The following is a 144,179-nucleotide window of genomic DNA, read 5'->3' as shown; positions in this document are numbered from 1 at the left end:
TAATGAAGATATTTTAGTATTTCACTTAATCATGACAGTACTCATCTATTATGTGCAGCATATTAGTAGTGCATTTATCACACTCTACTTCTTGGAGAAGGGAGATCGAGTGACAGTTTTATGTGCTATATACACATACTTATACCAGAAACAGCAATGATCTCAGAAGCATTTCCCTCACACTTTGATGTAAAATCAGCATGAAGATCTGGTAAAAAGTATGTCATAACTTTCCAGTCTTTCCCACTTCTCTCATCCTTCACCCAAAGTAGGAGCTGCTGATCAAAACCTCCAGGCACAGCAAAACTTGCTGTGAATGCTAGACTGAGTAATTATACAATCAGCTGTAACACCGAGTGCACAAGGCTGGAGGAAAGCGATCAAACACCCCAAGCACAATGAGAGAGGGGGCTTTGACTATCAATAACAACAAGTAACCTGCAACTGAATGGGATCCGGAAACTTGTAACTCACTTCAATCAGGCATTGTATTTTCTTCATGTCATTTGGTCTTGTTCCACCCTCTCTGATGAGGGCATGAGCCAAATTACCCAGCACTCAGTCAATAATTACAGAAGAAACAGAACCAGTGCATTGTCTATAAACTGTCACGCGCCATGTGCCTGCTAACCGTATTGCACTGGCCATTGTCATGTGTTGTCCTCTTCAGCAGCCAGCTACACCACTTGAACAAAGGAGGGTGAAAGAACATAAGGAAGCCATTAGAGGTTAGGAGCAGTTGCCCAACATTACTCAGAAAGGGATGTGAGGAAACATAATGGAATCACTCATGAGCAACTTGTCTGTCCAGTCAACATCTGCAGGCAGCCTGCAGCCTCTCCAGCTCTAAAGGCCGGCTATACCAACTCTTTAGAATAGCACAATAAATACGCTAGCTCAGTGTACCTACCCATTAGTTTTAAATACGTCACCCATTAAAACAATCTTTTGTTCTGTAAAAGAATGGCTACAAAGATACAGAACTCATGAAAAGAGAAAACAAGAGGAACAATGCCTCAATGTTAAACTCTGGAGAGAAATTTATGCCTCCAGCTTCTAATTATAACGCTATGCAAAAATAAAAAGACCTTGAAGTAATTTATTTTGTATTTATTTCCCATTCAGTTTCCCAGATGTGTGATAGGCAGTTGAAGAGAAGGAGCACAGTAATAATGATAGGGACAGACTGCATATGCGTGGTTGTGTGAGAGGAAAAAGTAGCCTGAGTGCTGACGGCCTATGCGCGAGTCCTGCTTACACTCAGCAGTTTTCTTGCTTGAGTCCTCAAAACATTAACTAACTCATCTTCTCTATCCTGGGGAATAAGACCTAATTCCAAGAAAAAGCAAGGACCACACTTAATTACTCAAAACATCCACCAACATCACCTCACCCTAGTGAGATAGTAAGTCTCCTGGCTTTGAGATAAAATTTCCTTCTTTTATAGGCAAACAGTACGGCTATTAAAAGTGACTATTCACCCAAGATTCACACCTGTTCTTTTTCAGTTTTTCATAGTAGAAGCGCTCGGTAAGAGAAGTTTTCAGAGGAGGAAAGAGTACCTTTTTGAAGTGCATGATAAACATTCATCTATCTCAAAATGTATCTTAACTGTACAATTTTCAGCAGGCAGAAATATACCATAAATCAGTAGATTTTCATGATACACTGATTGCAAGATTAGAATGCCAACTATAGATCCATTATTCAATCACTGTTGCCAAATGAGATAAATTAGTCTTTTTGTTAAATGGGCAGAGATTTATCATTAAAGATATCTTAAATTTTCACTGCTTCACTTCTAAACAGGCTCCAAACACTCTAAACAGGCTCCAAAATCCATACCATACTCAAAGACGACAAATTGAAAGGCTCTCCTCAAAAAACACGACTGGGGAAAAAAGTGTAGTATGGAAGTGACACAAAAAGCCTAGCTTCTCTACACATACAGACATATGGGTAGAACCTACACAGCCAGAAACAGCTGCAGCAGCTCAACAAGAGAATGCAGTTTTTGCCAGAGAGCATTTTAAAAGTAGGGGAGATAGGGAAATCAAGTAGAGGTTAGAGTACTGTAAGCATCAACAAAGTATGAATGAATTAAAAAAAAAAAAAAAAAGGAAAACTAAAATCTTACACTCTGCAAAAACTTCTTAATCTTATTTTTAATTCTATAATACTCTGTTTCACCCAAAGCACTGAGTAATCTCAAGTTTAGAACAGAACAGGTATCAAATAGGCATGAACAGGTCAGCAACTAAGTTGAACAACTAATAACTAAACATCTGATTGCTTTCTAACCTGGACTCTGATCTCCCTGACCTTTCATCCAAAATGCCCATCATTTTTCTTAAAGAATGCACAGAAAATTTCTTTCTCTCAATCTAGAAGCAAAGCAAGGTAAAACAGTATTTCTGATTTGTGATTAAATGTTAGGTAGTCCTACTCTTATCTTACAGTCAGTCAGACTCTCCATTGACAGACTTACAAAACTGAGAAGTTTCGACAATTAAAATGCAAATTCAGGTTTGGTAGAAAGGTGTTCATTATAAGATTAATAGAAAATAGTTTATTAAAACTAAGCCATTGGAGCAGAAAGGTACAGTTACTTCAGCTGACTGTTTCTATGTACACTTTTCTCAATAAAGTAAGACAACTAAACACTAGTAGTTATTTCTAGTAGGTGTTATACTAGATATTACTAAGAACTGAAAGCATCCCATGCAACATGAGAATCGCTCCATCAAATTCTATGCCTACATCAATTGCCTAGCAAACAGAGTGCCTAGCAAAGATTTTTCAAGAGTGCTCAGGGATGGCTAGGCCCTCCTGTCCCTTAAATTAATAGGAGTAAGCTTGATGAGAATTACTGCCTTCTGGAAAATCATCACCTGAAGCTAATCTACGTATACCAAGCTTCATTCATTGTAATTCAAAGATGAATTAGCACCTGCAAAATTTAGGATATGGCCTTTTGTTAAATTGCCTGCATTTAACCCATTTATACAAGTACTGAGTGAGTCAAAACAGAAATCTGTTGACTTCAAAAGGAGGAAGATTTCACTTTAGCTGCTTGAGATTGTTTCCCAGTGATGCTTACAGGCTCTATCACATACAGGTGCAAATGTTTTCTCTGATGATACAGCAAAAGCTAAGACAAATTTTACATTTAAGAAAATTTACTTCAGATTTTTCTATCATATTTCAAGCACTGAGTACGTAGCTAATGTTGTAATTAAGCAAGTAATATGAATACTAGCACACAGGTTGTATAGTGTCCGTTAAGATCAGAACATTAAAGCCTCTGAATACCTGTAGCTTGAAGCAGCTTACAGTCAATCCATTCTATCACATAAAAATAGCATGAACTGCCACATTAAACCAGTCTTAAAATAAAGGCATAGCAGAAATGGACAAAACAGGTAATGAGATCAACATATATATATATATCAACACTGCATTAGTACCCCAAAAGCCAGTAATGAACTATATTTTTATTTAACAGCTTTGCCACTACATCATGAAGGCATGCTTGTAATAATGGCTTATTCACTGCTTCCTCAGAGAGCAGGGGAAGACTTCTCTTCTCTGCCTGACTAGTATTAAGCAGACATCATAGTTTAACCTTCATAAATTAAAAAACTTTTGTCAGACACAAGCAAGGAGAACTACTTGTACAAACTCTCTCTTATCTTACTTCCAAGGCAGGAGTGGTATCCTTTACAGCTCATGTTAGAAGGCTTGTTAAAGAAAGCGGGGTCACTTGGCTGCAGCAGTGGGCTGGTAATGGAGCTCAGCTGCATGCTCTCAGAGCTGAGATGGAGCTGCACACCTGAGGAAGACACTGGCTTATCCCTCTGGGCTTGCACTTGATGCAGGTGCTCAAATCAGTGAAATTTAGTGAGGTAGAAGCAGATGGAAAAAAAGTCTTCTCCAGTGTAGTTTTATTTTGTACCCGTACTGCTAAAAAACAACTATGAGAGAGGGAAGGCTGGCAGAGAAGAGAGTTCTTATGGGTATTTCTCAGGTTTCCATAGCCTCATCAGTGACTGTGTTGACGTGCTATAGCCCTGTGTATTTTAGCAATATCACAACTTGCTTTCCAGAAGAGGAAGTTAAATTGCTCTCAGTTGGTTCATTGGCCAAAACTGTACAGCCTATTCTGTTGTACTTTCTAAGCAGGAGTGTTTGAGTGAAAACAAGAGGCAAGAAGTTAAGAGTAAGAAAAATAAAGGGCATATAACAGGCAAGAAAAAACTTTCACATTTCTCTAAACTCCTATAATCACTGAAATGCCAGGAGGCCTTTTTATTAATAGCAAACATTATGAAATGAAAGAGGACATTAAAAAAAAAGTTAATATTTCTAAAGTACCTCTACCTAACTTTCTGCACCAGGGCAAGAACTTTATGTGCACTCTGGCATCCAGAATCTTACCAAATATTTTCTTTGTATATGCTGAGACTTTATCTGTACTTTTTAGCTTGGACCTGCAAGAATGCTTGTACAGTGAAATTGGAAAAGGGAAATGAATCGAAATAGAATTAAATGGTTTGCCTTACACCATTGTAAGCAATTAGTTTGTGGTTAAGAAGAATGTAGATTACAACTCGGAGGAAAAAAAAAAAAAGCCAAACACCCTCCCTTTCCCAAATATTAAAATAAATTCTTGGACAAAGAAACAACTTTAATTTACTGTGCACATTATTTATCAAATGCCGTCAATCCACACTGTCCTTGTACTCATCTGGAGAGCCCTGAAATAGTATCTGCTTCGAAGAACCCTCTGCTAACTTCCAGCCACAGCAGGTCCCTCTGCAGACACAGAGCATTGTGTTATAAACAGGGAACCTGCTGACACAAATTGCACCAGGTAGCTGTTAATAAAGTCAATGCAAGCACCAGGGGAAACTGCCAAACTGCTTTGAGTACAGTCCTCTGGACCAAAACCCATCAGCAGCATAGTTTCTCTGTTTACTAATTTCATTCACTGTGTCAAGATTGAGTTTGTTTTTTTCCCTGGGAAATGGGCTTGCACTTCTAAAGCAGACGAAAACACAGTAAGCAGACATCACACTTTTCAACCATTATGTTACTGGTGCTGGACAAGCAGGATAATTAAATACACACCTGTATCTAAACTGGGGGTTTGAATTCTGTTATCTGAGAAGTGAAAGGAAGTTCCCCCTGGAGTAACTCTGTAACCTGAAGTGCTTGTTGAAAGTGGCTTTAAAACCTGAGCACCAGGTTTAAGCTTTAAAACCTGAGTTGATCAGATTAGCATCACTGTGTGACAGTCTGGATTTGGAACTAAATGCTGCACACACAAGTACAAGGTCTGTTGCTGATTTTATTAGTAGCAGTATTTTTATTTTTTTTTTTACAAAATAAGATAAAAAATGAGTACCACTTGTGGAAAACAGAGAAGCCGGTGTCTGTAACACTGCCATATGGGGGACGTGATGGCAGGTGGGAAGTGACTGTGCTCTGTCAAAGACCAATAGCACGCTAATAAAAAGCACAATATTTGACAGTGCTTGTCCTTTAACCTATGGTAAGAGCTTTTTATAGTGTAGGCCAGCCTTCAGCCTCAAGAGTTCTACTCAGCACAATCAAATGTAAGCAATTTGCTTTATTGAAATGTGTCTTTAGTTCTTAAATGTGTGTCTTTAGTTCTTAAATAACTCTGAAGTCACAGTAATCTGATATGCATTTATGAGGAGCTGCCATCAGTGTGGGCCACCATGCATTGCTTCCCACATGTTCCTCAGCTGCAGACCCCAGCACAGCATTTGTTCTCAGTGAGACATACACACCAAACCCCACTCTATTTCCAAGCTCATGTTTCAATTTTATCACCTCTCAAACCTTATGCTTAAAAAAAAAAACAACAAAACAAAACAAAACAGAAATACTCAGCCTAACACTTATCTATTAGGTACCCATTTAACTTTAAAATCCACTTCAGACACTTCCTGCTTAAGGGTAGTGGTTGTTTTTTCCATACAGATTCTGATGTCCTTCCATTCCACCCTCTAAAAGAACTGCATCCCTCAGGCCTCTCTCAGATCCAACTGACTTCATTAAGACCTGAATAATAATGGGATGATCAGTAAATGTGATACTAGTATGATCTCCGTTTCATCCAGAAAAAATAAAGCTAGAAAGGGAAAAGAATTCCAATGGGAGAAAAGCTAAATATGGTGACATTTTTCTTTAAAAATGTAGCATTCAGATATAGGAGATGAATGTATTTTGGGGAATTTTTTCATTTTTTTTTTACCTAATGTGAACAGAAGTGACTGAAGGCAGAAAAGCCAAGCAAACTGGATGAATAACCAACAGAGAAACATGGGAAAACAGAACAAATGGAGCTAGAATAGCTGCAAAATGCACATTTTTAAGTGAATACTGTAACATATCAATGGAAGGAGTACCATTCCTTGACATAAATAAATAAATAAACGAACAAATAAATAATGGCACTAACGTAAAGCTTACAGAAGTGTGAGGGTCGCCTTTACCTGCAGGATTCAGTGGCTTTTTGGGTAGTGAAAGGTGGGAAATACATATCCTTTGCAGCCACTGAGTCAATACTGGTATCAGACTGGTCCTTGAGGGATTCCTACCTGTAGTGACTGCTCACCTGTGCCCTGTTATCATAATCCAGCAGGTTTACCCTGTGTTACCAAAGTCATCCAGCTTAGGAGATCACAGACGTTTTTAAATGAGGAGGAGGGATCGTCTCCAGGAAAATCTAAATTTCAATTATTAGGTTTACTATATAATCAAACACAACAGCTTTTCTCTTGTCAGACTTTATAACAGAGCATTTGCATCTTCAAGAATTGCAACAACAAACTCTATGTATGGAATGAGGCAGGAGCTTGTACAGCCACGAAACCTTGCTGCTGCCTCTCAGTCTGCAGATTGAAATTGCTGGGGGTAGCAGAAGGGAAACCTCGAAGAGCTCAGCACTAAGAAGCCAGAGGAAACAGGAGAGCATCTCTACAGGGATCGAGCTTTTGACTCCCCGGTGAGCAGGGATCTGCTTTCTGCAGGTTTTGGCCTGTTTCTCTTTGATTTTCTTCCTCATTCCCCAGTTTCTTTAAGTGTATTATCGGATTCCCAAGAGGACTATAAACACCAGGAATCTGACAGACACCTAAGGAAGAGACTCAACATTCACTGCCTGCACCCTGCAGTTTGCATTGATGTATAAATGAGTCCGAGAAAAAAAGTCTTGGTTACCCGACCTGAGGCCCTGAACCACACTACAGTATCAGGAGTGATGCAGTGTGTATCCTGCTCTTGGCCACTTGAAACAGGGTTGCTCTAGCTGCTTCTGAGAAGTGTGTTTCCCATTAAGCAGCTCTATGCAAGTTTCTGAGTCAGTGAAGGTGACACGTGGAAAAACAAAGAAATAAGAAAATTTAGAAAAGATGAGATCCAGACTCTTAATATCTTAAAGAAATCTACACAATGGAAATAACTGCGTTTTAAATTACTCTTTTTTTTTCTTAGCACTACCATTCTTGTCAATGGAAAAAAATTCTCTCCATTTACAATTGCTGTGGTCAAAATCAGCAGCATTTAAAAAGCAAATGTTTTCAATGATAATCTAACAAAAATAACGTCTGGCTCTCTGGTGAGTTATTTGTTTGAATTGTATGCTTGCTCTAACTCAGACTGTGAACTTCTAAGGAACGCTATACATCAGAAGTATTTGCAACCATGACAAAGCGGGACCCTTTTTTTTATCTGGGACAAAATTCTTCCTGATCCTCTAGTGCTCCTATTAGAGCAAACGCAGAGCTTGTCACAAATGCCCCTCTTCCAATGGCTCCCTTATAGATTTTAACCTCTCTCTCTGTACCATCAGTAATTCCTTCTCCTGGACTTTGGCCACCTTGCTCCAAGAGATGAAGAACAATAAAAAATAAGTGTGTGCTAACTGCATTCAGTTCAAGTTGCAGCCTGTCTCTTCTGTCTCTAACTCTGATTTCTCCCTTAAAACTTCAAGAAAAAAGAAACAATATATAATCTAATATTTTTTTAATTTTCTGTACAGGAATATAACGTTATGGCAATTTTGTACATGAAATACATACAGTATTTAAATGCAAAAATCAGCTAGGTAAGAATTTACATTAGCAATGAAATTGATTCATGTGCAGTTCAGTTAATATTTAGTTTAGATCTGTATTTTAATGGGGAAAGATTTTAATAGTTTACAATCATAGAAACATAAACATTTAAAACAAGACTCTATAAAATAATTTACAGAAATTCTACCATCTACACTCAGAGAAAGGGTGTATTCCTGTTTGTTTTGTGTGTGAGTAACAAGGTGGATGAATGATTTATCTCAGACTTATAAGTATAAAATAATTTAGAAGCAGTTCATGCAATGTGGAAGCAAAGGAGTGTCAGTTCCTGCAAGGTCCACTGCTGCCTCAGACGTCTACTGAGCATTGAATGTGGTTCACCAGACACATGATAGTACAGCTGTCAGATGCTGCCAGAGAGCACCGGCCTCAGTTCCTCCAAACAATCATTTATGTAAACATAAATATACAAGTTGATATCTTTTCTACACAGTACAAATACAGGCCACAACTTCTCAGCTGTGCAAGTAGTCAAACTGTATACTGGGAAGTAGGATAATGTTCAGAATGGAGTTCCATATATCTCTATTTACAGGTGCACTAACAGAACTTCCTCGTTTTCACCAATTTGCTCTGGTATTTGACAGAGTGCCCCCCATGCCCAATGACGTACACATCCAGCAAGTAGGACTTGCCAGACTGCATGCCCCGAATTGTCTCTGTGGTAACTGCTTTCTGTATATTCTGGCTGTGAAAGTATTTACAGAGAACTTTTTCTGATTTCTTCCTTGTATCTGGACCCAAGCACTGGTTCTGTTCTCTTTTCTTCTGCTCCTCATTGTAGTTGTCATCCACCTCCTTTTTGTAGATGCAGAATTTGTTTCTCTCCTGTGTGCCAAGCCATGCCACTGTGACTGAAGAACACGTGCGGAGTTTGTCAAAAGCTTTGATTCTTGTATCTTCAGGAAGAGAAGGAAATAACTGCTTGTTTGGCCTTGTCGTTGCCAGAATCTTCAGTATAGAAGCACCTTTTTTGTTCCCTTTCAGCCTAATTAGATACTTAGCTTTTGCTTTCCCTCGCAGCTGGAACTGCCGTACTCCTTCCACGTTTTGAGACAAGAGTAGTTTGCCATCTCTTCTAACTTGGATCTGAACAGCATCTAAGCACGAATGAACAGAAAAGGTGACCTTCTGATGAGATGAAACAGGAGCAAACCGCAGAAATTTGGCTCCCTTCCTCTTGATGAACACATCTGTAACTTTGCCATCCTTCAGCTCAACTGTTTTCTGCTTGGCCTCCTCCTTTGTTCTGGCAAAGGTGCCAACATATGCGGTGCTCAGGTTCGTGTTAGTGTTTACTGCAAACATGTCAAAGTAGTATTGTGTGTCGGGCTTCAGGTCAGACACTGTGAAGATGTTCTTGTTCCCAATACAAACTTTATGCAGATCAACTCTTGGCTTTGAGGAAGTTTGGCGCCCAAATTTTGATGGTGATTTTAGGAAACCACGTTCTTTGCCAGAATTGTTGTCTGAGGGGAAGCCAAAATGGGCGAAGTCAAATGGACTGAAATCCAGACCTGGTTTTGGAGCCATCATGAAGGCATCGTCAGAACTAAGCTTGGCTTCAACAGCACAGAGGCTTTTGAAATTGTGCTCTTTATTGATGACTATGCAATACTGAATTGGCTGTTTCAGCAATGAGGCCGTGGGACTTGGCTTCCATGCCAGAGTTATTGTCGTACGTCCCAGAGAAGTAACATCAATTCTTGGATCATAAGGTAATTCGGGGTAAGGTTGGTCAGATTCTGGAGTAGTAGTTGCATACACTTTAAAATGTGTATCCTTTTCTGTTGACAGCAAATCTAGTTGGTACAAACCAGAAGGAGAACTAGAGGACACAAAATACTCAACATCGTTGCCTTTGTAAGAGAACAGCTCTGTACCTTCTTCATTAGTAATCTGCTGTTTCTGTTGCTCAAGAGGTTCGGGTTCACCTAAATTATAAGCAAAGAAAAAAATTTGTACATACATGATCCAAGAATATGAGAAAACTACTTCTACATAAAATGCAAACGTGAGATGAAAAAAGAAAGGTTTTACCTTCTTAGGAAGGTATTACCCATAGTTCTGTCAAATAAAGCAGGGTTTGGCACTCAGGTTAACAAAGGCAATAGAAACCACACCTGACCCACTGGTTATCAGCATCTTGCAGATGGCAGCTATACTCTCCACCAGACTACGCCAAACACCTAGATTGGATATGCCATACTGCTCCCAGAGAAACCGACTCTGCTCCCTGTTTTCGGGCTTGGGTCCTCACATTTGGCCCTATGAGTCACTCTAAAGCTGCCTGCCTAAGTACAGTGAGGGCCAAATGTGACTATCCCCCAGTCCAGCGTAGAAGACATCTGGAACTTGTGTGAAAATCTCTGGGAGTCAGAGACTGTTCCTCTCCTGAGCAGGAATTATATTGCTGTCTCCAAATAAGTTCCTTGTCAATAGATGGGCTCACAAAGGGGCCAACTGAGCCATACAGGAAGGCAAATCTTGCCTCTCCTATTCACTTCAGGTTTTGTTTTCACTTTTTACATCTCTTTTCCTTCTTACGTTGCTACCTACTGCCACTTTTGTGCACTAAGGCAGGACTAGCGCTGAAGATCCGAAGGTCATAGCAATGGGCCTGCTGAGAGACTCAGCACTGTGTTGACATTGGCTTGAGGAGCTTTGAATCCAGGAGAAAAACAAAAGCTGGAGGGGTAAGGAAAGCCTTGGATGAGTAGTTACCTGAACCTTCTCCACTGGCTTCCTCTGGGAGCTCCTGCACACTCAGTTTCCACTCCAGGGGAGCATCACAGGGTGTCACTGTTACTGCTAGAGGTGTGTTGTCCTCTTCCACCACAAAAAAGTACCTAGAGGAAGATTAACAGACCCTCAGCATCAATAAATTGTATTGGCACCAACTGTCAGGGACTGACTTTACATTATTATGGTTGACTGTACCAGGGCAGCAGAGACAAAAATGTAACTTACAGGCAATAAGAGGAAATGCTGGAAGGCTAGTTGGCATGAGCTAAGGAGATGAGGGGCTAAAACCTCCATCTGCACAGTGTTGCCAAGACATCATAGCACAGGAGTTTTTGGCCACCTGCCTTCCCCTCCATCAGCTTCACCTTTTGCCCCTACACTAACCACAGACAGTATAAATGGTCACAAAATTGTCACAAAAGTACAAATGAGGGAAACAGGGCCTTTCCTGGGATTTAGGTTTATGCTTTTCAAAGCAGGACATGCTTTTCAGTGTGTCCAGATGAAGGCCCTAGAAGCACATACATACACGTACTCATGGAGGATGGTGGCAATGCTGCTCTTCCCTAAATTCTTTGACTCAGTTCCTTCTCCTACCTAACTTCAGTATTTTGAAAGTGGGCCATCAGGCCAGACTGGCTTGAGCTGCTTCTTTAAAGCACACTATGAAATAAAAAAGAGAAATAAGTATGGCGGTGTCAGCCTGCAGTTTTTCCTTCCCCTCCCTTTTCCTGCAGACATGGTTAGTGATCCTGCTTCAGGGAACTTCTGTGCTCTGCGGGGGCTCTGGCATTGTAGCAGAAATCACACAAACTGCGTGGACCTTCAGCTGGGAGACCAGACTGGGATGGAGCTTGCATAGTTACTTACTTCACAAGACAAAGTGCTGGCATTTGCATTTCTCTTACTCAGATCCAGCTTTGATTCAAAACAACAAATAAAGCTGCTGCTTTCCAAGATCAATGTCCTCACTTAAACTGGGCAGAAATACCTTTTAGGTGTGTCTCGAAAGAGGTAGCTGCTAATTTCAGCTCCATCTGGGATGACTGATGAATCATGAAAAAACGCCTTGTCCCGGATCTGCATCTGGAAGAGCTCCTCATCTCTGGTAGGCAGCTTCTGCATCCTGGAGCTGAGTGGCAGCAGCAGCAAGAGTAGCGGGCAGTGGAGCAGGAGCATCCTGCAGGAATGACAGGGATTCCAGATTGGTGAGGACTGAGCATGCACACAACAGGAGCTGCTCAAGAGACTGCAGCAAGGCACGAACGAGGTCTAGTAGTGACCTATTTGATCACAAACTCAGCAAGTTGCCAACTCATGTAGATCCTACACATTGATTTAAGCCTGCCAAGGAGCTTAGTAAAGCCTTCTGCAAACCCTCAGTTGCAGGAGGCAACTAAGAGAAATGATTTTGAAAGGCTTAGTCTGCCACCGAAGCTCATGCATACACACAATGATGTTGCATGCCCTCTATGTTTTATAGGAACTTTCACAGTATCACTACGCAAGCACAGGGAATATGTGTTGTTAGGACCAAGCTTGCACTGTCAGAGCATTTGGATGAAGTATGTAAATAAGATGTTTTCATCTCAAGCTGTAATTGAAAGCAAGCCCACATGATGGTTTGAAATTGGTATATCTCCTTCCCTTTAACAAAGAGCAAAAGCCTTGCATATCTTTTGGTAGAGCTACAGTTTGGTGTTCTGCCATTAGGAGAGCTTGCTGGATGTGGGATCAGAGCAGATAGAGGGTACAACAAGCTCACTTTGCTCAGCAGAGTTTGGTAGGGCTTCCAACAGGTCTTTGAAAAGTAAATATTTCCAGTGAAATTGCTGTTTATGAAAATAGTGAATTAGGAAAATATGTGATATAAGCCCGCATATATTTGAAGCACATTGGTATTAACATGCAATTCAGCAGGCCTTAATCCTCAACCCTGATGGGAATTGCAAAACACAAAAGCAGTGAATCCCTTACAAATTAGGCATAATAATTCATAATCTCAGCCTTTCATTATTATGTCTACAACTAGGTCAGTAATGACTACGCTAACATATACAGCAGGATGGACTGCAAATCTCCTCTCAGTACAGCAGATGATCTCACACATAATGGCTCTGGTATAGGGTGGGGGGAAATGTAGCCCATTTCTGGTATGAGTACAGTGGGTTTAAACCACTAGATGATTACATTCCTAAAATTAGGAAAAAGAGTGTTAGGCCACTACCTAAACCATGTTAGCCACCAGCTTTGGGGAAAAGCACAATAAAAACACTAAGCTGGAGGGAACAGTTTTATTGTACTTTTCTTCTCCTTATTTCTTCAAATGTGAGGGCGTGCCCTGGTCCTTACACTGCAGGATAAGCTGATTACTGCCTCATAACAAACTCCTGTTGATTTTTCTTTCCCTCACCATGACCCTTCTCCAGGCTTTTACATAAAAACAGTAAATATAGGGCTCACTGAGAAGTGGCATGATGTAGTTTAAGCCATAGTAAAATCATTTTTCCCTTTCAAGCTCTTAACAAAAACATGAGTGCATGTCCCCAAGGGAAGTTTCAGTGTCCACCTCCTTCTCCCTCCTGCGGTTACCTTCTGAAAACCCAAAAAGAGCTGCAGCCCCATTATTTATTCAGTGATAACCTCATAACAGCAACGCAGGGCCCCAGAGCAGGGAGGTTCCGTGGCAGCAATTCCCCATTTGCAGGGCGTGTAATGCTTCATCTCCACCACTCACAGGTTTTAAATTGCTGTTCTGTTATTATTTGAGAGCTTATTTCAGTGTCCTGGCTTTACCCAGGATATGGAGCTGCGACTTGCAATCTAATCATGAACTGGCTCTTCCAGGGTTTGTCAAAGTTTATCCCAACCAGATCCTTGCCTAGGTTTTGACAACAGCAGATGCATTTTCTTGAATTCAGACCAAAGTGTTGATGCTTATCATCACAGCTAATGACATTTGGCCTTTGGGAGCAAAGATCCTAACTCAAAATACTGGCTGACTCGAGCACCCAAGTCAGCAGAAATCCCTTCTCTCAGGACGCAGGATGAGCTGTGTGCTATGCCGTGCTGTTTATTGACTTTTCACGTATTATCGTTGGCCAACAGTGAAGAAATTCTTTCTAACTTAATCATATAGCTACAGCAGATTATTTGGTTAGGTAAGAAACATGGACACTTTCTACAGACAGCGTCCTCTGCGTGAACCCCCTGAAAATGCAGTATTATATATTCTTGTAGCCCACCCCACTGCAGTGCAACCATTACCAAAATAAACTACTTTTGATTATAGGACTACCCAGGCTAAGCTCCAGTTCTTAAATAATTCCACTAGCTAATCCACTTTAAAAGCCTTGGTAAACAACATTTCTGTCCCCATGAACTACTGTGATGTAGTAGAAAGGTAGGGATTTGTCTGTGATTTCTGTATCTAATTGGAAAATCATTTCAGCTTAAAAATAACAAAAGACATCAAGGTTAGTTCCATACTCTCTACTCAGGCCAGCACCAGCCCATTTTATACGTGAAATAGCTTGCAAAGCTGTTAACTGTTAATAGAAGATAAATGTTTCATAAGCTTTGTTACTTTACAAGCAAATGCGGTTTTGAGTGCCTTCATTTTCACATATCCAACCTTACAGGCCTAAAACAGGCCCAGTTTTTATGCATGACACTTCTAAAAGTGGAACATCTAAGTAGCAAAGAGACACTAAAAATTCACTAGCAGTTTTGGAAAAACCTTTTGTCAGCCTCACACCACTTCTTCACATGAGTTAACAAACAGATTTTCTTTCTTTCTTTTTTTCAGTGCATTGGTTAATTTGGCACAATTTTAAAGTTAAAATTCCTACAGTTCACTCATACCAAACACCAGGAGAAAAGCAAAAAGAATTTGTCACTCTCTGTTTCCTCCTGGACAAGCTCCCCCCTGAGCTCACTCTCATGGCATCCCCCCAGATTTGCACACTGTGCCTGTGGGCACATGTACAAGTGCTCTCCCATCCCTCTCCCACAAACGTTTCTGCTTTCTCGGTGTCTTGCAGCCCAAGCCTATTTTCTAACCACATGCACAGGATGAGGCTAGAACCCTGCCCTCCAACACCACACGAATGATGTGAAGTATGCTTTGTGATTTTCATTCTCCAGACCGTGCCACTTTCCACATGACTTTTGTTTCCTTTTTTCATAAGTTTGTCTTCTTTTCTTTTCAACTCAGAGTCAATATTTTATTGATATATTCCCGCTGACTGGAGGGATTTGCTTGCTGTTTATCACTGAATTTAAGAGCGAGCCAAAGCAAACAGTCCTAAGTGGAATAATAAGCATCACTTGCCTTCTCCAGAGTGCACAACTGCCCTCTGATGGCCTGTCCTTCCCGCTGGCCCCCTCCCCAGCCCCAGCCACCAGCCCAAGGTGACAGCCACAGGCACGCATGGTCACGCAAAAGGATCAGGAGAGCAGAAGCACAGGCAGTGAGTTGGGAGTGGGATGTGACGGCCTCAAGTGCTTCAGCCTTGCCAGAGGTGAGCTTTTTCTTTCTGAAAGTACAAATAAATCAAGGCAGCAGTCTGGCCATTTTATAAACTTGAGCTGCAAGCTCAAGATGAAAATCATTACATTGGATCAGAGATTTCACAGCAATTCCCATTTCCTCCTTTCTGAACACATCACATTCAAGCAACAAGGCTTCCCAGCCCTCCCCACATCCCATTCATTCACTCTCTGCATGGTCCCTACGACATCTGCACACCTAACTCCATCTGTACAAAGAATTGTGAATATCTAGGAAGAATGCAACCATAAGCCGGAATGGAGAGAGATCATCACGATCTCCACTACATGTCCTTTACCACTGTCTGCAGATCACAGGAACCCAAGAAGAATTGGCAATAACAAAAAAAAAACAAGAGATCTGGGTTTATTTGAAGCAAACACATCTGGAATAAATGAAACCTAATGTTTAATTAGAAAGAATGGAAAATGCACGACTGCAATTTAGTGAGGACCATTTCAAGGCACCATCTGCCACAGTACCTTTGTGTTGCATTTCTTTTTCTTATATGGTTGGTTAACTTTTTTTCCTCCTTATGCCCTATTTTTAAATTCTGGGTGGTTTTTTTTTTTTTTTTTTTTTTTGGTTGTTTGCATTACCCACGCTGTATCTCACAACAAGTCTGCAGATTTATTTACTTGATTCAGGTCTAGCTTTGAAAATGAAAGTGCACTGCCAGACTTCTCCTCTGACTTATTATAGGAACACTGCAAGTTTGTGAGCTTTGTCATTATACCCTTCATTTCCAGAGATAAACAACACAAATTATGTGCCTTGGCATGTAGAGTTATCATCACAGACACAAGGCAATTTAAAAGCACCTACCAATTTCAATTGTAATATAATTAATCATATTTATTATGCAAAGGATAAACAACAACGCCTTTAAAATTTTAAGTATTTACTGGAAGTATGTCAGTTTGTTTTCTCAAACGGAGACCCGAGGGGAGCAGCGAAGGCACTGCATTTAATACTCAGGATTCCCAGAGGATCTGGAAAACGTTTGGTATGCCTTTCATTTGTTAGTTTTGTTGCTTTTTTTTTTTTTTTTTTTTTTTTGTCTGTTTGTTTTTCTTTAGAAAGAACAAGCTGCGATCTGGCGGCCCATTGCTGGCTGCAGCCTTGTGCCTGCAGACTTCACCTAGGGGGCTGAGCCCGTTGCCCACCCTGAGAGGAAATATGCCCCATTGTGTCCTTATCCCTCAGCATGCAAAGACATGGTGTGATGATGCCTCTGAAGCTGTTAGGGCCCAACCTGTTGATAACCTGGGGGTTCACTGACCACCCTTTGCAATCCCAATTCAATCCATGGTTCACCTTCACTTGAAGTATTGTGGCAGTAAAGCAAATGGCAGTAGCATAGGAAACTGTTCAGCTCTGCAGAAATAGGGCTGTATGAAGAAGTTAAGGATACGTTTCCACCAACTCTTAATGAACAACAGTGGTGACGAATCGCAACTTGTGGGAGAGGTTAATTCCGAAGGGAGAATACTGTGAGACGTGAAGCTGTCTTAAATTAGACATGTTGAAAAGCAAACATACTAGGGGAGATATGGTATCAAAAATCAAATTTTACATGGAATATTCTGTTTCCAAACTGAGCCATATTTATTTTTCCACTTTTAGTGGAAACAGATTCGAGCTTGAAATCTCTGTCATGCAGCACATGGAAGCGGGATGCTTCAAAAACCCAGCAGGGCCAGGAGATCCCAGTCTGAGGAGAGGCCTGGCAGTTCCCCTCCTCCTGCCAGCCACTGCCCACTAAGCAGCTCTTCTCTCCTTCACAGCCACTTCCCTCCACACAACCCATGAGTGAGCGTCAAGAACAAAATAGGAGTTCTAGAGACCTCTGGCACAACATCCAGTTGTTCCCTAGTGGCTGAGGCCTCCTGTCTGCCTGCTCCCACACAACTCTTGCTTCCCCTCATAGCTCTAGTACCAGTGGGCCTTGTGGCTGGCACCACTCCTGTTCAACCTGCCCAGCCCTCCCAATGTGCCCGTATGGCTGAATGTCCTCCAGTGGGACCACACACGTCACTCTCATAGAATGACACCACTACAGCAAATGTTTTCATCATGAAACACCAATATTAGGCCCCAGACTCAAAGCTAAACTCAGGGAATTTTTCTGTCATCTCAGCAGGTTTTGAGCCCTAGTAGGAGGAATCAGATGGGGCAGAGAAACTTGAATTTGTATGACTCTAGCCCATTGAAGATAACTGACTCTGAATGCCACCTAGCTCTACAACAAATCTTTCATCACAAGATCCTGAGGTGTTTTGTAATGGAGAGCAATTACTATCCCCTTATTACAAGCAATAAAAGTGGGGCACTGAATTCCTTGTTCAAGGAAATCCCAATCTAATCCTTCCCTTTAATCACAACACAATAGCCACTTCCCGAGGCCAAGTCCCTCTGCCTACAGCAGGGCTCTGTGCGTGGGTGCTGCTGCCGCCCCGTAATGGATTTCAGCAAGAGGATTAGCGGGGAGGAGCACACTCACACAATTACAGATGACAACCAACGCCAGCACATTGCCGTTTGGTACCATGTTTCCCACTGCTTCCCTATAATAGCCCCAAATGACATTACAAGCTGCAGCTCCTGCCAAAATCCACATGGGACAAGGATGACTGGAGCGTCAGGGGAGGACACTGGAATTGTTTGTGTGCTCTTTTCTTTGTGCTTTTTGGTAGATGATTAACAAAAGGGAAAAATCACTCATTGCTTTGCAGTTCCTTTCACTAGAAACACAGTTTCTTCAGCATCGAGAAGTACAGCACACGCGTACACACGGTTACGAGCCACAGCCAGTTTTCATGCCAGCCTCCTGACCTCCACAAATACAATTTTCCTGTGAGATCTCCTCAGGAACCCTCATTTTCAGGTACACCATGTACTCCTTGTTACTGTTCACAGCTAACAACTGCCCCTACAGATACCTGAGGCGGCACAAAAAGCTGCAGCAGCTATCCTAACACCCAGTGCAGCTGTGAGAGCACAGCTGGACAGCTGCTGTGATGCTCAAGCCCAGCAGGCAATGATCATCTGTGGTGCTGGCAGACACCTCAGAGTGATGGCACGGCAAAAGCAACTCCATAGTGGCAGTGACATAGATTGTGCTGAACCCCTAAAATTTCCAGCTCCTTAAATAACATCAGAATCCAAGTTTTCCAGTGGAATTTACTGGCCAAAACTGAATTCCTTTTTAATATCATCTGCTTTAAAAGCAAGCAAAGAGAACCGTACAAATCCTGAATGCTGCACCATTCAGGTGCTTTCACAAGGACTTGCTACATAGCACATCAACACTCACATCCTGTGTCCAATTTTCCCTAGCTGGGGAAAGCTTGCTGCAAACGTGTAAACATTTGTATAATGTCTGAAAATGGAAAGTATGAAATGTAGTGCTATGAGGATGGATATTGATGTATTGACGTATTTCTACAATGACGCGACATGGGATCTGGCAGACCTCACACATGGCTACATGGGCACAGCTTCATCAGCTCTGCTGGCTTCTTTCAGGGGCTGATGTTTATTTCACTAGGATTAAAAAAAAAAAAAAAAAAGAAAGAAAAAGAAAGAAAGAAAATGAAAAGACAGGTTCCTATAGAAGGACAACAGAACTATAGAAATTGTGAAAGTTGCCGGTCCAGGAAGCCAACAGCTCTGAGTCTCCCAACTCAACTACCTGCAGTCACTTTATGCTGTCAATCAAACAATGCCAGAGAAAACCTGAACTTTGCTTCCCCTATATGTCCAACGTTCATAGAGTGTCCATCAGGTGAGGTTAATTCTGCCCAGAGAGAAGCAGGAAGACACCAGCCCTGATTTCCCCATTCTCTCATCAATTACTGGGACAAATGTGAGCAGCAAAGGCACCCGATGCTCAGGAGGAAGCAGGGCCCCTCAGGAAGAAGAGCAGACATACACCACGGCATGGCTCATAATCATCATTTAGCACCTCCAAGGGCTAAGGACCCATGGGACAGAGATGGCTCTTCATCATCATGGGCTCTGGCTCCCAGAGATCCCTGCACCATGCTTCATTACCACCACGGCCCCACCCGGGTCAGCTGCAGAGCCGTGATGCAGGCTTTTGGGAACAGCTTACTGATAGGCAGGCCTCAGCCCCACGTCCCAGCTCAGCAGAGGCTGTTTGTGCAGCCGGCAGGCCAAAGGCTGGCCCTTCATCCCACCGCCGCCCAGGGAGCACGTGGTAGGCCAGGCTGCCACGGGTGAGCAGACGTCCAAACAGACCCTGGCCCTCAGACCCTCTTGGGGTCAGCGTCTCTCCTTGCCTGGCAGGAAAGAATAGGAGAAAGAAGGAATAGAATGCATCTGGAATTAAAGTGCTAATTGTAGGCATTTTCTTATAGCCTTGCAAATGCTTTTTCTTAAGTGAGTGAGGATGGGAGCATGCACCATGAATTAAGGCAGCACGGCTCCCACCTTGTGCCTGCAGCCCTGCTCCATGTGCCTGCAAGGAGTGTTTGCATCCTGCTTTAAAATGTTTATTCTTGTTCAGTTCAAACTGTAAGTTAGAGGACTTCAAACTCAAGCTCTGCTTTGTTCACATGGTGTGAAAGGGTCTTAAAAACTGCTTATTTTTCACAGGACATATTATTTCAACAATTGTGCTCTAATGGTCTTAAAAAGTTTTAATGGACTGACATTAAATCTTCCCTGCAAAATGGTAACTCTACTACACCCTAGGACAGTTTAAGTTTTAAATGATTATTCTTCATTACTGAAAAAATCAGTCAGAGAGAGCCCCTGGGGTCTTCCCCAAAGAAGGAGATCCTATTAGCCCTACAAATCATATTCAAGTTAAATATTACTCAGGGGGCAAAGCTCAAAGAGAACTGACTGCAGCTATAGCAGCAGAAGGAGCAGCAGGAACTCTGCTTCCCCGTGCACCCTAAAAGCAGGCAGCAGCCAGAACATCACTCTGCTCAATCTCTGCAATCCAAACCCGCAATTCTCATCACCAGGCTCTGTGGCAGGAGAAGTGCTTTGGTACTGAAAAGAGTAGAAGTGAGGAAGCTGCAAAGTATCATTCTTCTCACCCTAATAAAGTTACAACCCCTCTAAGCTACCTTTCCTTCACCAAAAAAAAAAAAAAAAAAAAAAGCCAGGTACCAATGCACTTCACTTAATTAGGTGCACAATGCTCTTTCCCTGTAAGTTGCAGCGGAAGTGCAGCTCTTGTGGTGTGTCACCTCGTGGGTGCACAGGGGTCATATGGAGGGGCACTCATATCCGGACCCGCAGAGTAGGGAATGACGTGGGAAGGAGAAATTATTGCTTCTCGCCTTCCAGGTGCTGTCAGCAAGGACCATGGCTCCTTATCTCAGCTGTCACACAGTCAGCAAACGTGTCTCCCATGACACTGTTTAATTAGCCCACAGGCAGAACAGCCACACAGCTACATGTCCCAAAAACAGCCAGCCCCACATGCCTTGAGCATCCCATGAGTGCATCCCTCCAGCAGCCCAACAGCACAGACACCTTCTGGGCTGGCAGACCTGGGCACTCAGAGCGCTTTGCCTGCTGCCTGCTTGCACAGCACTCACAGGATAAGCACAATCCCCAGACCAGTCCAGTAAAACCAACACATTTTAGGCTGGATTCACAACATCAGCCATCTTGCACATAGACTGCCGTGCCCTGCCGAAAGCCACCCGTGCAGATTTTCTGGCAGCCCCTGCCACAGCTCAGTGCTCACGTTCAGCTCTTGTCAGCATAGCAGCCGTCTCTGTATGCTGCACATCAGAAAATAAATTCTGAAGGAGAAAACTTGTTTTTAATATTTACTGTCCCGGTTCTTCTTAATTTATCTCTGCCTTCAGACATGCTCTCCCGGAGTTCAGATTTATTTCCCTGACCCATTTCTCGATCAAAAGGCAAATGCTTCCTCTCCTAATGACATCTCACTGAAGTTTTCAGGCACAACCTCTCCTCACCCTCCAGCTTCTCTCAGCAGCATTAACTCCATGGATCAGTTTTCTTGGGCAGACATGATCACTGCAGGACCTAACAAGGATTTCTGCCATGGAAGCAATGCATTCTCAGTCACAATGCAAAACAAAGTTTGGGGATACAGTTTCTGTGGGGCTTTTGCCTTTTCTCCAGGAGAATGCTCACTTCTCCATGATAGAGCTCCAGCACAACTCGAATCATATCCCAAAAATTTGCATCGCTTGGACATAACTCGGTTTTCTCCTTCCCCTTCATCCCAAAGGGCCATGCCCAGGTGTACTAGGCACTGTACTGGATGGAAACATCACACTTAGGGCTCTCTGTGTGCTCCTGTTGAGCCCCATTCCCTTCTTCTCCACAGCTTATAATCAAGCAGAAGAGAGCCAAGCCCTGCTGTCACATTAACTATTAGTGGCCGAATGGCAGCAGCTCCATAGTGCCCCACACTAATGAAATGGGCTGAATGTCTGAGTGGGCTGAATGAGAGGTGTGCAGCCCTCATTAGACCCAGAATGCAGAAAATATGCAGCAGGGTAGCACAGAGAGCTGGCACCTAGAGGCTGTCTGTCGGCATGAATAGCAAATTGCCTCCCGCAGAAATGAAAATAGGAAAAGTTGGGGAGTGAAAAGACAAATACCCAGCACACAAAATAAAACCAGCTCTAGAAAGAGGCAAGATACTGAAGAAGGCCATAAAATAGCCTCCTGAAAATAGTGAAGTAATGGGCTTACGGTTTTATTATTCACATAAAGTTTAGTGACTTCAAGACAGAGACGAGACCAAACACTACATGCTATCCCTGAAAGCCATACCATAACCTGTGCCTGTGCACAGATGTTCTGCAGAAGAACTCACCGCCCCACTGCAGGACAGCCCCATGCACCCTGACATCTGATTGTGGCTGAATTTGTCCAAACCCACATAGGCTCTGGGTTATTTTCCTAGCAATCTTTGAAACTGCCAGAGGAAGCATACAAGCCGGTCTCCTGCAAAACCGTTTGATACCACCTCAAGGTGTAACCACTTGCAGAAATAAATCAGGATTTCTCTTTAATAAACTGTTTATTACGAGCCTTTCGGAACATAAATCGCAGAAGACAAAGCAGGGGCTGAGTTTAATAAACATCTCATCCTGTCATACTGGCAACCCTGGCACACCATGGAGCCAGGCAGCCCCTGTGCCCCACAGAGCCTCCACACTACAGAGGCCCTGATCTCCTCATTCCAGGGCCAAGGCCCCCCCAAGGCTGGGGTCAGCTTTCTGCTGAGAGCATGAGTCCCACAAACTGTGGCCAATGGGCCGGGCTGAACTGAGCAGGGTGCAGGGCAGCACTGATTGTCAGGCAAAGAGCGAGGCCTTGCACAGGCTGTGGAGCCCGGCGGGGCGCAGGCGTTGTGTGATTCGGAGCAGCTTGCTTGACAGCTCACACCATATTGTATTTATAAACACTGAGGAACGTGAAATGCTTCTCCTCTGTGCTTCCAAAGGAGCAATCCGCAACACAACATGGTGACCCCAGTGCAAAGCCGGCTCCAATTAAAAAAAGAGGCCCTATTAATTTCAGCGGGGTCGCTCAGGCAAGTAATTGCTTGGGATTCCACGTGGCGTAGGACTGCCCGGCACATCATGCCTGCTGCCACCCAGACCTGCATTCCTGGCATGACGAGACCGATGGCACCTCCGGGGGGGAGACAGTGTGGGGTGACAGGGGCCAGTAGCACCCAGTGCTTGTCACAGGCTGCCGGCTGCCTGGTGCCACTAGGATTTTGGGAGCGAGAGGGCTCAGCTAGGTGGCAGTGGGAAAGGTTTTATCGGCAGCCTTACAAAGATCTCTTAAATTAAGAGGGGCTTCTCATCTGTGGCTGGCGAGATCCAGCCTGTGAGGAGCTAATAATGGGAGGAACTGCAACTGTGGGATCCCAAATACACCCGCACAGTATGTGCGGGACATGCAAAACTGCACTTCTGAATGGTAATGTTGAAAACAGAACATAAAATCTGCTTTTAAAAGCTCTCTCGTTCTTCAGTAGGAACAAGTTTTGAATCCTGACCACACCACTACGTGCTCTAGAGTTTGGTGGTGCAGGAGCCAGCAGTGCAGCCCTCTCCCGCAGCTCTGATTGCTGCGTGGCAGCAGCACAGGACAAGAGACTCCTGATGAGGAGTGCTGCAAAATGCCATTTTTCTGAAAGCTGGGAGCAGTGGGTTCCCAGCAGGCAAACTGGACTCTCTGAGCTGTCTCCCCACTTCCTTGCAGCACGGTGCAGGCTGCCCACGTCCCACACTCCTACACTATCCGTATGGGAACCGGGCTATGCTCCAGCCAGCCGGGCCCTGCGAGCACACAAATCACTTGGGGTAGGGAAAGCTTCAACCCCACACCTCGCGCTTCTTTTACACACGCATAATTCCGCCGGCTCCGCCTAACACAAACCGAGGCACGAAGCCCTGAGCGGTGCTACAGTGCAGCCCAGCTGCAGAACGGCAGCGCGCTGCCCCGCCGCTCGCCCAGTACCACCCGCTCTGCCTGCCAGCGGGACGCGGGCTGGGACTGCTCCCTCCCCCGGCCGCCGCACAGCAGCGATACCCTGCGGTGTTACAACGAAGCCCTCGTGGGGAGGCAGCGGACGCTCGGGCGGCGGGAGCGGGACACGGAGCGAGCACAGAGCCGCGCCGGGCTTCAGGGGTTTGAAGCATCAAAATGGTATCTGCAAGTGATTAAACGACGCTTTGTAGCCATTGTCTGGGCGCTGCTGAAATAAAAACACAATCCACGCAAATCCTCGATCTTACATCCCACCGCTCACTTTTTTCGATCCTCACTTTTTTTTGTTCCCTTCCAACTCCCTTTTTCGCTCCAACGCCGCGCTCCCGATGCGCTCCGCCCGGTGGGGCTGCAGCGGCACCGGGCTGGCAGCGGGCGGGAGAGCCCGGAGGAGCCGAGGGGCGGCAGTGGGGCCGGAGCTCTGTGCTCACTCCTACCCTCCCGGCGGCCGGTGCCGGTGCCTTACCTTGCTGCGTCCCGTCACGGAGCTCCCTCGGGGCCCGGCTTTTTCGGGAGGGGGGGAGGTGTTTGGCGAACCCCCTCTCTGGCGGGGACGGGCTGCAGCGGGGACTGCGTCCCGCCCGTCCCTCCGCGCTTTATAGCCCCTTCCCCTCCCACCCCTCCTGCGAGGAAAAAAAAAAAAAAAAAAAAAAAAAAAAGGAAAAAAAAAATTAAAAGCACTTAAAAGGGGGTGCCGGAGCCGGAGGGATGAGGGGGGAGCGGAGGGCAAAGTTTGGGGCGCGGAGGGCGCGGACCGGCGGCGCCCGGAGTGTCTCGCTGCTGCCGCCGGGGCGGGCGGCGGGGGAGCCCCGCGGCCGCCCCGCCCCGCCGTGCGGCTCCGGGCCGAGGGGCGGTACCGGGAGCCCCGGCCCTCGGGGGAGAGGGGGGGCGCGGGAGTGGCTGTATGCTGCGGGATGGGTCCGGGCTGCTCCCCGGCGGCAACGGGGGCTGCGGCGTCCCGGCGGGGAGAGGGCAATGGATGGGGCTTATCGCGGCTCCTGCAGCTCTGCGGACGGCCCCGCGTAGCGTATGCGCTCCCTCACCTTCTTCCTCGCCACGTTTCGCTCGGAAGCGGCTCTCGGGTTTGGGCAGTGACAGATGTTTCTACCCTTACCTGCGAGGAAAAGGTAGAAAGTATCATTTGTCATCGGGGAGCCAGCCTCTTTCTGTTTCTGTTTTTGGCACATCTCTCATAAAAATGTCAAGCGCTCCTCAAGCATTAAACAAGTGATCACCGACAGCAGCCGCTCGGCAATTCTCCTGAAAGTACCCGTTCCCTCCCAGCACTCCGCATCCTATCTTCCGGAGACCTTGAGGGCAAAAATAAAATAAAATCTCCTTTTCCTCAGCAAAACTGCTGAGCAAAACTGACAGCAATGCCCTGGGGAAGGGACACAAATTGCCCTCGGCTGTAAGCAGCAATCAGCTTCGCTCTGCGAAGGCAAAGAGCCCAGAAGAGCTCCCGTCTGCGGACACGCAGCTGCCCGGAGCTGCTGAGGGCCATCGGCGCTGCTTCTTCCAGCACGGAGCGGCCGTTTCTCGCCGCAACACGGCAAAAACTGCCCGACAGACTGCTCGAAACATAAGTTTACCCAAAGAAGCCCAGAATCAAGAGAAAGAGCCCCACGGCAGTCCGAGTTCAGTCATCGTTCTGTTCACATGCCCATATTTTTACACATTGTGCAACAGTATTCCTCATTTTCAAATAGGTTCCAGGGTAGGAGCATGGGGCAGAGAGGAAAGATGTGGAAGTTTAGAATTAATGTATGCATATCACGGGAGAATTTACAAATACCTGGTGCTCACATGCAGCATCCCCGCTTCTTCCTTCCAAGAGGAATGCTTGCCTCCAACTGCAACACCTCGGGAAGAAGTACAAACAAAAGCTCGGCTCACGGCACGTTTCTCCTCTCCTGCAGAATATGCAGGCACTCAATGATATCAAATGTGAGAAACTAACGAAATAAGTCCAAATTAGTGAAGAAAAACTAAGGAAATTAGCCTTTTCCCAAGCCTTCGTAACATGCAGGAGCCAGTGGGGAGCTCTGCACTTGGTTTAGGGGATATGTTTACATTTAGGGTCACCTCGTGGCAAAATATTGCTCTGGAAAGCCAGCAAAAATGGCTGGCTCTGGCGTGAGGTCATTAGAGGTAAAATATTGCTGCCCAGCCAAGAGCTCGTGAGAGCGTGCGCTTTGCACACAGGCACACAGATTATTTCTAACCTGAGGACAGCTTTAGTGCTATTGTTCTTACAGGGTACTGCTACGTGTGATTTCAGTGCAAGCAGAACCATATCCCCTTAATGTTATTTACCAAGCCATGCAAGCAGCAACGCTTCTGTGTGTAGGTCACTCGTGCTTGGATGCTACAGATTAATCTCTGTCAGAAGTATAGATCCCTGCTGGGATTTAGGGCATGGCTGAGAACCACGCTGAGCCAGGGGAGCAGTCTGGGAGGTACTGAGGCAGCCAGGGGTATTTGAAAGAAAGCTGGCGATTTCCACTTGAATCCACTTGGCTGTCATGGGCACTGTCAAAGCACAGGGGAGACCTACACTTAGTGCAGAGCCCCGAGCTAGGGAACAGCTTCTGTGCGAGCAGCCAGCAGCAAGCTGAGCAGCTCACAGCGCCCATAGCAAGAGGGAAGGTGGTAAAGGGCACTTCTTGTGTCAACGCAGCAAAACTGAGACACTCCAAGGGAAGGAAATCAGGAAACTTCTGAGTAGTTTGACTTCAGCCATTGGCTTCTCTTTGTCATCTATCAAAGAATTCCAAAGAATGGAGATTTACCAGGAAAAAAGAATAAGCAAAAAACTAAATGTCAAAATAGTGATGAGAGCCAAATCGCTCACTCACATGTAGCTGCGATCTTTCATGCAGCTGTGGTTAATTTACTTAGGGACTGAAACTGTTTTGACTTAAGTGAGCAAACCAATATCCAAAATTTGGAACATCTGTAATTGGTTCACAAGAAAGACAGCAAATTCTCCGGGTTGTGTGCTGTTTCTCCACGCTGGAAGCCCCTGCCTGAGCAGAGAGGTGCTACCAGAAACAAGATGTATGTTATGCATTACGGAGGGAAAAGGGGAGGAAATGTTTAATAATCTGCCCCACGAATAAATCTGAATAATAAATCTTTCTGGAACCAAAATGGAAACCTGCAATTGGATATTCTAGAAGCAGAGAAGAGGGCTAATTCATCGTATAAATAATTCATTGCAAATTTTAGCACCCAGCACTGCTGAGCACTCAGAATAGAGGACAGATGACACTGTGTGCCTGCATGTGTGTGTTTAATTGTGTGTATCTATCTTTTTTTTTCACCCAATTATGTGACTCTCATTGTGGTGCAGATCTGAAGATCTGCCCTCAGTAATCCATTGGTTAACGTTTGCTGGTAGGGAAAGCGTATTATTATCTGCTAACCTCAGAAAGCAAAATGTTATGCTGGACATATTGATCAGTGATAAGACTGCGATGGCTTCAGCTCCTGGCCCTGCAGGGTCATGGATAGGCAGGGCAGCTGGGCTCTGTGGGACAGTACTTGCAAGTGGGTGCCCCACACAGACCCACAGAGAGTCAGAGCCACAGGGACCTGCCTCCCTTCCTGGCTTCTTGCTGTAATGAAGGACATTTCCTTTACCCCATCTCAAGAGGAAGAAAAATCAAAAGCAAACACAGCAGTTATTGGCATGCATCTTGCGAGTTAGCTCAGCTTCTTCCGCATTGCTTAAAAGCACTGCTGTGAGAGGGGCCAACTGAGACACCTCGATGGCAAAGTGCGGCTAATGCAACATTGCAGCCCCCTGCCACACGCCCTCCAGCTTTGCCCAGCTGCGGTGCAAGCTGCCATGCTGCCACTGACCTCGAGAAATTGCACATTTGGGCCGCTCTGAACTCATTACTCACCTATTTTATCCAATTATGGTTTATTTATTAAGCTAATTTTAAAATCTCTTGGTGTCGACTGTTTTACACCTCCGGTACATTCTTTTTAATCCTACTGTTTTATGAACCGATTAGTAAGACTTTTTGCTCCAAGACCACAAATCCAAAGCAAAAATCTAAAATACAGTTGTATTGAGTCAAGTGGCAAACGCCAGAGCTTCCCATACTGTTGCTGGAAATCACCTGCCATTAAACACCACTTGTTTGATTTTGTTAAATTTTATATAATATTAGAAAAACAAATTAAAGATGGATAATTTTACTGTAACGTCCCACATCTGCATGTTCAAAATAATGATGAGCAGAGCTCTCGTGCTCCAAGCATTATTTCTTAATCATAATTTTATTCCACTGAGAAAAGAAAATTGGTGCTATTTCACATAATTTAAATAATCTAATCTACTTCCCAGATAAAATTGTTAACAAATCATTGATTTAATCTCAAGTGTCCAATAGACCTCTTAAACTCTGATGCAAATTATCTATTCTGCTAATTAAAACAAATGAATTTAATAAAAGAGAATGGTACAATAATTAGAAGTAATACGAACTACAGACTGCTTTGATCTAGAACATGCACTCTTTAATTCTTATGTGGCTAGGTGTTCCCACACATCCCAGATCTAAATTCTCATTATGTTCCTGTCTTCAAAAAAATGTTTTCGACACGTTACTGCAGTGTTTGTTCAAGTCGCTGTTTTCAATCACAGTATTACACACTCATACCACAGAGCCACAAATTCTTGTCTGAGCAGCAAGATTCAGCTGCACATACAGTTTTTGCAAGCAGCTCTTATCGAGAAATAGGATATTCTGCTCACTATAAAAGCTTAGTGCAAAACTGTAAACAGTAATTGTGATTCTGAGGGCCAATTTGATGACTCCTAAAGCATTCATTTGTAAAACACAAAAGATTTCAATTTGCTTGACAGAAAATCAGAACAGATTTGACAAACTGATTTGGGTTTAATCTGGTGATGCCTCACTGTGAAAGTGAATCCTTCTCAAAGGGCAGCTTGGGAATACCCTACACAATTCCCTCCAGGCCACTGAAAAGTCTGTGGCATCAGCCTCCTCCTCCTCTTCCTCTCCTTCCCACCTCAAGGGGAAGAGCAGCCTTTGATATCCTCCGCTCCCATTTCAAGACTTGAGATTTCCCTTTTGGATAACCAGTGATAAGAAGAAAACAAAATTGCAGACTCCACAGAAATACCCCAACTGCACTTATGATGATTATATTTCTCCCTTTACCCCTTTCCCAGAAGATCCAGGATCCTCAGCTGAGAGTTTATATATGAAGATGTTCAGAATCCTTAATGTCTTTGTACATCCGTAGCATATAATATTGCTGTGTTTTAGGCATGGCTACCTCTGTGAGCACAATGGCCCACCTCACTGTGTGTATATAACCGGCAAACACTTGCTATTCCTAGGAAATGTGAACATATAATTTATTTAATAGGCAGAAAATATCAGGAAAAAGGAAGAGATTAAAAAGGAACTGTTGGTCATAAGCTTGATCATGGGAAGCAGAAATACACCATAGCTGAGAGAAATGGAAATACATCTGAGCGAAGGTTTGATTCTCCATAATTACTGACACAGACCAATGAGGAAACAAACTGGGGAGGCACAGGTTCTGATTTGATCTATTTTCAAAGCCCACACTATGGGCTTTAACAATGCAGAAAGAGGTTAAATTAAGCTAGAACATCTGTCATACAGCATTAGAAGCATACATCCAGCTACATTAGCTCTTATCTAAGCATACCCAGTTGCACCCTGCAGCTGGCACCAATGCTTTGTGATCTCACATCCACTTCTATGGAAAAGAGATCTGATAATGGCAGAGTAGTACAGTAAGCTACAGAACGCTTCTCCTAGAAGCATGATGGAAAAGAATCTCATCCTACATGGCTTAGAATAAAAGCCCACCTGACTGTAGGTTTTTCCCTTCTCACAAACACACACTATGGGGTAGTAGGCCATCTTTGCATTGTTTGAAGCCAGTGGCCATTCAGTGTGACCACACTTGTTGGTTGGTTGATGAAAATTAAAATGAATCTGATAGCAAACCAAACTCAAGTTTACATTGCCCAGTAAGATTCTCAGCACAGTCAGGATGGCCATGCTTCTTTACAAAGGTGTGCCATAACTACTTAACTCATTAGAAAGTGGAATTAGTGATATTCATTCATTCTCCTTCCCCAAAGAAGGCAGAACATGGCTGCATTACACCATGAGGAGCAGAACCCAAACCTCTTTGCTGCTCATACCACCCATGTTGAAGAGAAGCACAACGTCCTGCAGGGTGGAGTGTTTATGTTGCCCTGTGATGAATTTGTGTACTTGTTTGGTTACACGAGTAACTAATGCACTTCTATAAATGTATTTTTTAAAGCATTTGAGACACAAAATCTGTGAGGTGAGTTGCACAGAATATAAGACACAGCTAATGCTGCTTTATTTGCCACACTGGGAAGTTCGATCAGCTTTACGCTGGGTAACTATGTGTCAGGTTGAATGCTTTTCCTCCTCACACCCGCATTGCACATATTTTCCTCTAAACTGTTAAGTAAGTTTTCCAGTGCCGTGATTTTATTTGGGTTTAATAGCTAAGGGGTGGAAGAGTTATAATTGCACATGGGAAGCATGCTAGGGGATAGAAAGATTGGAGAGAGCGAGAGCTGGAACAGCTCTGCCAGACAAGCGAGTGACAGGAAAATGAACATACCAAGGGAAGCTTCAATCACTTCTAGCCGCAAGAACACATTCCCATTTCCCCCACCTTTCCTGCTGAGCTTTGCCAGTTAGCAGCAAGCGCTCGGGAAGCCAGGCTTGCTCAATACAAACGAAAAATCCGCTAAAAGCGAGGCCGATGTCCTCTCCCGGCCCTGGCCGCGGCCCTCGGAGCCCCATCCTTCACACACGAGCTCCATCTCGTGGACCTACCCGGAACGCCAGCACGGTTCAACCCGGGAGCTCCGAGGGTAAATGGCCGTTTCTGCATCCCAGAGACAGTTTGGGGTCCTCAGGTTCGAAGAACAAGGGCTGGCAGGGCTCGCCTCTGGGTCTGGGCTTTCTGCGGTCCTCCTCGTGCAAGCATGCTGGGGACATCTGGATGGAAATTGTAGTGGATTTGTGGGTGCATCGATGGGAGACAGCACAGCTCCGAGCCACACAGTTCCTTGTTCTAAGGGTGTTATCATCGTTTTGAATCCTTTGTTATTAAATACTGGATCATGTAAAGATATTTCACTCAGTCTAAGTAGAACATCTGTTTCAAAGATCTATTAATTGCTTCCCATCTCAAGTGAACTGATGATAAAGACCAATGTGGAAGATTAAAAGCAAACTGTAATAAATTGCATTGGCTAGGAATACACAATTTAAAAACATTTGAGATTGAAATGATATTAAATACAATTATGCAAAGCTTAAAAACCAACATCTTCTGTAACAGCAGAAATTTGTCTGTTATTAAGGAATGCCGCATGTGGGAACGCACATAACTAACTTGTCTGCCTTCCAGAGCACTCTCCGTGCTCCCTCTGGCACAAAGAGGAGCTTCCACAACTCAGGAGGTAGCAGGACTCACACGGTTGCGTGAATAGCTTGCACAACTCTGCAGACACCCAACAAGCCCAGCTAGCTGGTCTGTTTTTTCACACTATTCATATGTTGTAAAGAGCAAAAGGCACAACGGAGATGCTCACTGTTTACGATTTCCTTGTCACTAAGTACCTCAGAGCTATTCAAAAGAAGTTATTTGCAACCCTTGATAAGAGCAAGGACTGCTCATTAGAAGATGGGCAATTACGAGAAAAATGAGAGAACTGAATGTTTGTGTGTGGTCCTAACAAAAGTCCATGGGAGAGTTTGCCTCAAGACATTAAGAAATCTGTGCAGATGAGCTTACTTCTAAAGCCATAAGAGCCAAGGAGGAATTGACTGGATACATTTATTTAATCTTGCCTCTCATTTTTATAACACCAGCTGGAGGAACACAGGGAGCCAGCTAAGCCAGAGATTCATAGTGAAAAGAGCATCTCTGGATTAAGTGGCTGGAAATAGATTTGGGGTATTACTGTTCCAAATGGAGTTGATTGCTTAAAGATAATTATTTTTTCTCAACACCAGCTTTAAGGCTATTATACAAGCCAACAAATATTCTCCAACCGTGGTTTCACTTCCCATCCTTCCACACAGAATCAACGTTTATTGTCTGTAAACACCGCTACCCACTGTGCCAGAGGACTCTGAGGAATTTTACTAAGATTACTGCTTGAAGAACACCTAAACTAAATACGAGAAACATGCAGGCAAAAATTTCACAAGACCCCAGTTTCTCACTGAAATCTACATTCTTCTAGGCTCCACAGGTAGCTTCTGTCACTTTTTCTCAGCTTTCTGGGGATGATCAGAATCCAAACATTGGAACAGTGATCCCTGTGGCAAATTCATTTCCTTGAAGAGGAAACCATTACACCAAACTTTATGTGGTGCATTAGATAGAGCATATAGGCAGAGAGGGCAGAGCATAGCTGACCTTACCGCAGCACCAAGTTAGATGACTGTACACCACTGACCATATTTTGATATTCTTATTAAGACAAAGTAGAACAAGAGGTAATGGCCTTATGTTGTGCCAGGGGACGTTCAGGCCAGATACCGGGAAAAAAATTCTTCTCCAATAAAAGTGATAATGCACTGGAATGGGCAACCCCAGAAGGTGGTGGAGTCACCATCCCTGAAGTTGTTCAAAAAACATGGAGATGTGGCACTGATGGATGTGGTTAGAGGGCATGGTGAGCTTGGGTGGACAATTAGACTGGATAATCTTAGAGGTATTTTCCAAAGTAGTGAATAAAGGTGGAGCATTCTTTCAGAGACATGTGAGTATGATCATAAAGGAAATCCAAGTTGGTCACTCTCAACCACATTTCTACCTGTTATGGCTTTATCAAACAACCTTCTGAAAGACAATTGCTCCTACTCAAATGAGAAGTATGAAACAGCACACTTATGGTAACAGTCTGTGCATCAGCAAAGTATCTGCATGGTCTGCAGTATAACCACTCAGACAGAAGTTCATCACATGCCTAACTTTCCAAAGTTCAGATCATGCAGACTGTACTTGCAAGAAAAAACATTATCTAAATGCCAATGTTGTGCACTGTACGTGACAACATTTGTCTGTCCATATGTCCTGCTTTTATTCTTTATGGCTTGCCACCATCCCTCAGAAAGCTCCACTAGTTCTATTAGCTGAGGAGTCAGGGTGGAGATTAAAGAGGCTCTGACACAAGCAGCAGACTTGAGCCGTTAAAATCAGGTTTATGGGGACAGATCTCACCTGGATGAGGGCTTGTGTCGATTCTCTGATCTTGCATACTGAGATTTCTTTGAGCTGATTCTGCTAAAGGGGCACTGACCTTCTCCGTCCTGCTGAAACACCTCACTCTGGCTCAGTAAAGGAGTCGAAGGAAGAAAAAGATGTCCAACAGCTGTCACCTGGCACAATATGAGCAATGCCAAAAGGCACAATGAGCCTTTCTGCAGCCTGAAGCAAAAAAGAGACAATGTTTAGCTTTGGAGGCCCTGATCCCAACAGGAAAAACAGCAATGGAAAAACAGCACACTTGTGTACGCAGGACAGGTTGCTTTGGAGCCCAATTAAACTGTCCTAGTAAACTCAAAGTGCCCTTATAAAAGAGTAAATAAAATAAATGGAAATGCACTTTCCCCTTACGAGTGTATAAACAAAAAGTAACCACTAAGGAAGCCGGCATAGTGGCAGATTTTCAAAAAGCTGGTGGCAGGGAATAGTCTTCTGCCACCTAGATTCATATAAAGCCTTCTCAGCACAGGTAAAGTTTCCCAGACTGGACAGACCTGGTTAAAAAGAAGCCTTCATTTTCTGTTACTTTAAAACTCTGCCCTGGGGACATGGCACCCTGACCCTTGCTGTACAACCTGGCTGAAAGTCATAGCAGTAAGTCTCTGCTCTTAGAGAGCACAAACCTTTTAGAGCACAAAGTGGATGTGTTCACACGTTCAGGAGCTTCACACGCCATCCCTCAGCCACCTGGAAGCACGTAGGTTGACTGCATGCATTTTTCCTGTAGAACATGGAACACCCGCGCAGTTTAACAGATCCAGAACCGACATGGGTCTGCAGATCCCCACCAGGTGTCTGTGGACTCCAGAGGTGGAATGTCTGCAGAGTTTCAAGGAATTCAAAGCAGCAATTCAAAGCAGCCCAAAGAAGTTAATGGAGATTTATATGACTGCAACTGCAACGGGAGAGCGACTGTACTCTTTCTTGAGAAAGAGGGGACAGGATGAAAGACAGCTGCTGAACAGTCCTAACACATTTGAGCCTGAACACTACCTAGGATACATAAATCAAGGTGCAATGCTTGCATCAGTTTCTTTTCAGATGAAGAAAGGCTTATGGTCTTCATAAAATTAGCTGTTTTAAAACAAAATTAAATTATCCTCACCAGCAGTTGCAGAGTTTACATACAGAAATCAAACAAAACTGAGCAAGCTGGATGAGTCAGAACCAAAGTGGAAGCTGTAGAGGATGTTTCTTCCTTCTTCAGCATCCTACCCCTCCCTGGTGCTGTTCAAAGGTTTTAGTTTGCCTTTCCCACATCTCTTATCTGTGCATCCAGATATAAAGTGTCTCACAACATGCTATCTCTTGAATATTTGCATTCATCAGGGAGAAAACTTTCATTAATAAGAATTCAATTATTTGGAAAAGCTTCCTGCCTGTTGAGCATTAATCTCCTCAGTTCTCATCCAGCAGAAATTTTACTCTCCACATACCTCATTTGGCTCATAAAATACAAATAGATGGTTTGTGCGACTCAGGAGTAAAGGGCTTCAGAGCAACGAGCATGAAAAGTGGAGCCTGCCACAGGCATCTGTGGAACAGTAGGAAGTTATGGCAAGCCTGTGAATGGTAGCACTGTCTGAGGTTCCCCGTGGGAATGCGATTAAATTAACAGCACATTCAGATTAATCACTGTTTTATTCTGGAAATTTTCCTCCCAGCCACCCAACAGGTTCCTCGTAATGCAGAGCTGCAATTCACGGGGGTCACCCGATAGCAGCAGGCTTGCCTTTATGGTGAGGTATTCTGCTTTTGGAGCTTGTTCTTCAAATGTATCAAAGAAGTGCTGAGTTCCACATGAAGACTGAAAATATGGGGAAATTGTTCTTCCCAAGTTGATTTGGTGTTTGCCCTGTCATTTATGCAAAAATAATTTTATTTGAAGTATTCCGTTCTTTGGTTGTTGACCATGTTTCCTACTCTCATTATCAGCTCTTCAGCACAATGAGGAGAGTTTCTTCTGATATTTTGTTACAACAGGTTCCGTACTGGATCACAATTAGAAGGGACAGGCCAGCTCATATTTCAAGCACAGTTCTTTATCAGTTTTAATCGTAGTGAAATAATCTGACTGATGCTTTATGCCTTGCCTTCAGTATCATTGCTAAGTGAGCGGCATGCTTAGTCAAAGAGAGGTGATTTTGTGAATAACTTGCAGTGGACATAAGTACATGCCAGTTCTGCGTGCCTCCATTAAACGGATTAATTTGGTATTTATGCTGCTAAGAGCTGAGGCTCAGGATGCAAGAACAGGTAGGAACAAAATGAAAATTTCCTCCAAGATAATTAAAGTGTTTTCCTCTGTCTCCTCAACTAAACCAAGTGACTAAATGAGATAAAGCAACCTGATGATGAAAATGCCAACCAAGGTGCTCTAGTTTTCATCAGAGCTGTAAGTAATCTCTCAGTCAGGTTATGCAGTATAAATACCAGTAGCATATATTCTGCTTTCCAGTCCACAACAATTCCCTTCTCCAAATCCTCCTTTAGCTGTGGGAAGAGCAGAAAGCTCCCTGTTCTGATGCCTTCCATTAGATCAACAATGCTGTAACCTACAGCCTTAGCCTCACCAGATCTCAGCTTTTGCAATGATATTGTATCAATGAACATACTCTGTCATACACTGTATCTGCCTGCCCTCCTTGTCCTAAACCCTGTTGCACGTCCTGCAGCTGGTGTGGGCCCTTTGCACGAGCAGCCCTGAGGCAGGAAGCACCTGGGGGTTCCCACCTGCAGGGATGGTGGAGAGGGGTTGCTGCTGCCCTAAGTGGAAATGCAGAATTACCCTGTATCCTGGCTCCTGGTGGGAAAGTGTTTCACTAATCAGAACAATACTTTCCACCCTGCGGTGTCTCACAGACCTTTACACTCGCATCTGCAAAACACAGAGAAATTCTCCTGTCATTCTCATAACAAAGTCAAAATACAGAAATTGTTTTTAAATCTTGAGGTGTTTTTGTTTTTTGTTTTTTGTTTTTTTTTTAAACAAGGGAGAGAATTCTAGCATGAGTAGAAATGCTCTCTCAGTTCAGCACAGAGTGTTACAGGAATGGATGTAGCAGAATTTCATCTCATTAGGGTAAAGCTGCATTTCCAGGGTGTTCTGGGGCTGATGGAGAGCTGAGATGAGTCTGATCAAAAGTTTTTGTCATACAACACTAGCTTCTATTTCTATTCCAGACTGCAAAGAAAGAGGACAATGACAAGAACTTTTGGGCATCTCATAATCCTAATTCCCCCAAAACATAAAGAAATGAAAGTGCACAAAGCAACAACACAGGGAAGGAGACTGAAAGTATGACATGGAGCTGCTGCAATCGGGTGTGGGCAAACAGAGGCAAAGGGGTCTGCTATCCCTAGCATTAATTAATACATTTCTAGTTTTACTGTTTGTATTCATTTTATCTCAGAAGAAAATATTTTCTTTTGAAAATGTTCTTATTATAATTCACAGGATTATGTATAACAATAGAACACTTTGCATTGCGGAGGATAACAGAGTAATCTCTCCTACAGGGATAACATTCCTTGCCAAGAGGTCTAGAAAACAAAGCACTGAACTTCTTAGCAATTATTAAAAACAAACAAGGATGGTACGCCACAATTTGAAAGGCCATAACATGTACAGAAGGATTTAGAAATCAATCACACAGAGAAAATGGGAAATGAAGTTAAGGAGTTATTTGAACAATAACAGAAATATTTCTGACAGGTAAAGATGAAGGCTACAATAGAAACAACATCTTATCACATAGGATGAAAAGTCATGCTCTGAAAAACAAAAGAAAAGGTAAGAAGCTAGAAGAAACAGTGAAACATTATAAGGGAAATAGAATGAGATAAAGATTCATTGTTTGGACAAGAATTTAAATACTGATGCAGCAAAAGGTCAAAAACTATGGATTCAAGGATGGTAAGGTGATAAAAAATTTTGCTTGTATTCTCTCAAATCATTCTGAGCTGGGATACCTAGCCTCCCTTTTATAGGATAGGATACACGTTTATCTGGGAAACCCCGTATAGTTTACCCACAGTAAATCCCGAACCCACTTTCTCTTTTATCCAGGGCTCCCAAGGCAATTAGAACAGCTCCCAGCTTCTACTGGCAATTTTTCCTTCTTGAAAGAAATGAAATTTAAGGCTAAGAGAGACTAAGGAGGAATACTATTTAGTGGTTTATAAGCACTGACAACTTACTTATCGTCAATTAAATCCTCATAGTGTGCCATAGTGTAAGAATGTAGAAGGAAATATCTATAGAAACAGAATGGAATAATCATTAGCACGACTGTCCCCGATTGCACCTAATTCTTCCAGAAGAGAAAAGCACTTTTAGAACTACATTATTTTAGACAAACATGGTGTTTTAAATACCTGGGAAGTAAATCCAAACCTAAAGTTTCATGCCAGCAAAATGCTGGTGTCACATCTGCTGGCTCCACACACACGCACACACACACACAGCAAAGGACAAAAATTCCCCAAAGACCCCAGGCTTTCCAGTGTCTCATTTGCATTAATCACTCTATGCATTCAAACATGTGCTCCTATTTTAATGTTGGATAATTACTGTTATGATAATCAAAACATCATTTAGTGAACCCAGCATATCATGCTGTAAATAACATAAAGATAATATTAGAAGCAGATCATTTAACCCGACATATGAAGACTTGCTCTCATTCATAGAAATGAAAATTTCTTCACAGCATGTTGAGTATGTAACACTGTAGCTGTATGGAAAAAGTTCAGTTTTGAAAAAAAATCTATAGAAACCTATGCCAAAAAGCACATGCATTATTCTCTTAGATTTTTTTAATAAATTATTTAGTGTTATTTAGTAAAATTGTGTGTCCATTAGATTCCACAGCTTGCCACTCAGAATCTGCACAACTCTGTGACAGCTGGAGCATGCCCAGCAGAAGGAAGATGGTGAGCTGGCCACATCCAGCAAGGAGACATCTGGGAGTCCCATCATTTTAACTCGCCAAGTAATCAGCTTCACCACGGGTCAGTTCCTCATCATACCCATCAAAGTTTACCACTTTTAACAGTGCAGCTGAGTGGTGGGCAGCATGGATGGAGATTGAACAAGGCACGGCAGTCACTCTGCTAGACAAACAAGAAGAAGCATGCAGGCTGCAAGTCAGAGTCCTGCAGTAAAAGAGGAAGTGCAAGGGCTAGTAAACATCTCTTTAAATGGCTAAAGGGTTTTGACAGGAGCTCACTCTGTGCTTGCCTTGTTTTCCCAAGCCAGCGTGAAAGAGAGGAAAACAGGGCCTACAAACCTTGGCAGAGCTCATTACAGATTCAGGTATTCAAATAAGTTTCTGGTCCATTATTAAATAGAGTTACTCTGTCTGTGCGAATTGCTCCTTTGGCAATTTGCATAGTAATTCCAGCATTCCCAAACCCTCAGCAGTTCCTACAGAAAAAGGGAGGTAAAAAGAAAAGGCCTTTCACAAATATAAGACATGAGCTCTTAACTGCAAAATCCGCTCACCACCAGTACACAAAAATATTGGAGAAAGTTCAGTTGAAAGGCCCATATGGAAAATCTGGCAGGTGTCTGGAAAATAAAACATGAAAGAGAGACTGGGGAACGGCAGAATTTTTTTTAAAAGGTGCTGATGCCCAGTTTGGGCAAAACTAGAGGAAGGAACAATTGCTTGCTATAAGTAGTTTTGGTTGATCTTCAACTAGAATAAATCACCTCCTCAAACTTGTCCAGGCCACTGAAGAAAGCATATCCCTTGGGGGTACCTGAACCTGACAACACTAACTCAAATAGAGGACGGAGCCTGCATTTGGGAAACATGCATCTGTACCAGAAAATAGGAAAGAACTCTATGGGCATTTTAGGCACATCCAAAAACATGTGGATTTTCTACCATATAACACAAAGACTACCTCACACTTAGCATGATTGGGATCTGCATGAGTCAAGGTTTATCGCCTTGTGCCCAAGCCAGGCAGACACTAAAAGCCTGTGACTAAACTGAGAAAAAGGTAGCCCTGCAAGCTCTATTTTCTTACAGTGAATGGCTCGCGTTGAATCATATCTGCTTGGGCCAGATAATGCTTGCACAAGTTGCAAGATAATGAGTTAAGCTCCACCAATGGAAGGCACAAACCTTCGAAGCGTGTTGGGGAAAACATCGAAGTGAATGAAGTGAGGTTTGTTGCCTCCCACAGCAGCCACACAGAAGCTGGTCTGTTTGGGGAAGGCACGGAGCCTTTGAGTGCAGGGTGCCCTGTCCACAACACTGGTCACCTGCTGGGAGCCTGCATTGAGCCAGGCTACATTATAATTGGATTTTCCGAAGGCACTGCATTAGCATTTTCCATGATCTCACCCTTATTAGCCAAATAGCTAATCGGGAGTCGCGCTCTTACGCTGTTTGCTAGTTAAGCGATCTGCTGCTATACTGTCTGCAAGCCAACTGCAAATTCACACAGTGATAAAAACTCCTCTCTATCTAACAGGCAGGGAGTTTGTTCTGGGGCTAATCTTGCAATTAAAACTCTAATTTTCAATAGATCGTGAAAAAGCAATTTCTCTCCAGAGCTCAGTTCACTTGATGCTTCGCTCAGGCGCTTCCCAGTTCTTTATTGTAAGTTAGGAAAACTTTTCTTTAATCAGCATAGGCAAGAGCAGCATTACAGTAAAATTTAACAATAGAAAAGTCCTTTCCCATGGACTCTTCCCCAGTATGTCCAAAATCAAACTCGCAACACGTTTCATCCTATATGATTATTATTTTAATGCCTTTGTATCTTCATGGGAATTAAGATATCTGTTCTAAATGCAGAAATGACACACAAACCTTCTCTAGCTGATCTCTCTCTGTCTTTGTATAGATCAAAAATCTGCTTGAGTAAGAATTTCAACTCATGTTAACTACTTCTGTGTTATCAGGAAAGCACACAGGACATCTCATATGGCTCCTGGCACTAAGTTCCCACTTCTTCCTTTAGGTGGGGTCCCAGCAGGTTGGGGTACCTCCTTCACCAAGAGCTTGAAGGGAAGAGGCAGTCTGGCAAGTGGGTTACGAGGCAGCACTTGATGAACAGCCATTCACCGGAATTTTAAAAAAGTCTCATACTCTCAATACAATTTTGTTTAGAAATCCAGGCTTTATTCTCTGATTTGAGGTCACATGACAATGTTCAGATTCATTATAGTGGTATTCTTTGCAAGAAGTCTTTGGAAATATAAATCTGCTTTCACTGTGAAGTTAAGCTCATGAAATACTTATACAAAAATTATACAGATACAAATAGTATGGAAAGAAAAAGAATTATTGTTTTGAAAGGAGGGCTGGCCTGGACTCAGAATGGGAATAGGCACTTTGTGCCTAGCCTAGCATCAATGGTACCTGATCCCAATTGCAGAAACATGTTAAAACAGTGAAGTGCATTTCCTTTTTAACACACAACCAAGAAATTCAGAATTCAAGATGGTACATCAATAAATCATTCCCAGGAATCAAATAAAAACAATTATAATCCTTAAACAGAAAGAATCACAAAGCTATAGAGCTGGAAGCTCTTGAATTCAAACCAGATGCAATTGTCTTCCAAAGCCCTAGCAATAGCTGCATCTTTTATCACAAGGCTTCTTAACAAACAGCCAGTACAAAGAGCATCTTCAGAACAAAGGGCATTAACGCTTCCCAGTGGAGTTTTAACTGGATCGTGAGGATCTCTAGCCTGAACAATCAGCTTTTCTATTGTCCTCACAGGGATTTCATAAGGCGTAAATAACATGCACTGAAGAGATAAGGAGTTGGGACCAAAAAAAACACCCCCCACCCTCCGCAAAAAAAAAAAAAAACAACAACCCCCCCAAAAAAAACAAACAGAACAAAACCAAATAATGAAATTGCAAGACTAGCTTGCAGTCTTGGGCGTACACATCTTCAGGTCAAAGGCTGTCAGTGACGGGCTCCTTTCTCTGATGATGAATCTGCAAAAGTAAATCGATAGCATGATTTTGACATTGAGAAATGCAATTTGCTCATGATTCATTTCCTCAATGTTTTCTCTCCTTCCCTTCCCTTGGAGCCAATATTGCACATCCTTACAAGCCAGTAATCAGCCCAACACAAATAATGATGAGCATGAAGAAGCAAAGGAGTGTGGAGACATCCTGCAGTGCACCACCATTCTCTATCTAGTCCTGAATAATCATGGTACAGTGCAATTCGGAGGTTCTATTAACCTTCATTCCCTATATAAAATCCTCCTAGACCTCTAAAATGAGCAACTGACATTCAGCAGTGCTCATTAGGTATACATTAACAGTAGGTGCACCCAAGAGAGTAGGTAAGTACAACAGAGGGAAGAATTCAGTAATAATACAACTGTTAAGTAGGTGTCTGCACTTCAGATGTGTTTGTCAGTAATTCATTCAAGCTAGGAAAACAAAAAATTATCAGAGAAAGGAAATGTACTATGGCCAATGTAATATGTCCTTCCTTTCTGAAGCTTCAAAAGATTTTTGAAATGCTGTAACTTGTTGCTAGTAGCACATGCACTGGTGCTCACACCACTTCGCTTACAAGAAAAATATTAGGAGTGAAATACCTCCGGCAGGGATCTGAATTTGCCTAGGAGAATTGATCTGCAGCTACTATGCAGTAACCCCATCTTTCATGTATGAACACATGAAGTTGATGATATCCAAATGCAGATGAAAGGAAGTTAACCGAAGTGTCCACATCTGTGACAAGACACAGCACCACACAAATCATTGATTTTGGCTAAATTTTTCCGTTCAGGTATTATCAGAGCTAAAATTCATGTTACCTGTTCAGAAAAGCCAGGAAAGGCAACCATTAGCAGATTGATTCTTTGTACATATTTAAGGTGGACAGAAAGAAATATAAATATAGGCACTTGTGTATTATGCACACATAAGATAAATCAATAATTTACAGTTCACCCATCCAGTGAAATATTGTACTCTTCTACCATATAGGGCACACCTCAACTTGCATTCCCAATGTTTTTGAAGAAAACCTTTTCCAAAGAAAACAATTTTATGAAAATGTGAAACACAGACTCTTTGGCCTTGAGGCTCTGACTTGCATTTTGAGAGTTCTGGTCCATCACTGCACAAAAGCCTCTTTTGCTCCCAGCCCCAAGGTCACATAGCAGCATGGCAGTCTGCCACAGAAATGAGTATAAGGAAGACCAAAAGCTTCCATGATGAGGCAGCAAGAGCAATGCATCCAGTCTGGTCCTACTTTTCCAGCATCCTCTTTTCTGTACACATAACTCCATGAAGAGAGAACCCAAATCCTTCCTCAGTCCAAACAGGATCAGGTAGCATCCCCGGGTAGAGATGCAAATAAACCTTACAGACATGCAGAGGAGTAATTTCATGCACATAGCCCCCTGTAACAGCAAGGAGGATGAAACACAACTTTTCTACCAAGCACCGTATTTCAAAAACTTCATGCCAAATTTAAAATCCAATGTCCACTGAAAGCAAAACAAGATCTAGATAAGTCTCAATATGTTGTTAAATAGAAATGAAATTATATATATAGATATACAGATATATATACTGTTTTTCTTCACATTAGACACTTTTGGATGGTACTGAAGAAAATTAAAAATTTTCTGTGATCTCTACCTCAAACTGACTTCAAAAAGCAATACTTCTCATGTTTCTGATGTTAAATCTTAGAGGGGTACAGAGTGGCCTTTTCTTTACATTGCAGCAGCAAAACTCAAGTTGTATCAGTGAAAATCCTGGAAATAATCATGTATACACACCCGAGGGATGGCAAGCTGTTAATTAAATAACTGTCTTGACTTCTCTAATGAAATGTATACACTGAAGACACGGTAAATACCAACAATTTTTTTTTAATTTTTATTTTTTTCCCTCTCCAGGAAAATTAAGATGTCCGTTAATTCACTTTTGTTCTGTCTGTTTTTCATTGAAGACCTCCACAAATCTATTTTTTCATTTCACATTTTTCCCCTCCCTGCAGATGCCATTATTTTCAGTGGAAAACCCCACACTTCCACCTTCTTCTTCCAATTAGCTGTATTTATAACAACATTAGCCGCAAAGTAGGTACCCTTGAGGGCAAAAATCTGGAAAGCAGCGCAGTGCGGAGCGGAACAGGAGATGATATTATAATGAAAGTAAGTGGACATATCAGGCTGCTGCATGTGTTCATTTGGGCATCCCTAGGGCTTCACAGGTTGGTTTCTGCTTTTCCAAGGAATGCCAGCTGCCTTGCTAAGAGCTGCCTGTGCCCAGAATAACTGATCCAAAACAAAAATGTACAGTTTAGGTGAAAGAAATCCAGTAGCTGTATCAAACAGGGGCAACTGGGGTTCTTAAACATGTATTGAGACTCTTTCTGCCAAGAAAACAAACACAATAAGATTAATTTTGGATATGAAGAAATCAGTATATGCCAGCAGTTGTGGCATGCAAAAGGGTTCTTGCTCTGAGTAGATTTTGTGCTATAAACCTCTTTTCCATACAATCTTCCATTAAAAACTGAGTTTGGGGAAAATGTCCAAATATTAGTCTTTTTCTTTTTTTTTTTTTCCCCAAACTGCCTTTCCAATTTTATGCAGTTGGATAAGGAAGGAAGTCAACACTATTTGCCAAAAAAAGTGACATTAAATGCACTTGCTGGAATTCTTTCTGCCTTGCTCCCTAGAAAGGAGGGAAAAAAAAGAGGAAACTTGTTCCAACAATTCTGAGTGACAAAGCACAGATATTTAGGAGCTAATGTCCCTCTGAAAGCAGCACAGCTGGCAGAACAAGGTTGAGCTGGAAGGATTTAAGCACGCGGTAGGAGCAGGATTTCCAGAGGGTGAAGAACTGGGGATGGGATCATCCCAGAGGCAGACAGGAGAAGTTAACTTCTCAGAAGCCCGTTGCTTACGCAATGAGTCATCTCTCTTCTTCCTTAGCCTCTACCCACTTCCTACCATTTATCATTACACACTGCCCTTCTCTCTTTATTGTGACCTTCAAGCAAATAGCCTCACATTTTTGGAAGCCAGGTGATTTGTCCTAACCCTGCCCTGCAAACCATGGATGCCCATTAATAGCCTAGTCTCTACCGCTGCCCATCTATGGGACATGGCAGGGCACAGAGTGCTCCTGCCTAATTCCCCATGCTGCCTGCCTTCAGATGGAGTGTTTCATGTTTGGGAAGACAAGGAGAAGACATCTTTATTCTTACAGACAAGCTGTGCTCTCATATGAGTCATCTGACTTTTTTTGAGCTGTTCAACAACACTTGCGACGTGAAACTTCTGGGATACTAGTAGGAAGAAAAAGCAAGGAAATCAGATCCATAAGCTCAGATACAGTCCACATGCTCCCCTTTGCAAGTGTCTGTTGAATATTTCTGGATTCGGCTTGGATCCCAACCTTTCTGGAAGTTATATATTATGCGGTAAGTAAATCTTCACTGTTCCATGCAAACCCTCACAGGTCAAAGAGTCTCCAAGCTCCCATGATTACCAATGACAGTACCATGTTTCTTAATATATGAGTCCCATTGAAATTGTTTCTAAGGTCCCAAGGGCCTGAATGGTACTTTGATAATATTTAAGAAAATGCCCTAGTGCCAGAAATTTATTTATATGAAGCAAGTTTAGTAGTCAATACAAAGTAGTCTAAAGAAAAAAAAGTCATGTTACAACAGCACAGATGCCTCTATCACAAATACTCGCAGAAAAAGTAGATTCATTTTGGGACAGATTTGCCCTCTAATGCAACTATTTCTGATCCACTAAGCAGAGAGCTTTTAGAGACACCAAAGCTAAAATAAACCACCTCTTTCTCTACCTTTGATCGGCAGTGTCTTTTTCTTCTTCTTTTTTTTTATTTTTGTAGACCACTACAAGTATTACCAGCCAGGCTAGCTATTTAACTAGCCTTACAATACCTTAAAAATCAGCTCATACCCCTCTCTGACACTCAGAAATCTTGGCTTTTTTTGGAACTTTTTTTTGCAGGACAATTTATCCTAAGAAGTTCTTCCTTCTCTTTCTGACTTTACTATGGGATGTATCATTTCTCTCATTTCAACACAGCAAATGCAGTTCAATTGCAGTTTGGCCTCACTTGGGCTTCCTCTTCCTATCCCATATCAATTTCTACCCTTAAATTCCTGAGGTCTTGAGGTTCTTCCATCCTCTCTTTCTTATCTGGGAGTTCTAGATTTTAGTTGTTTTTCTTTAAAGTCTTCCATTTCCCCTGATTTATTTCCTCAGCCAGGAGATGTGCATATATTGTCTCTTGCTACTTTAAGAGCTCTTTATGGCTACAATCACTATAGTTTGAAACGTTCATTGCTTTGTCCTTTGAGATTGACTGTTATTTTCTTTGGAGAAGCATTAACTTTTATTAAAGAAAGCATTTCAAAAATAGCCGTGGGCATCTGTGAATAAAAATGGATTAAGTAATTTAAATCCTGATTACTGAATCAAAAATATAAAGAAAGGCCACATATTAGCCTCAGTAGCTAGTCTTGGACAACATCATGTCTACAACAGTCAATAGCTTTTGTTTTACCTATTCAGGCACATAGGGCGATCAAAATTTTAAGTAATCATAAATGCATACCAAGATTACTAGTTGTGCTTGGTCACATCCAGATACTCATACCTGCTTGCACACACACCAGCCTTCAAATTCCCATGCTCTATACGAACAAAGGCAGGAGTGAGACACTTGAGAACACTGTTGCATTAGGCTTTGAATTCTGTGTTCAAGGTCACACTGCTGTCATTTCAAGGCTGAGGACTGGTCTCCCAAGCCGCAGCACCCACTCTCACTGTACACTAAATTCATCTTACTGCAAAGGCTACAGACCCTTCTTTTCACCCAGATTAAATCCGTAAATGGTCCACAGATAGGAAGACCTCTATCTATTCCCTAGATAGAGCTAGTTACTGCCAGCGTAGAGACTCTCAGATTTGAGAGGTGTTTAAAACCAGGTTGGGGCTTTTTTGACAGCATGTCATTGAGAAGATCTGTCTTCTGATTCACCTCGTTTGCGTTCAGCTCTAACAGCACAATCTGCAACCCATACTTAGTAATTATTCCTCAAATAAAAAATACCAGTATCGAAGGAAACTTCCTTCAGATAGGAAAAACCTAAGGGTTTGCCCTAGAAACATCAATCTACCAAAACAGCATTTCTAAAGGCAACTGCCTCATGCTCAAAGTTGCTGCACTGGTGTTTGGTTTTTCTATAATGAAGCACTAGCTCAGAAGAGATGAGATTTATTGGTCAGTTTATCACCTAATGAGGAAATGAAAGCTGAGAAATGAGACTCAGGAATGCTGCCACACATACTAATTCATTTAAACTCAGAATTGCAACTAGAAGTAGTAAAAAAAGAGAACAAAGAAATTGGAAAACATTTAAGAACACTTTCATCATATATTCTTGGAGATTCTAAATTTGAAACATTTCCTAAAACAAATGGCTTAAATACAGATTTAATTTTAGTGACTGTATATAAAATATATAAATCCAGGCTAGTGCATTTTAATTGATAGTAGACATTGGACTTCTCTGTGACCAATGGCTAATAAAACACTGTTTTATTAGCAAAGACAAAAAGAGCCCTAAAGATATACTACAAACATACCCTACATAGCACCATGATGGTACTAGCTGAGAATTCCTCATTATGGACACTAAAAAAGAAAGGGAAAAGTCTGTGAGTTTCCTACTCACTGTTTCACTGAGGAGGCAGCATTTGGATGTTCTGGACAAGGAACAGTTAAAGAAAGACAGAACATGGGGTTTAAAAAAGATGTTCAAGGAGGCAGAAGTCATTATAATCAAACACTGAAAAATAATTTGCTTTTCTTCAGATCCCCTAAGTGCACTGCCCTGGACCACAGCTGCAGTTGGTGGCCGGACGTTTCATACACTGGTATAAACATCCTCTCAGTATTCTCTGGTGCAATAAATCACTCTGAGTTTAAGTGGGAGGAACTACAAAATTAATCTCCTGTCCTCTCTTGCAGTCACAGCACTACTTTCCCTGCAACCACATCAGAACCCTCCAAGCAGTTGCCATGTAATTATGGGAAGCTCGTACTCTGTTTTGGCAAGCTATGTTCCCACCGCACCCTCTCTTCTGTACGAATGTGGGGGACTATAAACAACAGAAGAGTTACTCTGCAGCCATCTTCTTCCAGATGTTACCATGCAGTTTTTGCTGGTGACTCCCTCCCACTCCATATGGAACCCACTCACCCCAGGAAATGGCTCAGATGGAGTGTACGTGCTCCTGCAGTGTACACCAGCTAACCTGGTCAGTCCCCTAGTGCTGCACTGGATGATGCATCATTTGTTTGAGACAGTATTGATATAAAAGGACCATTTAGACATGAGAACAGAGAAAAACACGAAACTTAAGGTGCCATTATTCTCCACTACTTTTGAGAGAAAAGCAGTGGACTGGGGAAATTCTGGATTTGCACCCAGAACGAAGTCCTTTCTTTGTGCTCCCTGGCAGTCTTTTGAGAGGCCTGAACCAAGTATTTCAAAATTCCAAGGAACTTTGCATGATTTCAAATCCAGCTACAAATATTAAATGATCCTCCTGGTTTCCAACAGATAGCTTACATCAGAACTTCAGCAAGCAATTAATTTGGTCTGTTTAAATGGTTTTATTTTTAGACTCAGCACACTAAACTACCAGAACTGATCAAGAACAGGCATTTTCACTTTAAAGTGAAACAATGTTCTAAGTCCTGCACTTTGTTATCAAGGATTTCTAAAACCTGCCTCATCTTTGCTCCCAAGTTTTAGCTGAAGCAGCAGAACCTCTAACGACAATTCTGAGGATATCTACTCTTTAGGACTTAATAGGCATTTAATGAGGCAAATCCATGATCCCATAATGTGTAACAGAGACATTTTACCAATTGCAACAAAGTCAAAAGCTGTGATATAAATGGTATTACATTAGAAACTTCACCTGTGTTGCACATATACCAATCTCATCTTGCTGAAGCAAAGCTGTCATGTAAACTCAATAGATCAACAGATCAATAGGAAAGTTTACTATATATCCCTCAAAGGCCCCCATTTTAAAAAATAGTACAGCTGTTGTCTTACCCTTTGCCTTGTGCTGAACATCTGGAGGAAACTGGTCAGGAACATACCACTGATAGTCTGGCTGCACAGAACAATAAAACATTATTACAGCAATATGGACTTCACAGACACTTCAAACAAGAGAATAGTGGCATATTAAAAACATAATTGCTCTGTGAAGCTTTTTATTAGTCAAACAGAAGTAGCTTACAAAAATCTTATATCTAGCTTGATTTTCTACCAGTTGAGACTTTCTGCTTGCTTCCATCTTTGTGATGTATGGTTTAGTTGCTGCACCAATTAGAAACATTGTTGTAAACCTTTCTAGATCCCTCAAATCAAAAAACATTAACAGAAGCTAATTTGATTCGAAATGGGCTTTATAGTACACTACAGCTAAGGAATAAAACATACCAGAAGATATGACTGGCTCCATCCTCTATACTTAGCAAGCCAGAGAAGCCTGGTGTGCACTGTGACATGACAGGTGAACCTGTTCTACTTTCAGTACAGGTAACGCATTGCTTTGCACAATAGGAAAATCCCTTTGAATAAAGTTCTCTCCCTTTTCCCTGTCCCACAGATTAGCATTTGTGTTGGAATCACATTAGCTGTTGTTTGATAATCTATTGAAAATACCATGGGATGAGAAGATTCCCCATCTTTCTTATAAGAAGCACTATTGGGAAGGTTGTGTGCCTACAAGCATAGTACATGTAAATTCTTCATGGTAAGGAACAGTAAGGAAGAAAGCAAAATTGTGCCATAGTTTATATTGTGCATTGTGGTAAAGGAGTGTTACCAGTAGAGAAAACAGTTCGGGGACCAGGCTGTTTATCTGAGGCTCTATTAAACCAGCAGTGTGGTTTGAGCACTGCATTCAAGCTCATTGAATTCCAGGTAATTACCACTTCAAATTAGTTAAACTGGGAAAATAATTGCTGTTTTGCAGAAATGACTCTAACAAAACCCTGAGTAGTCCCAAGGAGACTCTTACAGACTTCAACTTGTAGGGGAGAAATGCCATTAAGGTCTCAAAAAGTTTTGCCTCAATTAAGATGGCAAGATGAAGCTGTAGATACAGAAAAGAGATTCAGCTTTTATGTGTGCTTTCTTTCATAGTCACATAGCAGCGATCACTATCATACGTTGCCAGGGAAAAGGAAGTATCCTATTTTCACTTGAAGAACACCGTCCACAGGAATTAACTAACTCTGTGTTTGAGAACAAACAAACAGACTTTGATACAATGCAAGACTGTGCCTTACTTTATGCACCATTAGTTTCCCCCTCTAACAGTTCAAAATGTATTTATTTGCATTGCTCTTCTGAATTTCTACTCACTTTTTTGTTCTCTGATTTACTGTTTTCTTTCACGTGTACAGAATGCAGAGTGGAATGAATTTCAGAGAAAAAAGATATATTTCATGCTAGACTAAACAGATTTTTTTCTATTGACAAGGTAAAATGAACAAAAAGGCACAAGATATAAAAAGACTGAAAAAGCAAAAGCACAGACTAAACACACAGGATTACATACGTTAACTCAGGACACCCATTAAATTCTCACACCTTTCCTCATTGCTAACAAATTGCTCAGGGAGCTATCAAAAGCTCAGAGCAGTAACGCTGCACTCAGGCAGAGAATTTCAAAGAAAGCTCAGAATGAAACTAGGAGTTACAAAGTGACCCCAGTGTTCCGGCAGGAATGGTTTAAGTTGTAAGCCCAGTGATCGCTTACAGAATTAGAAATCCAGCTGATGAAAGTTCGGGGAGAAGAGCCAAAATAATCTGGGACAGTATCCAAATTGAAGTGAGAAACATTCCGCAATGCTTCAAATTCTGATAAACAGGTAGATAAGCACATTTCTGAAGTACAGAAATGAGGTTTGACCACAGCTTTCTGCTAGCTTCTGCAGCCTTCTACGTATTTTGCAAGAACTAAGCTTGAATTTCTCAAATAAATGAACATCTTTAGTAGGCGATAGCTTTATAGGCAGAAACAGATACTGTATATTTAAAATGACATTCACGCGTTTAAATGGATCCTCACTGGTTTTGAAGGAGTACAGTCTTCCTCTTAGATAACCCAGAGCACTTCAAAAATATCAGTCTTTGAAGCAGTATTTTCCTTGAAATAGAGAATTGGCCTAAAGAAAAAGATTTCACTTTGTGCTAAGGATTACAAGGAAAAGGCCAATTTCCCACTGTGTTATCTACATACAAATGTAACTCCCACTTATACTTCTTTTTTTTCCCCTCCTCTTCTCCCAGTACACAGGCTTACTAGGGAAAACTGCATTCCTAAAGCATTCATGGTCAGAGTGGCTCAACTCTAGTAGAAACTCATTCCTCACATAATCCTATTTTACATCAGAGGACCAGAAGGAAGATACTACTTGGTACAAGAGATAGCATCTGGAATTTCACCCTTACAGTTTAACAGCAGCTCTGTGAATCCTACAGCTGGCCTGTCAGCATGTGGGAATGGGGACGGGGAATGTGTGACTGTGCATCTGTCTACAGGAGTATTGCCTGAAGGTAGGACAGCTGTATTATCCATGAATGCAGAAATCGTAAGTGAAGCACAGAAGTTATTTTCCAGTGACAAGGCCAAAGAAAGAAATACTCAGGGTAGGACATGGAAATAAGCCATTAGTCAACAAGCTTTCTTAGGCAGACTAGAGAAAAGAGAACAAAATAATATTGGCTGCAGCTAAATACTCACTGTTGTTACTATCATTTATTCTGAATGCCCAGAACAGGGATCCAGCTAGAAAAGGCTCTGAATTTTCATGGATGTAAATTAATCTGAGAAACCAGCAAGAGTTTAATCAGACAATCTTATTTATTTTTTTAATTATAGGATGACTACCATTATCACCAAAATCAAATGGATAATAGTATCCTTTTTCTTCTCAGCAGTTTAAAAATAATTAGTATTTGCCAAAATTATTTTAAAACTTACAAGGATATATACTTAAGGTATATAATTATTTACAGGCTTAAATTGCTGTAATTTTTTTCCTCTACGCACAGATTTCAGTTGGCTATGCTTCAAATGAGACATGGCAGCAATCTGTGCAATTTAGTACTAAAGACGCTGGAACAGCAAGGAAGAACAGAACATGTTCATAAAAGAAAACCAGCATGTTAAGAAAGACAATCATGGAAGAGAGACCACGCAGAGCTCAGAAAGGCTCTTCAGAATCTTGAGGTAATTCTAAAACCTGTATAAAATCTTGATCTGGTGCCAAAAACAAATAAAAAACCAACAAATTTGGATACTGGTGAGGATAGCAGTATGGTAGCACTGTGTTAATTCTTCCATGGTCACCATGCTGTGAGAAAATCAGTGCCTTTGTGAAACTGGAGAAGGTGGTAACCTTACCGAGTGCTGCTGCTGTTCTTGTGCTCTGCGAGACACTGGGTGGACTCGAGGATCTTGATAGTGAAGAACCAACCCACAACTCCCATAATTAACACATGGGGAGAGAAAGAGTGGAGGTGGGTAGGTGAGCCTCTCAGACTGTACCAGAATATCTTTTGTCTGTCAAAAAATAACAAAACAAGAAGGAACGCATTACTAACGGCATATGACAAACAGTAGAATATCCACATACCAAATTCCTTGGTGAAAAGGAACAGGAAAGAAAAAACCTCTCTCAGTGTGTGTCACAACATTCAGTTTATTCTCTCGAGTCTGTTCATGATTAAAAAAAATAAATTAAGAAATTTGATCTTTGCCATGACACTTTTTGACACTTTTTATATTAGAATTTTTCTCCTATATATGGCAAGCACATTTCTGGGTGTTTTCTGTCTTCAAGAGATTTTCTTTTCATGCCATAGCTTTCAATAGTTTGAAGCAAACCTACACAGACAGGTACTCATGCAATGAGAAAAAAATCAACTTCTGGTCCTTCGATAGTCTGTGGTATTGAGATTTGGTTGAGTCTTATCTTAGGCTGTGTGTCAGTAGAATCAATAGGAATTTGCCAAGGAACAAAACAAGGAGGAATGACAGATGAGTCAGAACTAAATATTTTGACTTCAGAAAATAAACTAATAAATATGCTGCATGACTGTATGACTGCTCCCATATTTAAAGTCCTTCACAAGCTCTGCTTAATCATATCCCAAGGCAGAAAGAGACAAACAAGATGAGTCCAAGTGTAAGTTCCCACTACCCATCTGCCTCAAAAATTTTCTGTGGAAAAAGGCAAGACTCAGCCAAGTGCAAAAGGAAGAGTTGTGCAGGGGCAAATATCGTGGAGGAGCTGATGCACTGGAAATTTCACACCCTACCTGGTCTCTCTCATCTGTTCATAGCCACAGATAACATGTGGAATGGATTTTTGTAAGCAACTGCATCTGATCACACGAGGAGGATAGTTTAAAGCTTGGTACCAAGCCTCTTCATGTGGGCAAGCCACAAGTATACCTCCACTAGCCTCTGCTTCCTCTAGAACACACCAGTGAGCCCCAGCTAGTCCCCAGTTACAGCAGATCTGACCTTCTGGCGAGAGAGGAAGAAGGAAGGAGTGCACTTATTCTCCCTGTGTAAAGAACCTTGCCATGTGCAATGCCACTAGCTGTTGTGGCTGGCAAGCAAAGGGAGAGGCTGGGGGCTTAAAAAATGGAGATACTCCTCAGTGAGCCCAAGGCCCAGCATTTCAGTTACATCCAGCAACAAGGAACAGGAAAAGAGAGCGTACCTGTTGCTGTAACTGCCTTTCTTGTGGTTCCTTTCCTTTCGGACAGGTCTTCATCTGTGAAGAAATGAAATATTAACCCTAATAAACCAACTCTCTGAAAGCCACATCCAAAGCTGTTCCTGTCATTGCAATGCAGCAAAAGCCAAGTTTTACACAAATACCACACAATCACATGCACCACTCATAGAGTATGTTCACGTGTGCACTGTGGAAACACTTCTCATTGCTCAGAGAGCTGGGGAGGGTGGAAGAGGCCACGCAGCACTGTTCGTAGTTCCCTATTTTCACACCATCCACTGACCAGCTGGGGCCATGCAAGTTATGTATTTATGGTCTCTAGACAAAGCAAAAATACATAGGAAGAATGTATCTGAGTGCGTTCTACCAAAAAAAAAAAAAAAAAAATTACTTTATCAAACCATCCAGGAGTAGGCTGGAGTGGGAGAAATACAATTAAAACGGGTTTGCATGCAATACTAACAGAAATAGGTATTTCTGCATGCCTCAGAGGATTTCTCTTTTTTTTTTTTTTTTTCCACACTTGCATGAAGTGCTTTGAAGCACCTATAAAAGCATTCACTAGCCAGAGGCCCTAATACTAATGCTGGCTCATGGCTGGGCTGAGAACAAGACAGTGTTGCAGTTTCTGTTTCACAACAAAGTTGGGGCAGACAAAAAAATCATCACAGAACATTTTGGTAATCAGCCGTTCTTTTAAGCTATTGCACAATTTTGTTGAGAGAGGAAACCTCAGCATTTCATCATTTTTAAATAGGGTTGAGAAAACTTGAAGTTTTACATGCCATGACTTCGCCTTGGCTTCCTGAATGTCTGTGAGCAGATTACTGACATACTCTGAAGAGATAAAAATGATGTTGCAATAACAAATTATTCTAGAGGCTGCTCAGCTAATTTGCATGGAGACATTTATTTTTTTCCTCAGTGATATTAATATTACTTTGTAATTTCATGACAGAGGTCAGGACACTTTACAGACGCTTTCCATTTCAAAAGCTAGTTCAATGTCATGACTCTATTATCAAGTGCCAGAAAAACAATCAGGAGCCCTCTGGATTTGTTTTTGATTCTCCTCTCCATTTTAAGATATGTTTGAGGATTTTTTGCAGTAAACACTTCCCTCATCTGCTTAATTTGGAGGTTGTCTGTAATCATTTCTCATCTTCTTAACACATTACTTCAGAATGATTTCATCCCAGGTGGTGACCTCACATAAAATTCAATGTCAATTAATAGGAGCCAGAAAGCCTTGGGTTGTATGGAGAGTGAGAAAATAAAAATAAAATACGCATGTTTTGGCAATAGCATCTTTCTTTTGACTCATACCTGTGAGTTTAATTTATTCAGTTGAGTCTGTAATCTCTCATTAGCCTTCTGCAATGCTTCTTTCTCCTCATTAAGTCTTTCTCTGTCAGATCTCTCCTTTCTGAAGTCTTCCTCATATATTTGTACCTGCAATCATTATGACCAAGTCTGTGAATTTCAGCAGAGCCACACAGAAATTTTAATCCACTTTTTTTGTGTGTGTGGTTGCTTTTTAAACATTTGCCAACCAGAGGGTTGCATCCTAAAAGGATCTTTACAATCCTGCAACCAAAATACTTTCCCCCATCTTTTTTTTTTTAATTAAAAATAGCAAATGAAGAGTCTCCAGTGGCACATATCAACTGAAGAAGTCCACAGCTTCAGTATTCATAGGCAAAAGTAATTACTGGGGAATATCCATTTTAAAGACTATAAATAGGATTGCAAAGATTAAAGACATGGATATATTTAGGAGATAAACAGTAGTAAAAAAAAAAACGTTCCCTTTTTTCCCCAATCTTCTTTTCAATTACAAGCCCTTGCAACTCCCCCCTGTACTCAATGAGCATCCTAGTGGAGGCAGGAGGTGTCGTCGTAGCACAAAAAACAACATCCAGAACATAGTCTGACATAACATTATCATTTTATCCAACCTATCAATGAACAGCTATGATTAAATAATGTCCTGCCTTTTCCATAGCCATTGAACATCACTGAACACCACATGACAAGATCAGCCTTGTGCCTGCCTTGTTTTACACCCTGTAGTTTTACTTTATATGTTGCTCTAACCATCTAACATTGGTGCAGATCAAAGGATTAAGCTGCACAGAAATACTGGTACTATTTAGAGCTGTACATTAATGACCAGAAGACCTGGACAAGTCAGGACTGTCAAGAAGTTTAGACCTTGCCTGAAACACTGTAGGAAGAAATCTGTAGGAGGATGCCTTGCCCTAGAAGCTGGAAAAGGGATGAGAAAAAAGAATTGGCCAATGTACCTTTTGTCTGTGATATGGGACCTCTGATTCCCCTTCTCAAACAGCTGCCCAAAGAACCTACCCATCTCAGCAAAGAGGCAGAGGGGATCACTGACGCACAATTCAGAATGCAAACATGGGGGTTTGACCCAGTTCCTAGAAGACAAACTGCCTTTTGATACTGAGGAATACAATATCTTTTCTTATGTCAAATGGGGTCATAGCTCCGCATCCCATTTAAAAAACATCTGACCTCCCAGAGCACAGACAGCAAACGTATTCAGAAGCAAAATACAAGTCCATAAGTTAATTGACAGTAAGCTGGCTGGCTTAGTTCTTCGGGTAATGGACAGGCATCCACCTTGTGTGAACTTGGAGGTTGTTGACACTTCCATGGACAAATAACAGTAGAAGTATATTGGAGTGAGAATGACCATCAGAGCTTCAAGGAGTCCTTTTGTGTCCTTGCAGTTGGCCACTAAAGCCTGCTGACAGTTTACTTGCAGTTTCTTTGCTTCAGTTCAAGCTCTGCCCATAGCACAGACTTAGTTTGCTTTTTGCTAGCAGCAGTATTATGACTTCACAGGAAGACTAAAGAAATGTTAATGCCTCAGGGAACAAAAAAAGTCAACATAGGGCTCCATAAATTATTTTCATGACTTGCCTGTTGCAGCTAATTTTTGCAAGGTTTTTAGGGCCCAGAGGCCCCCCACTAGATATAATCCCTTTCCTGAATAACACGGTGTAAAAACGAACAAAGGCTTTCTGTGTGGCCACATGGAGTCTCAGCTCCACAGACTGTGGCTGAAGGAGACACGAGTGCTGTGATCCCCTGAAATAGATGCAAAGCTGTCACCTACTGACATGTAAGTTTCTTGTATCCCTGTCCATCTACACACATCTCAGCGTTTCCTCATTTCTTCTTTCCTGCTTTGCTCTCTGCTGTCTCGCCTCCCTCTCAATCCCCAGCTGTAGGGATCTGTTGAAGCTGCAAGGGAGCAAACTTTGTCACAGTTTTGTCAGATATTCTCTTGCACAGAGAAAAGGAGGGACACCTCCCAAGGAATGAATGTCTTCAACTAGTCTGTAGTGGCCAGAGGTGGGCTGATGGCAGCCAAGATCTGGCAAGACTGTCACATCTCTTTTTGTCCCAAGGATCCCTTTCTCTGTAAAGCTAAAGCCTCCTGCTCTACTCTGTGCAAAAGGAAGTTTGGATTCACTGTACTGATTTATAGAACCAGAAAAATACATTCATAAAATGGTTACCCCATGAGAATTCTGAAAAAATTTGGTTTACCCTATTTTATTGTGGAGAACGAAATAACTCATTATTGTACAATCAAGTGCAGGATTTTATTTTCCAGCATGTGGCAAGCATTACATTACAGAGCAAACTCTGACTGTGCTATCAAATGTGACAGAAACAAGTATTTTATTTCTATTGAATAAAATTTCCATTCTGATCATATCCATTTGTGTGTCAATAACGTTAAGCTTAACACTGTCCAGGATGACTGATCTAAACTGCAGAACTATCTGTAAAGTATCATGCTTTAACCAGATTCTTTCATGTGCATACAGAGTGCACAAAGCACTTGAATAGCTTAAAATGAAGATTAAAAAAAATAAATACACTTCCCTATAGTCACAGGCATACAAGTTATGGATGCAAATGTTTTGCCTCATACTTTAAAACATGCAAGACCAGCACTAATGAATTGTTTTGAGAATCCTGGTCTTGGCAAATTAAGCTTTCAACTTCAACAAAATAAGAAACAGAAGACACAAGTGACCAATTCAACAGTAACTGATGAAGTTTATCAGTCTCTCTGCATGAATTCAGCCCATAACAGGAGGATGCCAGGACACTTCCAAGAACCACAAATGCCATTTTGCCGCTTGAGGTCCAAGGCAAGGCTTTGCTCCAGACCTTTGCAAGGACTCAGTTTCACTTTGTGGACTCTGCTGTGATGACAGCATCTTAGGAAAAATCAGTTTGAATAGCTTAGAGCTTCTACAGCTTTCTTTCAAAAGTATGATATAACGAGTCAACTAGACACTGCTCTTGGGAGTGAAGGCAAAACCACATAGCATGAAATTCAGCCAGGCTTTCTCCTAGCCACTCTTACCTGTTGTTTGAGAACTTCAAGTTGGGTTCTCATGTCATCAAGGCTGTTCTTGTCACCAGTTTCTGAAGGAGTACCGAGAACAGACGAGTTCTTTTTCAACACATCCAGAAGGGCCTGCAACATAAAATATGACACTGACTACCGAGACACCACATCAGAAAAAATTATTTTAATCCATTATAATGTTTTCTCTTTAAATAAACAGATTAGAGTGAGTCACAGACTTTTCCTTCACTTACAGCTGCTTCAGCTATACACACAATGTTAACCTCACTAACAATAACATGTATGCATGCCTAAGTCCAAATTTTCCAAGTGCCCACACTGCATTCATGAATCTGAGACAGCATAGTTTAGAAGACTGTGTTTTTACTTACAACTACAACCAACAAATAACAGTGAACATCACAGCTGCAATTCTCATCCAGAAATGTCATTTTACTTGTGTAAATCAGAATTCGGGAAAACCAAGGGAGCTGTCTAAATTCATCTGGGTCCAAAAACAAACAATCCAAGACTGTTTAAAGAAGCATTCTGCCATATCCTATACGTGTAACTGTAGTAAAGTCTGATCAAAACATCCTCTGCAGAAGGAGTGCAGACTTCTTCAACTAGAACCAAAGGGAAAACTCCCTTTGAAAGAAAGTTGTGTAGTCTCTGTAATTTGTCACTAGAGGGAGTTATGTATACACACACTGCTCAGAATGCTCTTATGCTATTTTTCAGTCAAATTCTACTACTTTACTTAGAATGTTTTATTTAGTAGTATTCCACAGCAGTCCCTTGGACTGGAACAGTTTTTAAACTACTCTTACCACTTTTTGTCTATAACCACACACTATGCTCATGTATTTGTTTACTCTAGCACAGATACTACAGTTTCAATACTTTTCTATGTCTCTCACAGGACGTACAGACTCAGCTAATGTCATTCATTTCAAAAGGCTCCATTTTTGCTAACAGTCCCCAGCTCCTCATGGCTGGCCACGTACTATCCATGTCTTAAGAGAAGGGGGAAGATCATTTTGGAAGAGGAAGAAGAAATAGGGAAAAAAAAAAAAACAGCATCTAACGTAACACAAGGATTAGTAGTATTATGGACCTCATCTTCAATGAAGTACCAAAAGGAGAACAACAACAACAACAACAAAAAAAAAAAAAGCACTTCCTGCAAAGAATGCAGAAGAAAAAAGGGAGGCCTTTTATCCTTTTATCTGACGACCTACTGTCAAAAGGATGGTGCAGCAGATCAATAGGCATATAATAATGGCAAAGTTTGTGTAATACGATAAGATTGAACATAGATATGGGGAGGATAAGGATACTAATAGTTCACTGATTGATCTTCCTTTTGTCCCTTCCAGCCCCTGCTAATCTCTCTCAGTTTATGACACTTCAGCATTCTGCACAAATAGCAAAACAAATAAAAACAAACTTCACATTGGCATTTAGACTGGAAGTTGTTCACTAGCAGCTACAAGGAATGGAAGATGGAAGGTATTGTGAGCTGTATGTTGCACAATAAATTAAATAATAAAAACTTCTTTCATTATAAAAATAAGGACAAAAGTATTATGCAGTAATGCTCTGAGCAAGACTAAAGATCATATTACCCAAGAAGAAGAATAACAGAGACCAGCTCCATGCAAGGAACACGTAAAAATGAGGAAGATCTCACGGCTCACTGAATTAAATTCAGCTTAATTTCATGCAGTGTCAAATATTGTTCATTCAGAAATACTGAAAACCACAACCTGAAATTGCAAGATTAGCCACATAGTTTTTCTAAAATTTTCTACATAAAAAAAAGGGAAATATGAGACCAAAAAATATCTACCTTTATTCTCAAAAATATGAGAAGGATAAATAGTCCATGCATCTAGAAATACATTAATCTAACTAGAATACATTTTTAGGGCTGGGAATAAATTCTGAAGAGAACAGTCATAGAGACATGAGAAACAGGATGAGGCAAAGCACAGTTTAACCTGACATCTTTCATTAAAAATAAATAAATAAACAAATTACAAAAATTCACAGATTTTCTTAACGGGGACATACATTCCAGTCTATGGTTGAATATGGTAATACAGCAAAATTATCCATTAAGTTAGAGATAAATTTGTCTAATACTTTTGCTGTATGGTGAACAGGAAAGTCAATACTGGGACATGTATTGCAAACTATTCTGGCATTACAGAATCAGTTTCATAACACAAACATCAAAGCAGGATCAGACCAAACCCTGCATCATGGGCTCTCCAGATGACTGGATCAACATGAAGCTCGGAGTAAATGTGCTTAGACACAGTAGTAACGTCTTCAATATAAAAGGAAGTAAGCAATTGAAATGACTGAGGTGCAAAATCATACATATGAGCAACTATAGTTGCTTATTAAGAGACCAAAAGAGCTGGGTCAGCCTAACTAAACTGTCCTCTAGTGAAAATATGACAGCTCTGTGTAGCTAAACATAAAAATAGGGGCAGGAGATCTGCTACCATAAGAACAAATGAGTATCAATGAGTATCTGTGGCCAGAATATATTCAGCCCAATTGAAAGAGATGAAGTGTCTAATGAAAACAGAGACAGAGTTCCAGAACAGCCTTCCAAAAGATGCAGTGTAGAAGGAGTTTCAAGAATTTTTAACATAGAAGTTTGATTTAAGAGAATTTGTAAGAACTTCATGTCACTGAAATTGCAATAGCACAGTTTTATATGCATTCATGATATGAGATGTGAAGGATGCAGTTACACAGGAAATCAGCATCATTCATATTAGAAAACACATTGCATGAAATTGATGTTTCATTTAAAAGTATGCTTTATTTACCTACATCTTAGTTCCAATAACATTATAAGATAAGAAAGCAAAATAAAACGTTGAAGTAAGCTGTTTTTACCAAAAAAAATTAAAGTCACAGTAAGGTTTTGAGCAAGTCTTGCTAAAACATTTCAGAATGTGTTAGAAATCATGAATTCTGTCAGATTTTAATAAAACAGCATTGCTTTTTTTTTACCCTGACTTTTGCAGGTCCTCTAGCTTATGTTGCACTTAAAGTCACACAGCAATGGTTACTGCAGTGCATTTCCTCAGGAAGCGTTTGTGGTTCACCATGAAATATAGAATTGTTAGGAAACACCCACTGCTTCGTATGATCTTCTGATCAAGTTACATTTATTACTTTCCCTCCAGTGGAAAATTTAAACAACAAGAAGAAAAACAAACCTTGAGCTATTTTATGGCAATTTCTTCAACAATATATACAGATGTACACGAGATTATGCATACACACGTGTGTATGTATGCATACAAGAACAGGAGCATCTGTCTTGTGAAGAGAAGCCATTCTCTAACAAAACATATGTAAAACAAGTATTTAAACTAATTTTTTTAAAAGCACTGTTTCATTAGATGCATATGAAAGTATCCTTATGCTGTTTCCTATTTCTCTTCTGTTTTAACAAGGAGAAACCTAGACAGAACGTAAGTGTGGTACAGAGAAGTTTCACAGAAGAAGCTAGAGATTTTCTTTCTTTAATCTTTACAGTGCAAACTCTGTTGCCTGCCAAAGCAGCATGCCCAGGTATTTGCTAAATTCAGTTCGTGCTTGTTTCCCCAGCTCCCTGAATCTGTCATCTACAGATTAACAGTGATTAGTTTGCTGCCATGAACAGACTGTCCACCCAGGATTAAAAAGAGGATCATCAGGTACTGTCAGTGCTTGATAGTAGAGGCCCTAGAATTAAAGGGAGAAGTGATTTTCTAGTCAGTGCCTCATTCTTGTTCCTACCTTATTGAGACGACTTATTTCACACTCATAGTGCTCTTGTTTTCTTATCATTGATGCATTCTTCTGCTTCAGGAGCTTGTTTTCTTCCTTCATTTCATGCAGAGCTTCACTGAGGACCTTTGTTTCTTTCTGGGATGCAAAAACACAGAGAAATGCTGTTGAAATGCAGATGGAACCATTTTTCGAGAACAGTTTTCAGAATATCTGCTGTCTGGCAGATGTGCTGAATTTCTGGTGTCCCAAACATAGCTGTGAAGGAAAGCAACAGGAAGACGGGTGGTTAGTAAAACCCAAATATGATAAAGTATTTTGAAACCATTTTGACCACTCACCATATGATGAGATAGAGGCAACATAGCAGACTAAATTCTCTACAATCTGCAGTTGCACAAAGGCATGAAAAAGCTGGCAGGCCAAGGCAAACAGTAGCATACAAATGACCATCCCAATCCTGCTTCAGGCTCATCTACCCATATCAGGGACAGAGGTTTGTGGAGACCCAGCCATTCTCAATGTCATGTAACACTGAAGATAAAACAACTTCTCAGTGTTACAGTCTGAGGGCTTGAGAAATTAAGGCAAGCCTAACCTTGCTGAAAAATTACCATGCTACCAATAAGGCTTATAGAAACCCACTTTTTTACCCCATCACAGTTGTTGGTACCTTGAACTTGAGCCTTCTTGGTATGTCTGTCTACACTGTTTCCTTCAAGCAAGCTACCATGAAGATGTTCCTATTTGCAACAAGGCTTACAGTAGCCTTTCAATGTAGTATTGTAGGAATTATTGGGACAGATTTGCCAAATTAAGTTTGATTCCCTTTTCCTATTGCTTTCAACAATTTTCAGCTTACAATGAAGGGAGCTAAGATTCAGATCACAGCCTGAAGTAGCTGGTGATTTGTAGGCTTTCCTCCTTTCTCTCCCAGGGAAAAGCATTCCTCGCTAGCTTGCTTTTATCGCATTGTCTGCTGGTTACATACATTGAACAGAATTGTCTATTCTACTAAAAACAAATATTTCAAATATACCTCTACAGTTGCCTTATGTGATAAAGAAATGAAATCCAACAATCACACGCATGTGATACTATATGAATGCTCTGTGCAACAGGCATACCTCTAAGCAGCTAGGAGGCATTCATGTTTGAGCTCATGAGATATGAATCACAGTGTACATATCAAGTCATTGAAAAACATCCTTGAGAAACTGCCACTTATGCAGGAAGTATTTTTAATTTCCTTTGTTCTAGGCTACTTGGAATGTCCACATAGGAACTCGGGAGCTTGCTCAAGTTGGTATGCTTGAAGATATTATTATTGTTTTTTATAAACAATAGCAAAAATTAAATTTCTGATAGGCTTTTACTATATTCTATGCTTCACCATTACCACCCTCTTTCCCTAGCTCCTGGCACACATTCTTCTCTAGACTGATAGCTTAGAGAACATGGCTATTTGTAAGATTTCCAGTTTGTTGAGGTTTTTGAACCATCCACGTTCTTATTTCTTCTTATTCAACTCTGAATTTTCTTATTCAACTCTGAATTTTAGGTGTTCTGGCACCTAGACTTTACCATAAGTCTTTGATCACTGCATATTGGCATGTAGTCAAGCCAAAAAGGAACAAAAAAATTTGCATTTCCAAAAGAATCGGTTTTCCTCTGTGGGCCACGGAGGTCATGGGAACAGATAGCTAAGTTCACAACATTGTCTTTCTGAGACATACCTTCAGATGCATCAAAAAAGGAAACAGCCCTCTAAGACAGCAGTAGTGGGTAATCTACCCCAGGACTATTAGCTGCTGCTGGCTTTCCTAAATGGGTCAGGAAAGCATGCAGAGAATGGCTACTCTGCTGCTACACTACTATGGCTGTAGGATTAGATAAGCAATTAGAGAGCAAACAATACTCTGCTCTGGCAATAGCTTTCTGCAGCCTCTCCCAGCTCTGTGGCTATGGGATGGAATGTGGAACGTTTGAAAAAGAAACTTTGCTAACTTCTAAGAAAATTTTATATATGTGTATATATATATGTATATATGCATGCATTTAACAAAATATAAATGCTGTTATAAAGAATGTTAGATGCTTTAGAAAAAAATATATAGCCCTACAAATCTAACCTTGGTAAATTTACCAGTCTGAGTCCCTTCAGTATGCTGAGCAATAAAGACAAATGTTGTTCACGTACTTTCAAACTGAGTAACTTCAAGCATTTCTTTGGATCATCCCTTGGAATTGCTTTTCTTCATCTAGCCCCATGGGCAGCCTGGGTTGACGTGGGTATTAAAAATCATGTTGCTCATTCAAAATCCTTTGCTTTTAGCAGCTAGATCTGCAAGGGTATAGATCTTCTGCACCCCTGCAGGTCATCCAGCAGGTAAAGAAATTCAAAGGGAATAGAAGCACTTTCAGGCTGACTATATAATTTGTAAAGAAACTGCTGATCTGAGGCTGGCACATGTAAAGGGTTTCTGGAGTACAGAGTTATTTTATTCATTATTTGCGTATGTAGTAAGAAAAATAAAAATATAAATGGAGAGCACACCCTTTCAAAAAGGTAGTTGTTTTTCACAGCTATCATATTGTAAAGGGTGGGCAATAAAAACTGTAGTAGTACAAACAGGAAGATAAACTGCCTCACCTTGTGTGCACACTGAGGGTAAACACAGGCAGTGATTCAACACATTCATAATGGCACGGTTTGCTTTAAAGCCTGGAAATGGTTTGTGGATTTACTTTAGTGGGAATGCTTCAGAGATCTGACTTCCAGTGCGCATCTCTATGCAAGAGCCACTGCTTAAGGACTCCTGAGAGAGGTGCCTGACTATTCTCAGGATGAGGTGAATGCTTCTCTAGAACAGAGAGCTACCGCTGATCAGCCCCATTGCTTTCAGCACTTAATACCTGTAATCCATAAGGGAATCTAAGACGGCTAGTTGTAAACTGTTGACGCTAGCCCATATGTAAAAACGTGTATCAAAAAGTGGGGGTATGGAGTTCAGTTCATTCCCTTAGTATTTACTGCCAAGCATTTTAAATAAATCTGCAGCTTTCCCACTGATAGTCTCTGTAGTACTTTCTTTCACTGAGCACTCAAAGAAATTTACCCTGAAATTAACACTTAGGCAGAAAACCTCTGCACTGTGCACATCAATCCGCCCTTTATTCCCACACACAGACTACTGCTGAGCAGTCTGACAATTCCTATGCAAATAACAGTCTCACCACGTAGTTCTCTGATCAGACACCGCCTTGAGTCCAGTAGTGAAGAGCCCAACACCACAACCCCATCTACTGGTTGTACAACAACCCACTCCATGCAACTCGCTAGAAGAGAGAAAAGGCGGGACAGCATTCAGCACTGGGTAAGAGTGCACCCTCCTACCATTTCCTGTGATGGTGTGTCTCTGTCCAGAACCTGCAACCTCTCCTTCTCTGGAGGATGTCGATGTCTTTCTTCCTCCAGCTCACTGACTCTCCTCTCTGACACGTGCAGTTTTGCTTTCACTTCTGCTAGCTGAAAGGCAAGTAACATACCGTGGTGGGCTGCCTGTGCATCCTGAAGGGCTCAGCACACCAAAGGTGCCATGGCACCCCTTCAGCTCTCAGCAGACCGGTGTAAAGGAGTGGGTCTGTTTGGCTGTAAAGTTCCCAGTCGCTTACTTCTCCCCTCCACCTCCCCGACTCCAAGCTCTGCTGCTCTGAGGAGTCTTAATGACTCTGGGCAATTGCTTTCTTGGTGCTCAATCAGTTGACTCTAGCACTGATTTTGCTGCCAAAGCACAGCTGCTAAGGGGTTGTTTCTCTGTATGAATTCTTCATTTTAATGTCCTTTTCTCTTTTCTCTTTGCAACACAGACCATGTCTGCTCTAGTACACATCCAAAGCAATGTAGCCGGAGGCACAAAAATGTGTCATATTAAATGAGGAAGAGTCATTTGAATTCTTATTCTTCTCCTCTGGGGGGGATGAAGGGGGGGGGAAGAAAAATCAAGGAAGAAATTATCTGGATCTCAGTAAAACTTACTGGAACTTATTAGAGAGAAAATTTTCCTGATAAATATATGAGGTCACTCATTCAACTTCCTTTTCATAGAAGGAAATAAGAGATGAGAAGTGTCAGCTTACAAAGCGATTTGGTTTTTGGGGTATCAAAAGAAATTGCTAGCACTCCATTAATAAACCAGAGTGGTAAGTACCATGAAAGGTGGGGCAAGAACCAAAAGATATGTAGTGATGTGGATCAGTGGCTGGACGCATCAGACACCACAAGTTACTTTTCAGTTATTTGTGCTCTGAAGTGTGCCCTTTTGGAAGATACGAAGTTCTCTGCTGTCATGTCCAGCCCGGTTCCCTACTTAGACAGATGGGCTGCTTCTCTGCTCTCTTGTTATTTTATCCCACTGAAGATTGTGCATGCATTATCTTCACTTGTATGTGATGAAGTATTTTTACCTATGTGAGCTACAGACAAAGTAAATACTATGCTTCCTGCCCCCATCTTTTCAAAAGATACTCACTATAGATATGCCTGGCTAGTTTTTAAGCATAGACTTGACTAACTAGTAGCAGGTGACATTCATATTCGAATAGAAGTAATCAGCATTGTTACCTGTTTTTCATAAAGTTGTTTCATGGTTCTAAATTGATGATCCCATTGCTTGTTCACCTCCAGAAGCTGTAATTATCAGGAAGTCACAGTAAATAAGTCTTATTTCAACACTGTCAATAAATAAAAAAGGCTGGCATTCTAGTACTCAAACTATATGTATTCACAGTCTCCTTGTTATCTGGCCAGTTCATATCAAAGAAAGCAAAAGGAAAGTTTGGCAAGCTTTATGGCCCATCTGTCGGTTATTTGCTATTTCAGTTACAGTACATGAATGTTCAGGAAGTAGCAATCAGAAAACATGCAAATATACAATATATTATAGATGAATCACTAGCAAGACTGAACAAACCCCCAAGCTGCAGTTCCTACATGGCCAAGGACTTTTTGTTAGTCTGCTTTAAGTTACATAAACGTATTTGCAATTAGAAGGTCACTGGCTTCAAGAAGTGAATAGAACATGTCTATTAACTGCAATTACTACTGAGTGCAGAGCTTTCTTGCCTTTCTCAGTACCACTAAACTGAAAAATAGCAGGCACGCAAAACAGGGAAGCCTAGCAAACAACTTTCATGCAAATATTACAACTGAAATCAGCGTGTGTGCATTTTTATTGAAGAAAGCCAAATAGGTCTCTCAGAAATATTTTGATTTTCAGGATACAGGATCACACCTTGGGATGCTCAGCAAGAAAACAGCTCCCAGTTTGCTGCTACCTGTGAATAAGACTCCATTTGCTAGTACTCATAGTGATCCTTTGGCCTTCACCATAGGGATCATTAAGAACATTTGCCCCTTATGACATAAAAATCTCTGCTCTTCTGGATTCATATTTATGTTATAATAGATGATAATTTGATTTTGGAGGCAGTTCTCAAAATATTATACTATAGATAAAGATTATAACTGTAAAGATTAAGGATAGGTAAATTCAAGATTACCTCTTGTCTCTGTCGTTCCAGTGAGAGGATATGTCGTTCCTGAGAGTTGGCTAATGCAGTCTTCTGTTTGTTTGGTAATACGTGCTTTGACTGGAGGAAAAAAAGTGCTTAAAATGAATGTTTTCAGCATCCCCTCTTCAAGTCAATATTATCAAATAAAACTCCCATCCACCCTGCTACGTGCATGTAAAGAATTTGAAGCAGCAACATTTTCTCTCTCTGTATTTGATTTCGGTACCTCAGCACTCTCTGGCAGTGGATTCTGAAGCATACATCTGCTTTAACCCTGCTTGGCCTGTGCTTTACAGCCATTTTGCAAATGGATCCCAAAATAAACAGAATTATGACTATTCACACCATCTCAGATGCAGAACACAAAAAAGGCTTTTAATCATCTTACAAATGGTACTACAAACAAATAGTGTGAGTCACAGAAGTTGAGCATAAGTTAAAAGTGGGTGCAAGCAATTCCCTTCATTTACAAGAACTAGAATATTAAGTAACGTCACACCCGGTAAGCATTTGCAGGCCTGGAGCAATAATCTTTAAAACAGTGGGTTTAAAACAAGCAACACAGAAAATGATTTGGCTATTTGAAGAAATTAGGGAAATCAGTCCAATCTGTGGTTCTTCCATAAAACTCGTACCCATGCAGGACAACAGCAGCTATGTCCTCATTTCTGTAATGGCAATGCTACATTTAATTTTCAAGAAGCTTCTATGGGTTGTTACAAAGGTATACATGTGATATATATGTATAAGATAATTGGCCTGGAAAAAATGTTCATGTTCATATAAATATACTACATCAGATCAGGGATATTTTTCTCTCTCTCTAGTCTGAATTTAATCCATAAGTGAGCAAAATGTAGAATAAAAGTATGAGCACTTCTGAGATACTATGGCTCCTGAAGTAAATTTATTTTCTTCAGTTAGAGAATTTAATGCCAATACCAATGAAGAAAATTACAGAATATCTCTGTAGATTTTTTTCACAGTACAAATCCTGACCATATATTTACCCCATGGCCAGTCCTGCCGAGTTCTAACATTGGAGCACTTGACTTCAAGAAAACGATTTTCTCTCTTCCTGTAGAAGCTCACCAACATGTTTAAATTAAAGCATCTAAAACAATTACATGTCCATCAATGGAGTTATTCGTGTGTCAAATTGTTTTCAATTGTTTTTCAATTCAAACAGCACTTCAGAAGGAGCCGAAACTTTCACTTACTTCTAGCAGGTCTGCTGGAGCTTCCATCTCACTCATGTCTGCCCATGTGCTTCCAAGATGGTCTTGAGCATTTGTTTCACTGCGGGTCTTTGAAAGAAGGGCAATGAAAGATGATGGAAAATGCACAGAACCGCAGGAGAAACACGAGTGCTGCCTGTGGAAGCAGTGGGGACTGAGCACTAGGTGGTGGAATTTTGATTTTAAGTTTTTCCTCCTTCCTATCTGGGACTTCCCAGAATGGTTCAAGCACACTGCCTGTGACTAATGCACCAGGCAAGGCAGCACTGAGTATGTAAATTGCAATTGGCCGGACAATTTGCCCCCTGAGAGGAAGTTACATGTGTAAGGGAAAGGATGGGAACATTTTTCTCAGCAAGTAGGACAGCAGGGTTTTCTATCCCTGCTTCCAGGTGTAACAAAGCACTTACATAAGTATGGTAAATATTAAGAGACAGTAAGACAGTGTGAACTATCATGATAGCTAAAATTAGTGAATCATGCTTAGAAAGGCTGTGATATTAACAGCTATGAGGAAGAGGACACCCGTACAAATACCAGCATGTCAGGGGGAGCATCTTAACTGGAAAACTGATTTACTTTCCTTGAAGAAGGGTGGCACAAAGATGAAGAAGGGAGGCAGATTTTGTTCTTATCACAAGGACTTGCAGTTTTAGTCAGTAACTCTAAGCATGGTTCTAGCGTCAAGGTACTCAAGTTTTAATAGTTTGAACTTATGTCTTAGTTTCCCATTTGGGAAAAGCAGCTGACATTACCAAGTTAAACTCACAGAAAAGATCAACAAGGAAAAAATTTACACAGACTTCACATGGAAGTGAAGAGAAAATATAGAAACACAAAGCATCACTGTCTTCAGTCTTGGAATTCTGACTGGTTATGAATTCAAGAAGGAAAGATGAAAGAAAAATAATTTTCCTTATTGCGAATAGATCCCAGATGTGAAGTCTCTTTTCAGTGAGGGCAGAAGTTATTCCATTTCTTGAAAAGCAAATAAACAAAGACTGGCCTGTGAAATGTGACATAGAATAATATAATTCTTCAGGAGATCTTTCAATTTGGAAAACAGCATTAATCAAACTCAAGTAATCCTGTGAATTGGTGGAATTTGCTAGCCACATTCCAGCTTTCTGGTTCAGAATGTGTGAGTAGGCAAATTCTGTTTTCCAAAACACAAAACCCAAACTGGGAGAGAGCTACTGTTTGAAAACATTTGCACATGAAATATATCTTCCCAACCCTGATGTTGTTCTCAAGCCTTCTCTTTTGTGGAGCGGCTGCAAAATTTGTGGGTTATAAAAGAAAGAAGTTAAAAGACACATTTTATTTTAGTAAAGATATTTTAGATTCTACATGGAAGAAGCAATTCTACCTATCAAAAAACAAAAGCATTTCATCTGTACTTATGCCAAAACCAGCCTTTGAGTACATATCTCTTCCACGTACAGTGCTGGTTTAAAAAAAGGAAAAACTAGATATGATGAATAACACAACAGCAATTTTCACAATTGTGGTTCTTGAAATTTCTCCTATAATTGATATAATGTAATTGATATGTGCCAGTAACTGTCAGGCTATGAAACAAAGTAAATCTCTCCACCACCTAAGCAAAATTTAGTCCAAAGCCAAATTAAGTGAAACAAGAAGGTTATCCTCTGGAAACAGGTTTGTGATAAGGCCAACTTCTAAAATGAATAAATACATCACACTACATGAGTAAAGTAGTAATAGTAAAACTGTAAAATCCCCACAGTGAGGTAGGAAGAGGAAGGAAGCATCACACATTTTTAGAACGAGACCCAGTATTGCAATAGCATTGTCAGACATCTATGTCATATCAAACCTTAGGATTTCGAAGCAGAAGCCTAGGTAATACGTGTGGGGAAACAGACCAACTGAGCCCTAAAGATCAGACAGATGGTGGTGTCAGATTGGTGAATGAATAATACCTCCCTTTCACCCACAGTCTGGGGCTGTCCCAGTCACTTCTGCAGCATCCATTAATTAAGTGTCTGTATAATTTTGTGTTCTCACATCCAAGACAGAGGAAAACAATTTTCTAGACTGAAATTACTGCACATGAATAGTCAAAAGTTAGCTGCTGACTGAGAGAGTAATGTCACTAAACACAAATGGCATGAACAGCCACTACCTCTCATCTCCTCGTCATGTCCCAGTACCTTCTGCTGTGCCTGCCACAGCCATAAACACTATAAATTCAGGGAAACAGAACCTGCAAAGTGTCAGGTGAGGTGCTGAGCGTTTCCTGAAGTGGGGACAGAATAGCAAAATAAGGGCACAGACCTGCTTGTGAATCACAGCTCCCACTTGAAAAATACTGGGGCTCAAATCACTCCAAAGAGAGGAATTCACACAGTTGTTATTACCACTGATTAGTTCAAAACAGTTATATGGAAAGCTGGGTGGACATTCGGGCCCTAAATCCTTAATTGTTAATACCATAGTGATCTCATTAATGACCACTGAAAGTGAATGGTTATCTCTTAGACTGGAGGATTTAAAGCTTCTCAGAGTCTGCTGTGTCATATTATAGCACAGGGCTGTGACCTCATGGAGGCTATGGGAAAGCTCATATAATTCTCATTCTTTTAAAGTCCTCTCTGCCTCAACTAATGAAAATCTGTCCAAAGTTAATATTTTTTTAGTATTATTTTGTGAAAAATGTAGATTTCAGTTGAACAAGAAACATCTTGATGCAAGCAGAAATCTTCAGATTTTAATTAGTTGCAGCCTGTGCATACATATTAAAAATGTTTCCAATTGTACTTGTACCATCTTACTTTCAGCTATCACTTCCCATTGCAGGGATTTCATTCAATATATGACAGAATAGAAATGACATTAAGTTCTCTTTAGTACATAGCTAGGCAAAATCAGCATTCTTACGGATAATGCCAGCGCCCCTTCAGACAGTGGTTTAAGCCAACTGGCCTTTTAGAAGACTTGATAGGAAAACCAACGTAGGGGCCAAAACCAGCCCAAGGCGCTGTCGAAGGGCAATGGTTCTGGTTAGTGGTGCAAGCGGTTTGATGGAAGATGATAGGTTTCTTGGCCCCTCCCTCACAAATGCTCTTCTGTTCCCATTACCACATAACAATAGTGGACACTGGAAAGAGAAGTGCCTCTGGAATCTGTAAGAACAGAAGAAAAGCCAGTGAGTAGGGAACAGAAGTTCAGCCCTTCAGAGGTACTGGTGTTATTCCAGCAAAACTTGGGAGAGGTTGAAGCAAAGTATTTTTCTCTCTTTGAAAACATTTAATGGCACTGGAAAAAAAGATGAGGGGATGACATTCATTTTCTTTTGCTGAGAGAAAGCTACTAAATTTGTTTATCAGTCTATTGCTTCACAATGTAAAACAACTTAATTACATGATAGCACTGCAGAAATTTGAGATGTATTTATAAAACTCCTTGAAAGAAAGGCTCTTGAGAGCTACAGGACTCACAGCTATAGGAGTAAAAAAATAAAAAAAAATAAAATAAAAAAAAAAACAAATTTTTAACATATTTACAAGCAGCTTGAAACTGTTGAATCTAATAAGCTATTGTTGATCGCTTGGAAAATTCTAGTTCAAGACCAGACAGTAAATGCAGTAACAAAGCTAAAACAAAAGCAGAGTGTTTACAGATTCAAGCAGTTTTAAATGCGCTGTTCAAATTTGCCAGCCTGCACAATACACCCAGAGCAGTTAAAGAGTTGGGGGTGAAATTTGACCTCATGCTACACAGCCACAAGAAGCTCAGAGATAGCAGAAAATGACAGCTGAAGAAGGGGTATGCAAAGTGTAAACAGATCTGCACAAAACACCATGAAAGTAAATTTTGGAGCTGCCTGAGCGACTCTCGCAGTAAGGACAGGAATAAGACTTCAGACATGGACAGGACATCAGGCCACATACACATGGGCAACGGCGTGCAAATCAGCACTCTGTGTAGCAATACAGTAAAGAGTTTGCAGAAAAAACGAGTCCCTTGAAATAGAGACTAACGAAAATCAGATTTTACTGTGGTGAAATCATTTGTACTTCAGCCACTGATGTACAAAAACGTAATTCTCTAAATGTGACATAACAGCAGTAACAAACTGGTCAGCAAGTGCTATAAATCCCTGTCTAATGCTTACACAAACCTTAATTTCCCTATTTTTTCTCTTCCTCTGAAATTTTTGTCATGCCCTTTACTGGCTACACTTTAAAAACCTCCAGTAAGCAGACTGCAAGGAATAGTCTGTGAGTGCAGAAGTCCAAATTTAGTGACCTCTTACAGTATTACTGCCTCCGACTTCTCCACAAATGTGCAAATCCATGTCCCCATCCACAGCAGTCAGCGTCATGTTACTTCTTACAACCTACAACCCAACAGTGTGCCACACAGGCCTTTATCTAGCCAGGCTGGTTGACATGTTTTAGAGAAAGAACTTCCTCGAAAATTGCATGTTTTTTTCGTCTGTTTCACCCTTTCCTTTTATTCCCACTCTTTCCAGAAAGTCAGTCCCTTTGCACATTTCTTACACCTGACCCACATAAGAAAACAAAATGTCACTATTCCTGCTGCTGGGCTGAGACCGAATACAAATAATCTTTTCCTCACATTTAAATATAGTTCAAGAAAATGCAGAAAACAGAATCGGTGCAGATTTTGCTCTCCAGAAGAGTCAGTGGAGTGCTGTGGCTTAAGAACTGGTACAAGAATGGTCATTTTTCTTCTGCAAAGAGCTGGAAGTTTCCCCTCTGCCTATGCATATAGTAGGAATGCTTTCTTCAGGCCCACACATGCCATTCTGTTTCTTGATCCCCCCCCTTCTATAACTCCCTTAAAATGACAGACCAGAACACGATGAAACATACTAAGAAAACAAAGTAGTGAGGGAACCTCCCCCTGCAAGGTGCTTGAGTAAGCCTGAAACCTTCTGTAAGGTCAGTGAATCATAATTTAAAATGTTTATGTTCTCCGAATCAGCAAGAATTCTTAGTAAGATCTTTGCCCTTCTTTCTCCCTCCCTTTACACTCCTTTTCTTCTCTCCATCCACACTCATGTGCTTATCCTTAGCACTTATGAATTTTGTCTGTGCTACAAGCAATGGCAACATACCACAACTGGCCACCTATTCCTCAAAAACCATTTAGCAGCCCTGATGAACATGACAGCCAGAGCTTGTCTCATCTCCCATATTTGGTCACATCTGTCTTATTTTAAGAGCTAAGGTGAATGGGGAAATGCTCTTTAATGGCAACCCATTGGAGCACATTAAGGGAATAAACTTTCAGAGGCTTCAGAGCACGGCTGCCAGGAATGGCTGGCAGTGAGGTGGAAGCCAGGAGCTCCTGCAGACAGACAGCTGTGCGGAGCAGGAATAATCCTGTCAGCTACCAGGTGTGGAAAAAGCTTCCCAGTGACCAAATGGGGTGGGCAGGATCTGCTGACCGCCAGAGTTATGGAAAGGGCTGAACTGCTCAGGAGTCCTTTACTAATGGCTATTCTGTTTCTAGGAAATGATGTACTTTCTGTTATTAACAACCTTAAGGCATCTTCCTCACCCCCATTTGAATTAAGGATTATTTGTAGTTTTTATTCTAACAACATCCAACATTTCTGATTGTAAAAGCCTTTTAGTCATCTCTAGGAATCTTGCAACGAGATTTAAATAGGAACCTTAGTGCTCTGGCCAATGCTGAGTCTTCTTGAAAGCATCAGCACTAGAAGAAGTTAGGAGTTCTCATTTTTGGAGAGTGCTGGATCTTTATTCTGGGAACAGTATTACAAAATAGGCACACAAATTAAGGTAATGAAAGCCTCATCACTTCTGAAAACTCTGTTCAGTCAGTGCAGTGAAACCAAAAACCATTAAATTGCTCCAGTCAAGTAAAAGCAAACCTTTCCTTGACTGTAAGAAAACAGTAAAATTATCTCTCTTTTTTTCCTTCCTACTCTATCAATCAGAGTATCAGTATATCAATCAGATATACGCTGAGATTTTTTTAAATTGTACTGTTTCAGAATGGTAGAAGTGACATTTACTTTGAGATGAACTAAAGATGGCTAAAATTTGATGGCTTCTGAGAAATCTTCTGTTTGCTTACGTTTGGGTCAAGCTTTTCTTTTGTATTTGAATCACTTCTAAAAGTATTCTGATATCTTCTATCTGCTTTGAGCAAAATTGTCTAAAATAAATGCTTTATTCTGGAAGATGTTACTTAGCCAGCAGTGTTTGGCACATTATCTATTGCAACCCTTTTTCCTCCATTCTGGTGCACATAGTGAAAGAGTAGAAATTAAGGAATTTTAGTTGAAGAATAAAATCGGCTCTTAAACCAGAAGAATCTCTTCCTGTCTCAAGCTGGTCCATGTGCTTCACCAAGAGAAATGCACTAGAAAGGGATTTTCCCTTAAATAAGCATGTCAGCCTCAACATTTTTCATTGTTCAGATAGCTACTCCCTCTAACAGAATAACACATGTAGATTCACATAAGTTCCCTAGTACACAGGAAACAAAATTAGAGCAAGATGTGTCTTCAGAGTAAGTAAAACACAGAAGCACAGGCTTCTGTTTTAGAATAGAATAAAAGGATCTCCTTTTATTCACTATTTTCTGTCATCAGCAATGAGGCTAACCACATGGGCACGGCTACTCAGATACCTATGCATTTGCAAACTCAGTTCTAAAGATGAAAATGCCAATTTCATGATACAACAATTTGTTAATAATTTATGCCTGTAGCAAGCAGGCCATTTTGAGGTTTAAAACAAAGTTGCTACAAGTATGGAGAGTCTTTACATTAAACTTTTTCTAACTTTCCACTCAAAAGAATTCAGATGCTTTAGCAGTTTAGTTTTCTTGTATTACAATATATCTCATGGAATCATCTCTGCCAGTAATCTTTGACACACCTCTGAATTTAATTAGTATTATTCTTCCTTTTCCACTGAATACTTTCCTGTCCTCACTGCCTTGGGTAAATACTCTCATGTATACCTTGCAGCCCTTCTTGTTTGTATAGACTCTTTCTACTCATCATTCTGCAGCACGGTGTTGCAGGAAAAAAATAGGGAATAGAAAAGTAGATGTGAATTAAAAATTGCCATTTGTTTTAATCAGTATATATGTTACATATGTTTGAGGGTTTCCCCTCATTCTACCTCATTTTAAGTCTACCTCAGCATCTCATTTCACAAAATGATATTTTCTGCTTGTTTTTAAATACTATTTTATAACCTTCATAACTGACAGTATAGTAAGTTTGTTAAAATCACTTCTGGCTTTTTCCAAAGCCCAATCCAGCAGGTGGACTCCTAGTTTCTAACTTTGACATTGCTGGAGCCTGACTCACTTGAAGTCAGTAACCAGCCTAGTGAAAATCTCTTTGACTTAAAAGTACAAAGAAAAAACATCCAGTGTATTCCTACCATGAAACTTTGTTCTTTAAGCTACATAAGCAACACAAGTACATCATCCAAGGGGGAAAAGGTTTTATAAATGCAAAAAGTATAAAAATACGACAGATGGAATGTTGCCACAGTATTCTGAGTGAAGCACTGAAGCACTCCATAGAAGTGGTTGAAGTGAGTGCAACCATTTTTTTTTCTCCCCCACACCCCATAAATCCTTTCCTGCATCTCCTTCTGTCACAGAGAATAACATGGGAGCTATGCATTCCCATAGACCAGCTGTGCTTGCTGTTCAGACCAGCAGTTCTACAGCCTGATGCTAGACAGTTTGGTACTGACTTCTGCTTTACCTTCTTGTTCCAGCCCTGGGCTGGGAATCCCCATTTCTCCGTGTAATCTCTCTCTCTCTCTGTTTCTAATCCCACTGGCCCAATGCTGCAGCATCTCCTCAGGCTTAGCCCTGGTGCATGCCCCGAGGTCATGAGTCATTTGGAAATGGCGGTTCACATGTGAAAAGAGCTGTGTATAATTCTGTATTTCATAGAAGAGTCATCTCTCCTTCACCTCCTCATGAAGTTCCTGTATCACACCAAGAAGCACTGCCTTTAGAGATCTCTTTTTCCTCCTGGCACACCTGCACCGGTGGGTAAGCGTGCCATCCCTCCCTCCAGCAGAGCACTGGCATTCACACCTTCAGCACTGCTCTCCTCCACACCTACTTCTCCTTCCTTTCCCAGTCAGCAGAAAGCAGGGATTTCCTTTTCTACTCCTCCTGCATGGTAAAAGCAGCTTGCTGTTCAAGGGGAGGGGAAGGAAACATGTTTGCCATGTTCGTTAACTGCTGCTTCAAGTACAAGCAGCAAAGACTGCCCTGGCAGGTGGCTTTACGTTTCTGTTTATGAAATCACAGAAATGCAGATTTAAATCATAATTTTTCCTCTTCAGCGTCTTCTTCCTGTTTATCTAAATGCCTTTGATCCCCAGAGCTCTCTCTTCCTCGCATCTCTTTGCATCCTCAGTTAAATCAGAGCTACCAATCACAACAACTAAAAGGCATATCCGTGCTCTGCATGCACACAGTCTCATGCAACTATGATACCAAAGGGCACAGCTGGCTGCACGGGATGGCACTTTACAGAACCAGCAGCTATAGCTGACCTTTTAAAACATTATGAAAAGCATCTTCTCATTTTAACTTCTTCATTGCACAAAGTAGCAGTATCAGAAAAAAACAGAGTGTGTTCAGTACATCATTTCAGAAATCAAGCAGTTTCCTGCATAACCAATGCAGGGAACGTGCCTAGAACGTTCTGCTCTCATAGATAACAATTGCGAAAGTGGACGGTGTTTACCTTAGGGGAACATGAAGTCCTCTGGTGGTTCAGACTCCCTTGGGCAATAGGTTCAGAGTCCTCACATGACTTGGAAGTGCCACTCCTCTCTATCAGATTCCTTATTTCAACATCAAGCTCTTTACTTTCACACCTGCTTAAAAAGAAATTACAGAAAGACTTAAAACACAGAGAAGGGAGATCTATCTGTTGTCTTCTGAACACGAAAACAGAGCAGAGCCACAAGCTCCTGCTGCCTTCCTTCCAGGAATATAGTCACAGAGCGCTTGGGCAGCCTCACACATGCCGTTCTTTGTGACAGAAATTCATGCAAAATAGTTAAGCCAGTGCTCTTGACCAATTGTATTACTTTGTATATAGAAAAACCAAGCAAGCCCTCCTGGGTGCTGTCTGAATGCTGCCATGCACCCTCACCCCCACCTCCAGCTGCAAGAACGTTAAATTATAGCACAAGTGTTCTCAAAATAGTTAAAATTGGATTTGAATTCCAAAACCAAATCTTCAGGTATTTTTTTTTTTCATTGCACACTTAGTTTTCTGTAATACTTCATAATAAATTCCCAACAGGCACTTTCAGTCAACAGGCACTTAAGTCCTAAGAGCTAGCAATTAGGGTTGCAATGGTGAAACACAACTTTCAGAGGACTGACCTGGCCATAATCAAAAGCAAACCCCCCAAAAGCCTACATCCAAGCCAAGCTTTTGGGATATATTTGTCTTCATTTCCTGAGCATCTTAAACCAACTCCAAGTTGTATGTAATCACGAAACAGGTTGGGTTGGAAGGGACCTCAAAGATCATCTAGTTCCAACCCCCAGCCATGATGGGCTGGTCACCCCCCACCAGCTCAGGCTGCCCAGGGCCCCATCCAGCCGGGCCTTGAACACCTCCAGGGATGGGGCATCTACAGCTCTCTGAGCAGTCTGTGCCAGCACCTCCTCAGCCTCTCTGTGAAAAACTTCCCCCAGTATCTAACGTAAATCTCTCCTCCTTTAGTTTAAAACCATTTTCCCTTGTCCTATCACTATCTCCCCATGCATAAAGTTCATTTCCCTCCTCTATATAATCCTGCCTCTTCAAACGGTCTTACTTTTGTAGAGCCACAGCATGGAGGAAGAAAAAAACAAGTGTAACGTCACAATATTTGGGTGTGATTTGAGAGCTAGACTTACAGTGTAGGCAATTAGACTTTTGCACAGGGAACAGAATCACAAAATTTCGTTTCAATCATGGAACATTCTCATTCACTAGAACACATCACATGACTTTTCTCTTATACAGAAAAATATTTCCTTGTACTGACTTCTTTGTTGTTTGTATTAAACCATTACAGTAGCTAGAGTGAGTTCAAAGGAAGAGACTACCTGACAGAAAAGTCTTGCATTTTGTTAGACCACTTGGAAAGGAAATTATGGCCAGCTAAAGTCACGATGAACAAAAGAAGGGCTTTCTTGGCACACATTTTCATAAGCTGCTCCAAGTGCCTGCAGTTCTCAAAGCCTCCCTGCTGCATGGGTGGCACAGCCAGCCCTGGCAACATGGGCTCATGAGCTGGCTTTGTGAGCAAGGTTGGCTCCACAGAGCCAGCACACAAACTGGCGCTCCTTAGCTTCCCTTCCACTTCTGGTCTGAGATGAGCGGGGCTTTTGGCGCTCACAGGACTGGGAAGGAGCCAGAAAGCCTTGTCAGCACAAATGCCTGTAAATCAAGAAGAAAATCTCAGGAGGAAAACAAGGAACCTAGAGAGAGAAAACCAACCCTTTTCTGTATTTGCTAAAAAGTTGCAAAATCCCAGGCAGCAGTGCAAGTGGCAATTTTTTCCTTTTTAAGGAACTGTTTGCTAAGCTTCTCAGACAATAAGTTCTGGGGTGGTGGCACAACCAACAGTTCTCTTTGGAGGCTTTACTTTCAAGCAGCTATGCAACACCAGCTCTGCCCCATCAGTACCCGTCTTTCCTCTAAGCTCACCTCCCTGGAAAACAGCAGCTTCAGCTCATTAGGATTCCCACACCTGGCCTAACATGAGACTTGCTTTGTCCAAGATTTATGCCATGCAGAGGGCTGGGTGCAATTAAGGATGCTTGAGAGAACTGAGAAATTATGGCATTGAAGCAAACACTCATGGTGCAGTTTTAGGAAAAATGCATTATATGATATTTACATAATAGGGGAGAAATTGCTGTTATAGCCTCCTCAGAAGCCCTAAAAACGTGGGAAGAGTAGAGAAGAGGCTAAGTACAGCGAAGTGAAATGTAACTGAGCAGCACTGAGGGATTTAGGACAGCTGTTAAAACCACTGACCAACACTTTCAGGCTAAGCTTTCAGAACTTCAGTTTTTATTCTGTGCTTGGACAACCAAATGAAAGTGAGAGCTGCTCTCCTTTGTTGCTCCACTTAGCTTACAGAGCTGAGAGAAAAAACCTCTTGCCTACATGTAGCTTCTCGCAAAGACTGTTCTGCTCGTTGCCCAGGGTTGCAGTCACATGCACATCACTTTTCACCTCTCATAACCACTCTGCTGCAAATGGCCACCCTTCACTGCTGGCGCAACCCATCCCTCTGGCTGGGTCAGTGTAGTCAGTGTTTCCTTCAAGTGAAATAAAGCAGCTTAGAATAAAACAACTGCTAAAAGGCAAAGGGCAATTTCTAGGGGCAGCTCCAAAGAAAGCAAAAGAGGAGCAGCCTGGCAGCACTGTGCACTGAGGTAGGCTGCACGCATCTCCGCTGCTCAGCAACAGCGAGAGGAGATGTCTGACCACAGCTCCTGAGATCAGAGCATGAATAGAGCTGGGAAATCCCCTGTAAAGATGGGGGTTGGCTTTAAGTGCTTCTTCTCAATCAGGAAGTGCACATCACTCTGCTCTGTTTCCTGCAGCTTGCCCGACAGAATGTTGTTCCTGGTACCTCCTGCAATTCCCTTTCTCACTCTGCATTCTCCTTCCTAGGCTTAGTAGAGTCCAGGCAAGAGAAGGATTAAGATCCAGCAATGCCAGTGAAAAAGACTGGGAAGCACAAAGACTCAAACCCCTGCAAATGGTTGCTGCTTTGTAATACCCATGCGTTTTAACACCACCATGAAAGTTAGAAAACTATTTCTTTGGCTGGGTTTCTCAGTGCACTTGTTTCTCCTCTCAGCCTTTAAACTAGGGTGTTTTGACCAGAAATTATCCCTCTATTTATGTGCATTTCAAAAGAACAGTAGCCACTTCAGTACTTGGAAGGGTATATTTATCGTGAATTATGTAAAATTTTAATTAACCATATCTGTGATGTAGATGAATTTTACAGACCACACTTTGAGAGCACACAGATGACCAAAGTGTTTGGATACCTCTCAAAGACATGATTAGAAGCTACCACAGCGCAAGGCAACTCTGGATGATAACATGAGCTTCCCCTGGTGAACAGCAGAGGGCTCACTGCACGTAACTGCCACAGAAAGCAATTCTTCCTGAACTACTTTTGATATTGCAGAATTTGCAGACATATTTGTGCACCACTAGCATCTTTATTACGTTACATCACTATCAACATTTCCTAAATCTGGGTATTTTGTTTTTCATTAATAATGTTTCTTGTAAGGAGAGAAAATAGACAATCCACTGGAGGAGCAAACAAACAGAACAGAACATTCAAATTTTAGAGATGCGTGTTGTGTCATCATAGAATCATAAAATCACCAAGGCTGGAAAAGACCTCCAAGATCATTCAGTTCAACTGTCTACCTATCACCAGTATTTCCCTACTAAACCATGTCCCTCAGTACCACAACTAAACGTTTCTTGAACACCTCCAGGGACAGCAACTCAACCACTTCCTTGGGCAGCCCATCAGAAAAAATATTTTCATGTGGGAGTAGAGGGTAAAGTATATCTCTTCTGGATATAAGAGCTTTCTGAAACGTAAAAATAGGAAGATAAAAAAAATATTAAACCTATCCCATTTACATGGCATGTTATGGTTAAAGAAGAAGACAATAATAAGGTATTATGGTAACTCCCCTCTGTAAATTGTGAGTTACGTGCTCAATTTTGTTTGATGGGAAAATTAAAACATTTGAGATGGAAGCAGCACTGACAGATATAACAAAAGCAGGTGGTGTCTCACTGTAAGTTTTAGCAGCTTACAGGAAAAGGAGAGAGCACAACCTTACTCATAATTTCCATGTCATGAACATGTGAAGTAGTAGTCAATATCCTTCCAGCTGTGCTCTCCAAAAACAAGAAATTCCTCAGGTGTGTTCTCTTCCTTTTGAAAGTTGCCATCTCCATGAAGAATTTCACTGCTAGAGCTGTGTAACAAAGATGTTTTCATTCCCCCTTTGTATTTACCTTACTGCCTTAAAATGTTTTTCTCCATGATGTATCTTTATGCTATTTTAACTCCAGGACTTAAACGCCTTTTTGTGGTTAATTTCTTATAAATTGCTGCATACTTTTTATAGTGACTCAATTTCTCAGCTAAGAGTCAGAATAAAAATGTGACCAGCACATGCTTTGTCTGTGACTGGAACTAAAATTCCTAGCTAGATCAAAGCCTTTCAATCAAATAAAATAGTCAATTATATCCTCAGAGAGTTATGCTATGAAGTGCTCATTATGCATGCACAGTTTTATTAAATTATGCCTGTAGCATATTCAGAGCAAAGTTTTGGCCCATAACTATCACTAAAGTTGGAATATTATGGCATCAGAAAGGAAACATGAGGTGTGGAAATCAACAGCTTCTAATAGAGTCAAGTGCACTTCTTTGCAGTCAAACTTCTTCCGGTCAAAAGAAGCAGCACAACTCCCCATTAACTCCCATTTCTCTAATGGACAGCCACGCCCAGCTCTTGATGGCCTGCTCTATGGTCATTTCACGAGCCATCTTGCAATAGATTGCATAGATTCATAGCTAAGAAATACATACTTGTATTCAAATAGTTGGGCATGAATCCTGGGAAGAGTCCCAGTGTTGCTGCCGATACCTTTTGTGAGCTCGTCTCTCCCTGGTTTTCACTGGGAAAGACAAGATATTATTATTGTCTTTTCCAGTATTATTATATGCTAATGTTATTAGTATTATTAGTTACTAATGGCTATGTGGAAACGGTGACATAAATACAATGAGTCTCAAGGAATATACTTGCAAAATTCTGAATTGACTGATTATTTGACCAGAATTATTCGTTCTTTCATTAAATTAACTATATAACTATTTGTAATAATAATTTATAGGCTGGTGTTCTGGGGTCATTCTCCTGTGATTGGCAAAAGCAAAAATAAACACCATAAGCAGTTGTGAGAAAAGTTTTTAAGCCAGGATTTACAGCCAGACACCAACAGCACAGAGCCATATTTTGACGGGAAATGAATTCCAGAGTGTAGGGGTTAAACACATGCTATATCACCTTGGGTGGGCATTTCAGACATCCCATTTTTGCAACCAAGTCTAGAGAGCTGATCCTTAGAAAGATGTAAACATCTGAATTTGAATTACAAAGGACAAACTGGTTCTGATAAGTTAAAATTTGCAGCAAATTTCAAGGCAAAAAATTTCAACTAATATTTCCCCTATTTTTGATAAGTGCTTAATTTCATTCAGGAAAATGCTTTTAGAATTTGGGCAAGAAAAGATCTGCTTACAGAATTTCTAATCTAGCATGGGTTAGAAATATTTGAAACAAGGATAACATCAGGCATATACTTGTTTACAATGACAGTTTATCCATAGAACTATGCTATTAACCTATGTTCTATGATTTTGAAAGTTTTTTGCTCTCTTAATCCAGTTTCGTATAATAATTTCTAGGCTTTTTTCCATGCACATATCTTAGGATTTTTATATTAAAATCTTACCCACCCAAGACTAAATGATAAAGAATTGCCAATCTAATAAACAACAGGAAGAAAAATCTTTTGCCAAGAAAACAAGATGACTTTTGCTATAGAATTGGGTGCGTTTTTCATTATTGTTGTTTTTGTTCTCTTTCATAACCTCATGAACTCCTAGAGCTTTAGTAAGCCATTAGCAAACCATGGGTCCCTGAGCCGATAAACAATAGTTACAATGTAGTGCAGCTCCCTAAGAATCAGCGGTGCTATTCCAGTACTCAACACCCAGCAAGCAGATCTCCACTTGGAGCTTAGGGCTGGGAATCCAAGCCCCATCTCCTGGGATGAAACTGCATGCATTCTACATTTCTCTTCTCACACACTGCCATAAGAGACCATCTATTAGACATGAAGCGCTCCGCAACCAGTGCAAGCGCACAGAACCTGCCTTTGTTGACTGTGAGGATATAAATAAAGAAGAAAGAGGGAAAGAAAAGAAACAACAAAATTCATCTGGTATTTCAAAAGTGTAGCTGGAAAGCCAGGCACCAGCAACAGCTGAGCTCCACCTCACAGAACTGCACTGTCTTTAGAGTGAGAGGTCCCAGATGCTGGGAAAAAGGGGCTGGCACTGGTACTTGGGAGCTAAGTACAAGATTATACCTAATCTTGCTCCATTCCCAAGGAGAGAGCTCCACAAGGCAAGGTGTATGATATGGATTATTAAGAGCGTGTACACTGAGACTACAGCAGAGAAACCACTTAAACTTTCGTTCAAATGCGATTCAGCCAAAACATCTGCCTGTCACCCCATAAACGTCCCTACACTTCTGTTCCCTTTACGACAAAGGAATGGAGCTTTTAAGGAACATTTAATAGCCAGCAGCTGTTTGGCTGTCAAATGCCACATCTGGAGAAGCTGTGTCATAAATGTGAACAGAAACAATTATTCTTTAATAGTTTTGCTTAATTTTAAGAATTACACAAATCGCAACAACAAAAGAGGGGCATGTTCTTAATGGAAACGCATCTGGTTTCTCTGAAAAGAAGCCAAAAAATAGGTCTGGTGATTAACTGAAGCTGCTCATGTAATCTGTCCCGCCTCAAAGAAGAGAGAATCAAAGCTACCGATATGCAGGCACTTCGTGTTTTCCAGTGTTTGGCTGTTCCCTTCAACAAATATGGGACATGGGAGAAGACAACAGCTAAGCTAGTTGCATCATTCCCCTTTTACTATGATCTTCTGCTTAATTACAATGCCAAAACCACAATTCAAGTTCTTCATGATGGGCAGAATTTGGGAAAAATTCAAACTCTTGGGACGTCACGGACTGAGTTCCACTAACTTTGACAGGCTTCACGCAGGCCTCGAGTGACAGGAGACCATCTCCAGGAGAAACCGCACATGGAGCATTGTCACCCAGACTCCCCTCGCAAGCCTCATGCAGCTGTGTGTGGACCACAGGGGAGGGGAGAGGGAATTGAAAGGGAATTGAAGTTTTTCCCCGAAAATTACCCAAAGCAGAAAGCTCAGCCAAGTATGTGCTTTCTGAGTAGATCAACTCCTTACTCCACTGAAACTCACACCTGTAGAAAGCTGGTGGGAGACAGCAGGAAAGTGTTGAAAGAGTCGAAAACTAAGAGTAAACAACAAAAAGGGAGACAAATCTACAGCAGAGCAAAAATTAATGTTTCCAGTGCTCTCTTTCTATGAAGACCAATAAACGGAAAAGCTGGAAGCCGTGCTAGGGCACATTCTTGGCCTCAGCAGGCACCTTTTTGAAACGGTTACCCTCCAGCAGCACTTTCTGCACTGCCTGCTTGCTCCACAGCCACACCATAAGCCTCAGGTGTACATTCAGGCTTTACAAGCACGCATTTCCCTGGAAAGCTGTCACCCTGGTGCAATTATATGGCTGATGTTTTTAACTGGTGTTTTACACCTCTGCTCTCTCTCTTCCTCAATCAGGCATCACTGCAAACCAAACAAGACCTATGCACTGCCTGTTCTGCCTCCTAGCTCACCCTTGGTCAGGATGTAGATGCATCACCAAAACCTCACTGATCAGGGCACCTTTGCAGTAGAACAAGTTCAAGATTCATTTGGGTCAGTTTCTCCCCCATAGATCTTACATATTTTCTACTGTCTACTGACAGTGCAAACAAAATAAACAGAACACCACTTGGAATTTTAGCCAGGAAATTAACTTACAGTAGCAGAGGAGGATAATCAGCTCTGTTGACTCAAGTCAACTTCTTGCCTATGGTAGCTGTTAGGCAGCCAAATGAAACACAGAGGAAGCTCACTGCACAGCTGTCTGTGTCACAGATCTAGTGCTTGAACTGCCAGCACCTGGCATCTGCTTTCACCAGGATTGCCACTGTCTGAAAGGAATCTGACACATCCCTGCCATCAGAAATGGATTAGAGTCAAACTACATTAGCAGTAGCACAACATGTCTTCAGCAAATGGGAAATCCCAAGAGATTTCAAAATCCACTTATTTCACAAGCTAACTTGAAGAAAAAAAATGTTTCCAGAAGAAAAGATGGATACAGTACTACATATTTCCTAAACGTTAGAAAAACATCTACACTTTCCTTTCATTTTGTTTATTTTCCTCTCTCACACCTGCACGTTATGATTAAAAGATAGCTTTAAAAGGTATTAACCATCCTCAACTACCTGAAACATTTATTATCATCATTATTGTCAGAGCTTACCTTACTGATTACAGCTATTCATTTAAATTCTCAGCATTATTCATTTTCTTTAATCTCCTCATGACTCACTGAATTTTAGAAATGGGCTGTCATCATCACAGCCTCACTCTTAACCATACTGTGACCTCCTTATCTGAATGAGTTATCTCTCCATCCTACTGTACAACCTCTTTTCCTGCCATTATCAGTAGAACTAGTTTTACTTCACAAAGAAGCAAGCAGACCCAAGAAGCCACAAAATCTCTGTAGTCAGCATATTAAAAACTTGCCTAGATAGGCTCCAAGCCATCTGATCCGACTAAACCCAGTGGTCCAGACAACATCCAAGTATTTCCAACCTACACTATTTTATGATTCTTCTCAGTACATAATATGCCCATGTTTTACTTGTTTAAACAGAAATGGCACAGACCTCCACTGGAAAGATTAAAGTGGGAAAAAAGTAATTGTATTAGACTGAGTTTCTGAAAGAAAAATAGACTGACAGATGCAGGAAAAGCTTGATTATACAGTTCTAGTAGCATAATACATATGACAAAAAGTAAAAAATAAAAATAAAATAAAAGGAGAAGTTTCTCCACAAGAAAAATAAAGATATGAAACCGGTCATACCTTTCCATCTCAACATGCTGATGGGAACACAATTCTAGAAGATCCTCTGCCTCTTTATTCTTCCTTTTGAACTTTTCACAGTGAATCTATCAGGGAGAAGGAAGAAAAAAAGAAGTGAAGTGTATTCAGAGTGGAAATAAATATATTAATAATCTCAGAAGAAATTCAATTGTACAATCACAAGAAGAGATAATCATGCATTGTCTGCATTCCTGTTTTCTCTTCCCATCCCATAAACAGCTGACATGTAGGCCAGGAATCTACTTTCTCCTAGCTCACCATCATAATCTCTTAAATCCATCACTGGAACCGGAGCAGTTTTGCAAGGGCAGAAGCAACAGCACTCTCCAGCTGTGGTAGGGGGCATCTCCCCAAGAAGCAAAGCTACCAGTACTCACACAAATACTGGAAATGATGTGAAAGGTATTCTTGTGAATATTATTATTCATCTTAAAGTAATCAATTGTTTTAAATGCTTGGAGTTCATGTATATCCTCAGACTAGCCAGAAAATTAACATTTCATGGAAGTATGAAGTAAAACTACTACTCTCAAGCTTAAGAGGATGAGTAGGGGGCTGATATAAATAACCTGGAGAGAAAAGGGTGGGAGCCTTGCTTAAGTTAGTGTGCACAAATGCACTGTTCACAAATTATACAAGCTTCCATAAGCTTCCCTCTGGTCAGGGCTAGCCGCTATCTAGCACTGCATTTCCAATGAGAAGAAAAAATACTGTTCCCAGAGGAAAGGACATACATTGGAAGTACAATCACCTCTCCATTACAAATGGGAGAATAGATAGTACAGAGACCAAGTCATGCCACCTCATCCCTAGAAGTCATCCCACTGCCTGTACTGCAGGCCAACAGCAGCCCAGAGTATGTTGCTTCATGGTGTGTGGGACACCTCTATTTCACCAGGAAAGGAGTCTGTGAGTCTTATTCTTTTCTTTAGGAGAAAGTGACAGAAGAATAGCATTATTGTAGTTGTAATTGGAATACTAGGGGATTAGATTTTATCTTGATCTAAGAGATTTCATAAATCTCTTTACACCTCTCTTTCTTACACCTATGGTAAGAATAGCAATGAAATAAAGAGGGAGTCATCAAGATTGAAATCCAGTATTTATGACCAATTACAAGTCACTTATTTTACTGGCAACATCAGCTTAACGTGGAAGCACAGTTGAACTTTTTTTTACAAAAACCATGGTGCTTCACCTATATGCAGAGCAAAGATGTACAATACAAGTTTGCCAGGAGAGGATCATGTTTGGCACCCCTCCCCTCTCCAGATTCCCCATTCCATCAGGCATTTCACACATTTTAAATACATATAATCACTAGTTTCAAGAATCTCATTAAGAAAAAACACCAATTCATTTCCATGTAAAACTTGATTCCAGATTGTCTGAGTTTTATGAGTGTCTGCTTAATCATAACAAAAACATGCTGATGTATGGGAAGATGCATTTGCTTGATTTCAGTGGGAGCTGCAGACACTTGGTAGTAAGAATGAAGCCTTATTTTAGGATATGAACTGGAAGTTGACTAGAAGCCAGGAGTGTGCCCTTGTGGCCAATGGCATCTTGGGTCACATTAAAAAGAACACTCACCTCTGTGCTGAGGCCACATCAGGACTACTGCGTTCAGTTCTGGGCTGTTCAGCTCAAGAAAGACAGAGATCTCTTAGAAAGAGTTCAATGGCAGAGCACAAAGATAATGAGGGGCCTGGAGCATATCCTATATGAGGAAAGGCTGAGAGATGTGGGACTGTTCAGCCTGGAGAAGCCCCTGGCTGAGAGGGGATCTCGTAACTGTTTATAAGTATCTAAATTGTGGAGTCATGCAGACAAGGGCAGACCCTTTTTGGTGGTGAGCAACAACAGAACAAGAGGCAATGGACACGAACTGGAGCACGGCAAGTTTCATGCGAACACAAGAAAGAGCTTTGTTGTTGTGAGAGTGACAAGACAGTGGAACAGGCTGCCCAGAGAGGCCGTGAAGTCTCCATCTTTGGAGATAGTAAAGAGCCACCTGAACACCTACCTGTGTGCCCTGATACAGTAAATTGCTTTAGAAGGTGATTGGACTCTATGATCACCAGAGGTCCCTTCCAACCCCTGCAAATCTGTGGCTATTATACTTGGCATTTAGGTGTTTAACAAGATACCAATTTTGAAAAAAATGTTGTCCTAGAATAAACAGTCCCAACAAAAAGCAAAATAAACATGCACAAACAAACAAACAAACTAGTGCCATAATTCAAACTATCATTCGTTCTCTAATTCATTCTATGGGCTTAGATATTTCAAGTCTCAGATCCACATGCAAAGTTAGACACAGTAGGACAGCCCGCATACTAAAGAAATATGCCATGTTAAAGGGATAAAAGTTAAAAGTTACTGACCAGTGTTGGTAAAATCTATGCAGTAGGAAGTAAAGAATGTTTGGGGGTGTGGGCAGAGGGAATGAAGGATAAAGAAAAAGATTGTTGCATGATCTTGCAGTGACAGATCTGTTCATCTAAGCTTTGGCATAAAAGCAGCAGACAGTTTGATACTGCTAAGAGCAGCGTGATGTACACTGCAGATCATGGCCAGGCTGCTGCCAACCAAACAACAGCGCAGCATGGCCACCTGCTTTGATCTGTTTCCCTTAACCTCCAAATGAATGGATGACTGTGTTGATGCAGGGTAATGTCTTTGCCTTTCATTTCTAATGGCTTTTTGATTGTTGTCAGTAATGTCGGTATGTCAGTTCTGAATGGCTTTTAATTTTTATTTTTTTTTAATCATTTTTGGTTCTTCATGACAAAATGAGTCCAACCTGTGTTGGCAGCACTAATTTTCCTACATCTACATCTACAGTTACATATCTCAGCAAGAGACATCTGGACAATTGCACAAAACATGCACATTTTTGTTGTAAAAGGAACTAGAAGCTTTTACAATGATACCATGAAATTTAATGCTGTAAGGCTTTTATTAGATCAGACAAATTGAAGTTGAGTTGGATAAAAATTCAGCTACTTCAAAGAATTAAGGCTCTGTAGAAAATAGAGGTTTATAATTGTCATGGCAAGGATTGCTCGGAATTACATATATTTTCTGCTTTCTGTCAAGGCTATTAAAAATAAATAGGAACACACCGAAGAAAAAGAGGATCCGTTTTTCTTACATACTTGTGTTCTAGCTGTAATTGAAAACATTTAGTAAAAAGCATGCAAAAGTTTATCAGCCCTCCAATAATAATTCAAGCCCTAACTACTTCCTTAATATACCTGAACAGGCTGTAAGAGACTTTTTTGTTTGGAGTACTAACATGCATTAACAAGGAAGATTTCCATGTGTACATCGAGAGAAAAAGCTCCCCAAAGAGGGACAAGACTCACTAATTCTTATAAAATATTAATTATAAAAATAATAACAGCCACCCAGGCACTTATCAAGCTAGGATTTCAAAACATTAATTAAAATGCATTTCACAAGCATCTGTACTTTAGCTTTGCCTCCTGCCTCATTCTCTTTTGCCCTCCAAGCCTACCACTATCTTAAGAGCATCCTATTTTCCTGAACCTTTCTTCATTTTCCCCAAACACAGCTGTAATTCACTTATTCTTCTGTTGTGCCAAAGCAGCATTTTGTGGGGCTGCAATGCAAGATGGCTCCCAGAAATGAACTGGCTGAAAGGAGGCAGAGAAGGGAAAGGGATTTGGTGTTCCCTCTGCACATCTTGTCTGGGTTGGCTCACTGATTCAGTTATAGAAAACACCACCATGAACTGACATTGTCACAGTGCTGCAGGGAGCAGAAAACCCACACACAAAAAAAAACCAGAAGCACATGCTAGCAAATTACACACAGAGAACAAACCGACGGATATGTTACCTTCTCACTGATTTGTACTTTTTGTACTGCAGAAGACCTAGGGCTAGCTGTCACAGACAGACTAAGCAAAATCAACATCTTTAAGTAATACCCAGATTGCAAAATAGCTCCAAAACAAAATGGAACATATGTAATCACAAACAAGCCCACAGATAAACAAGCTGGCAGGTTACACATTATCAGCGCATGGCTGCTGTGTGGGAGGAGTGGGGGGGGAAAGAAATGGATTATTACTGTAAACGTGATCAAAATGGTAGAGCAACCAGAGGGAAAAAAAAGTCCAACAAAATTTCATGGAAGACATCCAAACTGAAATTAATCTAAAAAAAGGAATAAAGCCTTCAAGTTTGCTTGTTTGCCCTGTAGCTCTGAAGAAGTCAAATATGAAATAATATTTCTGCAATGCCTTCCTCCCTGGATTGCTCCAGGTTTAATACTTGTAAACAGCAGTAATGTTCAGTGCAGCCAGCCCTGAACCAGCCACTATATGTCTTTCTGCTTCTGTATGCACTACTGCTTGCTGAAAACGTAGCTTCAGCCATACAAGCACAGCATAAAAAGCCGCAACATCTCCCAGTCCTCTTTTTTCCTTCCCTGGTCATTCCCTTGTAAAGTACTGAAAATTCAACATTAGACAGCTTGTAACTAAAAAAAAAAAAAAAAAAAAAAGTAAATCTGATGCTTCGTTTGTGTCAAAGGTGACAAGTTTCTGGGTTTCTCAGCTCTGTTTTGCTCAGCTTGATTCTGATACAACAAAGCTGGTACCTGCACTATGTGATGCAGGAAAATTTAATAGTTAAATGTGATCTCACCCTTAAGTGCAGTTATTCTTGGTTAGGGTAGCATAAGAACGTTAAATATGCAAAATACCCTAATTTGTAGATGCCGTCCCACAAATCCATGATAGCCAGAACTTAGTAAGTAGCCTATTTACATTTCCTGAAATAATCACAAATGATTCAGTAAGCAAATAAAGTAAAACCCCAAACAGCAGAAAGATAAATTAAAACCCTAAACAGCAGAAAGCCATTGCAGTGGACCTGACTGAGGAATGAGGCAATTAAAGGCTGACTACCCTATTTCTACCCAGAAATAAATGTCTGGATTTCAGCATCAAGTCAGTGTGATTCTGGAGAAGCTCTGCACTGTAAGCTGTTTAGCACTTGTCCAGGAAATAAAATGCACAGCGTAATCTCTGCATTTGCACTCGTGCATGATATAGGGTGGTGACTTTGCACTGATAGGCAGTATCTGCTGTTTAGTTCTTTGGTCTTACGAGTGCTGGCTTTCCACAGCAGGAGGTCTGAAAATGTTTCCACTGACATGCACACAAACGAGTTGAAGCAGGGAGTACAGATTGCTGTTTCTAAGTACATGACTTGGCTAAAATAAATAAATAAATGAAAAAAATACTAAAAAATATATCAATGTATCACTTTTACAGTGCATTAAAAGAGATGAAAACTGTTAGACGTGTTTATTTGTTTGAAAACTGGTCCATTTTACTATTTCCAAACATTTTCAGATTTAGATGCAGTTTCTCAAGGTCTTTAAGGTGAGAAAAACATTCCCAGGTGAACATAAACCACACCAAGCAGAAATCAATGGCACAAAAGCTACCAAAACCAGATACCATCATGCCCAGGGTGTGTGCATCTGCACAGGTGAATCTGAAGCACAGAATATAATTTGAAAGGCTTCAAAAGATACATTCCATGCTAAAAATATCATGACTATGCTTCTAATGTGCAAGAGCCATCTAACAAGTGACGAGTGGAAGTCAAATATTATCAAGCTGCCATAACCATACACAATATGCCTCAAAATGACCCCAGTATTTTCTTAAAATTCTGCAAAGTCATTCTCTGTTTCCCTTCCCTCATTGGAAGCCATAAAAGTAAAAGAAAAAAAAAACAACAAAAAACAAACAAAAAAAAAAAACAAGAAAAGACTAATTTGTAATTATTATAAAGTTGGGAGATCGGTGAAGGGGATGGGCAGCTGAGCTTTTTTGATTTGGAGAGCTTTACATCACACTTGGAAAGTGCTAGAAGATGTATGGCAACTGCAACCCAAAACATCACAAATTTTTCTGTGTTTCAAAATAAAATTTAACTTTCATTTATTTAAGACTCTCTGATATTTATATGCAACCTGTCACTGATTTTCAGACACCACTCCTCATGCTTAATGCTGTTAGATCATTTCTAGAAAATGGTGTTTGTTTGATGTAAGCCTGTCACTATACAGCAGAGTTGATGGCTGTCAATGAAGATACTTATTGTAGTCAAAGGTTATGTAGCTCAGAAGATACTTACTGTAGTCAAAGTCTATGAAGGCAAATTGTTGTTAAAAGACTATGGCTTAGCTCCAAAAAGTACAAAATACAAAATAAAATAAAGTCTTCAACAATAATCATATTTGATTTGTTTAAAAGTTTGGGGGGGTTGTTGTTTTTTTTTTTTTTTAATCAAGAAACTATAGATAAGTCAAACAAATCTGCCAAACAGACAGTTCTTTGGAAGAACATTTATAAACTAAGCATCCTTCCTGCAAGAGCATATTGTGAAGGCCTTCCAATTGCTCTCAGTATCTCCATCTAAATTCAATTAGCATGAAAATTTACTTGCGGGTGGGCAGGATGGGACAGAACTACTGTTTGTTAAATGTCAGCTTTAAACAATGCAGCGAAAAAATAGATTTTTTGTGAATACTAATCAGTAGAGACAGCAGTCATTACAAAGCATACAGAGGTAGAAAGGAAGCATGCTGTAAGATAAAAGCAATATTAAATACATATTTTATATAAATGGCTTTGTTTTTTTCCTGAAGGATTTCCAATGGAGATTTCACTACAGAGCAATTGTAACATTAAGAAAGGAGAAAGAAACAATGGAACTTTCTTGTACAATTCATGCCAAGAAGAAAAATATTTAAGATCTATTAAGCCCAATGACTTTGGAAATTGTACTCTGGAGTATAAATAGGTAACTTGCCATATTAACAGAAAGGAGATCACTCCAAGGGCAGGGCCCACGTGGCTGGAAAGAAGTTTATGAGAAAAGCATTCGAGATAGAGGCAGACCTACCCACAAAAAAAGCTGTGCAGCTGTGGGAGCAAAAGTTTTATGTTGAGAAAGTAAGAAAAATCTGATTTGGATTAGGAGTTTAGCTCCAATATATTTAAATTTTGTATTTTCCAAGTAAGCTTCAAAATATCAGGACAAAATAATGAGAAAGGAGAGGAGTACATAGTAAGGTAGGAACAATCTGAAAAAACAGTTGCCCAAAAAAGCTCAGTGTTTCTTAGCTGGCAGGAGCTCCAGTGCTGAGCAACTCAGAGATCCATGAAATGCATGTTGCCTTGCACACACTCAGAGTACCCACCCTCCTGAAAACTTGATGCTGTTGCTAGTAGAAATTAGGATTCTGCTGGTAGTACATCTTGGCATACTGCAGATCCAGCAGCAAGTCTAGGGAAGATGGCCCTTTAAGAAATTCTCTTTCCCCAGGCATCTTAGTGGGGTACTGTATTTTCTCATTATCACAGGTGTGTCTACAACTTCTACTTTATTTTGAGACGGGGGAACAAGAGCAAGGAGGTTCCTACAGCTGCCCCAGTGCAATGTGCAGGTCCTCTGGTAGCAAGCACCTTTGGCTCTGAAAACAGAAGGGTTAATTCTCACTGCAGCAGGTAGAAGTACTGAAGCTTTGCCTTTTGTCAGACAAATAGTTAAAAAAATTTTGCTTTCTTCTCCCTCCATACAAACCTCATCTCATAGTTTGTCCTGCTTATGCTTGTTAACCCCAAAATTTACTACTCGAAATTTCTAGATATGTGGATACAAACATTCCTTTTTCAGGGCTGGAATGCTTCAAAGCCAGAGACCTGGACTACTCTTCAAGGCTACAGGGGCTAGAAAAAAACAATAGCAAATCTGGATAAAGGCCCTCCTCTATCTTAGCCACAAATCCAACCACAGGAATGCTCTGCCTGCTCATCAGTCTCAGCAGCAGTGCAGGGAACATACCATGATCTACAGAACTTGTAAAACTTGCAAAGGTTTCAGCAGAAACCCCACCCAAGGAAGTATAGGTGCAACCAACAGACATGCACTGAATCTTCATATCGTTAGATTTACTTAAATGTTTGAAATAGCCCTAACCCTCTACCAGGCAATAATCCTTTACCTTTCACTGTCCGTCTTCGTGCAGGAAAAGTGTAAAAGCTCTGCTATAACAGAGTATAAATGTGCATAAATTACATGATTTATACACAATAATTATAAAGAAATTAAGAAGTAATTAAAAAAAAAAAAGCTATTAAGACATCAGGCTTGGGATTTGAGATCTTTTTGGCAAATGAAAAGGGCAAAGAGGCACATGACTTCACCCTGAGGCTAGGTAGAGACCTAGGGATGCCAGCTTCAAACGCAGCAGTTACTCACCATTTTAGGCAAGGTGCTCACCTCCACGCTGCTGGGCTGGTATGCTCTTGTCTCAATCAAGGCTCTCTGAATCAAATAACAACTAAGTGGTTTGGAAGCAAATATATATCTATCTCAAGATTTAACCTACACACCAGGCTTAGGGAAACCCCTTTCTTAAAGTCACTCTAACGTTGAGGACACACTCATCTCTAACAAATAAACACAGCCCACACAGATCTACTTGAAAGCACTGCTTATCAGAGACCACAGAGGATTCCCTCTCACTCTTCTGATGGCCATGGAACAGTGACACAATGGCACACCCACTCACCAGCAAGAGGCGTGTGGTGGGAAAAGTGGTGGTCGAGCACAGTGGAAAAGTTGTATCAACTCAAAGGGTACAAAACACAAGTTTTAATCTAGAAGTAGAATAATTTACTGTAAGGAGTAGATAGGTCAGGGAACCATTTCTAGGAATGCTTTTTAATTAGAATTTGTTTTAAAGGTTTCCCAACAGAAATAGCACTCAGCCCAACCAGCCGAAGTCCCTTCATCAGAAGTGACTTTCAGTGCTCTACCCAGGCAAGAAATATCACGTTATCATTTCGGATTTTCTCTTTGAGGAAGAGGGCGTATAGAGGAGGACTCTGCAGAAACATCTTCCCCTCCACCCAGACGAGAAGTGATGCAGCAGTTTCAGGACAAGCTGTTCATCTCAGGCTACAGTCCACTGCACATAATAGCTTGTTAATCAAGTTTCAAGTCAATAAAAGTTAACGCTGTCATTCTGTTACTTACTACGAATCTCATTTCTAGGCACATTGAGATCTTTCAGCCTGACTCTTGTATTGGTTTCGGTTTTGATAACAACAAAACCTGGGCAGCTTTCCACCAAGGGCAAGAAGCAGTTCAAACATGTTTATGAAGCTCCTGTTGTCTTCTGTACTGGAAATACCAGTGATTCAGGTGCCCTGGAAATATTTTCATGCTCCTAGCAGAAATATCACAGCTGCTCAGTAGAGCAAGGTAGATCTTTTTTTGTCACATCATTTTAGCCTCTGCCTCTCACATGCACTCACACAGTAATCATCTGCAAATTCACATCTAATTCACTGTGGTTTTGTTTAAACAAAACTTTTCTGGAAACACTTGCAATAATAGCCAGGAGGCAACAGGCCAGGGTCAGGATGTAGGAGACCAAGGCTCAAATCTTTCTTCTGCCTGAAGGGAGTTTAACCGCGTTTGTACCTCCAGGACAAGCATTTCAACTGCTGGATTTGCATGGTGATTTCTCTAGTCTTTTGCAATGCATATCTATTCCACTGCATATTGAGTATTTACTATCTCTTTGTTAAAGAAAACATTAATGACTTCAGCTTGATGGTTCAAGCTATTACCTATGGAGTTCAGAATTACTGTCTGCCTGATTAAAATGAATAAAAGGCACAAACATCATCTCCTTTTCAGAACAACATCATATTCATTCAGCTCTACATCAGACCACTTATGATCTCTAGTTTGATCTCTTGTTTAGTCCTATCTATGTGCTAATAAAAAGCAGAACGTTCTAGACAGGAGAAGCTGATAGCAATCTACAAGCTCACAGTAGCAAACTGTTAGAGCACCATCTTGGGAGACAAATGCCATGTACTCAAATCCTTCCAAGCAGCAAAAGAAACTGAAGTCAAGAGATGTGCATCTGAGGAGAAAAACTTTTTTCACTGGAGGGACAAGTAACAAGGGAATAACATCACTTCTTCCCCTGTAATTCATTCACAAGAAGTACAGTGAATACAGCCTTCTATATTTTTGGCTTTCACCTCACTAAAACACAGCTTTTGAATTTGGACTCACCAACAAGCTTAATTTCTTTGGGACTGGAAACAGTTCAGCAGCTTGTTGTTATGTTGCTGTCATCTGTCAGTTCAGCAACAATGAAGGAGCTAAATTAAATCTTTCCATGTGTGCTCTTCCTGAGTTTAATATCCATCACCTGTTCAACACCACCGTGGTTTCTGCCAAGAAAACCAGGAATAATAAGATTTTTCCTAATCCAGGACCAGGCAAAGCCAGCATTGCTAAACCTTTAAGATCACATCCCTTCTTATCTGAAAGGCTGCATGACATCCCACAAGTAGCAAACAAAATACGTAAGAATGTACATTCTGTGAAGCATTCCCCCAAACTAAAGATAAAATGTTTACAAACATCTCTAAGTCATTTTGAATCACACACATTCACTGTAGTACTGGGCTGTTTACAGAGCCTTTTAACGACTAAGCCCGAAGCAGGCACAGGTAGAGGTGCATTGCTCTACTCACTGCAGGACCAGCTACTTGCTTAAAACACTAATAGGGAACAGGATCATTGATGATTCTTAAGAATTGGTGGTGAAAACATAGAATGGCTTGGGTTGAAAGGGACCTCAATGATCATCTGGTTCTATCCCCTCTGCCATAGCAGGGTTGCCAATCATTACATCGGACTGCCCACACTCTTCAATTTGCCAGCCACCTTAACTCAAACGATCATAGTGTTTCATTTTGAATCCTTGCAAACATTAGTGACATTCATGTAATGCCATTCTCATCACAGCAAGGCAGGCACAAGAAAAAGTGCTGTGGAGGTAGATAGATGTAGTCAATGGAAAAATTGAAGGGGGAGGATCCTTTTTCTTAGCCTCCCGTGGAAATTTGTAGGGGTACAGCAGAAGTCATACATGCATCTTTTCACCTGACCTACCCCCATTCAGAAGAGGAAAACCCCTTTGGCTACACCAATAACATGTCTGAATAATAAAAATTTCATTGCTTCTCATGCATATCCAAGGCACTTATCTATAGAAAGACCAGATTGGATGGCTGCCATTCAAATCGTTTTATTGTTCACTGAAGAATTGTTTGTATAGGGTTTTTCCATAAGGGAAAAATAAGGAAATGAGTTAGAGAAAATTTAATATAATGTAAAGACAGCAGCTTAAAGTACCAGATCCTCAGTGACTTGTGAAGGGCTTAATTGCCATGTAAATATTATTGAGGAGAGAAAAGACCACTACAAGGAAGAAAGGAAACAGGGAAATAAAAGGCAATTTTGAAAGTGCTCAAAACAGTTTAGGACTCCAGTATTCTGGAGAGGATATATTTTTGCTGTTTGGGAAGTTTCTGAAACTTAGTTTCAAGGTTATACTTTGATAGCGCACTTAGGGCACATTATGAATGATTTCATCCCACTGGAAAAAAAAAAAAGCCTGCCATTGTTGACGCAGAAGTAACTCACTGGCTACCTACAGCTGTTCTCTTTTTGCTGCATGAGTGAGAAGCCCACCTACGCACTTACATGTTTGCCAAGCTGAAATGCTCTTCTGCTTCTCTCACAGAAACAGAATGGCCACTATTGTCGTTTTCATTACTGTATTTTTTACAGTCTCAAATGGTCCAGATCAAGAAATAGTTACACAAAGCAGTCAGTTCAAACTGTCATGTTTTTTGATGTAAAATAAACAGCTATGATGCAGGCACATCTTGACCATGCTTGATACAGAGTTGAAACATTTTTGCGCTCACAGAAATGGCTTTAGCAAGGGGAAGATACTGCTACCCACTTCTGCTCTTAATTTTATAAACTTTGATTGAAAGTTGGACTCAGTTGGGCCTGAGATGTATGAGAAGTCAGAGCACTTCCTACCCATTCTGTTCCTGCACACTGTATGGCGTACTGCTAATACACAGATGAAAGATCACACAAAAGAAATTCTCCTTTCCTTACAGAAAATCTGGAAACACCACAGCAACTTTATGAGGTCTTGGACAGCAATTCAATTGATTTTTTATTATAACTCAAATACATTTTTATGTAATTTCACTGGATTTTCACCAAGATGTTTATGAAGTCAATATGGTATCAAAGTAAGGAAAGAAAAGGCAATGATCTCACCTCTATCCAATCACAAATCTATTAACTTCCACCACTTCCTGTTACTATCTCAGATTCTGGTCAGGGGGAATTGTCAGTGGTCCTCCTCCCCAGCCCACCATTCTCACCCAACATACTTCCTATCAACTTCCACTGCAGCCTAGCCCTTTTGAAATCAGTTGGCATGCTGTCACATATTTCAGTCGACCTGGCTTTTCATTACTGCCTCCATACCACAGAGAACAGAAGCCAGAATTTGAAAATGGGTTTTAAAGCAGTTTAGAACCAAGTTTCAACACAACATTGCTTCCTTGATGTTTGTCAATTCAATGAACATTAAGCACACAGTTTAGTGTCAATGAAGTCTGAATGGAAACCTTTTTTCTGGCCAAAAAGTCCACCCTGTTCCCCAGCTGGCTGCCCACCCATTGGTTTCTGCCATTATAGTTATTCTTACTGAAATATTTTGGGCTCTAAATTTTGAATTTTGTCCTGAACTGAAATTAAATCTAGTTTTGGCAGTGTCTTAATCCTCCATGAAAGGATTTTTTTTTTCTGCATTCGCTTCAGAAAGAGCTCTTTCCTAATCATACTTAGTTTAACGTGTTTGACAGTTAACAAGAGGAAAAAGTAAACCCTGAAGTCATAATATGTTTCCCACACTATATGACAATGAAGTCTTAAAGAAACATCTAACAATTTGTTGGAAATATGACCTTTATACAATAGAGACAGTAAGGTTTTTTTTGGATGAGACAAAGCATTTTTCTCCCAGATTCAAGGACTGTCAAAAACTGCAAGTTCATCTGAAACATTGAACATCTCTATAGCTAAGGCTAAGGAAAAATTCCAAGATTCAAGATTGAGCTGAAGATTGTGGAAAAAATGAAGGATCATCACAAAAACTATAGTTGCTATCCTTAAGGCATATACATGACATTTCCATATGTTTTTAAAATAAATCATGCAAAAATGTTTTAAAATATAAGGAAAAATTCACAGAAAGTAACCACTCTTCACTGCAGTTACTTGTCCCTTTGTATAGAGGGAATATCATGGAATTCAAGTACAGCAAACGTTTAGGCTACATTACCTAAAGCATTATTGAAACTGGATGATCATGATGGCAAATGATACCGAATAGAGTAAAACCAAATGATATCAAACAGTATTGTGTAAAAAAGTAAGCTTATCAATGTCATTGTCAACTAACACCTCAACTGTGAATTGTAAATTGCCAACTAAGCACAAGACATAATAGATCCCGGATTTTAAAAAAATGAAAGAAAATACAAAGTAAGACCTAATGTACCCAGTAAGAGCTAGCTGCTTTGCTATTGGCACTGAGTTGAATTTAGAGAGATGCCTTCTACTGGGTCATGCTTGCAGGTTACCAAGTGAAAACAGTGGAAAGGCAGGCATTTCATAGGAGCTATCCTGATTGTCAGTGGACAGGGAAAAAAATGTACCTTGTAGCAGAAAAAGACAGTGAAGGGTGACGCCTCCACTGCACTTCAGAAGAGAATTGTATTTTCTGGCTCTCTAAATAATCTGATGACCTTCTTTTCACTGCCGCTCCTCTGGACCCCCTCCAACAGCTCCACATCTTTCTTGTGTCGGGGCCCAGACTTGAATGCGTTACGCCAGCTAGGGTCTCATGAGGGCAGAACAGAGAGGGACAATCACCTCACTGTCCCTGCTGGCCACCCCTCTTTTGATGGAACCGAGGACACCATTGGCCTTCCAGTCTGCAAGAGCACACTGCTGGCTCATGTTCAGTTTTTCATTCACCAGGATCCTTAAGTCCTTCTCAGCAGGGCTACTCCTCAGAGTTCTCCCAGTTCATAACATCATAACAGTCAGAATAATCACCCCCTTCCTACTATAAAATATATGAATCTAATTTTCCCTATTTGTAAAATCAAGAATAATATCTACTTCACTATATGATTGTGCAAGACAGAGAAATGAGTGTGGCAAAGCTAATAACCACATTAGAGAGGAAGTTCACCATTAGAAGCTAGATCCAATCATTTCTAATACAGTTCCCTATTACATAAGCAATGAGACAACATCAACAGAAATTGATGAAGGCAAGAATTCCCATATAACATCCTACAAGAAAACCACCTTAGAGCTGTTTCCTGTTACCAAAAGAAAGGACAATAAAAATGAAGGCTCTCCTGATCTTAGGCTGCTATTTCCACCTTATATGACCTTAATTTTATGGAAAAAGCACCTTTGTGTTATTCAGATTTCACTCATAAAACATAGACAGAGGGAATGTGTAGGCACTGGGGAACAATAAAAAAAATGTAAAAATTCATTGAATGGTAAATGAAAAGGTTGTTAAATGTTTTAAATGATGCAAGGAAAAGCCATTTGCTGTAGTGGAGATAAGGCTGCTCTTTTTATTCTTTTTTATTAAGGAAAAAAAAGAGACAAGTGCTTGGAGCAGTAGGAGGCTATAGCAAATAGCTTTATTTCCCTTGTGTGCTTCCCCTGCAATTATAACCTTAAAAAGAAAACCAACAAACAAAAAGATTAAGTACTGAAGATTAGTTTATAACCTAGGTATATGTATCTACCTATGAATTACAACCTTACTCTAAATCTATGTAATACCTTTCTGTGCATCTTACTTTTAAAGCTGCCTTAAATCACAGCAGACAGCCAGTTAGTCTAATAGATGTCCCATCACTATCTATTAGTTTTTCAAGTGCTAGCAGACATTCAAATTTAGCTCACCTGATTTTCCTGAAAAGACGTATCCAGCTTTTGCAAATCAGAGAGAAATAGTGAAGGAAAATGTAACATATATGAGAGGATTATCCAGACAAGACAGAAATGGAGTATTTTCAAAATCTGTGCCCCAGATCCATGTGGGTGTTACATTGTGGGGGGTTAGCAGTTTCTGTTCAGCATCATGTAGTTGTGGCATTGGGCCCTAAGACAACCTCACCTGCACTTGCTAAATGGGAAGCCCAGCATTACTCACATAGCATTACCTTCACCAGTGCAGTGGTGAAGCCATTCAAGTCAGCTCCCAGACCTAGAGTGATTTGAGACAGTCTCACCCAAGGCCTCCTCACCACATCACCCTGGTGCGAGTTATACAGGTTGAGTTTTTCTGTCCTGCAGGGTAGCCCAATTCTTTTGGTCCAGCTACCTTAAGTGGGCCGCACCTAAGCTAAGTAATTATTTGTGAGCATTGCTATGAGATTCAGAACCTCTAGCAATTGAATTCCGTCAAAAAAAAAAAAAACAACAACAACAAACAAACAAAAAAAAAACCTACAAAACATTAAATCCCAGAAGTAGCTTGGGCATTTTGCTCTCTGGTCTCCCATTCATCTGGGGTGACATTTCTCACTCTGAGAAAACAACCTGAGGTCACTGGATTGGAGCAAGACATTCTTGAACACATTTTAAAAGTGTTCTTCCTAAGGAAATCCCCTCATCTTCAAGTAAGATCATTTTTATATGTTCTTTCTCTAAAAGCATTAGTCAAAGGCAATGGGAAATTGTACATCTCTGTGGCTTTTATTAACTTATTTCCTTTACAGCAGTATGTTGTAAAACCAGTAATAGGACTCTTTCTAAACTCAAGAGTGTTACTGTGGTACATTCAGCAATCTCGTGGTCCCTTTCAATGGTTAATAACCACCATATCTCAACATACAACCATTCCCTTACACGTCTTAATACTGAAGATACTGCCACAACTTGCTTTTAAATGGTGACTTTAGGTTATATTTCATTTTGTTCCTAGATAGTTTAGAAACTGGTGTTGCTGGATTCTGTTTAAATGGCAGATAAAAGCAAAGGATCAAAGGCTATTGTAAACAAAAATTTCCATCTCCTGCAGGCACATAAAGTTTTGAAAGGTGATTAATACTTTGGCACACAGTATCAGAGCAGTCACTCCAGATAACAGAATGTGGTAGAGGAAGGTTTAAAAAGACAGCAGCTTTAGGTAACACGTGCTAAAACAACAGTAATGCAGACACAGAGATCAACACATTTATAGTAAAAGAAATTCAAACCATTCTTCCATACCAGAAAAAAAAAAAAAAAAAAGAGCAATTCAGTTTTGATTCCAAGCACACACAAAAACTCAAACCGGACTGTGCTTCTTGCTGAAGAAATAATAATATTTGTTACTGGACTCACAAGCTATCATGCATTGTTCCCCTCCTCCCCACCCACCTCCCCACACCCCTACCGAACTTTCAAGATACTAAAATGCTCAGCATCTTTTTTTAATTTGAGATGCATTTTGACCTATTAAATTCCTAAGATGCTTACTATTCACTGGAATAACTATTATTCTCCAATTTATTAAACAAAACTAGTGGCGACATTGCTTGTTTAACCTACAGCTCTGTCAAACCTTTCTCTCTTTCAAAGCTACAACCTACACAGTGGAACAGGATTATATATAGCAGTAATACAACTAAATAGTTGGAATCCCCTTCAGCTTGAAGCAAACAGCTTGAAGCAAACAGCAGTAGTGACTCATTACATTGCATTAAAAAAGGGGATTTCCTGCTGAAGTAAAACATCAATGTACATTAAAAAAAAAAAAAAAAAAAAAAAAGAAAGAAAGAGCTAAGAAAAGAGTAAAGAGGGAACCAAAGATCCATTAGGGAGGTGAAACAAGGAGAGCACAAAAGTGACAGTTTTTATTTCAGCTGGAGGTACAAGAACCAAACTAGATTTGTTATTCTAAAACTGAAACTAGAAGACATGCAGATATTTGAGCCTTAACTCTGAAAGCCAGCTGAGCCAACACTAGGCTGCTTTCACCAGTCAGCAACGCTCCTGCAGTTCATCGCTCCATCCTAGATCCTGGCAAATACAGAACAGCCCTATGCGTCATTTATACCATTGAATCTGGCACAGAAGTCTAGCCTTCGTTTCAAAGATTGTGCAAGATGAGAAATAGATTATCAAGAAGCGAGCCATTACCCAATATCTGGACTCCTTTCCATGAGTCAGGGTGAAGCAGTCTACCGCTTTCAGTAAATATGAAGTTCACGTTTGCAATTACTGTTTCTAGTAAAGACAAACTCCCCCGCACAGTGAAAGTAGGAGGGTGGTTACGAACTACGTGGGATGTTTCATATGTAGCCTGTGAGAACACAGGACACCTTCTGCCTTGAATGTGAAACACCAGGAGATATGGTTTTTAGTAACTGACTGCCAGATGAGGAAGGTTCCCACCGAGCACTGGCGCATCAGTATGTCTGTGCTGGTGCGCCAGTGCTGGGAGGCAGATCCCCTGTAGGTAGAGGATAAAAAAAACTGGGGGCTGATCTGCCACTGAATCACACTGCTTCCTCACCAAGTCATGCTGTCTACTTCCGTGCAAGAGGCATAAGAAATTTGTACAGCTTACTGCTCATACAGCATTCTGTCCTCTGACAACAGAGGTTATTGCTACAGCGTATGACAGTTGAGGTAAAAGCAGTATGGAGCGCATCAATAGCTTCCTTTCTCCAGAGAAGTTGCTGTAGGGAAACCAGGCCAACACTTCCACCGACTTGCTTGTAAAACATGAATATTAAAATTAGTACAGGTTAAACTCTTCTCTTTGCAAAACTGTTTTTCATTCATAAGTTGATTTTAAGAATGGCTTCTTATTGGAATGGGACTTATCGGATTTTTCTTCTAGATGCTAGAGATTCTTTCCAGATATTAGAGACCACTTTTTACTTTCTTCATGCTCATGTGTCTCAGTGACTGCATACAGAGGAAACAAAACACTAGTAATCAAGCACATCAGTTGAAGGCCTAGTCATGCAACTCCACAAAAGCAGAATGCCTTGGGGTGGACAAGGAAAATGAAAAATGGCACACAAAGTAAGGAGAAGCTATGTGTTTAGACAAAGTAAAAATCAACTCAGCTCTGCCTTATTGGAAGAGAATTCATAACAATTTCTTGAAGACAAGTCTCTGATTCCTCCTTTGCAGTCAGCAAAGGACAAAGTTAAATTTACATTCATGGTATTTATAAAAAGACAGATAAAACATTCTGCTAGGCAAGGCAGCAACAGTAAATCTTTTTTAAAATATTGGTATTGTTTTCCAACCACTTTTCAAGAGATTTATTTTGCTATATTACCCACATTATAGTCTCCTCCCTTATAAGCACAGCAATGAATCTGGTTAGAAATTTTCTAAGAAATGTCCCATTTGAAAACAATAATTAATTAAAACCACTAGTTACAACAGTTGTATTAGTTGCAAAATTAAGTTTCTGATGAAAATGACAAGAGGAAAAATACTGTGCACCAAAGGAAAGGAGAAGGATGTGTAATTACTGGCCTTCAATCAATCAATATCCAACTTCAGCAACAGCTAGCCTTTCCTTTGCCACTCTTCTCAGGCACTGGGCAGAAACTTCAGCCTCACTTGCAGAGGAGTCCTTGTAGAATGGAGCCTATGCTTTCAGGCAGGGGAGTACTGAAATCTGCTGACATTTGCTCTCCAGTCAACCCTCTGCACAGCTGGGCATCCTGGCCTCCTCACCCACAAGCACAAGGAAAGACAAATGTCATGGAGGAACAGCCTCACTCTGCAAGAATTGGTACCTGTGCTGCATTTGTATCACAAGCAGTTGCTGAGCCACTAGAGATCAGTACCCTGGACTTTGTGCTGGACACAGATCAGATGTATGGCCTGAACGTCTATGTGTCTGTCCTTCAGGCAACATCACACCTTGTATTCCCAGTAGTCTACCTGCTTTAGAGTGCTGATGTAGAACAGACTCTGCTTGGTCGTTCTTCTCCAGCCTAATATTACTACTTCACTTCTGGAAAATCATCGCTACTGGTTTCAAAATTCTGTTGAAACTAACCAAGTCATACATCTGAAGAAAAAAAGCACTTAGTTCTCTCCATTGCCTCAGCTCACCTCACCACCTACTCACATTTGGGTTCTGCGCATCTTTGGGAAAGGTCTTCCCCAACAATCTCCTTCCACCTTACATCTGTCCTGCATCTATACTATGATTCTGAACCCACTGAACTGAAAGGTCTTGTTGCCTTCAATGGAGCAGAAGAAAAAACATCCAATACTTATTTTTCATGACATTCACAAATCTAACTGATGAAAATGACATCTTTCACCCTGTAACCTTCATATAGATTATATATCACTGGAAGTCTTCAAGTTCCAGGAACAATTCTTAGTGGCATGTAGCCACAGAATGTGAAACTGCATAGATGTTACTTTTAAAGCTGCTACATACCCAGAATTCAAAGCTAAAGTAAGAAGTTACTGTCTTACCTGGTGCAATGCAAAATGAAATGTTAAAAGCATGCCAAATAGTCAAATAGATTTTGGGGGGGGGGGAGAGGGGAGGGAGAGAAGGGGGCTTGTTTATAATGTGATTAATGTTTCAAGAAAAAAAAATAAGCTAAGGTGTTAGTTATAGCTAACTACCTAACTAGTATAAGGACTTGCTTATTTCAAGTGCATTAGCTCTATCTTTTTTTGCCTAGAGTAGTTCAGAGGAGCAGTCTGATGTGAAGTTCTGTTGCATTAATGACTAGCTGAGTCAGCAAGGTGAGGTTGCTTCAATAGGCTTTATCCTTTCACACTGGGGAAGAACTAGCAAAACAAAAATCAAAAGCAAGGAGTCTGTTAATGGAGATTCCATTTTAACTGCTGTTCGCAAGAGATCAGCTAGAGTGCTGTGGTACTTGTTTTTTGTTCCAGAAGCAGGATTAAAAGTCTGATTATAATGCTAAATAATTTAGAAAGATTAGCAATTGTTTTCAAGTAAAGACCACTTATATAACATCAGTTTAAAAAAAAAAAAAACACAGAGAAACACATACAGTATGCTGAGAAAAGATACTTCAGTTAATTTGCTGTATCAGTTCTGAAACCTCAGCTCTAAACCTGAATCATAGAATCATCATAGAATCATAGAATGGTTTGGGTTGGAAGGGGCCCCAAGGATCACCAAGTTCCAACTGCCCTGCCACATGCAGGGCCACCAACATCCAGATTTGGTTCTAGACCAGGCTGCCAGGGCCCCATCCAACCTGGCCTTGAACACCTCCAGGGATGGAGGCATCCACAGCCTCTCTGGGCAGCCTGTTCCAGTACCTCACCACTCTCTCTGTAAAGAACTTCCCCCTGACATCCAGCCTAAATCTTCCCTCCTTCAATTGAAAATAATTTCCACTTGTTCTGTCATTATCTACCCTTGTAAAGAGTTGGCTTCCCTCCTGTTTATAGGCTCCCTTTAGGTACTGGAAGGCTGCAATGAGGTCACCCTGCAGTCTTCTCCAGGCTGAACAAGCCCAGCTCCCTCAGCCTGTCTTCACAGGGGAGGTGCTCCAGCCCCCTGATCATCTTTATGGCTCCTCTGGACCTTCTCCAACAACTCTCTGTCTTTTTTGTACTGGGGGCCCCAAACCTGGATGCAGTGCTCCAGATGGGGCCTCACGAGGGCAGAACAGAGAGGGACAATCACATCCCTGCCCCTGCTGGCCATCCCTCTTCTGATAGAGCCCATGGTACCACTGGTCTCCCGAGCTGCAAGAGCACACTGCTAGCTCTTGTTCAGTTTTTCATCCACCAGGATCCCTGGATCCTTCTCAGCAAAGCAACTCTCAAGGAGTTCTTCTCCCAGACTGCGTGTATATCTGGGATTACTCCAACTTAAGTACAAAACTTGCACTTTGCTATGCAGAACCTCATAGGGCTCACACGGGCCTATCTTTCAAGTTTGTCGAGATCCATCTGGATGGCATCTCTTCCTTCTAAATGTGTCAACCGCACCACTCAGTTTGGTGTCATCACTTGGGTGAAGATCTGACCTAGAGCACAGCAAACCTAAAAAACGTTGTGAAGGAAAAACCAACCTAATCAAAATCTGATGAACCAAGTACCATCTTTCAGTTCTCTGCTGTCCTTAGTTGCCAAATAGCATCTTTGTTTTGCATTTCATCCTGCCAACTCCCAGTTACGATGCCATTCCTGAGATGGGGGAGAGCAACGCTCCAGACTGGTGTAGAAACTTAACCATATCCCACTGTGGAGTGTCTGGACAAGGTTTTGTCAAATAAGTATTTCAGTTTATTTATTCCTTAAAGAGAAATCGAAGATCCTGCAAAACATCCCACAAGGTGTCACTAGAGATGCAGCAGCCAAAAGCCTCCTAAAACACCCCTATCTTTGCTTCCTGTTCCTCAAAGATGTTACAGACAGATTGGAAATCATAAAAACGAAGACAACTGGACAAAAACATACTTACTTGCATACCTCTGTCACTTAAAATGTGGCCTATTAAGCAACAATTTCAACAGTGAATGAACCAAGTAAACACTCATCAACAGGGAGTGTAATTCAACTTAGGTAACAACTTACAATGAAATAGCTCAGAAGTTTGCAGCAGGTTTTATGCTTTACAAAGGAATCAAAAGAAGCTGTGTTGCCCCCCCCTTTTAAGACTCCTAATATAGAAAGAGGAAAAAAAAGAAAAATCAACTATCAGATCTGCCACAGTCCCACATTAGTGCTAGTGATGATGTCTCATTTCATTTTCATCACTCAGTTTTAAACCCATCTTTTAACTCCGTGCCTATCGCTGAAGGTTACATTCCAGTGCCTTTTTTTTTTTTTTTTTTTTTGTATTATATGAAAAATAATAGTTTACAGCCTTAGCAGATGCTATATTTACTCTCAACTGAACAGCACAGAGATGTATCTCTGACCTAATCACTCACTTGTTCCAGAAAGACCAGATTTAATGGACACCAGGTTTAATGACTTACACTACTTATTGCCTAGCAGCCAATGCATGGTGATTAGTTGATTATTGCAGAAATTACTCAGCTTCCTATATCCCCATGCCAGTGGCCAAATTCCAAAGGGCGCTCCCAGAAAAACAAGCAATCAAATCCCATGTGCTCAGGCTATCATCTGTAGGATTCATCCAAGTTGATTTGTAATAGGGACTGTTCCTTATTTCTTTGAGAGAATCTTGTAAATGATCACATCTCCTTTATTTCATTCTCCACAAGAACCAGCAAGGCTGAGACAATCTATCAAATCTTTTCAGAGCAATAGCATGCAATGTAGCTGCTAATGAATCCTGTCCTCATTACAGAAACCAGCTGAGGCAGAGAGACCCTTAAAAGTGAAACCACAAAATGGATTTCTTAGCCTTAAAAAAAAAAAATTATCAAAAATTTGGAACACAGTTCTAACTAGTTTAGGCATGAGAAACATCCAGTTACTGGCTTTAAGGAACATATGAGTATACACACGTTATTATAACATAGACAGTATTTAATAAAAAAAATACAGCAAGTATAAAATATCAATACTGTTTCTATTAGCCTGCACACAGTTAATACAAGAGCACAAAATACAACCGGTCTCAATTGGAGTTCAAATGTTTTGTCTGCTTGATTTGTACATTATAACGCTGGCACTCTAGTAGGTTCAAATGCAATCCATAAGAAGTAGCATCTTACATTTCCCAGAATAAGCAAAGAAATTATTCTGCATGGGTGAGTATAAATAAGAATATTTATTCTAAGGTTTCTTGTATTTTATGCAGAAGTAATTTCACAATAGCTTAGGGTCATCTATCAGAGAAATAAAGCAGATACCAGTAACTGCAATATAATTTCTAAGAACAAAAGCTCTAGGAGCATTTGTAATTGCTAAAATGTATACGAACAAACAAACAAACAAAAAAAAACACAGGAAGTACAAAAGCAGTAGATGTAATTTTGTGGAATCAAAATCATGAAGTGGAAGCAGTATTGCCCATAACCGTTCACACAGAATAGCTAACTGTGACAAACCAAAATAGCATTTCCAAGAACAGTCGATCAAAATTTGTTCTAATAAGACTGAAGATGCCCTTACTGCCAGCTATATTTCAGTCTCTGTTTCTAGCTAATGAATTAATGATGCTTTCTTGATATTTTTATTTTCAAGCTCAACACTGCGTAAGGTGAAAAAAAGGAAACATGATATGCTAAGAAAAATAGTAGTTCAATAATATGCCTCTTAAAAGAGTGCTTTGCCTTATTTTTCACATGACTGCCACCTAAGTCTTTTCAAAATAGCTGACTGATTACTGTAAACTCAGCAAGTTTATCTGCCTTTATAGTTTATACAGTCATGAAGCATTTTTGTGTGTTTTAATTTTAATAAATGTACTTCTTTCCTGTGCCATACCACTCAAGATTTTAAAAAATTACACATTCTCAAGAGTAGAACTTCTCATTCCTTTACATCCCTCAAACACATCCTCAACACTTCTTTCATCTTACTGCTCCTTGAGCTTTCTTTCCTTCAGATATATTTCACTTCCACAAAATTTCAGTCACCTTTTTTTATCCCTGCTAAACTTCTCTGTAGATCTAGCTGAGGCTTAAAAGCAGCTTCTACCTGCTGCTATCTTAGAAATAGTGGGATTATCAGGATCTGCTTTGCTCTGGACCATCTCCAGAAACTGGGCCAAAACCTCACTGAGAATTGACTGTCCCACTATATATCTGTGGCTCAAAGATGTCTTTTTAGTTACTCCTTCAGGGTCCATCTCATACACAATTCACCTCTGAAGACACCATGGTCCTCATCTTTCCTGTGACTTAGATGCACAGGAAACAGGCCAGTCTCGCACAGTGGGGGACATAGAACATAAACAAGCATCCAGCATGGGAAGAGGACTGTGGAGCAATGTGCCGAAGGAACAGCTGCCTACAAGAGCTACAGAAGTATGAGCCAAGGACTTTGTTTTAGACTTACGTCAGCAATATGGTTTAATTCATGTCTTGGACAGACATACTGAGCTTGGTCATTACCTGATCAAGATGCAAAAACAATGTTGATTGGAAAGATGGAAACCTTGTTAGTAGACCTATATGCAGGCAAAGGACAGAATAATGATTCTTTGCAAACTGCAGACCTGACCAGGGGCTCAAATGCGGCTGGCAGTACCAAAAAAAGACTTATAGAGACTATGGCCAATAATCCCCATAAATCTGTAATTAAAACCCCCCAGCATAGTCACTGGATACTTTCTTAATTATTATTATTTTTAAATCTAATTGTACTTGGCTTCTGATCCTGAGGGTAGCTAAGCCAGGCAGGACAGCTAAAGAAGTGATGCACAGCCTGCCTTGCCTTACATCAATGCTTCTATCACTGTCTACAATTTAGCTGCCATATCAAGCTCAACCCATCTGCTTTTCACCTCAACCCTAATTCCTGGAATTATTCAGGGTGTAATTAATATCAAAAACAGCCAAACAATTAATTAAGGAAAACATTATCGCAAAAAGCTGCTTTTATTTACTCTCATGTCTTTCAGTAGGACTACCATAACAATAACAAGTGTACCCACTGCACAAACCAAGTCAAACTGCTGGCCTGTATCCCTGTATAGGGATATCTTCCACATAAGGCCAGGAGGCTACAAATCCAGACTTATTTCTACCAGCTTCTGTGGTTTTTCAGTGTCTTCCAGAATGTCATTGCTATAGTAGTGTTTTCAGAAATATCTTAGAAGATATCCAAACCCCTCCAAAGATGAAAATTAAGAAGTTATTCGTCAATGCAGCTCTCACAGGAAGCTGAAACAGACCCAGCTTTTATTATTTCTACAAGAGAGGAAACCACACAACCAATGCATTTGGAAGCACCATCACATGTGCATTTTAACACTTCTCACGTTGTTTCTTCCTAATATTCAATTCTATGGAGAAGGGAGCGCTATCAAACCCTTCCCATATCCTATATCAAACACGTGTTTTCAAAAGCTCCGATCAAACCCTTTCAGAGCTGAGCGAGCAGGGGATGGCCTTTGGCATGCAGCAACGCTGCCACCTACAGCCTGATTTGTGCCACAACACCGCCATTCGGAGTTCTGTAGATAGACGGGACTTTCTTCGAACGTTTCTGCTACAAATCAAGTCTGAAGGAGGACACAGCTTTAAAATGACATTTAGTAGGACATCTTGTAATACTTTAATCATGGATACACTCCATATCGTCTTGCTATTCGCTTGTGGACTGCATGGTCTCTAAGTCTCTTCAGTTACGAAAGATACTTACGTTTTGGGGGGGATTTTGGTGCCCAGCAGATGCATCTATGAAAGCCACGTTTGAGGCAAGAGGTGAGAAATAGATGAACAAGATATTTCCATTGTCACACATACACAAGACTCACAGAAGAAAATTACTGACCTTTTCATAAGTTGTAGTTCAGGTGTTATTTTTACAGTCAAGGCAGACATTAGCACTTGTTATTTGAAGCAAGAAAATCATCAGTTCCAGGTCAACTGGCACATTTCTGAGAAGCCTCTATCTAAATTCCTACAAATTGTAAGTACGCAAAGTCAGATTCAGAAATAACAATATAAAGCACAGGCAACTATCGTGAGAACATTGATAAGCAGCTGGAAGCTTAACCTAATTCAAGGCCAGATAGAAAGGGAAGAAATATCTTCCATTTAGCGCAATAACGTCAAATACAGATAATCTATTTTACCACAGGGGCCTCAACAACTTCGTCAGTGCTGCCTGACTTGGCCCATAACATATGTTACTACACATTTCTCCATGTTACCCCCATCTCACCTCCTTCCCTGTTATGATGAGGCATTCAAGGCTTCATTGCCTATTTGATGGGTTTCTGGGCAGTCTGACCTAGTGGCTGGCAACCCTGCCCATGGCAAGAGGTTGGAACTAGCTGATCTTTGAGGTCCCTTCCAACCTAATTTATTCGTGATATGATGGCCACATCCAGCCTTAATATCACATATCTGACAGCTACATATGCTCTTCCGAGTGGAGAACTTTTCATATAACTTGATATTTTTTTATTTGTTTTATTATCTAGTTCTATTTGTCTACCACAGAATTTTAACATAACTTCTTGCTCTGAAATCAGCAGGGATTTTGGTACTGACATCGTCCACTAGCAGCTGAGTATCGTAAACAGGGGGACAAGACTGTGAGTTGTCTTTTTGTAAAGGTTCTGTAAAGGTTTTGTAAAGAATCCTTCAGGCTGCTTTCTCACCTTTCCAAACATGATCCCAGAAGCAAAATCTTATTTATGATAACCACCGAAAAGAGTATTTAAATCAGCAAAGTCGAGTAGTTATGATCCAAGTAAAATATACCTTCAAGACAAATTTTGTTAGATAGACTTCATGAAGTTCATCTGGAAGAGTCCCAGTGGAGTACAGTCAAAAATGATAATAAAGAAGCAAAGTAATGTTAGAGTAAATTAAAAAAAAAAAAGAAAAGAAAAAAAAAAAAAAACCTGACATTTTCCTTTTACAAGCAGATTTTTTTTCCTAAAATTGCAGGCAAGTTTACTAACATAATTTCATCAGCAAGTATTTGCCTGCGAAACAACTGGCTTGCACAACATTTAAAATAAAGCAATCAAGGTCTTTTTCCCCTTGTGCGAGACGGATGCGAAAGTCAATGCACTTCTGCTTCATTTATTCAGCAAAGAGTTCATTATTCCTTTCTGGAAAATGCAGTTTAACCTCGACTAATTTTTGCTTTAATGAACTGTTGAAGCAGAAAGTTAAATTAAAACAGTGCATCTGTGATACTACAGAAAAACTAAGTCTGATTCTGCAGTAGGTTATGTATATGTAACAGTAGAATATTTATGGAAGTAGCACAAACAGAAGTAGCTGAAGATGATCAGGGGACTGGAGCACCTCCCATACTAAGACAAGCTGAGGAGTTGGGCTTGTTCAGCCTGTAGAAAAGAAAGCTGTGAGGTGACCTCATTGCAGCCTTCCAGTACCTACAAAGAGGAGGGGAATCAACTCTTTGAAAGGGTAGATAACAGCAGGACAAGGGAAAATGGTTTTAAGTCGAGGGAGGTGAGATTTAAGTTGGATATCAGGGGGAAGTTCTTTACAGAGAGTGGTGAGGTGCTGGAACAGGCTGCCCAGAGAGGTTGTGGATGTCCTGTCCCTGGAGGTGTTCAAGACTGGATTGGATGGGGCCCTGGGCAGCCTGGTCTGGTATTAAATGGGGAGGTTGGTGGCCCTGCATGTGACAGGGCAGTTGGAACTTGGTGATCCTTGGGGTCCCTTCAACCCGGGCCATTCTTTAATTCTGTGATAGCCAGGATACCAATTTCAAGAGGGAAAATTATAGTGATATACAAGTAAGAGCCTGACAGCTTTCTTGTTTAGACAACACATAACAAAACGGTTAACATTATGCCTTCAATTTTAACTTATAACATCAAGATTTTTTCAATGGAAAATAAAAAAATACATACAGAATAAAAAAAAAGATATGTATATAGATCTGCAATGCTACTCATTAACTTCAGGTTAACTGGATTATGCCGCACCAAAAAGTAATGAAAAATTGATAAGGGTAAGATGGACTGGGACCAGAAAGGTTATAAGCCAGTGTAATTCATAACTACAGGAATATATTTTGGATGAAAAGGGAAAAGTTGTGGTCAGTGCGTGTAAGAAACAGGCTAAGGCATTCCGAATGTGAACAAGCTTTTGGAAATCAAGAGAATTAATCTTCAGCAGTTGATCTTAATTACATGTTTCTATCCAGATGTTTAATATAAGAACACCAATAAAAAAATCTGACCACAATGAGCAAGACAAGATGTTGTCTTAGAAATGGAAGAGGCTGGTGTGTCAATAAGATTACTTGAATCTTCTTCACGCAGCAGATCTCTTTCAAGACTTCATTTGATCTTCAAGCACTCCACAGTGCACAGACCCAAGTCTAGAAGTTTGTTTGCATCTCTACTAAATTTCTAGAAGCTTATTATGCATGCATGTTAGCTGCAGATTCTTTAGACCATCTCAAAAACAACCCTGGCTTACAGGGTAGCATTTCTGCTGCAAATCAGCTTGATTTGCAGGACGGTTCATCTTTATTTCTACAAGTGAGAGAAACCAAGTTTTACTGCTTTGGATTGACGGTGTTTTTGTTGTATCCCTGTTGCAGCTGGAAAGCTGTGGAGGGATATGTGTTTAAGCTCTCATGACAAACTATTATGCGACTCTGTAGGAGAGTAGCCTTCTACATTTGTAATTTATTCGTGCAGATGTTCCTATTACAGAATTACAATGCAGTCAGAGAATCTAAATTAAGCATTTTCACCATTAGTTCTGATGTACCAGCTTCATCTACAGATACATGATATCAAATACCTTAAACATTAATTTATTGCAGATTTTTGTTATTGCTACTTATATTTATATATTTATGCCTGCATTTAATATTTTTTTAAACGGACATTCACAACTCTATAAAAATGAAAGCTTAGAGAGATAGTTTTGATCACTGCAGCTGCTTACAAACAAGTCAGAAAGGGGAAAAATGCCACTCTTGGCAAGATAGAGGGGAGAAACAAACAAGCAAAAAAAACCAGAAATCCCATAACAATCTCATGCAAGCAGCATTAATCAGAAACTGGTGAAGACATTATCACTTCCTAACAACAGAACTAGAGATAGCCAATCAGACCAGAATTTATTATGGCATTGGAGAACATCTACGTAAGTTTTGAACAGGTCTTCACGTATTAGTAGTTTCAAGAACTACAGTCACTTGTAATAGATTATTAACTGAGTAGCAATAGCATAGATTCCTTCTTGCCTCAAGTCGCCAAAGGCACTTCTAAAATAACTTCAAACTGTTAACTCCACTGGAGCTTCAACAGAGTAAAATAACGATGCCCAGAACTTCCAGCAAGATCTCCAAAAGCCAGTTTTGACGCATCCAAAGCAGGACTTCTGGTATAGACAGAATAAATAAATAAAATTAAAAATTAGATGTTTCTGAAGGGCTATAAGCAGTTTAAGCCTGCTTTATTTGTGGATTAAATCTGTTCGTCAAAGACATAAGCTTTAAAACACTGCTATTAACCAGAATCTACAAAAAAAGAACACCCCACTTAGGATATTCAATGAAAATGTGCCTTGCAAAACCTTAAAACGAGCCTGATGCAACAAGCTAAGAAGAATGCAGAGAATTCTCTCTCCCCCCTTCTCCATTTGCTTCAGGAAAGCCTTATTCTGTTCTCACAGGGCAAGTGTAAAACAATCCACTTGGGTGGCTGGTCTTGATGCCCTGCCTTCATCCTGAATGGAGCTGCCACTACACTCCACCACTTCCTTTTAAAAGTACACCAAAGGGCATCTTGCACCCTTCCTAGCTCTTTGTCCTGTTCCTTTAGATGCTGCTAGTTTCCAGAATTGCTCTCTAATATGTTTCTGAATTTTCTCGGTTATAATAATACTCAGTCTACCCTTTTCATGTATTCACACACATACATGCGTATACATAAAATAGAGCTTCTAGGTCTCCTTCTTTCACCTGCTTGGTCCTTTGTTTTCTAGACAATAATAATCTAGTTCCCTATCTCAAAGCTCTTTTCATTTTCCTCCCACATCTTAGGCATCCCCTCCTCCCTGCTGTTTAAATAGCTTCTACCATTTTGCAAGTAGCATAATAGATGACCTTTATATATTTGTTAAAAATTTCATCAGCATACAGAAAGGTCAAACACATTCCTCATCCCTGCTGGCATGGCAATCATGAAAGCTGAAGAGGGAGGCTGCCCTCCTGTTACTCCTTGACCAAGCCAATACTCAATGTTTTCTAATTGCTGTCTTTTAAATCTCAATTTTTCCCTCCTCATGCCTCATAATTCGATTTTTCCTTCATGTTCATGAGTTACTATTTCTATCAGAGTAAGAAACAAATCCAAACAAAATTGTAGACATTTTTCTTCACAGCTTTGCCAAACACTCTCAGCTCAGTGATTTTTCGAAGCTAAGCCAAGAGCTCATATCCATTCTTCATGTAACTAAGCCTTGGGCAGCTGAATTCTGGACAACGTTTATACATACTTAAACGCACCTTTCAGCTGACCATCTCTGCTTTGTTCATGTCAGCATTCATTCACCTTCTGCTTTGACAGCTCCCTTTCATTTAGGGCATGCTTCCCTTTAAAACCCCTATCCCCATTATTACCTCTTCAAAACAGATTTCTAATGGGTATTCTACCAGAGCAAAACAGCTTCAGCAAGAGACAGTTATATTATTAGCTACCCAATTTCAACTTAAGTTTTTCCTTTTTGACTGAGGACAAGCAACTTGCAGATTTGCTTTCTACCTACAAACTTTATTATACAAACTTGTCTTACAAAATCTCAATAAATATCCAGGCAGCACTACCCAAAACACTAACCATAATCCAATGCCTTACATTATCATCTTCAGGGCTGTTTTTGTTTGTTTACTTCTTTGTTGCTATTGGTTTGAGAGTTTTAAGAGTTGTTTTTGTGGGTTTTTTTTTTCCACGTTTTCTTTCAGGGTTGTGGATTGGTGCGTTGGATGCTTGGTTTGTTGTTGATGTGCTTGTTTGGGTTTCTTTTTGAGAATTTGGCCTGAGATGCTGCAAACATACAGTGCCAAACTAAGGCATGCCATCTTCCCTGTTACCATTTGTAATGCTTGCCTGGGAACAATCAAAACCTACTTGAAACAAAAGATTCATGCAAGAACATGAACTGGTTCCAGCTTTTATCACGCAATTACAAATCTGATTGCAACATTATCAGGAAACTTGGACACAAACCATGAAAAGTTTGGCCACTAAGTTAAGATAGGAATCTAGAAACAGAAATTTTACACTCAGGCTATGATTCCAGATCAACTTGACCAAGGAAATCCCAAACAAGCACACTTGGATGCTTCTTTAATACAAGCAGTGCTATAATTGGATGATGCTGTGAACAGATTTCTCTCATTTTGATATTTAGCACAAATAGAATCTTAAAGTCAAAGCACTAATTGTGGTATTTTCTCTCTTAAGTCGAGTATGTGTTAAGATATAGATTACATAAATTATGGCTATATATCTTCAAGTGCCAACTCTGCTGTCAGAAGGCTATAGCACTTTTGAAAGGGGGTAAACACTAAACTGCAATGTATTGCACCATTTTTCAAGGTAATTCCAATACCAGTGTCATACAACAATAACTAATAAACAGCAATCACCACTTAAAATACTATCTGAGAAAAACCTGAGTGAACTCAGAAGGAATAGTAAAATGCAGTGTTTGATTTTACTGAGCTGATGTCTCAATCACACTAGATATCCCTCTAAAAATGAGGTAATTGCTTAACTGCTACTTAAGCCTTCCTTCCCAAAACACAGCTAAATAAATCCTGTCCATCAGTTTTTTGTAACTTCCCTCAGTTAACTATTACTTCTAAACTAAGCCACTCTCACAGGCACAGTTTCAATGAGGAAAATGTTTCCTCATTGTGCACATCTTTGCAGAATTAGGTACTTGTATTGCATGGTCTTCCACAAAAGGAATATTTATCTCCACCTGACTGCAAAGCAGCAGGTGACTCACTTCAAAAAGAAACTATTAAGAGCAGATGCACATACAAACATTGTCCTCACTTCCCTTCCCACAGGCCATACTCCTAAGATACCAGCTGTTGGCTGCCTCTTCCAGGTTCTGCATGTTGCCCTGTTACCCTAAGCACTGCTCTACTAGCCTTCCAGCCAGTGTTGCTTGCCCCACAAGCGCCAAGTACCTCAGAATCAGTTTCTCCATCTATCCTTTTTAGGGACAAGACTTTGCAACCCAAATAACCTCATCTCAATCTTAGATAAGACTCCTCAGATTCCTTTATTAAGATCACTTGATAAACAACTGCCTAGCTTCATCAAATAACTGAACTCCCCATCCTCATTTACTTTCTACTCTCCACAGGAGATGAAGAGAATACAAAACAAGGCAAACAAACATGAATGAGAAAGCCCAGGAGTCAAAATGAAAACAGGAAGAGTGCTTACCCATTGGTTTTGTGGGTCAGTTACTTTATTGCCAATAGATTTAGGTAATGAGTTGCAGCATATGGTCAGCACACAGCAGTTCATCTCTATCACTCCCCTCTCTCTTTCCCTGCTCTGCTGTGGCTCCTCCACAAGAGCAGTCATTCAGAAAAGTAATAGCCATGGCTTTCCTTCCAAGGCTTACAGAGAGCACCTCCTTCTGACCCCGGTGTTCCCTCTCCTGCTCCTTACTCATTGTTTTCTCCTCCTCTCTCCTCTGGTGTTTCCCACTCTCTTAAATGTTCCTGAGGCACTGACAAGTCCTGCTGAGGGGTTCAGCCATGCCAGGTGGCTGCGCCATTGGAGCCAGCCATATTTAGCATAGCAGTCCTGGCCTCTCCTCTCAAAGCAGCCCAGCATCCCCCTCCAGCACCTTGATACAAACTCAAAACAGATGTCTATTAGTAACTGAACTGCAACAGAGTAGACCAGACACCCTAAATAAAGAGGTCAAACTACGGCTCTCCGGTGTCTATTTAAATACCAGCCCCTTGTAAAACAGACCGTACGTCCTCATCAGTAACTGCTGTGCTAAGCTGCATCAGTTCACTGTCCCACACAAATGTGGCACTCTAGCACTGTGCCACGTGCTCAGATCCTCTTCCATGAGGCTCCAAATTGACATCTCATGGTCTGCACCTAGATGATCCCTGTGCTCAGTACCACCAATATATCATGACAAGCTGTTAGTATTGCAGGGAGCTGTAAGTGCTCTCTGTTCAGCTGCTCATTATATTCAGATTTTTTTGGTGCCTACAAAGCATTATGCTAGCCCATAACAGAATCCACGTCTGCAGTAAAAGCATAGCTCCCTGAATGCTCAAAGCACAGCCCAGTATATATTGCTACGCTTAAAAATATAACCACAAATGAATCCATCTGATGTCCTTTGAAACTATTCCCCATAAATAACATTAAAATTCTCCTAGGAAGCAATTTTATGCAATATCTGCCCTCCCCCAAACCTTCTCCTCACCCCACAAAATTTCTGTAACAGCTGCACAACTGCAATCACTGGAAGTCTTCATTCCCTCCTACTCACTGTTCTTCATATTCACACCCTCTGAATGCAGTTGAGACAGCATACATCTGATGTTTTTTCCCTAGTCCATTCATATTTCCAGACTTCGTTCTGTTGAATGCATCCTTTCAGATTCATGGCTTTGCTTCTGTGCCAGTTGCTGGCATAATCTCATGGTAACTTTAAAGGCATAGCTCAATATAGCTGAGAATTTAAAAAAAAAAAAAAAAAAAAACACACAAACACCTTTGAGCAGTCAAACTAAGTTTCTTCAAGTTGTTTCACAATGTAACTGATCTGAAACTAACAGAAATTAGACAGGATCTTTTCAGAAGAAGCATTTTTACTTAAAGAACAAAACCACTGATAAATACTCTTAGTTCAGGGAAGTCAGCTTGGTTACCTTCTCTGTTGACCAGTAAGTCTCTATCCAGAAAGTCTTCTGATGAGGTTCACTATGCAATTCTAGTAACACCAAAAAGAATAAGCAGGCAAGCCAGGAGGAAAGCAGGGCTGTTCTTAACACATTGAGAAAACTGTTTCAAAAGGCACTAATAATATAGTTTACAAAGATGTACCATAATCATCTTTGTTTTGTTTATACTTAACTGTAAGCACAAATTATGTTGAAATATCACTTCTCTTTTACTATGATATTGGTTATTTCTTTTCTCTTTTCTGTTAAACAAAAAAAGCCTTTTAAATCACATCTCTCAGGATTACAGTAGCAGCTGGTACCTCTAACATGACTGGAAATTAACCACTAGAAATGCACATATAAAGTTATACAAGTCTTTAAACAAAAGTAGACTCCAAGTTCATAGCAGATGCTCCAAGAAATGCCAAAATACAATTTTAATGAAAAGAGTTAATACAGTCACTTACGGACACAACAAACAGGTAAGACAAAAAACATATACAATGCTTGGAAGCTTTGTAAAACAGCTATCATCTTTGCTGAAATACATTACCAAAATTAGCAGTGCAAAAAAAGTTAAAATGAAGTGCTTTTTACAGATATGTCAAGCCATATTGTTATCATCACCCAGAAAAACTTCACATCAGCTGAGAAAAACTGTCATAATTGACCTTTCTGAGGCCCTGTTTTTAGGCAGGGAACTTAACTACATACCTGTTTCCAGAAAGACAAACTAAGACAGAAAAGCAAAGGCAATCACAGTTGTAATCACAGGCAAAAATTGCTGCAGCTGTTTGCCAGCATTATTCAAAGGTAATGCAAAAGGGCACCTTTGTATGACTAAAACAGTAACTGATTTTACTTACTCTGTTTTAGCCAGACACAGCTCTCTGAAATCAGCATTTTATCTAATACATAAGCTAGATTGAGTAAGAGTGCTCTTAATTCCTGGCTGTTCAGGTCAAGCTGGGAATCTTCCTCTATAATTATAATAAAGTATGTCATATACAGTAAAAATAATAATAAATAGAAATTTAAATAATGAGTACATCATAAACCAGCATCAGAATGCATTATCCAAATATTTGTAAATATTACATAAGGATCAGTTTAGTTCCAGTGTATTCATGAGTAATTTAAATCTTAATGAAACATAATCAGCAATATCGAAGCAATATCAAAGAAACTTAAAAGTCACCATCAAGGGAGCACCAAGGTCTATTATCGAAAGTGAGAGATGACAAAAAAGCACCCACATCTCACAGGCTGTTAAAGGATCCAGCCCAATCTCATCTGGAGCTGCAAATTATATATTTCAAAGCATCATTTGTGGGATCAGGTCACAGTATACCATACTAGATCACACTCTTCCTCCAGATCCACATTCATAAGAATCCTTTGATTTTCCAGTCTCTCAGCTTGACCCAGTGATAGCAAGCTTGGTGGGTTTTTTTTTTTGTTTTTGCTTTTTGTTGTTGTTGTTTTGGGGTTTGTTTGTTTGCTTTTGGGGGGTGAGGGGAAGAGGGTTGTTGTTGCTTTTCCTTTGTTTTTGTTTAATAACTTATATGGATTTCAATTCTGTAATACCAGCCCTGTTCTTCCACAGTAATTAACACACTTAGAAGATGGACAAAGTTTGTGCAAATCTTCAGATAAGCATCTATTCAAAAGACAATAGTATTCAACTGAAAGTCTTATGTAGAGTCCAACAAGTTCTGGGACCGGCACTTACATACCTCCAGAAAGTGGCAACAATTCCAACCCATAGGCTATTTGTCAAAGCATGACTAAGAGTAAACACTGAGTTTATCTACAGATCACACTTCTGTAGACCATTGGAACTTTAAAGTTCCACATTTTTCAGCAGGAATAATGCCTTTTACAGGGCAGTACACTGGCATTTAATTTTGTACCCAAGAAGTAACCTGTAAAAACAGCACATTAGTTATGCATGCATTGTTAATTTTTTCTAATATGCTTCCTGTTAATAACATTCACATGCAAATGTGTCTAAATCTCATCACAACCAAATTATTGCCGACTCTCTCTCTCTCTGCAAACATTTTCATCTCAGTCTACATTTTCCCTGAACTCCGATCTGAAGTCTCTCGGTCCTCAGAGCTACACAGACAGCAGATCATGTAGACAATGTGAGACCCATGTGAGCTTCCCAAGCTGTCCAAAGAAAGCGTGCACATTCTCCATAGTGCTTCTCTTCTGGCATTCAGCTGAATACAGTCCAGCAGTGTACCAACATCTGGACAGAATAAACTGGCAAGCAACTGGTTTTTGTTCTACCTAAAGCAAAGAGCAAGGCAAGCCCTAAATTAGCTTAGGAAGAAAAATATTTTCCTTGAAATCACACGGTAACATTTTTCCAAAGTTTTATTCTTCATCCTTATAAAATATATTACATTTTCTGAACTACCATTCCAACTCTACATAATCAAAATATTTTCCCCCTCTCATTTCAGCATGCAAATTAGAAAATTATTTTAAATGTCTCGCTCAATGTTTTATAAAGAGAACGTTTTATTCCATTTTCAAAGCCTTTGTGATGCTACTGTACGCTTGCAGAATGCACAGGAAGCTCAGAGCTGAATAAAGTGAGGTGCCTTTTCAAATTTCTTTTTGAAGACGGTTGATCACAGAACTTCACTTCAATGTTGCCATCACTGAATGCCTCTCTCCTGGCCTCATCCGAGTCAGTGGGAACTCTCTGAGAATCACTTGCCTTTTGCCGCCTCATAGTAATCCCTGAGTTCCCAAGTTGCCTTGTTGGTGATGCATTTTCTTTGACAATGCAAAAGCAGATGGCAGACAGAAAATTTTTCTTGAAGTTCTCATTCATGAAAGCATACACAATAGGGTTGCAAATAGAATTGAAGAATCCTATGATTTGAACGATTGCAAAGATCATTTTGATTGTCACATCGTCATACTGCTTTTCAAAGTCACCTGAAAGGAAAAACAAAACATGCTAAAAGCACAGAACAGCACCTACTACTTAACCCATATACATGCAGTCCAGCATTAGAAACTTTTATTTAATGTCAGTAAATGACCTCGGTAGACTTTATTAATATTAGTAATAGGAATTAATCAGCAAGCAAATATCACAGTCTATCTTACCCAACCCATGCATATGTGGTGTGTAGAAGTAATGAAAGACAGATTAGTCCAGAAGAGGAAAAGCCAAAAAACTCACTCAATAGCCAAGAAGCAGAAAGCTTCCTGTTCCTTAAATACATGCCATGTTTATTGTTCTGCCGGCTCTGCCCTTCACATCCATATCCAAGTAAGTACTACAGTAAGTACTATAACATAACACAAATCTGTCTTATCACTGGACCAGAAACGGATTCTTCACCTTAAGAGATCATCTTATGGAGTGAAAATACATCATCTTGATACATCTCATACTTCTTAAATTATTGAAATCTTAGAGGACTCTGAATTCCTTGAATTCAAATAGTTGGCTACCAAACTATGGAATAACAAGTACAGAGGTTTATATGGCAAGTAAAGTCCTTTCAGCAGCTGAAATAATCCACAAGAATATTTCAGAGAACCTAGCTCACCAAGTATTATGGGTGACCTGATCACGAGACAACCCAGAATGTTTTAATAGTTACGGTTTTGCATCTTTTATTCTGCCCAAATACAAACATTTTTTTCTTTTGGCCACCTGGCTACAGACTGCTGAGTTACCTGCTATCATCTTACCTGCAACAGAAGGCAAATAAATGCCTGCTGCATTTGGAAAGTAGAGTACAACAGTTACTGCTCCTACAAATAGCCAGCTGCATAGCTCCACATGTTGTCGCAGTACTCATGTAGAAGATGGGAGACGAACAGTGCAAGACCCAAGTGAATTTAGGCAAACAGCAAAAAGCAGAGACAACAAGATGGCATTTCAAAAACAGCATCCAACCCAGAGCACTGGTGGATTAGCAGATAAAATGGGGATATTAATCCCTGTAGTCCAAGTATTCATTCTTCCAAATTCTATCTACATCATTAAAACCAAGGAAAGTGAAAGGATAAATATTTCACATTGGTTTCACTCAAACCAGTATGAGAACTTATGTAGATGCGAGTGGAAGTCCTTATACAAAGTTACTTGTTCAAGAGATTTTCTACTTGGAAATAACTTTCACCTTGAGGTGAATGAGAATAGTTTAACAGACAGTGGTGATATGTTCACCACTCCAGTATTCAAGTCTGCTATTTTTGGAGTCTTGTTATACCTCATAAGCCTCCTTTTCAAGGCTGGATTATCTGCTGCACAAATTCAGGAAAAAAAAAAATAGAAATCTTTTCTCTAAAAACTTACATTCTAAAAGAGCTGTAGAGATTCTGAATTCCCTTTCACCCTTTCAGCAACAAAGCCTGGTAGAGGCTATACAGAAGACAGACATTTTTCTTTAATTCATACAGTAGAAAAGATCAGATGTGGCTGACACACAATTGTATCTAAGATACAAGACAACATTACATCTGATAATATTTTTAATGTATTTAAATTTTCTGTGAGCACCGCAGAACTGTCTAGAATCCAGATTTTGGGTAATCCATCTGTTGTTGATTAGGCAACTCTTTTACAAGACAGTGACCCAGGATTTAGAAGCATAACGTTAACCTTAGCTAGCAGGAGGTATATTATAGCAGAGCAGCACTAGCCTTTCATCATCTCTAGTTTCATTATGAAAAAAAAAAAAAAAAAACTAGAAAAGACTTTATTTTATGACACATTGCAAATACTCACTGTATTCCATCATCATGTGAATAATGTGGAAAGGGGCCCAACAGACTGCAAAGAGAAACACCACTGTCACCATCATAACAATTGCTCGCTTCTTCTTCCTGAAATTGCATCAAGACATTTCATACTGAATCACTATGAATTGATCTGTAGTTTATGTCTCATTAAGTCAGATTTGCCAAGATGTTCTGATGGTTGCAGATGCAAATAAAACCCTGGAATTATGTACTTCTGATAATTCTTCTATTTGAAACAAGAACTGCAGCAGCATATAAAAGTAGTAAATAAATAACACCTTTTATTTCTCTGTCAGGAGAGCAAGGCATTTTGTGGCTGCAGCACCTGATTATAAGGGGAGAAAAAGAAAAAAAAAAAAAAAAAGAGTTGACAGAGTTGGCAGAGCAACATTCAGACTTCACTGGTAGGTGAAATGTTGGAATGAGAGCATGAAATGTACTTCCTCAAAACTCAAGGTATTCATTAAATTCTCATTGTTCTCAAAATCACATTTTATTCATATAACTAGATTTACAGCTTGCAAGATAGATCTCTCACCTAAACTGAAAAGTTAACACTTAGCTGGTAGCAGTTACAGGATCTTCACTATGTGAAACGCTTGTTAGGCTGGGGAGTAGCCAAAAGTTCATCTCAACATAACTCATGAAAGACTGCACCCTCTTCCAGTTTTGACTGATAATGGCTCACTTCCTTAGGTACTTTGTTATATAAACGTCTAAACAATCATTTACTTCCAAGCTGCTTGCCAGTCTTCTCCTTTCTTAAGGTGATAAACTCCTCAATAAACAGACCTATTAGAGGTTTCTATCACATAATGCATCAGCTTGATCTGTCAATTAAGGGCAAAGATGTGAAGAAATATAAAAAGGTAGCTCATGTACGCTACTAAATAATGAAGTTGTTATAATGTAAACCAATTTACCTTTTTCTCCAATTGATAATTATTGGGTTTTTATAACTTTTCAGATACAGTTACTATCCAGATGGTCTTAAGTCAGAGAACACTCAGAACCCTTTGGAAGTTATAATAAAATAAACTGTATGAAAGTAATTTTCAAGTGAATTCTCTTTTTCCCTCCTCCAAGTACCAATTTATAAAAGGATCATAAAGCAGTGTTCATAATCTTAAAATTATATAAAGAATTCTCCACAGACCATATGGAAATAACGTAGAAGTTATTTTCCAACTCATGGCCTACTTCTTTCAAATACAAGGATTTCATCATGTGTAGTATCAGATTTATTGAGATGACTTGACATTCACAGTATGGCAATTTTGCATTTTGATGAAAACTGTCCGTTTAAGTTGCCTTCTTTTCAGTATCTTGTCTAAATAACTAGCTAGCATTAGAAATCTGAGCTATGCCTGCAGACTTTGCCATGAAATATTTCTTTGCACTGGTTCTCAAAATACAACAGAAAAAATAGCTTTCTAAAAGTCAAAGTTTCAAGTGCATTTCACTTTACAAACCTCGATATTTTAGACATTTCACTCCCATGAATGGTTTGAAGAACTGAAGCATCTCCCACTCGTTTCTTAATCCAGAGTTCATAACCAATTTTAGTGTACAAGAAAAGCATCAATATCAATGGAAAAAGAAAGAGTATAACAAGTATAAAAGTGGTATATATCTTCTGATAAGTTGGACTGGCCCATTCTTCCAAGCAACAGATGTGCATTTTTTCATACAGGAAGTCATATTTAACCTGTAACAAGTGTAAAGGAGATGAGTCACTACAGTAATAATCCCAATAAAAACAAAGCGCATTCAAATATTCCTTGCTCTTATTACAGCAACTGGAATTCATCAGAGAATTTTTCTGAAGTGAGAAAATTCTTCCAAGCACTTTTTCACACCAAGTATTGTGTTAATCCAAGTTGGCAAAGAGAGGTCAGAGATGCTGAGTTGCACTCCTCCTCAAAGCTTTTTTACATCACAGTTTTCAAAAGAAATCTTTGCTATGTATTTTGCAAGTCAAGACAAGTAACTAGACACTTCTCATTTTATTCCATTTAAAAAAAATAACAAAATGAATTGGTAAAAATTCAGACTCATAAGTAGCAGATTCTGACTATTTTTTTCCCCCAAAAAAAGTACAGTATCATCTTAAACTATGATGAACAGTGAATGACACTTTCAACTAGACACAATTCTTCAAAATCTTGGAGAAGACTATGCCATGCTGAAATACAAACCTAAGCCCTACAACTGCTGCGTCTCCGTCCCCTAAAAAAAAAAAAAAGAAAAGAAAACTAAGCTACAGGGCAAGTCTCAAATGCAATTAATGCTATTTGATAGAAATAGGGAGGGTAGACTTGACTAGTCCCTGCTGGCAGTCCTTCTTGCAGTACATACAAGATCTAATTAGTCCTCTTTCTCATGCAGGCACACAGAACAAAAGCTCCGATTTTTGTTATTCCCCTCTTATGTTTCTTAGGAGCTTAGTCAATTTCATTGTCAAATGTGCAAAAATATCCAGGAATTACTGAGTTGAAAACATGAATTTCCATTTCACCTAACATACCTCAAGCCGTTGCACATGCCACATAGGTGACCCAACAATAACAGCCAGCAACCAGACTATGCCTGTAAACAAATACATCTTTTAACAAGAAGAATTGGAATTAATAGTTTTACAGCTTTATCTTTAAAAGTCAAAGTAGACTATTAAATAATAGTTTTCAATATGAGACAAATAACAGTCAACAATCGGATGTGTAACAGCATGACCTTTCATTACCAGTTCAACTTTTCTCCGAAGTCTTCATTTATTAGTATCCACATACAAAAAATAATTTGTAAGAGCAGCGTTATCTGTATTCTCTTAACGTTAAAATAGAAGGATTATTTTCTCCTATGACAATCCTTTAGCAGCGCTTGCACATTTTGAACCTTTTCTCACACACACACACACACACACACACACACACACACACACAAAAATGGCTGCCAGATGTTTTAGAGTCTCAGTTAAGTAAATATTTAACTTCACATTCTGGATTTATTGTCAGGATTTTGGCAAGTAGTTACTCTATGCATAGACACTTTCCCTGAGTTATTTTATAAACATAAGCATCATCTCTATCTCAGAATCACTTGTCTTATCAATGCATTCTGCTCATCAGGCCATCTGCATCAACTACACACTATGCACAGTTACTGGAGACACCTAAGAATCTTACCAAGCATCGTGAAAGCCCTTTTATTGGTGTACTGCCATTTCATTTTTAGTGGATGCACAATTCCCTGGTGTCTTTCCACAGCGATGCAGGTCATTGTAAGAATCTCAGTTACAATGGCAGTGGATTGAACAAATGGTACCATCTTGCAAGCGAAGGCACCTATAATAGTCAGAAGGTAAAACATGCAACTGCTGCAGATCATGGTAAAATAATAGCTTACAGTAGTCTTGTCACTAAAGTACTATCAAGCAAAACAACTCATCAAGTGCAGTTTTCAATAGTCATAGTGTTGTGTGCTACACAACATTCAAACAAGCATTCTAAGGACATTCTAATGCCTATTGTTCCCACTCTGCGCTGGTGCAGCCTCACCTTGAGCACTGTGTGTCCTTTTGGATATAACGACAGTAGGTCATAAAACTACTAGGGACCAACCAAAGGAGGGCTACAAAGATGGGGAAGGATTCGGAGGGCAAGACACTTGAAGAGTGGCTGAGGTTCCTTGGTTTGTTCAGCTCAGACAAGAGGAGAATGAGACTGAGGGGCAGCCTCATGGCAGTCTACAGCTCCTCAGGAGGGAAGCAGAGGGACAGGCACTGATCTCTGCTCTCTGGAGACAGTGACAGGACTGTCACAGGGAATGGCATGCAGCTGCATTGGGGGGGGAGGGGGGAAGGGAAGGGGGGGTTAAGGTTGGGTGTTAGGAAAAGGTTCTTTGCCAGAAGGTGACTGGGCACTGGAACAGGCTGCCCAGGGCAGAGGTTACAGCCCCAATTCCGCCAGAGTTCAAAAAGCATTTGGGTAATGCTCTCAGACATCACATTTGAATTCTGAGTGGCCTTGACTGGTGCTGGGAGTTGGACTTGTTGATCTCTGTGGGTCCCTTCCAACTCAGAATATTCTACAATTCTACATTCACCTGCTCTCCTATTCTGTTTTTGTTCACGATTTACTTTCAAATGTGCCAGGAATACTATCTTTTACCCTTACAGTTTTCAGTTGTTTAGACATATAGCTTTCCTGTTCCAAAATATTCTCTCTGTTCATTTAAATACTACTCTAAGTACTGCAGTACCTAAAGCATCATTTTGCCAAGCATTACATTATAAGTCTTCTGTCTAGGCATAGCATATGAAAAAATATAACCTCTTCATCATTTTTCCATTCTTCAAACCCTTTATGCTGATTAAAATACAATGTTAATGGCACTGTATAAACTAAATGCAATTTCCTGATTGTATTTTGACAATTGCGTATGTTCCCACTGTGAGATGCTGTATTTATGTAGAGCTAAGCATGTATCTTCATATTTCCTTCCCCCTATAGCTTCCAAAAAGTACATATTTACTTCTTAATATGTTATTGGTCATTCTCCATTACTCACTCCCAAGTTCCAGCCATCTTCAAAATGGTGGTTTAAATTAATCTTCAGCAAAAGTGTTGTCTTAATATCTTCCCCAATCTGCTTCCCATTTACACATTTTCTGTTTCTGCATTGCCAAAGTTCCTTTACATTCTTACAGTTCAGTGTCAGCTATTCATTTCAGGAACAGCTTCATGATCCTTTACCTGATCATTAATTACTCTGTATCCATATATATCATTAATTACACTGTATCCATATATAATTGGTAGACTCAAATAGTCAAATAGAATAGACAAATCTGATCCAATTATAAAATTATGATGCTGTAAGCACCTGAGGCAAGAAAAGAATACAAAAACAGGAAGAACAAAAACTGACAACTACCAAAACACTATCCTGCCCTCCACAAAGGGAACAAGGAAGAAGTATACTCCTATCCAGTAGGCCAGGCTAAAAGCCACTGTAGCTTACAAGAAGTTACTAGATTTTTGTTTGTTTGTTTGATCAATTCTAGGTCATTGACACTTCTGGTCAGAAGTGAAGAAATTTAAACAAAATCTTCAAATTTAAAAAAGTGAAGGGGAGGGCAAAGGATAAAAGGATGCAAGTCAACTATCTTTCAAGAACATCTTTTCAATGAGCACCACAGTCAGTGTGACATTCTCAAAGACCTGTCTTAAATCAATTTTTTAAATTTCAGTTTATCTATATAAACTCATAAAAATAATATTAAAAATTTATATAAATATTATGAAATATATATATAGTGAAGACTAGTTTCAAGCTACCTGGAGGAAATCCTAGCATGCTCAGCAGGAAATGCACTATATTCTAGGCTGCCTGTTTGTTACTCGTAATAGTTTCTGATTTAAGTACTTTGCCAAGGTGCTGGCAAGAGCAAAATAAGCACAAATTAAGTCCCACATGTATAAAGGTCATTCTTACACAAATTTGACATCTTATCAGTTTCTTACTAGACCCAGAACAATATAGGATGCACTACACATACAATCACCAGACCTAGCCTGTAAAATTCAGAGCCCTTCAACCAGAGTGCATTGAAACTTCTGCACTGAAATGATAAAAAGAAAGCTCAAGTCACATCTTCACACATGTTAAATGCTAAATATAACCAAATAAGAAGTTACAGCTTACAATCCCTGATTTCTTCTAAAACAGCCTACTGTCATGAGTAAAACAGAGCTAAAAGGATCTTCAGTCAGATCCAAATCCTTTGAATCAAAACAAAGTTTTTCATTGTCGGTTTCAACAGCTTTCACTGCTTTAGTTTTTCTTCTTCCTCACTAACAAAGTTAATTAAAAAAAAAAAAAGGAAACTATAAGAGCAGAAAAGTAAAATTTTGACAGGAAAGAAAAATGTCTAAGCTCCTCTTTCACAAGATAAGCCCAAGTTTTGTGTTAGAATTGTGGGGAAAAAAAACAACAACAACAACAAACAACAACAAACAATTTATATGTTTTTCCTCATGCTCTGAAAAAGTCAAACAGTGAAGATCACTTGAATCATACTCCACTGTAGTGGCTTTACTGTCATATACCACTCTTTCACCAAAGTCCAAGAACACCAAAACATTCCTAGGGAGCAAAGAGGTATCAGTGTATTACCTTATGGTAACAAGGTGAGACAGTGACATTCACTAAAGTTACGAGACATGAAATTTTCAGCTTGTGTCTATTCAAACAGGAAACAGAATACCCGAGTTCAGTGAGTGGCAACTTCCATATTGAGAGTAGAAAAAGAATTTCACTAAAGTCAGATTTTCCTTGCCTTTACTGTCACATTCTCATTTTCTTCCCACTGACTTACTGGGAAAGAACACAGGCTAACATTATGCCTTCAATTGAAAGTTCAAGGGGAAAAAAAAAAATGCAGAATTTCCTGATTTCTTGTCTCTGAAGACAAATTCATAGGAACAGATGAACTGAAGTAATGTAACTAATTCTTAAAAAGTAGTAAAAAGATGCTTCTCATGGCAGATAATCAGCTGAAATAGAAACACTTGCTCAGCCACGTGGGACACATTTCAAGTCCTTGATGGATTGAATCTTTGCAGCTGAAGTAAAATAACAGCCATATGCATCTCAGTAACAAAAACAACAACAAAAAAAACACAATCCTCCAATGCACAGTAGTTAAAAACTACTAGAAAAGCCTCTGCATATCAATAGTGAAAATAGAAGTGTTTCAACTTCAAGGCTTCTCATACCATTAAGGCAAGGGTCTCTAAACACCAACTTGCATTAACGTTACCATATCATTTTAGGGCTCTTCTGCATGCCTTGAATTGTTGCTTGCTATACAAAAGCCTCCTACGTTCAGAAGCTATTAGATACTTCAATGTTTCACATGTAAAACTTCAACGGGATTTAAGTAACAGTAACAAGAAAATCCTCTCTAGTTTGCAGGAGCATTTGAAATTGTTCAACAAAAATAAAAAAGGAAAAAAAGCGCTTTGAATGTCACAACCAGCATTAGAGTCATCAACTTCAATGGAAATCTGACATCAGAACTGAGATTGACATTCACTTGGCACCAAAGGTAACTTTAGTAAGTGTATGAAAAGCTCCATCATTTACCTTATTTCCAAGCTAAGCATCACTGTTATTACTAAACGTTTATCTAAAGCCTTTAAATCATTGAAAACAAAACTCACTAAGAAGTCATTATTTGCCTTTCAAATATGTGAAGTACAAAAAAAAGTAGACAAAGCAGCCAGAATATATTGTTACAGCAGAATTGTAGAAATAAAGGCCCACTTGACATAGCAACCTCACATCCTCATCCATCTACACAAACTGCTCTGCTTCCCTGTGCATTTATTCTGTTAACTGACCAAAACTGGCTACCTTCTATCAGGCCTTATACTGATAGATCATCTGGTAAACACAGGAAAAGAGAGCAAAGAAGGAAAAACTTTAAAAGAGAAAAATCATCTATTTTCTGCTTGTGAGCGTCACATCCTTGAGTTAAGGAGATTTCTAGCTAATTTCAGAGGACGAGGAAGGCATTTTCCACTTCTTCCTCTGATCCATATTAGAAGCCTAGCTAGACCCTCACTTAAACTAAAGCTTCTTAAACTGAAGACACTTAAGCCTTACTCCAAAACCTGTGCAAACATCAGCTACCTGACTTTATTAATACAAAATAAGCCAAGCTAAGGTTCTATAAAAGTCAGACCTCAAGAAAAAGATTGGCATTGACTAATTCCTGTACACAGCTAGACCTATTTCAGGTCTTAAAAGCACCTGGAACATTAGTAAATTATATTGGATAACATGATATCTGCTCCTATACATCAAATGTTTTGATATAATTCCAGGCACTGAAGTAGTCTTCTGCTATAACTGAGAAGCACAAAAAACTTATCCCTGCTTATCAGATTCTCAGGGGTTTCTGTTTTTGTTTTGTTTGTTTTGTTTTAGCTGTGCCTATACTAAATCTTTCAGAACAGAGTTTTCTTTTAGGTCTTTTGCAAACCGTCAAGAGGCTTTAGTAATCTGATATGCAGCAGAAATAATCTGATAAATATTTTTCAAGGATTTTTTGAAAGGCCATTTAATCATTTATTTTTAAAGAGAAAACTGCTAGGAAAGTATCTCCCTTCCTGCCTCCTCATTTTTCAATTAATTTTCCTGCTATACAGAAAGATGCAACTATTTTTGAATACTTTAAAACATACATATTTAAGATAATATCAATATCTTTAAATTATCAAAATGCATAACTTTCTACAAGCTAAATTTTCCAGGAAACCTTCCAATAGCTTGTTACTGAAAACAATACTGAAGCATTTAAATACCAATCATTTCCAATGGAGAAAGAAAATTTCCAGAGGATTACTGGGAATGAAAATAACTAATTGCTGCTTCTTTTCAAGACATTAAGAGGCTCCCCAAAGCATCCCTTTATGCACTGATGAAAACTGCATGGTTTATTCAATCCATTATGAGTGCTCCCAAACATCAGCATATTCAGAAATCTGTAAGTATGAACTGTATGTCCTTAAACAATTCTTCATGTCTTCATTATCACAATCATTGTTCCGATGAGTTTGCTGTTTCATCCCCCATTTCAAACATCAATATTTCTTTAATAAAAGAAAGGCAAAATTCTAAAACTATTCTCCGATAAAAGACAAATTGCTCCTTCCTCTGTTGAAGTGTTATTGACTAAGCCCTTGCACTGAAAGTCTTTATCACAGCTTGTAAAATCTCTCTCTCCAGCTTGCTTGATGCAAGCATGGCCTGTGTTTCGTAACTTCACGGCAGAGAACAAGTCTGCTGCAATTATACAGACAATATCCTTAAAGGTACTTCAGACTAGACTGAACAAGGTACATTTTAAATCAATTCTTGGGCATATAAGTATTTTGTATCCTTAGCAATTAAACTACTAAGAGAAAGGTAATTTGTCTCTCACCTATTACCTAGAGAAGACAACGAATATACATATTGCTCTGACCAAAAATGTACAAGTCGAGCGGATGATAGCAGGTCTGCAGTAAGTCTGACTATTTACGGTCAATTACAGTCACTGAGGAATTTGTATGGTGCAAGCTCATTTAGACCACATGCCTTGAATAGCCATGCATGACTTATCAATGAATACCAGCATCCACAGAATTAAATCTGTGCTGTGATTGGAAAGCGTGAACACAAACTAGGATAGCTGACCAAAGAATTCTCACTGTCCAAAAGTCTTCACACTGTCCGATCTCTTTCCCTACCAAAGCTCATATTCAACTTTGCCCACAGTTTGGAAAAGCCTCCAAAACAGCCATTGCAATCTTCAGGCAATAAAAATAAATAAATAAATAAATAAATAAATAAATAAATAAATAAATAAATAAATAAATAAAAACAGCAGTCTATTTCAAAGCAAAGCAAGCAATGAATAAAAGAAATATAAACATGCAAGAATGCATTAAAACTGTGCAGCAAAACATTGCTATAAGAACACCAAACCACCACAGGATACCATTTCACTTGCTATTGTGGTAGAAAGTAATTCAGATTGGGGTGTTTGGGCAGGGATAGAGATCAAGGATACAGATCTCTACTGAAGAGAGAAATGGGACTTGCTAGCAGGGAGCAAAATGAGACATGGTAAAAAGTCTCAATTCACACAATGTAAGACAGAAATTGTCAAGTACTTCTACCAAGAATACAATAACGACCTCATAAATAATGATAATAATAATAAATAAATAATAATAATAAAGAAATAATTTTAAATTGCCCTAACCAATCCATCCATATCCTTCAACTTGCTTGCTTTGCTTAACCAATGCAATGAACACTTGACATCAGTCACTCTGTTGAATGTTCATACAAATTAATGTGATGCATAGCTTGCAGAAATTCCCTGGAAGTGTAATTATAAGCTTCCTTATAGCAGCATTCTTTTACTGCTTTCATCAAATGTCATCCCATCAATATATTACATAATAAAAAACCCTAAGCCCATTATTCCCCTTACTTAGGATAACCCTTTTTCAAGTCATCTTTACAGTAAGTCTAGATAAAACTTAAATTGGAAACTTCAACAAAAAGCTTAAAAAAAAAAAAAAAAAGGAGCCTCTGAAAGCACCTGGTTTCACTGTCGAGTATTATCCCAGTGAGCAGACTATGAGAGTATTATTAAAGTGAGACAGAATGAAGAAGTTTCTTAGGTTACACTGAAGAACAGGAATGAGAGCTTACAGAGGTATCTCCAAGTATCAGACACAAGAGGCCCATTGATTTTATTCAGTAAGATTTTGTCAGAAAGGAATTATTCATACTCATACACACACAAAAAAGTATTATTACTACTTGTTACAAAATGTCTGGTGAAGAACAGAAAAGATCCTAAATGCAAAACTAGCTACAGCACAACACTTGGACCTCAAGGAAGCTTTCAGAGAGAAGCAAACTGCTGCACCAAGGGAAAAAAAACAAAGTCTCTGAAAAGACCTCTGGCTCTTCTTGATATCTTCAATTAGCATGGGAAACTGTTTCTAATGGGCAAATAAAACAAATATGTACGGAAGGCCCCACCTTTCTGAAATGGTAGAGGTAGGACAGACAAGATAACTAAAGGCATGGGTGTCCAATCAGTTGGGCCTGGGCCACATGGGGTAAAGAGGAATTGTCCAAGGCTGTATCCATGAAGGTTGCTACTGAAGTAATGCCTCCTAATTACTTCCACAGTAAAAACAACAGATAAAAGAGCACAGTAACACTATTTGAATGAGTAAATTCTCAGCTACAACACACTATTTTTCATCCATCACCAGCATTAGCTATGTATTTTCATCAGTGATGAACAAGAGTCTACATGCCACACTTGTAACAGTCTGTTCCAGCAAAGGTGACCCACTGTTGCCACTGCTGAAATGTGTCACCCACTGCCTCCCTGTGCTCACATTCACTGTTTTCATAAATGTTCAGCAAGAGTCAACCAATGTCAATGGCTGCCACTGTTTCCACATGGAAGAATTAATTCTACACTTTTGTTCATTTGCACTTCCGTATCAGACTGCATCTCTGCTGCCATCTGTTGCATGACAACAAAATTTAATGGGATAAGAGTGGGAAGGTTCAATCTCTACTGCCATACCTCCAACATCTGCCTCTGATATCATGGGTCAACATCATAAAATAGGAGGCATTACTTTCAGAATATCCCTCATAAAATATACTACATAGTTAAAGTATACAAGTAACAAAAACTCGTCTTTAAATATTGTTTTTTAATTTTTTAAAAAAAATTGCAATTAAAACATAAAACTAGTGGAATATGTGACCTTGCTTTTCTGAAACAAACATACCAGGTTGGTTCAACTGCAGTGGTTGCAATTCTCAATGTGTTCTCAAGGTGTTCAGTAAAGATTTTTGCTGAAATTATACTATTCCTGTTCTTCAGCCTTGAAAACTATTGCTCACAAATAGTCATACTGCCAAAAGGTGGTAAAGAGAATAAGATGTGACTATGTACTGAGGGATATTTCTGTCTGGAAATATAGGGCTTATAAAAGACTGGTAAAGAGGCATAACCAAATTTTGGGTTGCAACTCCATACGTTCCATTTGAAAATTCTCATGTAATATATTAACGTTAACTGAAAATGGAGTAGCATATAAGCGGAGGAAAAAACAGCAATTTTTTTTTATAATCCTGAAACTTACTTTCAGATTCCTTTATCAAAATAGAAAGCATGGTTGCACATGTTTTGCTGTGTACAGGACTGTGTTCAGCCAATGTATCAAACTTACCTGTCACAACTTGAGTTAGCAATTAACTGCACCCCGGTTTCAGCTGAGATGGTGTTTGGTGCTGAGAAGCTGGGCCGGGACACACAGTGGGGCAGAGCTACCACCATGATGGCACAGGGCAGGGAGCTGCTGCACTGTAAACTGCACTGGGCCGCATGCAGCCAGCAGCTTGGATGTAACAGCACAGCCATCCCAAATGTCACTGTGCATTCAGTAGCGCTTTAGGTGACCCAGCACTCCCTAGATGATGAGAAAAAACAGCTTCTGACACCAGTCATAAGATGCATTCTGCATATCTGATAAGATCAAAATCCACAAGAAAGACGAAGCATAATACTAGGTCTACAGTAATATGGTGTTTTTGCCCTTATCTTTCACTAGGGGTATTGTGTTGCACAAAATAAAACAATAGTTCTCCAGTTCAGCAAAGATGCTGGTGTTACACAGCCAACTACCCATTTTTGGAAAATAAAGCAACTCCTGTAAAATTTGGCACGCAGATGAAAGCACAGATTTACCCTTCACAGTGCTGGCCATCAGCGTGACCACAAGACCCACCGCTGTCTCCCACCTATGATCAGAAGAAAGCAAATCCTCAGCTGTGCCACTCTGTGCCAAAACCACTCCTTGCTGTATGCGTCAATTCATCTTTTAGTCAAGCCCCAATTTCATCCCCTTCTTACAACTAAGTATAATATCAGCGATCACTTACGCCAAAGCTGCAATTTTAGTTTTCTTTCGCATTACTGAGAGATCGCAGAATTTCTATTTAAAGGTCTTCTAGAATGTTACAGCCTTTTCAGTCACAAAGTATAAACAAGAAATGTGATAATACACTGTCACTTTCACAGTCTCATGCAGTTGAGCAGATTCTTAACACATCTGAGAATCAAAAGCAAGACAGATTCACCCATTTTTGGTCAAGATGGTGCTCCTCCCAGTTGCTGCATGTGTGTTAGAACTACATAATAATCAGGCAAAGCACTGCACACTCAGTTTCTTGAGATTTCAACTGCTGAATTGTAGGTGAAGTTAGAAATTTTTGAAGAATGTACTGCAGAAAAAGTCATGCCAGTGCCTTTCAGATTTGTAACAATGGAATGAAATTCTGGTGAGCACAAGAGGAACACATTTCAGTTTCTAAAGAGTTTAGACAAATGCTATCTATTACAAAGGAGTGACTCTACCATTCACAATTAGAATTATTTTACATTTTCAATTACAAACATTTTCCTTGAGGTCCCACTTTAAACTATGCACACCTGGAGGCTTTTTCAGTGGAAGTACTTCACCCTTCACTTCAGAAGGAACAAAACAGGAACGATTCTTTCCTGATAGCATCCAATCACAGAGATAACACTGGATGGCTAAAATGTTAATGGCTACGTTAAAGCCATGGCTGTTATTACATTTGTACTTCTGTATCTAAATGTACAGAAGCCTAGAGCGCCTGCACTTCTGCCCTCACCTCTTCCTCTTGATTTTTGCGGGGGGAAAGAAGATAAATAAAACACACATATACAAAAATGGAAATAAATAATTCCAGTGCAAAGGTCAGTACAAAACATACTTGCATCTCAGTATACCTAGTTACCTAGTGCTCATTTTAGTGATTCAAATGCAGCTGTATCAAGAAGAGAAGAGATCAGATGTCCAGAAACTCAATGATATTTCTAGTATCAAGCACTTCAGAACAAAGTACTTCTCCCAGCAGAAATATACTACATAGTCAAGTCACCTTTTTCCTCGGTAGATGGGAGCTAGAATGACCCAGAACAGACATGTTGCATTAAAATGGATGAAATTAAACTTTCCCAGGCTAGAAAATGGAAGGCAAAAGAAAATTGAACCAGTAAAACTAGCAAGGAAAAGCCCTCCCGGTCTGGCAGCCTCTGATAATACATAAATGTAATAACCATTCATGCTTTACAGCATGATCCTCAGGAATCAGATACCCCTGGGATACCATCATTTTACACTTCATTTGTTTCCCTTCCTTCTCTTCTATTCCCAGTCAAGGCAAACATTCATCAATTACGTTACTTATTATGCGCTTGTTAGTTAAATCCAATTATCCTAACAGGACAATTGATGTTGACATCAAAGTCAATAGGAACTATGAATCCCACTTGTAGTAAAGAAGCTCTAAGACATTAGAGAGTAGATAAAAAATATAGTAAAACTCATACAACGGTATACCTCAAAATATTCAAATACCAAAGATACATGTTTCAACTATGCCGTGATTTTATACTGACTTCTAGATTTTGCCAAACATCCTCAATAAAATAAAGGGAGATGTGTATGCAGAACAATAGGGGTAAAGCACATCTTTGCCATATCTGCTGCAATTCCACCTCAGGTAGAAGCTTCATGCCACCAAGCTTTCAGATGGCCCTCGTTAGATGTTCAGTCTCAAACTGACAGATTGGTATTCTCCCCTACAAGAGAGAATATTCACAACTCTAATGTTTAGGGGAAGGTACCTCAATTCAGTGCTTTCCCTTTTGTGTGGGATCTCTTGGTGTTTCCTGGAACTTACTGCTGTATTCTTCTCTGAGCAAGGAGAAGTAGTAGTACAAAAGAAGGAACAGTTGTATAGCTAACAGTTTTCCTATTATTTTTATTACATACCCATATTAATCTGGGGGCTCAATATCAATATTAAGATCCACCATCTTAAAAACAATGGTTCCTTCCCCAAAATCATCTTGTAAGAAAATAAAACAGCTGCAAAAACAGTTTTTCTCATTTAGCTTATTAGTTGCTCCTGTAGTTTCATATTTATCACTTCTCCTAGAAACTTCTTGATTTTGACACCAAACCTCCCCCCTCCCCCCCCAAAAAAAACCCTACTTCTCACTGTGTTAGGTATCCATGTTTCAAATCTCTGCTTTTCAAGTCTCCTCTGATCTGCCAATTCCTATCCTGCATTCTTACCCATCAAATGTACTGAAATTAAATCTTAATGCTCTGAAGATAGCCTCAGTTCAGTACCTCCCAGCAGCACAGGAAGCCTCGGGAACTGAAATTAATGGAGTCACTTTATGGACACCCTTTTTTTTTTTTTTTTTGTTAAAGAAACAGTTCAATCTGCTGTTGTATATAGACCTTACCTGCTCCTTGTTGCAAAGCCATCCCTTTTATTTTATTTATTCAACACCATGGTTTAGCACCAAGAAAAGGAAGGTAAGTGTCCTTTAACTAACATTACATTACCTCTGTCTTTTTGTCACTATATTTCTTTGGACCTGGGATATATTTTAAAGTGCTTGCTAGGTATCAGAGAGGCTTTACACACAACTCTTTCAGATTAGTGGCAACACAACACAGAATCATTAATGTTAGAAAAGACTACAAAGATCATCCAGTCCAACCTCTATCCCACCCCCACCATGCCCACTGCTCATGACCCTCAGTGCCATACCTACATGTTTCTTGAACAACTCCAAGGACGGTGATACCACCAACCTCCCTGAGCAGCCTGTAGCAGCGTATCGCTTCCCCTTCTGAGAATAAATGTTTACTAATCCCCAACCTGAAGCTCCCCGGTGCACGGTTACCTGGGGCAGACAGACCCCACCTCGCCACAGCCTCTTTTCAGGCAGTTGCAGAGAGCCTGAGGTCTGCCCTGAGCCTTCTCTTCTCCGGACTGAACAATCCCAGCTCCCTCAGCCGCCGCACTTAAGACTTGCGCTACAGATAACAAAATTCCCCCCAAAAAATCGTATCTTGAAACGACACATTACTACAAAGGTAAATTCTGCCTGTGCTCCCTGAGGAGACGCTCCTCTTCCCCAACAAGTGTTAAAGAGCTCTAACTTCAAGTTTCGAAGAAAGAAAAAATAACACCACTGTAAGACTACTCCACGGGCTTACAAACGCACCACAACTTTTAACGAACACAAGCATGAAAGCGCAGCGCTTTTAACGTATCCCGAGGGAGCAGCGTAGGCATTACTTAACTCCACAGATGTGCATTAGTCTGAAGTTAACGCATTCAGCGCTCACAGATCAAACCCCGACCGCGCAAAGCGTGCCAGCACCCGAACACGACCGGCAGCTCAAGTTGTGGAGCGCAACCCCTCCACCCTGAGCGTGCTCAGGGCTTCGGAGCAGCACGCCGCCCAGGGCCCGGGAGCAGCACACCGCTGTCCGCCCCAGGGAGCGTCTCAGCCGGGCGGCACCCAAGCTGGGGGGACCGCCGCACCCGCCCGGCACGCACCGCCCAGCCACTCGGAGGAGACGTTCTGCAGCATGGTGAAGGGGACGCAGAAGAAGGCGATGAGGAGGTCGCTGAGCGCCAGGGAGCAGATGAAGATGTTGGTGACGGTCCTCATGGCCCTGCTGCGGGTCACCACGTAGAGTACCAAGCAGTTGCCGAAAAGCGCCAAGGCGAAGATGAGCGCGCAGATGAGGACGAAGGCCACCTTGGTGCGGCCCGGCAGCTCCGGGACGTACACTAGCGGCTGCAGCCCGTACAGGGCGATGAACTGCTCTCGCGTCACGTTGTTGTCCCGCAGGAGCTGCGCGAACTGCCCCGGGGTGATATTCAGAGAGCGCATGATGCCCTCACTCTCCGTCCGTCCCTCAGCGCGCCCGGTCGCGCCCCGCAATCGCCGCCCCCCGCTGCTCCGCCCGGGCGCCCGGAGAAGCGCGCAGAGACGGGTGCTGCCCGCGGGGGCAAACTTTGAGGCGGAGGCGCCGCCTGCAGGCTTCGCCGCGGCCAGCGCCCCGGGGCGGGGGGAGGCGCGGTAGCCAATCAGAGCGCAGCTGGCGGCCGCCCCCGCCCCGGCTGCTCCACGCGCTGCTCCCCTGAGCGGGGTTGGTCTGAGACGGGCGCTGGTCCCCTCTGCCCCAAAGGCTCCGGCTGCCCCGGGTGGGAGCTGGAAGTGCCTGCTCAGCCTCCTGGCGCATCCATATCAGGCTGACAGAGAAATAAAAGAGCTTACGGCGGTGGTCGGGCCTCACCTGCTGCTGCCTCGGTGGGTCCTGTTGCTGATGGAGCCCAGCATGGATGAGGCAATGCAGGTAGTTTACCCACTCTTGGCGTTCAGCTGCCTGGCCCTCATGTGACAGCAATAACATTTTCCAAGCTTTTGGCTAAGGAGCTCACCGAAATCCCAAGAGACTCCTGGGGATAGCTGGCCCAGGGGGCTGTTCAGCACTGAAACCACTCAAACTTTGCAAAATCCCATCTGTCTGCTCAGAAGGCAGTCCAGCTAGCTGGTAGCTTACTTAGGTGAGGCTGCATGGGCTACAAAAATGCACTTCAGCTAAATGGCTGCAACAGTGCTCAAGAAAGTGCCACTGTTGTTCAAATGTAGAGAATAGTGGAGAGCATAGGTGGAAAACTGCGTTGATTTGTCTTACAGCCTTTTTCACATTGCCTAGTACACCTTACCCAGTACCATATAACAATACATTTAATAACAAGAGTTTGTTTTTCATCAGTCACATCATAAATTATAAAAAAGGATCCCGCATGGGCAGTAATTTTAGAGAATATTTCCAGATATGCATCTCTCTCCCTGTAGTGATAGGTGTTTCTTAAAGAGACAGCATTGCCTGGGGGAGAGCTGCAAAATCAGCTTTGCTGCAGAAGGGGTGTTCTTTGCCCTTGGTGCCTGTGCCAGGGAAATATAAAACAGCACTGAGGGAAGCCTAGCAAAAGGCATCTATTAGGTATTAGGTTGTTGGTGTGCTAAGAAACAATCAAGATGAAAGAGTTCATCACCAGGTGGCTCTCAGTGATATGAATGTTCTCAACAATGGCAAACATATTTTGTGTTGCATTTGAAAAAATACTTAAGCGTTAATTAGTGGAGAGATGTTTCCAATTCTTTATTGCAGAATTCTATCCTCCAAATTGCTACAAAGATCTTTTACGATAATACCTCCACAGCAAAGAATTAAGATTCTCTTCATTAGCCCAGTGTGAAAGGGCCCTGCCACCAGTCCTTGGTGCATTTTCCTCTTGAGTCCAGTGTACTCAAAACAGGTTCCCACACTGACTTTCTAAGCCTTGTTCTGGAGGAGAAATGCTCATTAGACATATTCTGTTCCCAAAATTCAATTTTCTCAGCACTTTTCCCTGATCTGTACCCTAACAGGTATAGCCTAAAACCGGCTTCTTCCAGCCAGCCTTTCTGTTGGTGCTTATACAATCATTCCAGCCTTAAGCTAGGTAGCAAATTGTTCTTTACATCACTCATACATCCTTTCCTACATCTCTTTTTCCTTTCCAATTTCCCCCCATTGCATTAGCATCAGAAACCTCATTTAGAAGCTCTTCTATTAACAAACTGGATGCATTTCAGCAGATGTCATTTCAATTACAAATAAAGAAGGGCCAAACTTAGAAAAGAGCAGTCTTTGTGTTTGCAGACTGCAGTGTTTTATTATTGATTGCAAAAGCATCCGAATGTATCAGGAACTTCACAAACACACAAGAATAAGCTCTCACCTAACTACTGCAAATAATCCTTTTTTTATGGTTAACTCAGACATTAGTTTCCCATCTATCCTAATGTAATTACTATGGTTGTTCATTACAAGTAATAAAAGAGTTGCATTAAAAATGAAAAACATCTGAATAGTTATTCTGTCTAACATAAACAAATCTTGAAGCTGGAGGCCATAGAAGCGTGCTGCTACAACTGCTGTAGATTTAGCTGCTTTCTGAATAAATTAAAATAAAATAAAATAAAATAAAATAGAATAATAAAATAAAATAAAATTAAACCATGTCATGATACAGGTAATTTTTCAGATAAGATTGGTGATGAGTATTCAGTAGGAGAAGAAGATAAATGTAGGATTTAGAGAAATTTTCATTGTCTGTGAGCATTATTGATCCTCCTGGCTGAAGCAATAGCAGCATGGACATCAAAAGAGTGATATGGTAAATCACTAGTAATAGTATTACCCAGCTCCTTGACCTGAATTAAATTATATTTGGAGTAAATAGGGCTGAGTTACAAAAGGTGACCTCTTTCAAAACCTGCTGAAATTACTGAAATGACTTCTTTGCTTCTCTGGGCTATAAATGATTTATAGGTAGGGAGAAGTATTGCATCTCAATGTTCTGCCTTGTCCTGCAGCCCATGGCTTAGCTCCCTCAGCCATAGATCTCTTCAGGTGTGGGGTGCTCTGATTCTCTCCACTGACATTCGGCTCCTCAGTGTCATATAAATGGCTTTTCTTTAGAACTGAAGAGAGTGTATGCTTGTGTAAGGAGGCAGTACTACTTCAGTTCTTAATAGAAGAACTGAAGGCAGCCTTTTCAAGAAACCTGATTTCTTTTTCCTTAATTGGCTTTCTCACTTTTTGGATACTTAACTGCTGCCTCACTTGCCAAATACAGATATGCATGTATCTTACACTCTCCTACATGATGTTCCCCAGGTTTAATGATCTTTCTCTATACCTTTTATCTTCTGCCTCTGGTTGAAATCTATGGAATTTTGCTTTTTACTTCTATGGAACATAGATCACATCATTACATGATCTTCTTGCTACTTATTCATATATAATATATTCATGTCTACATACTGTGAGAAGCTGTACAATGATGTAACATAAAAGCCATTACTAGCATGTACATAACTTTGCAGATTATTGAAATTTACAAGGTACTTTTCTGTACCTCTGATTATCACTCATGAAACTGATGTTTACAAATATAAATCAGGTATTGAAAACAGATATTCTAACAAATAATTGGCTATACAGAAACAGCACATTTTTCATTGCACTTAACTGAAAAAATTAATCCTCCTATGGGGAAAAAAAAAAAAAAGGCTAATAATATTTTCATTCTGTATCTAGCATCCTGGTACAACAACCTTGCTACTTGAGCAAAGGTCA

The 144,179-nt window shown here is 40.4% G+C and overlaps 3 protein-coding genes across 8 annotated transcripts; all 3 read right to left on the bottom strand.

Moving 5' to 3' along the window:
- Positions 1–7,837: 7,837 nt before the first annotated feature.
- On the bottom strand, positions 7,838–25,060 carry NDNF (neuron derived neurotrophic factor). Of its 2 annotated transcripts, none has more exons than XM_085222823.1 (4): positions 25,041–25,060; positions 11,905–12,093; positions 10,893–11,017; positions 7,838–10,102 (listed from the first exon to the last, which is right to left on the bottom strand). In XM_085222823.1, the coding sequence occupies exons 2-4, from the start codon at positions 12,090–12,092 to the stop codon at positions 8,709–8,711; spliced, it is 1,707 nt and encodes a 568-aa protein (XP_085078949.1). In that variant the 5' UTR covers position 12,093; positions 25,041–25,060; the 3' UTR covers positions 7,838–8,708. The 2 variants fall into 2 exon arrangements, with proteins under 2 accessions (XP_085078949.1, XP_085078950.1); XM_085222824.1 differs by lacking the exon at positions 25,041–25,060 and adding an exon at positions 24,464–24,843 and having other exon boundaries at positions 7,840–10,102.
- A 15,408-nt stretch (positions 25,061–40,468) lies between these two features.
- TNIP3 (TNFAIP3 interacting protein 3) lies at positions 40,469–103,359 on the bottom strand. Of its 4 annotated transcripts, XM_031553090.2 has the most exons (15): positions 103,324–103,359; positions 86,123–86,208; positions 76,971–77,103; positions 68,195–68,281; positions 66,963–67,052; positions 66,025–66,090; positions 64,798–64,929; positions 61,410–61,538; positions 57,615–57,728; positions 54,527–54,652; positions 53,183–53,236; positions 51,856–52,014; positions 48,486–48,546; positions 41,941–42,076; positions 40,469–41,320 (listed from the first exon to the last, which is right to left on the bottom strand). In XM_031553090.2, exons 2-14 carry the CDS (start codon positions 86,128–86,130, stop codon positions 41,964–41,966), a joined length of 1,272 nt encoding a protein of 423 aa, XP_031408950.2. In that variant the 5' UTR covers positions 86,131–86,208; positions 103,324–103,359; the 3' UTR covers positions 40,469–41,320; positions 41,941–41,963. The 4 variants fall into 4 exon arrangements, with proteins under 4 accessions (XP_031408950.2, XP_010708240.2, XP_085078942.1 ...); XM_010709938.4 differs by lacking the exon at positions 103,324–103,359 and having other exon boundaries at positions 76,971–77,106; XM_085222816.1 differs by lacking the exons at positions 41,941–42,076; positions 103,324–103,359 and having other exon boundaries at positions 51,851–52,014; positions 76,971–77,106; positions 86,123–86,192.
- A 16,740-nt stretch (positions 103,360–120,099) lies between these two features.
- Positions 120,100–141,029, bottom strand: QRFPR (pyroglutamylated RFamide peptide receptor). 2 transcript variants are annotated; one of them, XM_085222815.1, is made up of 7 exons: positions 140,536–141,029; positions 127,668–127,826; positions 127,010–127,071; positions 125,955–126,190; positions 124,469–124,566; positions 123,427–123,531; positions 120,100–122,658 (listed from the first exon to the last, which is right to left on the bottom strand). In XM_085222815.1, the coding sequence occupies exons 1-7, from the start codon at positions 140,873–140,875 to the stop codon at positions 122,261–122,263; spliced, it is 1,398 nt and encodes a 465-aa protein (XP_085078941.1). In that variant the 5' UTR covers positions 140,876–141,029; the 3' UTR covers positions 120,100–122,260. The 2 variants fall into 2 exon arrangements, with proteins under 2 accessions (XP_085078941.1, XP_010708238.1); XM_010709936.3 differs by lacking the exon at positions 123,427–123,531 and having other exon boundaries at positions 140,536–141,027.
- Between the last annotated feature and the right edge of the window lie 3,150 nt (positions 141,030–144,179).

The sequence above is a fragment of the Meleagris gallopavo genome, chromosome 4 (assembly GCF_905368555.1).
Source record: "Meleagris gallopavo chromosome 4, MGAL_WU_HG_1.1, whole genome shotgun sequence".
Classification (NCBI taxonomy): domain Eukaryota; kingdom Metazoa; phylum Chordata; class Aves; order Galliformes; family Phasianidae; genus Meleagris; species Meleagris gallopavo.
This window is presented reverse-complemented; position numbering and strand designations above follow the sequence as displayed.

Excerpts from the sequence above, each read along its gene's own strand:
- TNIP3 (XM_010709938.4), bottom strand. Across the intron at positions 64,930-66,024 it reads AACAACTTTATGAAAAACAG|CTAGCAGAAGTGAAAGCAAA; the intron begins GTAACAATGCTG and ends CTTGCCTTTCAG. Across the intron at positions 52,015-53,182 it reads AAAGGCAGTTACAGCAACAG|ACAAAAGATATTCTGGTACA; the intron begins GTACGCTCTCTT and ends ATTTTTTGACAG.
- NDNF (XM_085222823.1), bottom strand. The coding sequence starts at position 12,092 with ATGCTCCTGCTCCACTGCCCGCTACTCTTGCTGCTGCTGCCACTCAGC. Across the intron at positions 11,018-11,904 it reads TTTCGAGACACACCTAAAAG|GTACTTTTTTGTGGTGGAAG; the intron begins GTATTTCTGCCC and ends ATCTTCCTCTAG. Across the intron at positions 10,103-10,892 it reads AGCCAGTGGAGAAGGTTCAG|GTGAACCCGAACCTCTTGAG; the intron begins GTAACTACTCAT and ends CTTATAATTTAG.
- QRFPR (XM_085222815.1), bottom strand. The coding sequence starts at position 140,875 with ATGCGCTCTCTGAATATCACCCCGGGGCAGTTCGCGCAGCTCCTGCGG. Across the intron at positions 127,827-140,535 it reads CTCCTCCGAGTGGCTGGGCG|GTGCCTTCGCTTGCAAGATG; the intron begins GTGCGTGCCGGG and ends TGACTATTATAG. Across the intron at positions 126,191-127,009 it reads GGCATGTGCAACGGCTTGAG|GTTAAATATGACTTCCTGTA; the intron begins GTATGTTAGGTG and ends CACTTGTTACAG.